We start from the raw sequence: 144,179 nt of genomic DNA, 5'->3' as shown, positions 1-144,179 counted from the left end.
ACACAATGCACCAAATCACTACAATAATCAAAAGCTTACACAGATATGAATGTTCTCGTGAAAAGTACTTGTGGTTTGGAGTGAGAGCAGCTAAATCATTCCACATTCTGCCAGTTAGTAGTGATAATAGTATATTGTGCTGCTGTTCACAATGATTTATCTGCTTTTCTACATGATTGAACCGCTACAAATGAAACGTGACTGGAATTGTTAAAAACAACACATTTACGTTTCCTAGGTCTAATTTAACTAGGATATGGGGTTCTATTTTTTAAATAAAATAAAGCAACAAAAAAAAAAGCTGAAGTGTTCTAAATTAAACTAATTGTAGGCTAGTATTTTTTTTTTTTTGCATTTGTCTCTCTCACCCCAGCAGACTCTTGTAACCTCGCTCTATGCACTTGCAGTGGTGGGAAAAGTACCCAATTGTCATATTTGAGTAAAAGTAAAGATAACTTAATAGAAAATGACTCAAAGTAAAAGTGTGTCACCCAGTAAAACACTACTTGAGTAAAAGTCTAAAGGTATTGGATTTGACATATACTTAAGTATCAAAAGTAAATGTAATTGCAAAAATATACATAAGTATCAAAAGTAAAAGTATAAATCATTTGAAATTCCTTACATTAAGCAAATCAGATGGCAACATTTTCTTGTTGTATTTACATATAGCCAGGGGCACACTCCAACACTCAGACATAATTTACAAGCGAAGCATTTGTGTTTAGTGAGTCTGCCAGATCAGAGGCAGTATGGATGACCAGGGATGTTCTCTTGATAAGTGTGTGAATTTGACAATTTTCCTGCCCTGCTAAGCATTCAAAATGTAACTAGTACTTCTGGGTGTCAGGAAAAATGTATGGAGTAAAAAGTACGTTATTTTCTTTAGGAATGTAGGGAAGTAAAAGTACAAGATGTCCAAAATATAAATAGTAAAGTAAAGTACAGATACCCCCCAAAAATACTTAAGTAGTACTTTAACTTATTTTGACTTAAGTATTTACACAACTGTGGATTGTGTATGTGTGCCATTCAGAAGGTGAATGGACAAGACAAAGATTTAAGTGCCTTTGAACGGGGTATGGTAGTAGGTGCCAGGCGCACCGGTGTGTGTCAAGTACTTTACAACACTGTGCACTTGGGAATAAAATCATCACAAATAGTTTCAACTTCCACAATGAATGTTCTGAATAAATATAAGCCCACGCACGGAAAGTTAAGAAGTTCCAAAGCGCAAGCTCAGTGGAAACATTCTATAGCGCGCGCCGCTGACCCCCCACTGGAGATGCCGGGCGCTGATTGGACAAACCCGCGGGTTGTCCAGTGATTTATGTAACAAACGGCTATAAAAACGTCCGGTAACTAACACCAGTCAGGGAACGACCAAGATATCAACAGCACAACTGTTCTCCACCGATAAAAATCAAGCCGACCTGTCGCAACTCGAAGAACATCACAATCTGACAAGATGCTCGCAAAGTTCGGCCTGTGCGCGGTCTTCCTCGTCCTGGGGACTGCCGCCGCCTTCGACACCGACCTGGAGGAAGCCTCTCCTCGCCGTGCACGCTTCTCCTCCAACAGCCCCTGTGAGTAGCCTACATCTGGTTAGCCTACTGTGAAAAAAATATGCAAACTGCAGTTCTTATCCCAAAAAGTCTGCAGGATGTATTAGGTCCATGCACAGGAGTTAGTTATGAAAGTTTCCTTTCTTCTAAAATAGTTGCATTACCATGGCTAGAGAAATAGGCAAATTCCTTAATGTATGTTAAGTCTATCCCATTACAGCCTCTGTCAAGAGGACTGACCATTGCTAAAGTTTGACCTCTCTCTCTCTCTCTCTCTCTCTCTCTCTCTCTCTCTCTCTCTCTCTCTCTCTCTCTCTCTCTCTCTCTCTCTCTCTCTCTCTCTCTCCCTCTCTCTCCCTCTCCCTCTCCCTCTAGCGGATGTGGCTAGGTGTTTGAACGGTGCTCTAGCAGTGGGATGTGGTACGTTTGCTTGCCTGGAGAATTCTACCTGTGACACGGATGGCATGCACGATATCTGTCAACTGTTCCTTCACACCGCAGCTACCTTTAACACACAGGTAAGCCTACACACACACAAACACACACTTTTTTGACGACCCACTGAAATCTCTAACCCAGTGTTTGTGTGTGTGTGTGCAGGGTAAGACGTTTGTAAAGGAGAGTCTGAGGTGTATTGCCAACGGCGTCACGTCTAAAGTCTTCCAGACCATCAGGCGCTGTGGAGTCTTCCAGAGGATGATCTCTGAGGTCAGTCACTCTAGCTTTATTAGAGATGCACAACATGTCAGCCTTCATATCGGTGCCAAAATAACCTCTACATTTTTGTAATTTAGCAGATGCTCTTATCCAGAGCAACTTACAAGAGCAATTAGGGTTAAGTGCCTTGCTCAAGTGCGCATTGACAGATTTTTCACCTAGTCTGCTCTGGGATTCAAACCAGCAACCTTTCAGTTATTGGCCCAACACGCTTAACCACTTGGACACTTGCTGTCCTCTACTGTGTGGCAACATGAAGTGCTAGTTTCTGAGGGTTAAAAAGATTGTGTGTGTGTTTAGGTCCAGGAGGACTGTTACAGTAGACTGGATATCTGTGGTGTGGCTCGCTCCAACCCTGAGGCCATCGGAGAGGTGGTGCAGGTACCTGCACACTTCCCCAACAGGTGAGCCAGTCAGTGTGTGTGTGTGTGCGGGTGCGTGGATGTACATGTGTGTGTTTGTGTGTGGGTCTAAAGTTTAAAAAAATGTTTTAGTCATTTAGCAGATGCTCTTATCCAGAGCGACTTACAGTAGTGAGTGCATACATTTTTATATTTGTTCGTACTGTGTGTGTCTATGTCATAACACAGTGTGTGTGTGTGTTCCAGGTACTACAGCACTCTGCTCCAGTCCCTGCTAGCCTGTGATGAGGATACAGTGGCTGTGGTCAGGGCAGGGCTTGTTGCTAGGCTGGGGCCGGACATGGAAACTCTCTTCCAGCTGCTGCAGAACAAACACTGCCCCCAGGGTTCTAACCAGGGTTCTAACTCTGCCCCCGCCGGCTGGCGCTGGCCAATGGGGTCGCCTCCTTCCTTCAAGATCCAGCCCAGCATGAGAGGAAGAGACCCCACCCACCTGTTCGCTAGGAAACGCTCTGTGGAGGCTTTGGAGAGAGAGATGGAGTAGAGGAGGCACACACATACACACCACTTATACCTTAAGCACACATTCACGTATACACACACACATACACACACACACCACAGCTACCTTAAACACAAAACACACACACTCATGATAGCTTTGCTCACACACACATAAATGTGTATGCACAGACACACACACATTTTCACACGCATGCACACACACACAGCTTTACCCTCAAATGATTAAGGCTAAATTATTCATGGTTGTTTGGGGCTGTTGTAATGTAGTATTTGATTTTGGGAAGCGTTTATCTGTGAATGTTGTTGAAAGTATTTCTATGTGGGTTGATACTTGATGAGGGGGAGATGAAACCTGTTACCTAGAGCATGAATGTGGAGGATTATATCTGCTCAGAATAGACTCAACTAAACATGAGAGCTGTTGAAAAGTCTGAACATTTGTTAACAATTTAAACATTTCAAATGCCATCTAAGAAAACGAACTATCACTGTAGTTCCATCTGGTTTCAACGTGGCACTACAGCCATAACATCCCCGTTTTGACAAGTGATTAACAAGACAAGCCTATTTAAAAAGACCTATGAGTATATTATTATAATAATATTATTGATATTTATTTTCTTACAGAATGTTTATTATGGTGTTGTATCTAGTTGTAACTTGGTTTGAGTTGTCGGCAGTGGGTGGGGTTTGACATCCTGATGTGACGTCACTGGCTGATGTGTTGCTCTACGAGGATGTCACCACCTCCTCAGAGGGACAGTGTGACGTCACCATGCTGGTCGTGGGGCTCACCGCGTCCCCCTCTGTCTTCAGCTGTGTAAAGTGTGTAAAGACATTATAGAGTGATCCTATGCTGTGGTCCTCAGATTTGGTTATATCATGTATGTTTTGAGATTCTGTGTGAGAATGTGTGTGCTAGTCCGGTACTCTACACCGTGGGGCTTGGTGTCATTCTCTGCTATGAATAAATGTTGTGATCTTCATCATTTTGTCTGAGGTGATTTGTGTCGAGACTCACTAGTGATTAAACGATCACAGTTCGAAACATTGGCGATCTTTAATAATTTGCTTTGGTGTAGTGTGAGGTTAAAGTATTTTCTAAGTTTGCTCTGTCGTTCCCATTTAAATCCAATGGGTGGCAGTATAGTCCTGTGGTTGATCCCTGGTCAGGGGCGGTGCTACCTTGGTACAGCCCAGTCATTGGTACAGCCAGACTAGTTCTGGTATGTCTCTCCAGTCCCAGCCAAACTCCCCAGGCCTATGACTTTACCAGACTTCTGTACATACAGCCAGCAGTCTAAATCACAGGCCTGTAAAACCTCCTGTCTTCTCAACACTTTCTCACAGTCAGTTTCTATGCTTTAAAATACTCACAGGCCTCCTGTAGCTCAGTTGGTAGAGCATGGTGCTTGCAACGCCAGGGTTGTGGGTTTGATTCCCACGGGAGGCCAGTATGGAAAAGAAAAATGTATGCACTAACTGTAAGTTTCTCTGGATAAGACCGTCTGCTAAATGACTAAAATCTAAATAATCTGTTCAAGGATTTAGGGCCGGTTTCCCAAGCAAGTCTGTGTCCAGGAAACCATTATACAGCAGTGGTTCAAAACTTCCAGTTTTTGTTGAGATAATACTACTGAAAAACGGCAGGGATGTAGCTCAGTTGGTAGAGCATAGCATTTGCAACTAAAGGGTTGTGGGTTTGATTCCCACGGGGGGCCAGTATGAAAAATAAAACAAATAATGTATGCACTCACTAACTGTAAGTCATTCTGTATAAGAGCGTCTGCTAAATGACTTAAATGTAAAATGTAAATATCACTAATGATAATGGATCCTTTATCAGTCAGTCTGATCAGTTATGATGACATTATAATAATATGGCTAATGAGTGTGTGTGATCAGGTTGTTGGCCCAAACAGTGTGAAAGGGAAGGGGGAGGTGTACCAGAGGGAATAATCTATACTGCTAATGGCTCCCCAAGGGTTCAGTAATGACATAGAAAACATGATTTTTCTCTCTCTTCTTTCTCTCTTGCTCTCTTTCCTCCCTCTCTCTCTTCTTTCCTCCCTCTCTCTCTTCTTTGCTCCCTCTCTCTCTTCTTTCCTCCCTCTCTCTCTTCTTTCTCTCCCTCTCTTCTTTCTCTCTCGCTCTCTTTTCTCTCTTACTATTCTCTCCTCTCAACATGTCAGGAATACATGTGGTAATACTTACCTGTCTCAACTGCCTCAGAAAAAAACGGCTATAGTAAAAAGTTATGTTTCTAAAATGGTGCTTCGGATCACAGCAGATCCATTCCTTTTGGATCGTTATTGTGGCGGTTGTAGCTATTGGGTGGGTCACAGCAGGGAATTCTGGAAGGCTTTAGATGGGTCACAGTGTAAAATGGTCTGGTAACCAGTGGTATGAGGTAGGATACATGCCGCTGACTTGAGTACAACTGTAACTCTCTTTTTCTGTGTCTGTCTGTCTCTCTCACACATGCACGATACACACACACAAATACAAACAGGCCCCTAACACTAATAGATGTTGATACAGTTGATAGCCACACTTTTAATAGATATTCAGCAGTTTTACAAGTGGCTGATGTCCCTGTGCTTGTCCAGACTAATCCCCTGCTAGCTCCTACAGGTGTTGATAACAGCATCACACTGGACGCCAGTGACTCTGATGCCCCTCTGAACCATCTGTCCCTGGTGGAAACTGCAGCCCCATTATGTCTCCTCACACCCAGTAATGGCCTCGCACGCCCCGTTAACCCCAATAGAGCCCAAATACAGCCAGGATAGCGGTCAATGGAGAGGGGTGTTTGCTATGGAGGGGGGGGGGGGGGAGGGGGGATCATTTACTGCCCTCTCAGTGTGTGCGTGTTATGGTGGTCATCAGCAGGGCAATAGGGCAGATGGCTGTGCTAACAGCCCTCATTTCCAGGAATACAAGACGCCTTGAGAAAACACACCATTCAACACGTTTAGACAAGCCTAGATTTACACAGTCACTCAGGGAGAGTTCAGGGAAGCTCAACCCATTCAGGGAAAGTGCGTATATAAAAATAGAGACAGAGAATGGGATGGAGTTGAGAAGTTCTATGATCTGAAACGGTAATAATAATGAGAAGATCTGTATGAAGTGGTTTTGTTAGAACACAGAGTTATGAGCTGCGGATTAGAATACAGGACACAGAACCATCTAAAATCTCACTAGAGAGAGAGAATGCAGCCAGAAGTTTAACAAGTTTCCTCTCCAAGGGACAGACATGCTCTCCAGACTCTGGACCTAAGCCATGTGTGTGTGTCTGTGTGCCTGGCAGGAAGCTGCTCTCTGCTGCTGTGATTGATAGAGCAACCGTACTGGCCAATCCTCTCTTCCCACCATTAATCATACAGACACACAGACACATCTGGTGGAGTGAATGCTTCCTCTGCAGTCAGCAGCTGAACCTATCCTCCCTCTCTCCCTCGCTTTGTTTCTCTCTCCCATCACACAGTCTTTCACCTGTCCTTCATTCAGCCCCTGAAGTCCTGGTGGGCTGGCTGGCTGATCATTTCAGCATGTGCTCTCTTCTCTCTCCTTCTCTTCTTTCTCATTTAAAAACACTCCATTTAAGTTTTGTAATGTCGTTTTCTTTATTAGAATACCTTTAATAAAGGCATTCTATGTAAAGGCAGGTAGACTTCCATTGGAGATAAGTGCATTTGCCACTGTTTTAAAACCATGGCATTATCATTTACATTATCATTATCCTCAACATAACACTGTAGTGTCCATAGAGTCCAGACAAGAGTGATACTGAAGGCAAGCCCTGACTGACTAACACTGCTGGTAGGATGTTAGCTTATTAAAACACATAGCATTATATCCACTTCTTTCCTCCGATTCTAACACAAAGTATCATTTCCACACCTCTCTTAGATGTCATTTCAATGACATGGATAAAAACAATCTACCATGTATAAAATTAAAATACTTGAAATATGTATTCATATTACACAATTCATAATATACTGTATTTACAAATTACTACATTATCTTTCCTTGGTATCAATTTCCTTTTTATATATCCTGTATGGTTTGATCAGCGAAGCAGCAGCTTGTTTCATAATATGGCGATGAAGATTAATAATGTGTAGCAGCTTTCTCTTCTTCCTCCTCTTGCTCCTGGTTGAGTCTCCCTACATTAAAGGGATAGTTCACCCAAATAAAAAAATGACACATTGGTTTCCTTACCCTGTCTATGGACAAGGTATGACAGCAATCCATGCTTTGGTTTAGTTTCCCTGGCACTATTTTAGCATTTGTGGCACAAATCCCATTCAAGTCATTGGACCGATATTTTCATTTTTCGCGCATCATGTCCAAATTATCCTAAAGTAACTCAAATTGCTTGTGAAGCTCAACAATGTCACTTAGATGTTTTGTACATGATGGGCGACAAATGCTAATATCGGTCCCATGACTTTAAAGCGATCTCTGCCACCAATACAAAAATGTTAGCATGTGGAAACAGTGCCAGCGAAAATAAACCAAAGCATGGATTGCTGTCATACCTTGTCCATAGACTGCTTACAGTGTAAGAAAACAAATGTCATTTTGTAATTTGGGGGACCTATCCCTTTAATAGTTCAGTATAGTCCTGGGGAGGAGGAGAGAAGAGTCCATCTTTGTGCAAACTCTATTTCATGTCTTATGACTCTGTTATAACCCTATGTGTGTCTGTCTTTTCCATTGGCTTTATCTGTGTGAATGAGCATCTCTCCAGAAATGAAAAGCAGGTCAAATGAAACCACTAGGCTCTGGGGCAGACTGGAGAATGAGGGGTTAAAGCACTCAGGTAGTGTCCTTCCCTCTGGTAGGTCTCCCAGTCACCAAGGAGGGGCTGGAGGTAGGAGCCAGGGGATGGGGGGTAGGAGGGGCTGGTGGTAGGAAGGGCTGAGGGTAGGGGCAGTGGTAGCTGAGATGACAGCAGAGATCATGGTAGGGACATTAAAAGGGAGGTGGATAGGTTAAGGTGTATGGGGCGGGGCAATGTTTTTAGATCAGCGTTGGCTGTGACCGCGGGTGGTGCTGTGCTGGGTGGGGATGGTGTACGTCAGGGTAGATGTTCTGGAGGGGGTTCGGGAGGGGCTGTGGTGATCATAGGCTAGGGTGGAGGTCCGAGACGGGGTTCGGGAAGGTGTGTGGTGTGCGTAGGCCAGGGTGGAGGTCCAGGACGGGCTCAGGGGAGAGTACTCTGCTCCGTGAGTCGTCTCCCTGGAGAAGACAGAGTCAGAGGAGCTGCTGGTGTCTGGACCCAATGGAGAATACTGGACCTCAGGGATGGACAGATTCAAATACTCCTAGAGAGAGTTGAGAGAGATGGAGGGAGGACACGTTTAGGGGAACAATTCAAATGATACGAAAATGACACTGTGTGTGTGTGTGTGCGCGTGTGTGTGTGTTTGTTTACCTGGTTGGTCATGAGTGATAGTGTGCGGTCCAGATCCTCTACCAGCTGTTGGAAGGTTGGTCTGCGAGATGGAACAGCGTGCCAGCAGTCTCTCATCATGATATACCTGACAACACACACCACAGTGTTAGAACAGAGCGTGTGTTTGTTACTATCCTTGCGAGGACATTCTTACAGTATACTTGTGTGTGTGTGTGTGTGTGTGTGTACTCACAGCTCCTCTGTGCAGGCAGCTGGTCTGTCCATCCGATGTCCCTCCTTCAGCAGTTTGAACAGCTCCTCTACAGGAACCCCTGGGTAGGGAGACCCTCCTAGAGTAAAGATCTCCCACAGCAACACCCCAAACGACCACCTACAACAGAATTCAATACAATGAACTTCATCACTTTCTCAGGGACAGTTATTGCTGGGCTTGAAAGTAAACCTACAGACACATAACAACAGGATGGATAGCACAACACCATGGCACAACACCACATAATGTATATTAGGAGTTAGGAGTGTGACTTACACGTCACTCTGGTGTGTGTAGATGCGGTCGAACAGAGCCTCTGGAGCCATCCACTTCACTGGCAGACGACCCTGAGAGGAAAACAAGGGGTTAAATCATGTGTCAAACTCATTCCACGGAGGGCTGAGTGTCTGGGTTAAACCATCTATATATCTGTCTTTCTGTCTGAATTTCAGTCGTCTACTCGCTCCACTGTGATCATGTTACTCACATTGGTGGTCTTCTTGTAGTAGTCTATGTGGTGGATGTCTCTGGCCAAACCAAAGTCTGCTATCTTCATCACATTGTCCTCTGTCACCAACACGTTCCTGGCTGCTAGGTCTCTGTGGATACACTACAAAAAAAAACATGATTGATTCATTTATTGGTTGACTGATTTCCACTAATGTCCACTAAAGGGAGAGGTAGAGTAAGAGAAAATAATAGATGCAGATGAAGAGAATGAAACAGAGAAGAGAAGAGAGAGACAGACAGAAAGACAGACACTGGTCTCTTCTCTGACCTTCTGTGAGGCGAGATAGGCCATGCCCCTGGCCACTTGGTAGGCAGCAGACACCAGCTCCCTGACCTCCAGGCTGTCCAGGGGGGCCTGGGTTGGCCCAGACCAGTACTCCAGATCCACAGGCCTCCGACAACGCAGGTACTCCCTCAGGTTGCCCTGAGACGCATACTCTACCACCACGTAGAGAGGGCCTAGAGAGAGAGAGAAGGGTTATAATAAAAAATGTGGTGTTCCCCAAGGTTCAGCACTTGGACCCCTGCTGTTATCTTTACCCCTTGGTTCTGTGGCCATTGTACTCCTTTGTGCTAATAAAATGCTATTTCACTCACACGCACACACGGACACATGCATGCGCACACACACACTCACACACACACACACACACACACACACACACACACACACACACACACACACACACATATACACACAGCACCAGTATTACCATCCTGTGTGCAGGCTCCCAGCAGGTTGATGATGTTCTTGTGTTTCCCGATCATCTTCATCATCTCCATCTCAGAGATCAGATCACTCAGGTCCTTCTCTGTGGCGTCCGCTACACAGGAAACAGGATGTGACATCAAATCAATATCAACCAATACAAACACTGTTTTTCAGTTTATTTCAATTTTCTCCTTAAATGTGAGTAATATATTTCAGGAAGTAGTTTCATGTACCTTTGAGCATCTTGACGGCAACCTTGGTGAGACGAGAGGGTTTTTCTCTGTCCAGACCTGCAGCCTCTGCTTGCACAACCTGACCAAAACAACCTTCACCCAGCGGCTTCCCCAGAGACAGCCTAGAACACAGACACGCAAGGCTATGAATGTCCTGTGCATGGAGGTTATGAATCTCCTTGGTTAAGTTATGAGCACCTTATGCAGATTATGTATGCCATATGTAGGGTTATGCATGCCTTATGTTATGTATGCCGATATTATCGGTTGTGTATTCTCTATGCAGGGATATAAGCCCTCTAGTACCTGTCTCGTGACAGCTCCCAGAGCGGGTCTGCGGGCAGCTCATACACTGACACGCCGGTCAGGATGGGTGTGGCTCCACTGGAGAGGCGGTACGGCCTAACCAGACACACCCCCGACTGCAGAGAGGAGGAGGAGTCTACTGACACCTTGAGAAAGAGAGGGGGAGGCAGTGACAGAGGATATACTGTAATAAGAGTTAGCCCACTGAACTAAAGCCTAGGGATTTGCTCAGGAAAAAAAGTATTCATGTCTCAGGCAAAGGTTACGCATCACACGATCATGGTTCACTAGTATGTGTGTGTTACCTGTCTGTGTAGGGGAATGCTCTTGGCCAGTTTGTGAACGGCCAGCTGGCTGCTGAAGTCGCTCTTCTTCGGGGAGCAGCGTAGTCGGCAGGCGGTCGCTATGGCGACCATGAGCATAATGATGAAGAAACCGACGCAGTAGATTAAGATCTCCAGGTAGGCCTGAGATGGGACGGGGGAGGGGGGCAGGTCTGGAGGAGAGGGAACTTTTATTGTATTTACTTTTTAAACATTTGATCCGTTTTCTTCTTCCATTTTAAGTGCAAATGTATAAAGCACATTGGGCTGCAAAGGTTTGTACACAAGGTGAATAAAGTTTAGAATAGTTTATTTTTGTGTGTGTACCTTTGATCACACTGAGCCAGGCAGAGTGGTGAGACAGTCCTATAGAGTTTCCTGCCAGACAGGTGTACTCTCCTTCATCCTCCACAGACACGTTCCTCAGAGTAAACACCTCCATCTCTATGTCCGTGGTGTTAAACCCTGCAGTCTGAGAGAGAGAGAGAAAGAGAGAGATGTTTGTGAGATAGCCCTTGTGAATACAGTGTGTGTTAACCTTCAGAATGTGTATGTAGATGTGTGTGTGTGTACCTTCAGTATGCGTACGTAAGGCAGTCCATCTGGTCCCACTCTGCTGCCATTAATAGTGATGCGTTTGAGCCACTGGATGTGGGGCTGAGGGTCGCTGAAAACTCGACAGACAAACTCCACGTCGCTACCAACCACCGCCGTACGATTAGCTGGCAGGCCTGCCTGGAGGATGGGCCTGTGAGGGGAACGTTCTAGAATACACAGAAAACATAAATGCAACGTGAGTGATACAAAAACACTCATATACTGCATATACACACCCACACCACTATGTACAGTGGGGAAAAAAAGTATTTAGTCAGCCACCAATTGTGCAAGTTCTCCCTCTTAAAAAGATGAGAGAGGCCTGTAATTTTCATCATAGGTACACGTCAACTATGATAGACAAATTGAGAAAAAAAATCCAGAAAATCACGTTGTAGGATTTTTTATGAATTTATTTGCAAATTATGGTGGAAAATAAGTATTTGGTCACCTACAAACAAGCAAGATTTCTGGCTCTCACAGACCTGTAACTTCTTCTTTAAGAGGCTCCTCTGTCCTCCACTCGTTACCTGTATTAATGGCACCTGTTTGAACTTGTTATCAGTATAAAAGACACCTGTCCACAACCTCAAACAGTCACACTCCAAACTCCACTATGGCCAAGACCAAAGAGCTGTCAAAGGACACCAGAAACAAAATTGTAGACCTGCACCAGGCTGGGAAGACTGAATCTGCAATAGGTAAGCAGCTTGGTTTGAAGAAATCAACTGTGGGAGCAATTATTAGGAAATGAAAGACATACAAGACCACTGATAATCTCCCTCGATCTGGGGCTCCACGCAAGATCTCACCCCGTGGGGTCAAAATGATCACAAGAACGGTGAGCAAAAATCCCAGAACCACACGGGGGGACCTAGTGAATGACCTGCAGAGAGCTGGGACCAAAGTAACAAAGCCTACCATCAGTAACACACTACGCCGCCAGGGACTCAAATCCTGCAGTGCCAGACGTGTCCCCCTGCTTAAGCCAGTACATGTCCAGGCCCGTCTGAAGTTTGCTAGAGTGCATTTGGATGATCCAGAAGAGGATTGGGAGAATGTCATATGGTCAGATGAAACCAAAATAGAACTTTTTGGTAAAAACTCAACTCGTCATGTTTGGAGGACAAAGAATGCTGAGTTGCATCCAAAGAACACCATACCTTCTGTGAAGCATGGGGGTGGAAACATCATGCTTTGGGGCTGTTTTTCTCCAAAGGGACCAGGACGACTGATCCGTGTAAAGGAAAGAATGTATGGGGCCATGTATCGTGAGATTTTGAGTGAAAACCTCCTTCCATCAGCAAGGGCATTGAAGATGAAACGTGGCTGGGTCTTTCAGCATGACAATGATCCCAAACACGCCGCCCGGGCAACGAAGGAGTGGCTTCGTAAGAATCATTTCAAGGTCTTGGAGTGGCCTAGCCAGTCTCCAGATCTCAACCCCATAGAAAATCTTTGGAGATCTGCATGGAGGAATGGGCCAAAATACCAGCAACAGTGTGTGAAAACCTTGTGAAGACTTACAGAAAACGTTTGACCTGTGTCATTGCCAACAAAGGGTATATAACAAAGTATTGAGAAACTTTTGTTATTGACCAAATACTTATTTTCCACCATAATTTGCAAATAAATTCATTAAAAATCCTACAATGTGATTTTCTGGATTTTCTTTCTAATTTTGTCTGTCATAGTTGACGTGTACCTATGATGAAAATTACAGGCCTCTCTCATCTTTTTAAGAGGGAGAACTTGCACAATTGGTGGCTGACTAAATACTTTTTCCCCCCACTGTACATACATCAAGAGTAAACATATATTTATATATGCACACATACTGACCCACTACGTCCAGCTGGTAGGTGTGTGTGAGGCTGCCGTGCTTGTTCTCCACAAGACAGGTGTAGTTGCCTTTATCAGACGGAACAACTGACTCCATTATTATAGTCCACATGTGGTCCCGGAGCTGCAAGAGGGAGAGAGCGAGAGACGAAGAGAGTGAGAGAAAGAGGCAAAGGAGTGAAAACGTGAGAATAGCCATGAAAAATACACATTTTGTGTGGTGTTTGTAATTTAAAGTAGAAATAAGTACAATTTGGTGTTCTCCAAGGCTCAGTGCTTGGACCCCTGCTGTTACCTTTTTACATGGTACCCCTTGGTACTGTAATATTTGCTTTTAAGGTATACTACTTACCTGCTGACTTACAGGCTCAATGCAGCCATTTCTATCTCAATATCAAATAAAAAATGTTGGGTAACAATTACGTACCTTAGTGTGATTGTTTTTTGTTTTTTTTAAATCAAAAATAAACAAAAATTGCTTCTTAGCAAGAGTAATTTCTGAAGCAATAATTTTGCTAGGACTGTCTGGGATTGGTCTGAGTGGGTAGGGAAACAATGAAAACTAGCTGTTATTGGCAGGGAGGTTTGGAACTCTCTGTCTTATTGATCTATTAACTAATTTATCGCATGGTGATGTCACCAGGCAGGCCAAAACTCCATCCCACCAAAACAGGCTGAAATTTCAGGCGTTCTTTTCACACAGCTCTTCCACTAAAAGGACATTCATATAACTTTCACAATTTCACAGTATTATTCCAACCTCAGTGTGGAAATGTATACACTGAGTGTACAAAACATTACGAACACCTTCCTTAAAATCCTTCTTTAACCTGTCTCCTCCCCTTCATCTACACTGATTGAAGTGGATTTAACAAGTGACATCAATAAGGGATCATAGCTTTCACCTGGATTCACCTAGTCAGTCTATGTCATGGAAAGAGCAGGTGTCCGTAATGTTTTGTACACGTTTTTGACTGCACTGGGCCATTAATAATAATAATAAATAATATGCCATTTAGCAGACGCTTTTATCCAAAGCGACTTACAGTCGTGCGTGCATACATTTTTGTGTATGGGTGGTCCCGGGGATCGAACCCACTACCTTGGCGTTACAAGCGCCGTGCTCTACCAGCTGAGCTACAGAGGACCACATGATACACATCTAACAGATGATACACATCTAAACAGGCAACACAGTATGTAGCAGAGGGCTGTACAAAAACACATACCTTGAAGCCTCCAATGCGCTGGTCTTTCCTGAACTCTTTCCCATTCCTGTACCACCGCAAAGTTGGTGTGGGATTACCAGTCGCCTGGCAACGGAATTTAACAGTCTTACTGGCAGGAACGGCATGGAGCCTCTTCTCCATCTTGTCTGGAGTCGCCCACTGAGGAGCCATCACTAGAGAGTGAGGGAGAGATACTTATATTTAAAAAAAATGTATTCAATATCAATCTTTCTTAAGTTGGTTTGGCTAGTGACTACTTTTTCATACCAATTAAGCTAGAGGAAGTGAAGGGGAGAGAAAGGAGAGTGGTGGGGGAAAGAGGACAGGAGAAGGAGCTTACATTGGAGCTTCTGATTGTTGGATAGTTTATTTTCCTCTGAAGAAGACTCATCATCCTCTTCATCCTCAGACGATGCCAGCATGTCAGCTATGGAGAGAGAAGAAAATGTAAACCAGAGTTAGAAACCAGTGTGTGTGTGTGTGTGTTTAAACAGGAAGGGCTGAGGCGGGGTTACTCTGTGGGGGTCTGGGATGCTCCCGCTGAGTGAAAAGGGAAACGGCTTAAAGATTAACCTTTCACCTTTTTACCCCTTTAAGGTGACACACACACACACACACACACACACACACACACACACACACACACACACACACACACACACACACACACACACACACACACACACACACACACACACACACACACACACACACACACACACACACACACACACACACACACACACACACACACACACACACAGTTCCCCTGTAGCTCCCTAACCCCCAGCTCAGAGATAAACAAACACACTAATCATCAGCACCTTCATCCTGACAAATGGTTGTGAACAAAGGGTGAGGAGGGATGTGAGGGTGAGGAGGGGTGAGTTGGGGGAGGAGGGGTGAGTTGGGGAAGAGGAGGGAAAAGCAGCAGGTTTCAGAGCTTTAATGGGTCCTGTTTGAATATGTTGAATGAGAAAAAGCCTACTTCCTTCTACCATTAGACACAGTCGGATCAGGTTCCATTCCACAGCATTCACAGATCCGGCCACGTCAGATCAGTGATTACTATAAGCAGGGACATTTTCTACCACACATCCCTTTTCCCCTCTCAGCAGGAATACTGATTACTATGCAATATATTACTAATATATTACTAACTCAGGACATTTCTGCCACAGATTCCGTACCTCCCACCTCTCAGCAGGAATACTGATTACTATGCAATATATTACTAATATATTACTAACTCAGGACATTTCTGCCACAGATTCCGTACCTCCCACCTCTCAGCAGGAATACTGATTACTATGCAATATATTACTAATATATTACTAACTCAGGACATTTCTGCCACAGATTCCGTACCTTCCCACCTCTCAGCAGGAATACTGATTACTATGCAATATATTACTAATATATTACTAACTCAGGACATTTCTGCCACAGATTCCGTACCTCCCCACCTCTCAGCAGGACCTAGACCAGAAAAACAGTCATCATATCTCCTATAATCTACAGAGATTAGGTCCATAATCAGCATCACCACAGACTATCCCCGAATCCCAGCCCCCAAACTCACTACATTATGTCTGTAATCTACAGGGAGAGGTCTACAGAGACTGCATTATGGGAGGTCTTGAATGCAGCATGTCTGTCATCTACAGGGAGAGGTCTACAAAAACTGCATTTTGGGAGGTCCTGAATACTGCCTGCTCATAGCAGGGGGAAAATTACTAATGAGAGGTTGTCAGAAATAGACAGAGAGAGAGAGAGAGAGAGAGAGAGAGAGAGAGAGAGAGAGAGAGAGAGAGAGAGAGAGAGAGAGAGAGAGAGAGAGAGAGAGAGAGAGAGAGAGAGAGAAGATAAAGACAAAGAAAAGTGAAAAAAGAACTGAAAAAAAGAAAGGAATCCACTAAAAGAAAGAAAAGCAGGGGGAGTTAGTTGAAATCCCAAAACCTAAACATTTATTTGAATGAAGCAGCGAGAAGGAGATGGGAAATTGGAAGCAGGCTTTGTTTATGGAAAAGAGTTTGCTGCACAAAAGTTACATTTTTGACTAAGAGAGAAAAACAAGAATGTATGTGTTCCAAAACAACAGTATCACATCCACACACACACACACTCTCAGCTGGATACCAGATGGTTGGAAGCAAAACACACACAAACGTGCGAGCACACACACACAAACAGATACACACAGATGCATGAGCATACAAACACACGCACGCACACAACACAGGGTGTTAGGGCTGGTCAGGATGGTTGTGGTTACAGGATTCGCCAACACAAATAAAAGCAGCTCCTTTCAGACGGCATTCATCCTTTCCTACCAAAAACAGAATTTCTGTTCCACATCCAACCAGTTGTGTGTGTGTGTGTGTGGACAGGATATGTAAACCATAGCACCATGAAAAATTACTGTAAACATCCTCAGCTTTAAACTAAATGGACAAACCTTGAAGATTGAGTTACTTTCAAGCTCAATATAGAATCCCCCCCCCCCCCACCCCAAACACACATGCAGACACCCATAAATTGAAGTGTATGTTCTGTTCTCTAGCTCAGAATAGAGACCCACTACTAACGGAACAGTTCCAGATAGCAGAACACAGTCAGTGGGATTGAACCACCATGGTAGCAGCCTGAACCCAGAAACCTCAGTCTAAACCCAGAACCCTCAGCCTGAACCCAGAACATTCAACCTGAACCCAGAACTTCCAGCCTGAACCCTCAGCCTGAACCTAGAACCCCCAGCCTGAACCTAGAACACTCAGCCTCAGCCTGAACCTAGAACCCCCAGCCTGAACCTAGAACCTCCAGCCTGAACCTAGAATCCCCAGCCTGAACCTAGAACCCCCAGCCTGAACCTAGAACCCCCAGCCTGAACCTAGAACCCTCAGCCTGAACCTAGAACCCTCAGCCTGAACCTAGAACCCCCAGCCTGAACCTAGAACCCCCAGCCTGAACCTAGAACCCTCAGCCTGAACCTAGAACCCCCTGCCTGACATGAAAGAGATTAAACAACAAAGAGGAAAAGAAGGCTCACAAGTGAGCATACACAAGCACACACACACAGACATAAGGCTAATGAGACACAGCCCTGCCTGTTAACTACAACCGAGAGAGCGCAAGCAAGCAAGAGAGAGAATGTAATATCTTTATGCGGCCCATGTCTCTTACCTGTGTCACTGATACTGTCAGTGTCAGCGAGGGCAGCAGCTGGTCTGGACTGGGTCAGGGGGGAGTGAATCAGTAGAACCAGCAGTGACCAGAGGAGAAGCAGAAACCAGCGGGACAACAACATACTGGCACTGGTATAGGTTAACTGGTACAGTACTGGAATGGCAGGGGCTACTGGTACAGGGCTGGATGTAGAGGGTGCTTAAATGTATCAACCCACAACAATCAACTCTTCAGGTGGGGAACTGTAAGAGGAAAAAAGAGAGGGAGAGAGGGACATTAATGGGTATGTTAAAGACAAGGCATTTTATGAAAATAAATGGCGAGAAAAGGCTGTGACACCGCTACACCATCTAGAGCCCGACCGATAGATCAGTTCACCAATATTATTGGCCGATAACCGATATTCAATAAATAGGATGAAAAAAGGGAATCTCATGCTTATCTGAACACTTGCGGACATTCTCAGGATGTCATTATTGTCACGATGAATGAAATCAACATTTAAAGCACAGTTATTGGACAATTGCTCTTTTGGATGGAAATGTATGAGAACTCAGTGTGGAAAAATGATATCGGTATCGGTACGTTTTGTCCCCCCAAAAATCTGAATCGGACCCGAAAAAACATATCGGTCAGGCTCTAAACCGGTCAGCCCATGCTGTCAGGAGGACATGGGTAGAGGCTGTGACACATGCTCTGGTGTCTCTTTTCACAGATCTCAGATGAGAACTCCGCTTCCTACACTCCTCACACTTTAGCATCTGTCCTTGAGGGAAGGTGAGAGAGGCACACCTGTCACACACACTTTCGACACTTGTCCCGTCAGCTCACCTGTCACACATTATTGCCCATCAAACGTTTCAAAACTCTGTTGTATCACAGTTTTGCTATGCCTCCCCCTAAAGGCATCAGCATGCTTTGGTTTGGCAGGCACCTAGCCGAACTCGGCTAGGCGAACCGAATGAGTGTGCTCGCATTCTCCCTTAAAAGACCTTCGCTTGAAAAATGAGAAAAAAGCTGTAATAGTATTGTTTGTCCATCTTGAGCAGCCGTAGCATGTATACACTTCCTCAAAATAGTCAGAATTCATCTAAGGTAACTCAAGAAATCTGTCATTAATTTTCACTTGCTTGCAGAGGAGATCTTAGTTGCGCATTTTTACATCTAACTAAGATGTTTGATGCAGTATTTCTCAAGTGATTTTTTTTGTTGCATGAAAACGATTCGTCTCTGGTTGAATGACAAACACGTCATTGAAGAATCCCTACTGTTGACCAATCACCGACAAAGGGGCGTAGACTTCGGCTACAGACTTAGGCTTGTCTCGAGAAATTATTTCGTGTGCACGAACAGCCGAAAAAAAAACTTACCGAAGACCAAAACGAACAAAAGCATCATCAGAATATATGCACAAACTGTTCCGAACTGTTTTGGATGGGAAGCATGCAGAGATTGCGGACGCCTTAACCCGCACCCCCAGACCAAACACCATTTACCCCCAGTCTGCCTGTCAGTGCCACAGTGTTAAAGTCTCATTGAGAAGATGGATCTGGTGTTTAGGTGTTATGAGACCACTCCAGACCACAAACACACACTGACGTAGAGAGACTAAAAACAAGGAGAGCTGTAAATATATTCTATAATACATCATCTCCCTTCTCATTATATACAGTTGTAGAGTCATAAACATGTTGAACAGCCTGATGGTACATTGACATGACTGAAACTTGGACACTACTGTAGCTGGCAGCTAGGGAAGGTGTGTGTGGACATTACTGAGGGTCCCATTCCTTAATGAGCTCTGTCCTTCAGAACTGGCAGCCAGTGTGTGTGTGATGACCCAGAGAGGGAGGTGTGTAACAGTAAAGAGTAGAGCGGCAGGTTTATGAAGATATCATTAATGCCCTTGATTTACACCACACACACACACACAGAATTTACCCTCAAGGACACCGCCCGTAACTCAACCCCACACTAACGTTAAAGAGTCTCTTAAATTGATGAGTCTGTTTGCAGATTTATGAGTTTTATGGTGGAGAGTCTCCATCGTACTGCTGGCTAGCTGACAGCAGAGCCCAGCACAGAGACAGCTAGGCAGACACAGTCATCTTATTACATAGGCGAGAGAGAGAATGAGGGAGGGAGTAAGAGAGACATTCTGAGTATGCAGGCTTTTGCTCCAGCTCTACAAAACTCCCCCCAATTCTACTCATCAGCTGCTCATCAGGCCCCAATTGGCTGAATCATATGTTAGAGCAGGGTATGAGCAAAAACCTGTCTACGTCAGCCATAGCTCTTCAGAAGGAGAGTTGGACACCCCTGCCATTGAAGCTCACTGCTAGCTAACAGCTAACACACCCAGCTCTGTAAACCTCACTGTGGTAGTTATCACATCACCACATAATCACCACAGACACAATTAGAACAAAAAAAACGCTTTCTCCCTGCTCTAGCCTTGCTGTGTGGCTTCTTTAAATTCTAAAGGAACTTCAGTGAGAGGAAACAGCAGATAACAGTAACTTCGACATACATTTCAGCAATTTAACAGACAGTCTTATACAAAGGGAGTTGCTTTGAACTAGAGTAGGGTAGGAAACCAACACAAATGATGATCATTGCAAGTAAAACCTTCAAAAATAGCTTCAAGTCCATTGCTAGTTATTTTCTGTGCTGTTATTTTGCAGATACTGCTGGTTTTAAACTAGAGGCCACTGGGTCAGCTTGTTGGTACTGTGTATAGTTTAGAGGAGGGGGATTGATGACTTAGAATGACTCAGGGGGATTGATATGATTCAAAACTGATGGTCTGAGAGACAGTAACTACACACACACAGGGTGACATATAGTCGCTAGGTCGGGAATAGAGCATCACACCAGCTCTCTATTGAGGAGAGGGCCTCTACCTACCAGAAACATCTCCCTACTCCATCTCTCTCCCTCATGCCTTCCTCCCCATTCACCCCCTTTCTTTCCCAAATGTTTCCCCCCACGCTGTCATAGTAACACACCATTTTCCCATAAACTGGAAATCAGCTGATGGTGTGTGCCTTCGTGTCAAGGGGAGCCATGGCTGAGCATATGCTACCATGAAGCATCCATGAAGCAAGTGATTGTGCAACTATACAACGCAGCTGAAGTACTGCTACATACAGTGGCTGAATGTCTGGAGACAAGAGGACAGGTTGAGAGTAGAACAGAAAGCACACAGGTCTGCTCTAAGACTTTGCTCCCCCTAACTCACTCACACACACACAGTCCCTGTCAGTGACCCAGGAGTCTTCTACAGGCCTGGATAACAGCTCAGTGCCTTACCATACACCTCTATCTACCTCCCACTCATCTCTTTATCCCTCTCTGTCTCTATCTGTTCTATTTTCTCACTCTCCACTCATCTGTTTCTCCTCCCAGAATGTGGAATCTGATACAGAACAGCAGCCATCACACATTCCCTCCATTCACAAATGGCAGAGTGAGTCAGGAGTTCTCACACACATTCAGTATCTCTCACTGTTGCCCTGGTGAGTAAGATTTAGATTTCCAATGTATTAATTACACAAATCCACTTGAAACTGAACTCTCACAGCACTTCATTATATTACTATCATCATTGTGTGTTCCTGTGTGTGCAGACATAAACATCCTAAATCGTTGTCTGAACATAATGAGCCATTTCCGGACAGAGATTAAGCCTAGTCCTAGACTAAAAACCATACTCAAAGGAGAATCGCGATTAAACGTGTTTTTTAGTTGAGCACTAGGTTTAATCTCGGTCCAGGAAACCGGCCCAATAACTCCTTCAATGTCATGCATGGCCCACGGATCATGTGGCAATAGTACTAATTATATTCACATTCTATAAAAGAACCGGTGACAGTTTGTTCCGTGCTTGACACACCCGTCAATCCGTAGCGCGGTGATGAGTCAACAAACAGCAGATAAGGCACGTGCTGTTGAATGAACAGCCGGGTCTCAGAGGTGGATTGTCACACACACAAGCGTCATTTACCGTAAACCGATACATGTACACCCACGGCGGTCGGTGTGCCCAGTCTGCCCACATTTGCAGTGACATGTGCCTCAACAGACTGACTGCTTTACCGTGTGTTCCTCAGTCAGAGAGACATGGGTAAAGTCTTACTAGCTGGACTCTACACTAAGGTTTGTTAATTATGTGGTCACCTTTGTGTATATCTTATAAATTATTAATGAAGCCTTCATAAGCCCTTTATAAGGCATTATAAAGGGTGGCATTGATGACATGGTTACAAATAATTTGTGAAGCATAGTTATAGTTTACGAAGGCTTCATTCATTTTTATAACGTATCTAAATAAGGAGAAAATATTATTTTTCTTTACTTTGTTACTGCAGCTATTTCAATATGGGCTACCACTGGCAGGGGCTCCTAAATTGCATAATCTTCTTATAGCCTATGTAGGATAATTCCAATATGATCATGCATGACCAGATCGGTCTATACCTACTTTATTTAAAAGTAGCATTGTTTTCTCAGATGTTTACAGATCACATTGGCCAAACAAGCTGCAACATTGTATCCGTGACTGTGTGGATATCTAGGCTATTGGTCGCATTGAATTTAGTCTCACCTGAGTTTCTGATCCTTGTGCAGCTAACCTCGAGAAGGTAGGTTAGGAGTCTAAAATAATGTAATTAAATGTCCGATTCCGTCGATGTCTTTTAAACCTTAAAGTCACAACTCCTGTAAACAATGCGGTGTTTTTCCAGAGTTCAAATTCAGTGGCGCGGTGAAGCCTCGAGGAATGGCCATTGATTTCGGAGTAGCAATGGAGCGGTCTCTCTCTAGCTTCCGAGAGAAGGGGTATAAAACACTTTCAGCACGAATACCTCAACATGTAGCCGATTTGGTAAAGTTTTCGACCCGTTTCAGTAAAGTGATCTCTAGCAGCAGCAAATCTCGAGGCATTTTACTTTACTCAATGCGTTCCTGTTCTTGGAGAAAATATGGGGGAAACTCCGATCATCTTCTGTATTGTCTTGCAACTGTCGGGAAAAAACGCATAGATCTATTTGCGAGACTAATTGTCTGGCAACATTATAGGTCATTGAATGTATTTCCGAGCATCGAATTCCAACTCCCTTGCCTCCCCCAACCACTTCTCACCGTGTGCTGAGATAATCTGAAGGAGACCTCCCCCTTCTCCCCTTTCGTCACCCTTCCCACTCCCCTCTCCTCTCTCTTCCTACTCCCCTCTCCTCTCCCTTCCCACTCCCCTCTCCCTTCCCACTCCCCTCCCCTCTCCCTCCCCTCTCCCTTCCCACTCCCCTCTCCCTCTCACTTGCAGGAACTCAAAATGATTTAGCCTACACTTTAGACTTGTAGGTCTGTCCCAAATAAAACAAGTTGGCTACTGACTTGACTGATCTAAACACTGCATCATTTGGAAATAGACAGCCTGTTTATTTGTGTTTTGGCAACATTCTCATAAGACATTAAATAATAGGCTACACAGCATTTGTGTCCACTGTCCTTTGAACTAAAATTCTAACAGAGGGAAATGGCTTTCATATCTTGGATGGAGAGCCCTGCTGTGTGTGTGTGTGTGTGTGTGTGTGTGTGACTGGCTGGGCAGTGATGTAACTGGGCCTGGTCTGAGTGAACATTTGATTAAAATCAGAGGAAGGTGATGCAGAGAGAGAAACACACACACAAACACTTTTATGTTCTGTCTGCGTCCATTGTCTGATGTTGTGTGAAATCTGTCTACTTGTCCAGGAAACCTTGGTATGGGATACTGTAGGCTGGCTAGACTACCGTAGGAATGGCTGTTTTATAAGAAGCAGTAATGCTATTGGCTGTGATGGATGAACTGTGAAGGGTGTTACAAGCTGTACTTCCTGGTATTTTATAATAATGGCCAAAGGTCAACTACTTTCCCAGCATGCATTAGAGATCCAAAAGTGGAAAATAACCCAATAACATTTATTTATCGGGTAACTCATATATCTGACTGTCTATCAGTCTGTCCGATGGTGTGCAAACTCCACTGACGACAGGTTAGCTAAATGCTGCATTACAGCCTCAAAAGGAATTTGGGCTGTATAAAAATGCTTCATAAAAGGCAACAAAAAAGTCCATAAATAAGTGCAGTCGGTGCAGTAAAAACGTGATTTTCCTGTGATTTATATATATTTCCACACTGAGGTTGGAATAGTACTGTGAAATTGTGAAAATTATGATAATGCCCTTTTAGTGTAAGAGCTATTTGAAAAAACCACCTGTTTTGGTGGGATGGAGTTTTGGCCTGCCTGGTAAATTAACTACAGCTGCAATATGTAACTTTTTGGGCAACATAGAAATGTGATTTATTGATCTGTCATGCTCATTGAAAGAAAGTCTTAGAAGTGGTATATCTATTCTATGTGCACTATTTCTATGCTTCCCATTCTTAAGTTTAGTTTTTGCTTTTTCATTTAAGTTTTGTACACCATCTTCAAACAGCTGAAAATACAATATTTTTGGTTATTGAAAATATATCTCACAGTGGTTTAGATAGTACAATGATTCTCTACACTCTACTTGCTTGTTTTGTCACATAAACTGAAATTAGGCAAACTATTAGAATTTCAGCAACCAGAAAATGGCGAAACGATTTCTGCATATTGCACCTTTAATAGACCAATAAGAAAGACAGTTCTTAACCTCTCTGCCAATAACAGCTAGCTTTGTGTTTTTTCCCTCCCAACTTAGAACACTCCCAGATAGTCCTAGCAAAATTCTTGCTTGAGAAGACCATTTTAATGGAAAACCATCTCAGTAAGGTTCTTATTTGTTACAAAGAAATTATTTGATATTGAGATTAAAATTATAATAAAAAACAGCCTGGTCCACCCTATGGGAGTCTTAAACTGGCTTTTCTTAAAAACACCTCATAAACCAAGAGCTTCTCTTCTCCTCTGGTGGCTGTGTGCACACAAGCAAGTGCGTACGGGTGTGTGTGTTTCTGTGTAGGGTGGGGTAGGGGATAGGCAGGGTAAGCTGGGAGCATGGTGCCCAGACCACATCACATGTGCAGAAGGTGTGTGTGTGTGTGTGTGAGGGGGGGCACATCTGGAGATGGTTGCTGCTGACGCCAGATTGGCGAGTAGAGCAGAGGAGAGGAGAAGGGTAGATGAGGAGAGTAGAGGAGGAGAGGAGGGGAGAGATGAGGAGGGGGGAGAGGACGAGAGGAGGGGGAGATGAGGAGGGGGAGAGGACGAGAGGAGGGGGAGAGGACGAGAGGAGGGGGAGAGGAGGAGGGGGAGAGGAGGAGGGGGAGATGAGGAGAGGGGAGATGAGGAGAGATGAGATGAGATGAGGAGGGGGAGATGAGGAGAGATGAGGAGAGGAGAGGAAAGGAGGGGGAGATGAGGACAGGGGAGATGAGGTGAGATGAGATGAGGAGGGGGAAATGAGGAGAGGAGAGGAGAGGAGAGGAGAGGAGAGGAGAGGAGAGGAGAGGAGAGGAGAGGAGAGGAGAGGAGAGGAGAGGAGAGGAGAGGAGAGGAGAGGAGAGGAGAGGAGAGGAGAGGAGAGGAGAGGAGAGGAGAGGAGAGGAGAGATGAGGAGTGGGACAGGAGAATGGAAAAAAGCAAACAATTGTTTCTAGTTCCGACCCAGCCAGCCCTGTGTCTAGCCCCAGACAATCAGCTTTACACACCATTAAAGGGGCAGTCAGCAGTTGCTACATCATTTTTTTTACTTTTAATTAATGATATGTACCAGAGGAAGCTGGTGGGAGAAGCTATTGAAGGACGGGCTCATTGTAATGAGCCCATCCTCCTATAACTCCTACCACCAGCCTCCACTGATATGTAACCATTGATTCTTGAAGAATATAACTTCAAATGCCTCGTGTTCTTAGTTCAACTGTCGTACCCCATCAGAATCCCAAATATAAGCTTGTTTTACTAAGTTTTTTACAAACGCTATATAGCCTCAAAACATGGTTAAAATTATACTTTTGATATCATTGATGGTCAGTCCTTGCATCCATAGCTCTGTTTATGAATTTGAGAGTTCTTACTTTTTACTGAAACAGGGGTGGGGATACGCTTTGTTATTGTTTCAACTGCTGATTGCAGTTTTAAGGAAACTCTAACATGGTGTGTGTTTACCCTCTAGAGAATACAGTTCTGATTGCCTCAGAATTGCGGAGCCCCAAACACACATCTACTATCATTATAAGGTGCCCATAGAGCTGCCCCAGACACAAGCATACGCATGCACATACACATGCATGCACGCACGCACACCAGATGTTACCAGTTGTAGCAGGCTCAGTCCAGTCCAGTCCAGCTGACCACAGGAGAGGAAATAAGAAGATATGTTCTAGACACACACATAGCAGACAGTTAGAGAGGATACCAGCTGTAGCCACAGAACAAGGGAACAGAGAGAGGACAACTAAATACAGAAACACAAAGACATCCCATCTGAGTTAAAGGCCAAAACCACACAAACAGACTCAGCCCTATCACCCAGACATAGCCCTCTCCCCCAGCCCCAGACTCAGCCCTATCACCCAGACAGAGCCCTCTCCCCAGCCCCAGACAGCCCTATCACCCAGACATAGCCCTCTCCCCAGCCCAAGCCCCAGACTCAGCCCTATCATCCAGACATAGCCCTCTCCCCAGCCTTGTCAGGGCACAACAGCCCTCTCACACCACAGTAGACTGTGAGACCCATGACTCCAGCCTCTGTGATCTCAGCCTTTACCATGCCACTGACCTCAGATGTCACTGTAACCCAGACACACACACAGACACCCCTCATACACATATTACGCACAAGCATATGCACAAGCACACAAGGACAACACGTCATGACCACTACTGCTAATTAAACACTTTAACCAGGCCAGCCTAGCTGTGTGTGTGTGTGTGAGTTCTGTCTTCTGGTTCAGCCCTGTATGGTCAGGCTGACCTTGGCAGAGCAGTGAAATGTGAGTGTGTGTGTGTGTGTGTGTGTGTGTGTGTCTGTGTGTTGAATGTGGCTTTATATGAAGCTGTTTTATAAGGCGTTACCCAAGACGACGTCGGACCACAGAGGGTGACACGAGGAACCAAAATAGCTGCCAAGAGAGGTTGAGAGAGTGAGATAGAGGAAGATGGAGAGAGAAGGGCGGGGGTAGTCAAAGAGAGGAGGGTGAAGAAGGAATGGAAGGAGGATGGGGGAGACTCCCAAACCCTCTAAACCACAGTTCTAATATAAGGAAAATAACATCCTAGAACAGGATTTAAATTATTAAACATTTCTGGAAACCTATAGGAACATCCTGGAACAAGCCTTGTTAAAAACAGTAGAAACACGTGATCACAACTGTGTATAGAGGGGAGAGAAAGACTCCATTAATCCTGGATACGCTCCCCAGGCAGGGATGAGCATGAGTGATGACCATGCCTGCCTCTCTGCCTCTCTGCCTCGCCACCTCTTCACTCTTACTAACATACACACAGTATCAGCTAGCATTAACTAAAACATACACCCAGCTCAACTAAACACAGGACCCTCCAGCTGTCGAACCCTATCATCACGATACACACCCACTATCACCTCATATTCTCTTAATCAACAATCTACTTTCCTCCCTACCTCGCTCGCTCTCTCTCTCTCTCCAGTGACAGTATGCCACATTGAATTTGTCACATGCTTTGTAGACAACAGGTGTAGACTAACAGTGAAATGTTTACCATTTCCAACAATGCAGAGTTAAAGTATACATAAAGGGTAGTCCAGTGTGTGTACATAGAGTCAGTGCAAGAGAGTTAGAGCTAAAATGGGTCAATGCAGGTAGTCTGGGAAGCCATTTGATGAGCTATTTAGCAGTCTTGTTTAGAAGTCTTATCGCGTGGGGGTAGAAGCTGTTCAGGGTCCTGCTGGTTCCAGACGTGGTGCATTGGTACCGCTTGCCATGCGGTAGCAGAGAGATCAGTCTGTTGCTTGTATGCATGTGTGTGTGTGAGTGTGCAATAATGTGTAAGCTATGTGTAAGCTATATCTGAGCTTAGCAGAGAGAGGAGAGTGTATTGTTAAAGGAAGCGGGTTCTGGGCTGACTGAAGTGACATTCTCTGTTCTCCAAATAAAACTGCCTGGCCGTGTAAACTCCACATTCCAGAGCTTGTGGTCTCTCTCAGAGGGAAGGACTGAGGCAAGACTACATCCATACCTCTTGAACCTGTTAAATCAGGATGCTTTAGAAATAAAATAAATCACAAAAAAATGGTTCCCAAAGATCCATCAAGACCTTGCACATGCTTGCCAGCACCATAAGTGTGTGTGTTTTCCTCCCATGAGCTCATGCTGCAGGAGAGTGTTCAAGCAGACAAGGCCATGAGGAAGGAGGGGAGGAGGCCTGAGGGGTTTAGGAATGGAACGCGTCCCACCCTTTAACCCCAAAACTGAGGACTCCAGCCCACACCACAACAGGCACACCCTCTCTCTGTCTCGCTCACACACACACGCCACGCCAGTACCCACAATACATACCAACCAGGGGTTACCCAGCTATCCCTCTGTGAATGGCGTCGCTGACCCTCAGTACTGCTTGGTTGGGAGGGAAGGGGCACATACATGCACACACGCATACATACACACGAGCCCGTACACAAACACGCACAAGTATAAGGCCACACACAGAGCAGGAAAACCTGTGATTGTCATCTGAATGAAAGCTTCTCTACCACACTCAAGGCTACACTGTAAATACAATGCATTACCATGCATTTTTACACACACAATCTAGCCAAGTATCAAGACTCTGTTATTATTGTGGAGTTCACTGGGTCTGACAATTTGAATCTCACCAAAATAACAGTTTCACAGCCCACATTCATGATCCACAGAGAGATGGAGAGAGAGAGAGAGAGAGAGAGAGAGAGGAAGAGAGATACTTTGTGTCTCTGCCCCTCCAAAAATAGCTAGTTGTTTTGGTATGTCAGGCTTTGTGTAAAAGGGTGGGAGCCATTTTCAATTCTACTAAAAGATAGGAAGAAAACAAATAAGAAGAATTGAAGTTGAGTTACATCATGAGAGTTCTTGCTGAGGCAAGCACTTTGATGAGCAGTCATTTTACCTATGATGTGTTTGTTTGTGTTCACTGATTAGCATATCCGTGCCATCGCCCCCTCTGATTTGATCACAGGCCACCTCTGTGGTCCCGCCCCCACAGCCTCATGCCACCAAACCGGGTCCACCACCCACAACCCCATTTAACCATCATATCTGACAAACACACAGACAGAAACAAACACACACGCACTTCCCCATCATTCATGGGTCGTTAGTGAAAGCCACATCCATCCAATCAGCTCTGTGGTTTGTCTATAGAAACAAATCAAATCAATCAAATTGTATTTGGCACATGTGCCAAATAGACTTTACCATGTGTAGACTTTACCATGAAATGCATATTTACGAGCCCTTTCCCAACAATGCTGAGTTAAAAAGTAAGAGAAATTGGCAAAATATAAAAAAAGGAAATATTGACACAGTAAAATAACGAGCCTATAAGGAGTACCAGTACCGAGTCAATGTGCAGGGTTACAAGGTAGTTTAGGTAATTGAGGTAATATGTACATGTAGGTAGGGGTAAAAGTGACTAGGCAATCAGGATACATAATAAACAGAGGAGCAGAAGCATATGTGAAGAGTGTGAAATAGTGCAAAAGTGTGTCTTTGTGTGTGTGTTTGAGCGAATGTAGTGTGTGTGTATGTGTGTGTTGGAGTGCCAGTGTAGTATATGTGAGTGTGTGGGTAGAGTCCAGTGAGCAGGTGCGAGAAAGTCAGTGCAAATAAAAAGGGGGTCAATGCAAATAGTCAGGGAAGCCATTTTATTAATTGTTCAGCAGTCTTATGGCTTGGGGGTAGAAGCTGTTCAGGAGCCTTTTGGTCCCAGACTTGGCACTCCGATACCGCTTGACATACAGTAGCAGAGAGAACACTCTTTGACTTGGGTGACTCAGCCCCTATGATGTACTGGGTCGTACGCACAACCCTCTGTAGCGCCTTACCAAGGGTGCCAAGCAGTTGCCATACCAGGCGGTGATGCAGCCAGTCAAGATGCTCTCAATGGTGCAGCTGTATAACTTTTTGAGGATCTGAGGGCCCATGCCAAATCTTTTCAGCCTCCTGTCGTGCCCTCTTCATAACTGTGTTGGTGTGTTTGGACCATGATAGGTCCTTAGTGATGTGGACACCGAGGCCACACAGTCGTGGGTGAACAGGGGGTACAGGAAGGGACTAATGAGATTGACAGGTGACTGTTTATCGCCATCATTTTTCAAGCCACTTATCCACAAACCCTGAGAATTTTAGAGAGCGTATTTCTGTTCATTTTCATTCTTTCCTCATCAGTAACCATCTGATTTAGACCTGGGAAACCAAGTGTGAGGACCAAGCTCATAAATGACCTTGATTGATCGATTACATATCTTTACAAAAAAGTTAGGAAAACTGCTAAAGGAAAACCCAGCGGAAAAATCTCACAAAGGCAACAATTCCTCAAGGAATCCTGTAGGACTTGTCTGTAAGGGCAGGTGTTTGACATCTGCTTTGAGAGAGAGACCAGTCCTGGCCACAGATACTGAGAGACTACTGTCCTCTTCTGCATACAGAGGGAATTACAGCAAGCGCCACAGTAAGATGAAGCTTGTGGTTTTCAAGTTTCAAATTTCAAGTTTTAATGTCACATGCACAGTGAAATGCCTTTCTTGCACGGTCTAACCCCAACAATGCAAAAATCAATAACAATGTAATATTAAAAATAACAAGGTAGAAAAAAACACACAATATATAAAAATAAGAAGAACATGATAAAGTAAGGAAGCATAATATATACAGGGTAAATTCCAGTACCATATTTACAATGTGCAGGGATACTGGATCAATAGAAGTAGATACATTGCCTTGCAAAAGTATTCATCCCCCTTGGCTTTTTTCCTATTTTGTTGCATTACAACCTGTAATTTAAATTGATTTATATTTGGATTTCATGTAATGGACTTACACAAAATAGTCCAAATTGGTGAAGTGGAATGAAAATTATTACTTTTTCAAGAAATTCTAAAAAATAAATAACGGAAAAGTGGTGTGTGCATATGTATTCACCCCCTTTGCTATGAAGCCCCTAAATAAGATCTGGTGCAACCAATTACCTTCAAAGTCACATAATTAGTTAAATAAAGTCCACCTGTGTGCAATCTAAGAGTCACATGATCTCAGTATACATACACCTGTTCTGAAAGGCCCCAGAGTCTGCAACACCACTAAGCAAGGGGCACCACCAAGCAAGCAGCACCATGAAGATCAAGGAGCTCTCCAAACAGGTCAGAGACAAAGTTGTGGAGAAGTACAGATCAGGGTTGGGTTATAAAAAAATATCAGAAACTTTGAACATCCCACAGAGCACCATTAAATCCATTATTAAAAAATGGAAAGAATATGGCACCACAACAATCCTGCCAAGAGAGGGCTGCCCACCAAAACTCACGGACCAGGCAAGGAGGGCATTTATCAGAGAGGCAACAAAGAGACCAAAGATAACCCTGAAGGAGCTGCAAAGTGCCACAGCGGAGATTGGAGTATCTGTCCATAGGACCACTTTAAGCCGTACACTCCACAGAGCTGGGCTTTACGGAAGAGTGGCCAGAAAAAAGCCATTGCTTAATGAAGAAAATAAGCCAACACGGTTGGTGTTCGCCAAAAGACATGTGGGAGACTCCCCAAACATATGGAAGAAGGGACTCTGGTCAGATGAGACTAAAATGGAGCTTTTGGGCCATCAAGGAAAACGCTATGTCTGGCGCAAACCCAGCACCTCTCATCACCCCGAGAACACCATCACCACAGTGTTTTTTATCAGCAGGGACTGGGAAACTGGTCAGAATTGAAGGAATGATGGATGGCGCTAAATACAGGGAAATTCTTGAGGGAAACCTTTTTCAGTCTTCCAGAGATTTGAGACTGGGATGGAGGTTCACCGTCCAGCAGGACAATGACCCTAAGCATACTGCTAAAGCAACACTTGAGTGGTTAAAAAACATTGAAATTTATTGGAATGGCCTAGTCAAAGCCCAGACCTCAATCCAATTGAGAATCTGTGGTATGACTTAAAGATTGCTGTACACCAGCGGAATAAATAAATGTATGTGTATATTATGTGTGTGTGAGCAAATTATGGAGTGAGTGTGCAGGGCCCTGTGAGTGTGCATAGAGACAGTGCAAAAATAAGAATAAGATATAAAAGGTCAACAACCCATTTTGTTAGCTATTTAGCAGTCTTATGGCATGGGGATAGAAGCTGTTTAGGAGCCTGTTGGGTGTCAGACTTTGATGCACCGGTACCACTTGCTGTGCAGAAGCAGAGAGAACAGACTATGACTCGGGTGGTTGGAGTCTTTAACGACTTTCTGGGCCTTCCTTTCACACTGCCTGATATAGAGGTCCTGGATGGCAGGAAGCTCGGCCCCAGTGATGTACTGGGCTGTACGCACCACCCTCTGTAGGGCCATGCGAATGAGGGCGGTGCTATTGCCATACCAAGCAGTGATGCAGCCAGTCAAGATGCTCTAAATGGTACAGCTGTATAACTTTTTTGGGGTTTGTCCCTAAAGGCAGGTTTCAAACCAAAACCTTCACAATGAAGTACATTCCAGTTACCCTACACACCCTTGTACGTGTGCATCACTTTATGTGTGTCTAGTCTGCCGGAGCCATCCTTCCAAATGTTGTCTCTTTAACTCAAGTTTCCAAAGGTAAAGCGTGCCAAATATGCGTGTGGATCACTTAGAGAGGAGCTGTTGACATAAAAACACAACTAGATACTAAAAACAGGCTAAAACCTTTATTGTAAAAATACATGATAAAACAGTAATTATACAGTGATAGCATGATGAGATACAAAAATACCAACCATTTTCACAATGTGTAGTGTAGCACCATGTGATGGAAATCCAACACCAGGCATGGAGAAGATGGCCCATGTAGGATTATGTACACGTGGACCCATTAAAGTGAGACTCAGGCATATAACTTTTGACATGAACCTCAGATATTGTAGATAAACTCATGTGCACGCTGCTGCAACGTGATAGCTGCGAGACCAAAACAGCGGAGAAGTTTAGCCTCACGCCTCATACCGTTTGTTGTTGCGGAAGTCTGTCCGAATCTGTGGGGTACTTTGTACAATGCTGAATCTACCTTCAAAATACATGTATCATTTTACAAACATGTAGAACCTTTTACGCCATATTAACAAACGTGTGTACTAGAACCTAGATCTAAAACATTCCTGGGTCTCGTTTCACATTCGCTCCTCATGTCAGAGGAACAACCACTGCCCTCAGACAAGGCCAGGACACCAACACACTGGCTAGGGCCCGTGGGGTAGCTACGTGACTACTAAGGGTTTATATAGTATTGGACAACTAGTCTCTTCTGAGAACTCAAAATCAGTGGTGAGCTACACAGGGGGTTGGGCGGAATGACTTAGGGACCAAGAGTGTGTGTGTGTGGGGTTCAGTGGAGTAGTGCAGTAGGGATATCTGAGACATGTGCAGTAGGGTTACCGTACGCTCTGATATGTGCAGTAGGGTTATCGTACACTCCGAGACATGTGCAGTAGGGTTATCGTACACTCCGAGACATGTGCAGTAGGGTTATCGTACACTGAGACATGTGCAGTAGGGTTATCATACACTCCGAGACATGTGCAGTAGGGTTATCGTACACTCCGAGACATGTGCAGTAGGGTTATCGTACACTCCGAGACATGTGCAGTAGGGTTATCGTACACTGAGACATGTGTAGTAGGGTTATCGTACACTCCGAGACATGTGCAGTAGGGTTATCGTACACTCCGAGACATGTGCAGTAGGGTTATCGTACACTCCGAGACATGTGCAGTAGGGTTATCGTACACTCTGAGACATGTGCAGTAGGGTTATCGTACACTCTGAGACATGTGCAGTGGGGTCAGCATCTCTTCAAAGATGGCTCCCTTCACGTTGGAGCCCCGAAGGTTAGCTTCCTGTAGATCACATCCAGACAGGTCACAGTTCTGAGAGAGAGGGGGAGAGAGAGAGCGGGAGGGAGCAATGTTTGAGAGCTGTTGTGAGTGTGTGTGTGTGTGTGTGTGTTTACCTCCAGGTCTGTGCCAGCCAGTGTAGCTCCTCTCAGGTTGCAGTTTTTCAGCTTGGCGTTCTTCAGTGTGGCGACTCGCAGGTTGATACCTGTCATCTGACTACCCTCCATGTCCACCCCCTTTAGGTTGGCACCTAACACACACAATATATAAATCAATAGAAATCCAAGTATGACCGAACAGGTATTGAACCTTGCTCGTCCTTACAATCCAAGTGTGTGTGTTCGAGTCAAGGCCCAAAGAATTGTGTGTGTGTGTGTTACCCTCCATGTTGGCTTTGACTCCAGCAGGGTCCTCAAAGTTACACCCTCTCAGAGACGCTCCCTCCGCATTAGAACACAGCATCTTAACACCCTGTAGGTTAGCCCCCTAAAACACACACATACCTCCACATTAGAACACAGCATCTTAACACCCTGTAGGTTAGCTCCCTAAAACACACACATACCTCTGCATTAGAACACAGCATCTTAACACCCTGTAGGTTAGCTCCCTAAAACACACACATACCTCCACATTAGAACACAGCATCTTAACACCCTGTAGGTTAGCTCCCTAAAACACACACATACCTCCACATTAGAACACAGCATCTTAACACCCTGTGGGTTAGCCCCCTAAAACACACACGCACATAGTAACACTATGCATTTACACTCACGTCGAGGCAAGCTGAGGACAGGTCTGCCCGCTCCAGGTTGGCACCACTGAGGTTGGCGTGAGTGAGGTTGGCAGCTCTCAGGTTGGCCATCTTAAAGTTGATGTAGCGCAGGTCCAGACGAGACAGGTCTGCACCACTGAAGTTCAGACCCTGTGTGTGTGATAGAGAGCAATCAAAGAGGACAGTGTAAGACAAGATAGATCATAGCCACTGAAAACAGATACGTTTTGGTGTGTGTGTGTGTGTCTGCTACCTGACAGCGCAGCTCTGACTTGGTGGGTGTGGCCAACAGGAAACGCACAAACTCCTTCCTGGTTAGAGAGGAGTGGTCATCAGCGGGCTGGGAACTCTGGGTAGGAGAAAATATGGTTTAGTTAGGATAGACAGGCCTCATGCACACTTACGGTATTCACACACACACAAACCTTGATCAGGGTCTCCAATTGCTCAGCCAGCTGCTCAATGCCGAAGAACCGAGCCTCCTCCAGGACTCCTGAGACAGAGAAAGAGATGAAGTAGCTATTTGTGTGTGTGTGTGTGTAAGTCCGGTGTGTACGTTGTGTGTATGTGGCATACCCAGTGGGTTGATGCCGTCATTGATGATGAGTTGTCCGTGTCTCAGGTAGTTGAGGATGGGTTCAAAGTAGCCTGGACTCCTGTCTATTAGGTAGGCACCCTGAGAGTCCTGCTTATTACCCCACACATCTACACACACACACACACACACCAGGAATTTGGGACATGAATAATGGGTGGAGGAGACAGGCAGTGAGTGGTGTGTGTGTGTGTGTAGATATTTACAACAATTATAATTTCTAAAGTGGAAGTTGAGAGAGTTATATTTGAGTGTTTCAGTGAAACGTAAGTGAGGGAGGCCCCGATCTCTCGCTCTCCCAGATGTTTAGTTCATTTCATTTCGATCTCCTTTGCATTATTGTAGCCTTTTTCTGTAGCCTGTCAACTATGTACAGTGGAGAGAACAAGTATTTGATACACTGCCGATTTTGCAGGTTTTCCTACTTACAAAAGCATGTAGAGGTCTGTAATTTTTATCATAGGTACACTTCAACTGTGAGAGACAAAATCCAGAAAATCACATTGTATGATTTTTAAGTAATTAATTTGCATTTCATTGCATGACATAAGTATTTGATACATCAAATACCATCTACATGCTTTGTAAGTAGGGAAACCTGCAAAATCGGCAGTGTATCAAATACTTGTTCTCCCCACTGTATCTGTCTATCCCTGTTCTCTCCTCTCTGCACAGGCCATCCCTGCGCGCACAACCCACGTGGAGTTCCAAGTCTCTGGCAGCCTCTGGAACTGCCGTTCTGCGGCCAACAAGGCAGAGTTCATCTCAGCCTATGCTACCCTCCAGTCCCTCGACTTCTTGGCGCTGACGGAAACATGGATTACCACAGAAAACACTGCTACTCCTACTGCTCTTTCCTCGTCTAACCATGTGTTCTCGCATACCCGAGAGCATCTGGTCAGCGCGGCAGTGGCACATGAATCCTCATCTCTCCCAAGTGGACATTCTCTCTTTTCCCCCTGACCCATCTGTCTATCTCCTCATTTGAATTCCATGCTGTCACAGTCACTAGCCCATTCAAGCTTAACATCCTTGTCATTTATCGCCCTCCAGGTTCCCTTGGAGAGTTCATCAATGAGCTTGACGCCTTGATAAGTTCCTTTCCTGAGGATGGCTCACCCCTCACAGTTCTGGGTGACTAACCTCCCTACGTCTGCCTTTGACTAATTTCTCTCTGCCTCCTTCTTTCCACTCCTTTCCTCTTTTGACCTCACCCTCTCACCGTCCACCCCTACTCACAAGGCAGGCAATACGCTTGACCTCATCTTTACTAGATGCTGTTCTTCTACTAATCTTACTGCAACTCCCCTACAAGTCTCCGACCACTACTTTGTATCCTTTTCTCTCTCGCTCTCCTCCAACACTACTCACTCTGCCCCTACTCAGATGGTAATGTGCCGTCGCAACCGTCGCTCTCTCTCTCCCGCTACTCTCTCCTCTTCCATCCTATCATCTCTTCTCTCTGCTAAATCCTTCTCCCTCCTCTCCTCCCTTTCTGCATCTTTTGACTCTCTATGTCCCCTATCCTCCCGGCCGGCTCGGTCCTCCCCTCCTGCTCCGTGGCTTGACGACTCATTGTGAGCTCACAGTAGAGGGCTCCGGGCAGCCGAGCGGAAATGGAGGAAAACTAGACTCCCTGCGGACCTGTCATCTTTTCACTCCCTCCTCTCTACATTCTCTTCCTCTGTTTACGCTGCTAAAGCCACTTTCTACCACTCTAAATTTCAAACCTCTGCCTCTAACCCTAGGAAGCTCTTTGCCACCTTCTCCTCCCTGCTGAATCCTCCTCCTCCTCCCTCTCTGTGGATGACTTCGTCAACCATTTTGAAAAGAAGGTTGACGACATCCGATCCTCATTTATTAAGTCAAATGACACCGCTGGTCCTGCTCACACTGCCCTACCCTATGCTTTGACTTCTTTCTCCCCTCTCTCTCCAGATGAAATCTTGCGACTTGCGACGGCCGGCCGCCCAACAACCTGCCTGCTTGACCCTATCCACTCCTCTCTTCTCCAGACCATTTCCAGAGACCTTCTCCCTTACCTCACCTCGCTCATCAACTCATCCTTGACCGCTGGCCATGTCCCTTCCGTCTTAAAGAGAGCGAGAGTTGCACCCCTCCTCAAAAAACCTTCACTCGATCCCTCCGATGTCAACAACTACAGACCAGTATCCCTTCTTTCTTTTCTCTCCAAAACTCTTGAGCGTGCCGTCTCTAGCCAACTCTCCTGCTATCTCTCTCATAATGATCTTCTTGATCCAAACCAGTCAGGTTTCAAGACTGGTCATTCAACTGAGACTGCTCTTCTCTGTGTCACGGAGGCTCTCCGCACTGCTAAAGCTAACTATCTCTCCTCTGCTCTTATCCTTCTACACCTATCTGCTGCCTTTGATACTGTGAACCATCAGATCCTCCTCTCCGCCCTCTCCGAGTTGGGCATCTCCGGCGCTGCTCACTCTTGGATTGCGTCCTACCTGACAGGTCGCTCCTACCAGGTGGCGTGGCAAGAATCTGTCTCCGCACCACGTGCTCTCACCACTGGTGTCCCCCAGGGCTCAGTTCTAGGCCCTCTCCTATTCTCTCTATACACCAAGTCACTTGGCTCTGTCATATCCTCACATGGTCTCTCCTATCATTGCTACGCAGACGACACACAATTAATTTTCTCCTTTCCCCCTTCTGATAACCAGGTGGCGAATCGCATTTCTGCATGTCTGGTAGACATATCAGTGTGGATGTCGGATCACCACCTCAAGCTGAACCTCGGCAAGACGGAGCTGCTCTTCCTCCCGGGGAAGGACTGCCCGCTCCATGATCTCGCCATCACGGTTGACAACTCCATTGTGTCCTCCTCCCAGAGTGCAAAGAACCTTGGCGTGACCCTGGACAACACCCTGTCGTTCTCCGCTAACATCAAAGCGGTGACCCGATCCTGCAGGTTCATGCTCTACAACATTCGCAGAGTACGACCCTACCTTACACAGAAAGCGGCACAGGTCCTAATCCAGGAACTTGTCATCTCCCGTCTGGATTACTGCTGTTGGCTGGGCTCCCTGCCTGTGCCATTAAACCCCTACAACTTATCCAGAACGCTGCAGCCCGTCTGGTGTTCAACCTTCCCAAGTTCTCTCATGTCACCCCGCTCCTCCGCACACTCCACTGGCTTCCAGTTGAGGCTCGCATCTACTACAAGACCATGGTGCTTGCCTACAGAGCTGTGAGGGGAACGGCACCTCCTTACCTTCAGGCTCTGATCAGACCCTACACCCAAACGAGGGCACTACGTTCATCCACCTCTGGCCTGCTAGCTCCCCTACCTCTACGGAAGCACAGTTCCCGCTGAGCCCAGTCAAAGCTATTTGCTGCTCTGGCACCCCAATGGTGGAACAAGCTCCCCCACGACGCCAGGACAGCAGAGTCACTGACCACCTTCCGGAGACACTTGAAACCCTACCTCTTTAAGGAATACCTGGAATAGTATGAAAGTAATCCCCCCTCCCCCTCCCCACCATAAAAAAACTAAAAATAAGTGGTTGCCCCACTGGCTATCATAAGTTGAATACACCAATTTGTAAGTCGCTCTGGATAAGAGCGTCTGCTAAATGATGTAAATGTAAAATGGTGCATTGTGGGAGTGACGTCATCACCTTTGTCTCTGAACATGTGGGCCAGCATGCTCTCTGGCTGTTTACTGACCAGCGTGCTCCTGAGGAGAGAACACACACCACACATGTTATGTGTTATGTGCATCACTAGAATGGAGTTAAGAGAGACTGTGAGGTTGTCATGGTTACCGTGTGGTGGTGAAGCAGCAACCCCCAACATTGAGCGTCAGCCAATCAGTGTGAGTCTGGAACCAGTCTGGACCGCCAGGGTCATCCTGGGGGTCTGCACACATTGTCTTACTCACATCTGAGGGAAGTCATACAGATAGCAAGTACATCCCACCTACATCCCACCCAGACAGAAGCACAGAATATCCCACACTGTACCTCCCAATAGAGCTGTCAGACCTGTTGAGAGGTTGTAGTCAACTTACCATCAAATGAGTCTCCCTCAGACACATACAGCACATCATCATCCCTGCAGAACACACACACGCTGATAATGTTAGCAGTGAACATAACTTTGTCCTGCCTAGCTAGCAGAGTAGTTATGCTATGTCGCCAATTTTGAACTCACCTTATGAGCGTTATGTCGTCTATAAGACCGCCTGTCCCGTTATAAACGCTGGAGGCTCGGATTCCCAGTTTACTGCTAGCGACGGATAGCAGGTCTGTCAGTGATCCATACAGCGCCACAACCTGCGACAAAATACACACGACGCACACAGATACAGATGATGACAACCATGCGACAAAATACACCATATCTGGCGATGTACACTGACAAATGAGGAAACTGCTGGCAACCTAGCGTACCTACTGTAGTCAGATGAGATGTAGCTAGCTAGCTACAGCAGTAGCTATGCAGAGATGTTATCTGTGCTGCCGTTGATATAGAACGAGATCGGATAGGACAGGTTTCTCGGCAACTTGCTTACCTTGCCATTGGAAGAAGTTCCGTTGACAAACAGAGTGACTCGCTTCATGATCGTTTTGGTTATTTAGCTGCTCGGCTTAAGTCAGCTAGCTAAATACACCCGTTTCCTGATTTTTCGATTGGACCCAAAACATCTGCAACAAAATAAAATAAAAAGCTTGAAAAAGCATTGCAACGATGTCGTCCAATCAATGATCAAAGAGTGAATATTGTCCAATAGCGATGAAGGAGGAGGTAACTCACATGCAGTTACCGAGATGCCATTGGTCATAGTTATTTTTTCTAAACAATGATTGCTTCCTTTCCTCAAAAATATGTTTCCACCTCAGAGTAGGAGAGGTGGAAAAAATATCTGTATCGATCAACAATGACAAACCTCCTGGCATTGACAACTTAGATGGAAAGCTACTGTTGATGGTAGCTGACTCTATAGCCACTCCTATCTGTCATATATTAAATATGTGCCAAGACGAAAGTCTTTGTCCTCAGGCCTGGAAGGAAGCCAAAGTCATGATGTTACCAAATAGTGGTAAAGCGCCTTTACTGGTTCTAACAGCAGACCTACCAGCTTGCTGCCAACTCTTAGTAAATGTGTTATACCAAATTTTTCTCTGTAAACAAATTAATGTCGAGATTGCGTAATTCAAATCTGGTATTGGAATAAGAATCAAGAGATCTTCAATCCAAGCTTAATTTATTATATGCAAAATGTATTGTATGATAAGTATGAAGGTTCGTATACGGGCTCACTGACAAACCACGCAGGGCCGACAGAGAACTAAGAATCTGTTTTCAGATTCTTTCTCAAATACTCTGACAGAAAGCAGTCCCTTCTTCTGTTGGCCAACCAGAGCAAAGGACTGAGTGTGGTTCAGCCAATCCGTTGGCGCAGGGGTGGGCCCAACTCCTCAGCACTCCATTTGTTACTAGACATGGTTGCTATGATAACCTGCAGAGCCAGCACCCAGAAAGACATCCTCCCACTGTACTCCATGTTCAAGGACAGTTTCACAGAATACAAAGAGGCAGTGAGGTCTAGTACTTTGAGACACAAGTTCTTATCTCCCCTTACTCCCTAAAACAGCTCCTCACATTAATCACAGCTTGCCAAGTGAAACAATCTACATCAATGCATTCCTTCCAAGGTAGTCATCTCATACAGATCCAATTATGAGAAAAATAAAACCCAACAATTCCCTCTTTTGACGCCCTCTAGGGTGTCACTCATTAAAATACAATACAAACAAAAATAAACACTTTTATTAATAGACAATTTGATAATAAAAGTCCTTCAGTCCTTCCATCGACACCCAACTTGCAAACTGTTACCAGTCATCAAAGAAGTTCAAACCATCACATAAGGAAAGACAAACATTCACATGGCTAACTTGATTAATAAAGCATAAAACACAGGATTAATAGAACACAAAACACAAGATTATTAAAACTCTAGGGTGTGATTAAAGATTTTTAAAGGGAAATTTTGAATTCCCTCTTTTGACACCATTTATGGTGTCACTCTAAACAGAGTATAATCACCCTTAAGAATAACAGGATATGGAAATTAAATCACAACATTTAATGGTAATAAAAAATAAAAAATTATAATTTTAACCCTCTATTCCTCCCCTACACCTAACATGTACTGAGTTGGCTACCAGCCACCCAGGAATCCTTTACCTTCACATCAGGAAGAATAAACAATCACAGTGGTTAGTAAAAACATAAGGTAATAAATGAGCAAGAACTGAAAATAAATGCGTGTATGTATTTTACTAGGCAAACCATGGATCATCCAGCTTGGTCTCAGAGTCAGTAACAGAGTCACCCGCATCATCCTGGGCCGGTAACAACAGCATCATACCTGACGCCTGCACCACTCCTACCACTGACCTCCTGAGACAGGGGACGATGCAAGCAGCACAACACATTAACAGCAAAAACACAATTATTAGGGTCAGAAATCCAGTAACCACCATAGAAGAGTACTCACCAAACCAGTCACTCAGCCAGGAAATAAGGCAACATCCACAAAGAACAAGTATACCCATAGAAGCTATAACTTCACCCAGAATAGTCACAACAATAGTTTTCCATTTACCAAATATGTTATCAAACCAATCGTTTATGGAGCTATCAATACCAGAGTTCTCAACCAGTTCGTTCGCCAGCGTGGTGATGGTCACTCAAGCGCTTTGGTCACGGGCCCGTCCGGTGCTATATTGTTGGAGATGAAAGTACAACACATATATCCAAACAGAACACAAACCCCGCCCCTCTCAGCCAAAAGCATATCTAACGCTATTCTATTCTGCTTTGTCATTAAGATAGTTGCCGCTGTCTGCTCAGCTAATCCCTTTATTGCATCACGAGTGTGGTTTATAAATATTTTGCTGGTTATATTAAATATAATTTATCCAATCTATATTTTTATTAATTGTTGACCATCAGAAAATACTTGATTCAAACTCAGCTGCGATCTGATTCCTAGCTTTGAATTGTTCTGTAACCTCTCGAGGTACTCCTATCCCATCACAGGATCCTTTCATCAAAGGATCCCGGGAGGAGGTCCTACTTTCTATTTGACAACTCACCAGTCTCTGACACGTTTGATTGTTTACATATGTAGTTGAGTTCACAATCAGTTATCACCACACAACCATCAGATGTCAGCACAGGCCTGGTTTTGGGTCCTACAATCCTCTGTCTGCAACAAATAGGAGAGATTAGTCATGTTCTCTTTCAGTTGTGATATTCTCTGTGTAGGAGCAGAGCTAAGATGCCCTACTCTGTATCCTATCTTACTAGTCCTAGAAAAACAATTAGAATCCCCTGAGACTTCAAACGTAGGCAACCCAGGTCGGGACGACCCTGTTATCGGGCTTGCATGGAGGATAAACCTGACAGAGAGTCAAAGCCTGTCAAGGGGAACGGAGTAGTTGTCAACCCTGGTTTGGCTGTCCCACAGGCAAAACAGTCCTCTTTAGACATAGTTATTTATTTATTTTTTTTTATTTTTTTTGCCGTATACTGAATCCATTCCAACCACAGGTTAAGATTTCTATACCCCGTTTCCACCTGTACTACTTCCTCCAGGTCTATAGTTTTGCACTATCTTTACCACAGCCCCGTTCTCACTACCTCCCTCAGAGAGGTTTACTCTAGAATTTCCCCTTTCCCTACGTCTAGCTGTCTCCTATGCCTTTTCAACTTGTGTTAGGTTAACTACTACTTCTGGCTGAAACAGGAGGGTCCGTGTGTGTTAGGAATATGGCCCCCACAATCAGACAGCTACCTACCGTCGGGAGACCTGTGAATCCCCACCCTTGCCCTGAGAACATGTCAGATGCCAGAGGCCAACCCATTGCTTCACCTTCTATCGAACTCACACAGGGATGATCAGACAGGGTAAGGGAATCTTCGTTAAGGAGCCAACCCCCGGACCCTTGTGGTTATCGGATCTTTCTCCTAACTCTGTGTTTGTTCGTCAGGTGTAGCTGGGTTTGCCTTTTTATAGTGTGTGACATGCACCCAGATTGATCTAATAGGACTTGATAGGGCCCTTCCCAACAGGCCTGCTTCCAGTTTTTCTTCTTTTAGGGACTGGATCCACACTCAGTCTCCTGGTGTGATAGAGTGGGTCACCTTCTCCTTTAGTTCACCTGTGGGGCACAAAACCTCTGACATACAGGTGTGGTTAATAAACTATCATACATGTTTTTTTTAAAAAGTATTTTGTCCTCTCCTTCGTATATATTTAATATTTAATATTTAATATTTAATCCAACCATCCCCCTCTTTGACACATGATTTGGCCATGTGTCAATATTACCACCTATCTAAACAATCACTTTAGTTAATATTGGTAATTCATTATCCAATTGCCATTCCTCCACTCTCTCTTCTGTTATTTTATGGTTCAAATCAAATATATTATTACCAAATTATAATCTTCTTCACAATTTTCACAGTACTATAAATTACCCTCAACTTAGTAAAATAAACTATCTTAAAGTCCTCCTCTCATGCCTTTAGAATTTACTAGTGTGGATGATTAAAATAACACCAGAATGTTAAAACAGAGTTCAGAGGCCATTGAAATCATTTAACGAACTGTTTAATCCCATAGTATACTAAACATTACCATTATTCTAAATATTTCATAAATGTTAGTTATCCCAAGTGTTCATTAAATCCTCATGACATTCATTCTCATAAGAAATCATATATACCCCAAACTCAGCCAAAAGCTAAAAAACTCCATAAAATTCACTGTGTGCTCCTCTAAGACCTATCACCCTTGACCTGCTGAAACCCCCCAAAATTGAAACAACAAGGCTTTATAAACATCATACTAGGTGTGTTGTTTTTTATTTGAAAACCCAATTTGAAAAACAACCACAAATAGCCAGGCCTTAATTTGGTAGTTCACTTTTATGACCTAAATACGGCCTAACTTCACTACTGCTCCCCTAGCCCTTGGCAACATTCCAACGAGATGAGCTAATCTCTTTCTCCTAGTGATATTCTAAAGATGGTAGTACACACAAAACATGATAGATATTCCCAGTCTTAACCCATCAATAATTGTTTGTATCATTCTAATTCCTCCTAACTAATCCATTAAACCACTCAAAATTCCTCGAGTATACTATGATTATTTAATTGATTACCCTAACTCTGCTACATGTGATCTCATCTCAAATGATCCATTTATCAATTATTTATTCAACTCCCTAGGAAAACCTGTCTTCCCTTCTATTGCTCCTGTCCTCCCTGTATATGTCATATTTGAGTTTTTAGCCAATACAATCACAGTTACATCAAATGTTCCCTAATTTAATGGTATTTTCTTCCTAATATAACTTCCCTAAATGAGATTAAATCCCCTGCCTTCCTCTACTATCCTTATATCATTACTGGATCAATGATAATAACTGTAATAACTATCAATAATAATTGTAATAACTATTTCACATTAAATTGTGTCTTTTTTCTGATAATGTCATAATTGTAGCCTATTCCATCACTTTTAGTTTAAAATATAAGTTTATGTAACAAATCCATAACCCACCACAGGCTGGCGCCATTCCCCCATCACAACAGCCAATGTCACTTGCATCCACTTAACCAAAATACATTATCGTTCTAAAATGTACCAAAAAAAATATTTCCCAGCTAAACCATTTCAGTTCGCTATTCAATTTATTTAACTGTTCTCTCTGATTATGCCCTAATTAATAAAACAAATACTTGCTATCGTTGATTAGCATACATTTAATTATGTTCCTACCATCTGAACTGTACTGTCTCTCACCCTCCCCTTTCTCCTTCGGAGAGAGCGCATGGTAACCTTATAACATATTTACATAGCTTAAATAGAAGTATTCTAGAAAAGTATATCTAATTCAACCTTTCAGGTATATAGCCCCACTGCGTAAGCTTTATCTACTGTCCCTACCTGTGTTCGAACCAGGGACATCGCCAGTCACTTCACACCTATTTAACCCCTAAACACGCTCGCTACAAATAGTCCATTCAACATTACCAAACCAAATACTCATCGTACCCATTCAATCAACACATCAGCCGTGGAATTTACACTCATAAATGCAGATTATTACTCCAAGCCTTGAAATGATAAATAGATTTCCACTAATAGTACCATTAATGATCTCATCTTACCCTCTGACACAAAATGAAGTTCCCTCACTGTACTATGTTAGCTCTACCATGATAATTAGTTCAATTTAACCCTCTATTTGTTTTGTACTCTATTATACATTACGTCTAAAACAACATTACTTATGGTCAGTTTAATCCGCCATCATATTATCCAACAACGCCACAATCTTAAACTCATATGGGGCGGCTGGCAGTTTAGTAACCAATAGCGCCGCGCCAACAACCGAGAGGTCACCGGTTACAATCCCCGAGCCGACCAGGCGAAAAATCTGCCGATGTGCCCTCGAGCAAGGCACTCAACCCCAATTGTTCCCATAAATCGCTCTAGACTAGAGCGTCAGCCAAATTACCACAAATGCAAATGTAACATTTTCTACTTTCTCACCCACGACGCTCGGGTGAGCAAGTTCAGAACATCTCTCGTCAGAAACCCACATGCACCTCTCAAATAATCACCCCGTGGTGTTCCCAGCCAACTCCCAGTCTTTCCTCGCTTCAAAAGCCACAGTTTCGCTCTCTCCAGCCCCTCCCCTCGCAACTCTCTCTTCAGCTTTTGAGGAGAGCAGGCCTTTTGAAGAGCTGTTTTTCGTTTTAGTGTTCCAAATATTCTGCCGTTATTTAAACTACTTTAGTCTAGTTATTTAAATCAAATTATTCCCACCTAATTAGTTAAAGTTGGTGCATGTTTATATTTAAATGATAAACCGAATTATTTCAGTCTAATTGTTTAACCAGTATTTTGCAGGGTCAAACATTAAACGTTAAATCAAATAATAAACCAAAAAGCTTCAACCCAAACACCTAGAACCAGTATTATGCTATGTCAAACATCAAACACTGAATCAAATAATAAACCAAATTGTTTCAACACAACTATTCAAAACCAGTTCAGTCACACAATTAATCACTTTAGCTTTATGTTCCCAATTGTTATTGATGGGTTATATGGTTTAAACAATCACGAACCCAACAGTTATCCCCAAATTACACAGTTTGGACAGCCACAGACGTTTTAACTTCCAATTAGTTTTCTAACAAAGTATACAGGTTTGTCATTCACACTCTCATGCATACGACAACACTCGCACTGTCTAACTTTTAAAGTACCAACAATAGGTACGTTGCCACGCCCTTACCCCTTTCGTTTAACCTACTCTATTTCTTATGTTCCCATTTACACCCTATTGGTGCAAAGACAATAAGTTTATACTCTCTCCTAATTTGCAGTATCTCACTTATGTTCCCATTTGCACCCTATTGGTGCAAAGACAATAAGTTAATACTCTCTACTAATTTGCAGTATCTCACTTATGTTCCCATTTGCACCCTATTGGTGCAAAGACAATAAGTTAATACTCTCTACTAATTTGCAGTATCTCACTTATGTTCCCATTTGCACCCTATTGGTGCAAAGACAATAAGTTAATACTCTCTACTAATTTGCAGTATCTACCCATGTTCCCAGTTGTCCCGGACAACGACAAATGGCGATTTATACTGTCTTCTAAGTTTTTAGGAGTGCTGTCCTATGATCCCAACTATATTCAAACTATGTTCCCAATTATATCCATCCCAGACCGATACAATGACAATAGATTTTTATAGAATATAGTGACAAATAGCGTACACACTCGAGTGCTGTCCTATGATCCTAACTATATCCAGACTATGTTCCCAATTATATCCAGCCCAGACTGATACAATGACAATAGATTCATTAGTCTATGTTCCCAATTATATTCAGCCTAGACTGATACAATGACAATAGCTTTTTATGGAATATAGTGACAAATAGCGTACACACTTTTATCCAATAATTCCCTATATCCCCAGCCCACCCCTGGTGGTACCTAGTCTGGGGATTTCAGTATTTTCCCAGAACCGCTCTTCTGTGGAACAATACTCAATATACCATGGCTTTTAACCCTCACATTTATCAAACATTTGCATAGTATATTATGAAATCGAAATAGTATACTGTAATCGTTATTTATAGTACAATAGGGTTCACTTACATCAAACAGGTGCTTCACAAAATTAATTTGGATAAAGCCAATGTGCAAAACTTCAGTTATATTACAATAGGTGTTTTGCTTACCTTTTTAAAAGCCCGGGCAATTTGTGAAACACAGTTCGATGACAGTGATGTCCAATAGGCTGGGTGAATTCCAGCGAAGTTCCGCCACCAGATCACAGTCGGAGGTCACCAATTGTCGAGATTGCGTAATTCAAATCTGGTATTGGAATAAGAATCAAGAGATCTTCAATCCAAGCTTAATTTATTATATGCAAAATGTATTGTATGATAAGTATGAAGGTTCGTATACGGGCTCACTGACAAACCACGCAGGGCCGACAGAGAACTAAGAATCTGTTTTCAGATTCTTTCTCAAATACTCTGACAGAAAGCAGTCCCTTCTTCTGTTGGCCAACCAGAGCAAAGGACTGAGTGTGGTTCAGCCAATCCGTTGGCGCAGGGGTGGGCCCAACTCCTCGGCACTCCATTTGTTACTAGACATGGTTGCTATGATAACCTGCAGAGCCAGCACCCAGAAAGACATCCTCCCACTGTACTCCATGTTCAAGGACAGTTTCACAGAATACAAAGAGGCAGTGAGGTCTAGTACTTTGAGACACAAGTTCTTATCTCCCCTTACTCCCTAAAACAGCTCCTCACATTAATCACAGCTTGCCAAGTGAAACAATCTACATCAATGCATTCCTTCCAAGGTAGTCATCTCATACAGATCCAATTATGAGAAAAATAAAACCCAACATTAACAACAGACTTTCAGCATGTTTATAGAGAAGGGCACTCAACATGTACTGCACTGACACAAATGAAAAGAAATGGATAATAAGATTGTGGGAGCTGTACTGTTAGATTTCAGTGCAGCCTTTGATATTATTGACCATAACCTGTTGTTGAGAACTTATGTGTTATGGCTTTTCAACCTCTGCCATATCTTGGATCCAGAGCTATCTATCTAATAGAACTCAGAGGGTTTTCTTTAATGGAAGTTTCTCTAATGTCAAACATGTAAAGTGTGGTTTACCGCAGGGCAGCTCTCTAGGCCCCATGGACGGCTTGTTCAATAGGGCGATATGGGCGACGCACTGCCAAACGGGAAAAGGAAGGGATTTTTTTTCTAATCAATTATATCACGGCAACAGCAGTTATCAGTGTTCACGTCTGATCTGCCAGCCACTAAATGTCAAATCAGGCTAAAGTCGTGCTTCAAATGGCCCCGCCCGTTTTTTGGGCGATTTCAGTCAGGTTGAAAATCGCCCAGAAGTCTCTCATAGCCTGTCATGTAAAATCTATTTTTTTCACATTTCAAAGCTTTCAATACATTCTCTATGGGTGTCTGTGTGCATGCACTTACGCGCTTTCGTCATACGTGACGTAACGTTGAACGTAACTAAGACAATGGCGGCTACCAGCGTCTATGTTGCGACCTGCAGTGTGGCGTTATTTTATGTTTTTAATTTGTAGACTTAGTTTACAAACATTCTGCAAACATTCTGCTTTGGACTGATCTTCGGTTTTGGACTGATCTTGTTGATCGTGTACATACCCGCTACGAACGGACTAAATAATGAAAACGCTGCTGGCAGCAAAATCCCAATACAGCTGGGAGACTTGACTGGATGACAGAGTCCCGGACAGAGAGGTGGAGCCGGCCACCTTCACCCTGGTCAGAGCGGACCGCGATCCTGGTAAGAGAGCGACTCTGTACCCCGACATTGAACTGCTTTCTGTGTCATTGAACCTTACTATTGTTGATAAAACAAGTTTACTGGAGAACGGAGAAAAAGTAGAGACTTTTGGACAAGGTGGATAATTGTATAATATAAGGCAGTTTATTCAGAGGTAAAGATATCTGGAATCGCGTGCACGGACCCGTTCGTCAAACTCGTAGGGAGTTTATCAGAAGAGCCCCTAAACATTGTGTGCTGACATTTTATACAATAAAATGAAGTAGGTTGAATCTAGTAGTTCTGATCTTCTGATTGGTCCTGATGAGTTGGGCGATGTCACCTCCAGGCTAGTGTCACTGTTGCATTGGCTCTGAGTCGGGTTCTCTGTCTTCAGATGTTCAGCCTAAGAGAAGAGGATTTGTGTGTGTGTGTGTGTGTTTGTTATCAGTGTGTTTGTGTGTGTGTGTGTGTGTGTTTGTGTGTGTGTTTGTTATCAGTGATGATGTGTGTGTGTGTGTGTGTGTGTGTTTATCAGTGATGATGTGTGTGTGTGTGTGTGTGTGTGTGTGTGTGTGTGTGTGTGGGTGTGTGTGTGTGTGTCCTCAGGGCAAGAACTCGTGAGTTGGAAGAACTGAGAGACCTATGGCGTGGGTGTTATCCTTAGCCACCTGCTGACAAGGCTGACAAGATAGGACTCTTGTTCATTGTATTGAATACAAAGGCCCAACACAAAATGGGTCATGCACAAGATTTTAGTCAGACCAAGCTATAACATTATATATTTACTACGACAGTACATTCAACCAAAAGCTAATATAACAAAGGCATCAGAGATTATTTATAATCTGTCACAGAAACTGGAATCCATCTCCCCAGATCAGTCAATAAATGCTTCTGGTATTGACTTATATGCTGCCCCTGTCTTCATGTTGTTGCTGGACATATCTTTTTTTAAATGTGTGTAGGTCACCTAAATCATCAGAAAAATTGCCCCTCCTGAGAATTTTTTCAGGAGCCGCCACTGCTAGGCCCTCTACTCTTTTCTATTTTTACCAATGACCTGCCACTGGCATTAAACAAAGCATGTGTGTCCATATATGTTGATGATTCAACTATATATGCATCAGCAACCACAGCTAATGAAGTTACTGAAACACTTAACAAAGAGTTGCTGTCTGTTTTGGAATGGTGGCCAGTAATAAACTGGTCCTGAACATCTCTAAAACTAAGAGCATTGTATTTGGTACAAATCATTCCCTAAGTTCTAGACCTCAGCTGAATCTGGTAATGAATGGTGTGGCTGTTGAACAAGTTGAGACTAAATTACTTGGTGTTACCTTAGATTGTAAACTGTCATGGTCAAAACATATAGATTCAATGGTTGTAAAGATGGGGAGAGGTCTGTCCGTAATAAAGAGATACTCTGCTGTTTTGACGCCACACTCCATAAAGCAAGTCCTGCAGGCTCTAGTTTTACCTTATCATTATTGTCCAGTCGTATGGTCAAGTGCTGCAAAGAAAGACCTAGTTAAGCTGCAGCTGGCCCAGAACAGAGCCGCAGGTCTTGCTCTTCATTGTAATCAGAGGGCTAATATTAATACAATGCATGCCAGTCTCTCTTGGCTAAGAGTTGAGGAAAGACTGACTGCGTCATTTCTTGTTTTTATAAGAAACTGTTTGCATAGTCAACTTACACACACACTTACCCCACTAGACATGCCCCCACAGGTCCAGAACAAATTCAAGGAAACGTACAGTATTATACAGAGCCATGAGTTCATGGAACTCCCTTCCATCTTATATAGCACAAATGAACAGCAAACCTGGTTTAAAAAATAAAAATAAAGCAACACCTCAGGGCACGTCTCTCCCCCATGTGACCTACTTGTTGTGTGTATGTACGGACATGTACGTGTAACTGACAGATGCACACACACACTACATGTTCATGTTTTTAAATGTATGCAAATTGAAAAGTATTTTGTCAATTGTCTTTTTTGTTATGTGTTGGACCCCAGTAAGACTAGCTGTCGCCATTGGCGTCAGCTAATGGGGATCCTAATCAATCACATCAAACAGAGAGACTGCAGTATTTAACAATCATATCACTTTATTAGCCAATTCATTCATACAGGCAAATAAAATAGCATGGGCTCTACAGCGTACACACACGCTCACACATACAGTCATGGTTTGGTGGATATCTTACAATGCAAATAGCAGAGCTGGGTTGCATTCAGGAGACACAAATGGGAGAAAGAATGTCAAACACAAAACTAAGAATTGCATTCCTATTGGACAAGTTCTCTGTTTGGAAACGTAATGCACCTCCTAAACACACCCCTTGTCTGAGTAAAATAAAACTACATTGCGATTGGGAATAGAGGATTCTGGGAGGCTGTCAATCGTTTCTGCTGTCGTTGTGTGCCTAACTCTAACTATCTCCCCTCTACTTCTCCCTCCCTCCCCCTCTATGGTTAAGGAGAGTGTTGCATTCACTAGTTTCCGCTGTCCTCCGTGTCGTCCTCTCCTCCCTCGCCCTGTCCCTCCCTCTCTCCGTCCCTCCCTCTCTCGGGGTAGTTGAGGATGTGGCGGTTGGCCTGAATAAGGTACTGCTGCTGTTTGAAATACACCTTCAACACTCCCTTCATCACCACAAATGCTATACCACCCTACAACACAGAGAGAGAAAGAGACAAGCATAAAACACATGCCACCCCAGCCTTGAGACATACTGTACAAATACACAAACACTATTCCCTCACCAGAACGGTGCGTTGCAGAGATGAGGGTACCCTACTGAAGATCAGTCGTCCCACCAGGCTGGCTACAGAGGGGAAGATGAGAGCTCCACACAGAGTACGAGACACTGACAGGTGGTCCCCTCCATTACCTGCATCAGCTGGCACACGGGGCAATGGACGACCTATACCTGGGAGGGAGGGGGTGAGATTTTTAAAACTTTTTTTTTTATAATATGCATTTCTTTGCAGAATGTACTATATGCTGTAACATTTACTAAACCTAAACATCTTCTCTCTAGAGTTAACCATACACCAGACAGACAGCCATACACCAGACAGACAGCCATACACCAGACAGACAGCCATACACCAGACAGACAGCCATACACCAGACAGACAGCCATACACCAGACAGACAGCCATACACCAGACAGACAGCCATACACCAGACAGACAGCCATACACCAGTGTGTGTGTACCTGGCAATAGCAGCTGTAGTTTAGAGGAGTGTCTCTGCCACAGCCTCAGTATGTAGTCCTCCCAGCGGATCATCTTGCCCAGGACAAGCATCACAGGGATGGTAGGTAGACCCATCAGGAGGAACAGAGGATCTGCTCTCTCCATCACATCCAAGCCCTTCTTATGGCCCACCACCTGGAGAAAGAGGGAGAGGGAGGGATGGAAAGAATTGTGTTTTGAGTTGCATTGTTGTATGCAATGGATTCACTGAACTAGTTACTGAACTAGTGAGTAGTTAGTGTTAGTTATGGGTCAAAGGTTAGGGGTAAGGGTACAAGGGTAAGGGTATAATGGGTATGACAGGGTTAAGGTTCAGGGGTCAGGAGTCAAGGGGCATGTACCTGCATGACAGTTACAGCTCCATAGGTGACAGCTGACCAATAGACTGTCCCCACCACCACCCCGGCAGCAGTGAATGGACTGGCCCGTGACAGAGCACTGTCCACCTGCTGGAGGAAGTACACCAATGGCCCTGGAGGGGGGAGGGGAGGGGGAGGGGGACGGGGAAGACGACAAACATATACAGACAGTCATTAACTAACTGACACACCTGGACATGAAAGCTACAGAATAGAGCTTTCATTGTGGTGTGTAGAGTGTATTTGTGTGCTAGTTGGTGAGTGTGTTTGTTCTATATCCCACCTTGGGTAAGATGATGCAGTGTGTGTGTGTGTTAGTTACCCATTTTGGGAAAGACAATGTGGTACTCTGTGCCACACTGAGGGCAGCTGACGGCTCCTCCACTGTTTCCTTTCTGCTTCTCATCGAGCCAGCGCTGCAGACAGGCCTGGTGGATCCACTTGGTACAGCCCTTACACCTGCAGGGGCTCACCCACTCTGCCACACGGTCCTCTCTCTCTGTTGCAAAACACACCCAGCAGTGCCTGGACACACACAGAGGGAGACACAGGTGAATACAAACATGCACACACGGTTACACAGACACACACACGGTTACACACAGACTTACTTCTCAGGGGGCTCCTCCACACAGGCCATGTTGAGTCTGTTCAGTTCCTCTAGGTCCCCGTCTCACCATGGGCCAGCCAGGCAAGACCTACACACACACACACACTTTCAGTTTCTCTACATCTGGCTAAAATACAGACAGCATTTATTTACTAACTGCCTGTATCAGCTTGCTTCTTCTGCATTCACAAACTCACTTTCAGCCAAACTTGTAATTTAGCAGGCTACTGGCTACAAAGGCCTTAGCTAACTGACATGCCCCAGTGAACAACTGCAAACTAATCTTAGCTACAGTTAATGCTGTGATGCATATTTTCTATGTTTTAGTTGGATCAGAAAATTATATGTCCATACAATTTGTCATTCATACATTTTAATCGCTTTGTGATACTTGCTAACGGGCAAGTGTTTAGAGTAGCCATACTAGCTACCTCCAGTAAGCCATACTAGCTAGCTATCTATAGCGTGGAGGAATTCATAACTTTTAGTTGTTGTTGAATAATGACAGTGGTTTCTTACCTCGACAATGCCTCTATATAAAAAACCCGAAGTACCTTACAGTTGAACGACAATAAAATAGTTTTGATTGATAGAAAATCTTCGCACTGCCAGTCCTACTGACGGACAAAAATACATAACAGTCCTTCCGGTTACAGACACTTTATCTTAAAGGCAAATAATATTTTTTCTCCAACGTGAACATTTTTGGATGTTGTGGAATTTACAGACAGATAAAAACTACATAATTTATGTTCACTAATAATTACCCATGATTTAACAAACATAACAATGTAATGGACATTATGTTTCCACCCTCTCTGATGCTCATCTATTCATATTGTAAAGGGGGCAACGTTGATTTAGCTGAAGGTACATTTATTCATAAAGATTGTGATGATGATAATAATGATGATTATGGAAAAGCAAGCCGGCAAAAACAGTGCACAAGCTCACAACCCTGAATCTGGGTTTGACAGCTAGCACGTGGGCTCCAGCTGGCAGCATTGCCATTGGCTGTTGCCACTGTCTGTCTACTCTAGAGACAACCGCATACTGACTGGGTTAGGTTGTGATCAAAGCAAGCAGTGGCGACGAGTGGTTTGAGACCACGGTGACGGGGCGTTATTTACATGATTAAAATATCAAATAGGCAAGATTGTATCAAAGGATTAATAGAAACATATCTTCAACAATCAGTTCGTCATGGAGTCCTATGACATTATAGCTAACCAGCCGGTTGTGATCGATAATGTAAGTATGATGTCACTCTACCACACCCTTGCCTAGCTAACTTGCTAACGACTAGCCAGGGAGGTTAGCTAGCTAGTGTTGTGTTGGAAGCTTTGATCGAAGATTTTTATAACTAATCCAAGATAGACCACAGCCTGTCGTTTCCAATGGAAACAAAATAGTCATAGTTGGGCGAGATCCGATTGGCCAGTTATAGCATGCATCTACATATTTCCGTTAGGGAACATCTACTCTGAAGTGCGCATGTGCAATAACTCATTTCGCCTTTGCACCCCTTCTAAACAACGCGATTAAAAAAATGTTTTGGGGGCAAAGGGTCAAGTGTAAAACAGATTATATTTTTGGGAAAAGAAAACTGTATTGAGATCAAATGTTTCATCTAGGAGAACATTTGCAGAATGATGGCCAAAATCCATTTCCTTCAATCTACTCCCACTGCCGGACATTGGGCTTCCATATTTGGTAGTGAGTGGAAACGCCAAGTGGATGCTTCACGTTTATACATCCGGTGAAATATCTGTCTCATTGTTCTATCTGTGCTTTGATAGCTGACATTACTGAATACAGTGTACTAGCTTGCTATTCATTAATATATTCCAGTTGCATTTAGCCAGCTCTTTCCACGTACACCTCGTGTAGTAGAATGTTTCTTTGTCAAATATTTATGTTGCTGTGTGTGCTGCAGAACCAGCTAGTTAGCTAGCCAGCTAACGTTGTTCTTTTTCATCCAAACACTGGTTTGCCTGTGTCGTCTCCATCATACGTTCTGTTCTGGAAAAATAACTAGCTAGCTAGATTCATATGATACATTTACAGTTAACGTCAGCCACTAACTAGGTAACTAGCTGCAACACCGGCTAGACACACAGTTGGGTCGCCGGGAGACAAACCCCACCTTGCGAACGGCTAGCCATCTATTTGAAATGCGTTGGCCGAGAAAGAAATTAGCTAGCAGCGTTAGCAAGTGTTAGCTATCGCCACCTGTCACTGATTATGCACCTTAGCGCATACCACTCAAGAAATAAACAACTCAATTCCAAAATGAGCTGCTTTACTAGATTATTTAACCTGAATGAGTGTACCCGACCTTGCAGGTGATAACTGTTGTGTTGTTGTCAACATAATACTACCTGTGTCATATGTTGCCCTGTCATTAGCCCAGAGGCCTTTCATGCTAATGTTTTACTGGAGTAGTACTCAAACCATTATAACTATTCATTATAAGGAAAGACTAGGCATGTTAAAGCCCAGTGATGCTGCCATGACCCAGCAGACAGGGGCTGGAATGTGTGTGATGTCTCAGAAGGAGAGGGATGATGCCTTCTGCTGCCTCAGGCTGCGTCTTATGATCCAACACACACAAGAGGAGTGTTAATTGTGGTGGGTGGGACAGACAACTTAAGTAGTCATAGCTTTCTCTCCTGTCCTCTCTCTCCTAATCTTCCCTCTGCCTCCATCTGTCTCTCCCCAGGGTTCAGGTGTTGTCAAAGCTGGCTTTGCTGGAGACCAGATCCCCAAATACTGCTTCCCCAACTAGTAAAACCTTTATTTTTACCTATCCTACATCAATAACACACAGCTGTGATTCAGATAGATAGTATCCGAGGGGTTGTGTTTCTAACTTTGTGTTCTGTTGTGTGTGATCCAGTGTGGGCCGGCCCAAGCACGTGCGCGTGATGGCAGGAGCCCTGGAGGGGGACCTCTTCATTGGACCCAAAGCAGAGGTAGGCTTCATACCATAGTCTTACACACACACACACACACACACACACACACACTATGAAGGGGCCTGTTTCAACAAGCCTTTAACCCTTCTCTTATCTCCCTCCCTCCCAGGAGCACAGAGGGTTGCTGTCAGTCAGGTATCCTATGGAGCATGGTATAGTGAAGGACTGGAACGATATGGAGAGGATCTGGCAGTACGTCTACTCTAAGGAACAGTTGCAGACCTTCTCAGAGGAGGTGGGCTCTCCTCTCACCTCCTTATTCTCTTCCTCCTCTTTTCATGTCTCTAATCTCCTCACTATGTGAACAGTTAACCATTGTATTAAATGTAAATGTTAGGCTTGTTGATTTATTGAATTGTATAAAAATGATGGATGTTGTAAGAATGTGTGAAAAGTATTTAACAGACAAGGGAGCTAGTATGACTAAGAAAGCGGTTTTCAGCCTTCTGGCTAGCATGCTAACTGGATCTCTCTTCCCCTCCAGCACCCTGTCCTGTTGACTGAAGCCCCTCTGAACCCCAGTAAGAACAGGGAGAAGGCGGCTGAGGTGTTCTTTGAGACCTTCAATGTCCCCGCCCTCTTTATCTCCATGCAGGCAGTCCTCAGTCTGTGAGTGTGTGTGTTTGTGTACATACTTGTGTGTGTGTGTGTGTGTGTGTGTTAGTGTGTGCAGGCACGCTTTTGTGTGTTAGTTATACTCACGCCCCTTTCTCTGGCCCAGCTATGCGACAGGGCGTACCACGGGTGTGGTGTTGGATGCGGGTGACGGGGTGACCCACGCGGTGCCCATCTACGAGGGCTTTGCCATTCCCCACTCCATCATGAGGGTGGACATCGCTGGAAGGGACGTGTCCCGTTACCTCCGGCTGCTGCTACGCAAGGAGGGCTACGACTTCCATACCTCCGCAGAGTTTGAGGTGGTCCGCACCATCAAAGAGGTACGGGACGGACAGTGTGTGCATGTGTGACCTAACTAGAAGAAAATGCAGGGCTCAATAGGAATTGCTGTCAATTAGGCCTTGGTGATATGGCCTAAAAATCATATCTCCATTTTTTTCAAACTTATGGGCGATTCACGATATATATCTATTTTATTTTTTTATTTTTATGTTTTCTCTAAATAAGCATTGTTGTACAATTTAAAGGTCAAATACACTGCATTTCAAACAGTCAGCAATAATCTAATGAATTCAGGGCTTGTGAAGTTATACCTAGGCTAAATATAAGCCTTCCACAACCATAAGAACCACTAATAATTACATTATTTTATCAAAATAGTTCAACCTGTTTTTTATTGTTAAAAAATTTAACTAGAACCATCCATAATGCACATTCACTAATAATGACTAACGTCTTTTAGCAGGCATTAGGCTATAGAAAGTTAACACAGGTCTCATCAACAATCAGTCAAGCCCATGTGCTAGTGATTAGCCAACTTGGATGTATTTGCTAGCTAACAAGGCAGAACAGTTGACTTGTTATGAACACACCCTTCTGTCAGTCTCCAACTGTTTGAACAGCATGCTAACCTGTCCACTTTGTTCAGATGTTGAAATCAAGTGGCCTACCTTATTTCTCAGAATGAGAACGAGTTGCCAATTCCTTATATAATTGTGTTTTATGCTAATTGCACATTTATAAAACACAGACTTGCTAGTATAACAGTCATTGGCTAAAATGCTGCTAGTGGTACGTGGTACGCCAGTGCTGCGCACGACAAACTGAGCATGCATTTTCCAGAATCAATTTTCATTGATACTCCCGTTTTAGTAGTGTCTGCTCTGCGCACAATTTGAGTAGTTGAGACATAAGAAGGGTATCGTTAGAAAAGTTAACTTCTCCTCTATTACAGTAAAATAATGTCTCAATGTGTTTTGGTGTCCATATGACCGATTCTGTTGGACCAAACCACAAATGCAAATAGCGAGTTGAAACAGCTTGTCAGAGAGTAAGATGTGATCTCTCAACTTTGTTGGCGTGAGAGGCCGGGGGAGGAGCTTGGTGTGTGTAAACCATAGAGCAAGAGGCAAAGTGAGAGGTTTCACTCTCGCTAAAATCTGTCCAAAATAAGCCCAATGTGTTTCTATGGGCTTATTTTTTTACCTAAGCTTGTCACCTGCCTTCCTGCCTTTGGGACAACAACTCCCATTGTTAGGGCGGAGACATGCATCTCGCACATAAGGAGCGACGGAGACGAGACCAAAAATACAACACGAGAACAAGCGGACATAAACGCTCATAAAGACGAAATGTGATACAGGCATTTGGAATATCGTGTAAAAATATACATTCGAATTAATCAAATTAATTTGATATATTGGCCAGCCCTACTGTCAATAGGAGCTGTCAATAGGGATGTGTTGGTAATGTGGGTGTGTGTTTCTGTCCTCAGAGAGCCTGCTACCTGTCCCTGAACCCCCAGAAGGATGAGACTCTGGAGACCGAGAAGGCCCAGTACACACTCCCCGACGGCAGCACACTGGATGTGAGTCACACACCACACACACACACAGACACACACACACATACAAACACACACCTTTTGTTTTCATTTGAAGGACCACAAACATCAACAACATCACTCTGACACCCAGTTGACCCTAACTCTGACCTCTGCCCCCTGTCCAGATTGGTCCAGCCAGGTTCCGCGCGCCAGAGCTGCTGTTCAGGCCAGACCTGATTGGAGACGAGAGCGAGGGGATCCACGAGGTGCTGGCCTTCGCCATCCAGAAGTCTGACATGGACCTCCGACGCACACTCTTCTCCAACATCGTACTGTCTGGAGGATCCACACTGCTCAAAGGTTACACACACGTCACACACACACACTGACCAAAAACAACTAATAGCAGTGTGTTGTGAAAGTAGGTGTTTTCTCATGTGGTTTAAGGCCCCTTAGCTAAGTGTTGTGGAAACCTACAAAATGTTAGCTAACACAGTCTTTTCTGCTGCAGGCTTCGGGGACAGGTTACTAAGCGAAGTGAAGAAGCTCGCTCCCAAAGATGTGAAGATCAAGGTATAGTAATTAATGACCCAGCTTATCACCTCTTCTTGGCCAGAGCTCAGCATTGTCGTGACGTGACTTTCATTAATATGATGACTGTTATTTATCGAATCAACTAACTATGTTTAATTGTTACTCAATGAAATGAATCATGTAACAATTAACTCATTAGGATTTGGGGCACCACGTAATAAGTTGTTTATAGAGTTACCATCTCCCGAATTAAACTCTAAATGTCTTTACCTATCAAAATGTATAAAACAGTCAACGTATTAATCATTACCTCTTATCAGTCTCATTCTGAACGGTAGCAGAATTCTTGGATCCGCTAGAACCCCAGCTTTACTTATGATTCAGCACTACACAAATTGGCTTAATTATTTATTTACTAGCTAACTAAATAATAACACAGAATACATACACTTAATACATGAGAAAAGGTCCCTAGCGGACTAACAGCATGACTGCTTGGTTATCAGAAGAGGGAGAGGTAAGGAAGAGGGAGGGAGGGGGAGAGACAAAGAGAGAGTCAAATTATCGTTGATGCATTGAAATAGAACAGATACTCAGATGCCTTCTAATGATTGACTGAGATGGGATTTTCTTCTTCCCACCTCGTGGGAAATGTATGCCCTCACTAACTGTAACTCGCTCTGGATAAGAGCGTCTGCTAAATGACTAAAATGTAAATGTAAAAATGTGTCTTTAGTCAAAGTTCTATATCCCTTTACACGCACAGCTGCAGACTGGCAATTTTCTGGTCTATTGAGTTTATCTTCTTCAGCTCGTGTTGAGATTCAATGTTCTAACCATTTCAAACGTGTGGACTACCGTCTCCACGCTTTCTGGTCTGATGTGAATTTGTCTTTCAAGCCTTTATGCCCTCTTGGTAAAAGGGGCGTTCCTACTTGCTGACACGATCTCTGAGCTCACTTGGGGCGTGGCTACTTACTGTGCATAGTTTAAATAAAAAACAAAGACCTCATTAGGAAACTAAAATCACATTCCAATCTTAACAAAAATACTTTCATCATTGTTCTTCATTTCTTACACACAACGTATTGGATGAAGACTTGACAGATAGAATGTGTATACTTTCCAAATTACAGTATGTTCTTGATACCATCCTTAATGACATCACAAAATAATAAACAATATGACATTATTATTCTTTAGATACCCACTGACCATTCCCCACATTCTGTTGGAAATATTGATCCAGTGTTCACTTTTTGGAAGTAAAAGTTTTGGCGGCAAAAGTATTCTGGAGACAAAGCACATTCCTTTACCAATACTGAAGAGCAAGGGAGACATTCCCCTCCTGCCTAATTTACGACTGAGTGTTAAGGTGTCAAAACTGGCCCAGCCCCCCCCCCCCCCCCCCTCCCCTCTTCTGTGGGTAGGAGGGGTCTGGTTGTTGTCAGCTATTTGCCAAGATGATCTGAGGCCTTTGATCCTCAACCAGGAGAGTCATGACAGCATGTTACTATATGAATCTGATGTTTTTAGCATGTGTGGGCAGGATGTCTCCTCAACAAGCCCCGGCTGACTTCCTGTTTCTCTCTGTGTTTCCTGTCCAGATCTCCGCCCCTCAGGAGAGGCTCTACTCCACGTGGATCGGGTAAGAGATTACCACACACAGACTCACTCACAGTCACACATCTCTCTATTCCCTAATCCCCCTCTCCTCTCCTCCCTCTGTTGTGTTCTGTGTAGTGGCTCCATCCTGGCGTCGTTGGACACCTTTAAGAAAATGTGGGTCAGTAAGAAGGAGTATGAGGAGGACAGAGCACGGGCCATCCACAGGAAGACCTTCTAACACTGCTGCCCTTAAACTGACCTCAACATGACCTATCTGCCCTGTGCTACCCCAACCTGTCACTACACTACCCTCCAATGCTCCTGTATCTGCTCTGTTGCCCCACATTACTAATTTGCCCCAAACATCTCCAACTATCCCCACAGCCCCATGTCTACCCCTCTCCTTATGGCTTCCCCCATCCTTTGGCCAGGGGAGTTTCCATATACACCCTCTCTCAATTCGGCATGCCTTCTGTTACCACCCACCTATGGGTGTAGGGAGAGAGCAGGGTGGCCCTTCAGGCAAGCCTGTGACCTCCTCCCTCCACAAACACACGCACACACACACACACACTCACGCATCTCCACCCTCCTCACACACACCCAGGGCTGTGTGGGCATCTGTCAATACTGTGGACCAGCCTGTTTTTTCTGTTCTAAATGGGAAATGCTATACTCTACTCAAACCTGAAGTATTTACATTACTCTCCTATCTTCCCTTCCCTGTACGATACCTTGCATCATATCATCCAATGACAATGAAGGTTCATGTTTTTCGATACTGTAAGAATTCCATTCCAAACCGAAGAGATTGACTTTCTTTTTTTGCGTTCTTTAAAAAAGATATCTTGGTTGTCATGGTTACAAATCACCATGTTTAATGGCAATGGTTGAATTCACCATTGTTTTAATTTATTTTTTGTTTCTATTTGTTAAATGAGATTGTATTGAGGGTCAGGGTTATGACAGTCTGCTATAGGAATATGTCATGCTACTCTCTGTAGACTGGGGTAAAGAATACCACTGTGTTTTACATTGGCTCATCAAATATCCAAGGAATTCCTTGGAAAACATTCAAGGAACTTCTCTCTTCACCAACCCTCCCACAGGTGTTCAACGACTAATGGACATGTTTAGACGACAGCGATGTTTAACGCTTCCTTATAATTTGGCAAAGTGTAAAGTATCTCCATTCTGTTAGCTGTATTTTTTTATCTTTGTCTGAAAATGACGTTAGTGGAAATGGTTTGATAACAAAGGACTGGTGAGATGTACCCTCCTCACGGTACCAAATCCAACGGGAGGGATTTCAACTTTAAATAACCATTAGATGACTATTGCTATTTCTATATGACCGTTTAAGATATGACAGTTCAACTTTGGGACCTGTTGAATGGGACCCTTAAATGCCTTGTAAAGTTTAAACATGACAAAGTGCTGTCCTTAAAACACGTTTGTGTTCTGTACTGCACAGAGAGACTGATCTGAGAGCTGTGTTCCTGGACAGGATAATCTCTGAGGAGGTCCAAGTCTCCCCTAACCATTGATACAGTCAGATTTATTAATCACCTTTCTGGTTAACCTTCAGATTGATGAAGGTTTATCTGATCCTAGATCTGTGGTTAGGGGTAGCTACAACCTGGAGTGAACTCTGATCTCAGTGTCAGGGATTAGAGGTCAAGGGTCAGGGAATAGATGAAGATTGGGTGAAAGGCCACAGAGATCATCCAACAAACGTTGTTGTTTTTATATCCAAAGGCTCCATATTTGGCTCCATTTAAACGATGGTGGAGATCAACTGTTAAATGTGCCCTGTGAGTTATTTTAAAGCACCATAAGTGTATGGGTTAGAAACATTGAGAGAGAGCAATGTTTAGTTGCTATAGACTGTAGTAGGACCATTATCACAATAAGCATGTAGAAGCACAAGATGGTGGATTATTATCAGTTACTTTTCTACCCTCTCTTCCCCCTCATGTACCAGTAGAAATCTGGGTGTTATTATGGCTAAGCTGATTTCCCTGCGTCTCAGTGGCAGTAAAGGGGTTGTTTCCATACCGGCGTCCGCCTTACTCATGTGCCCCGGCACGGAAAGTCCACTTTAGATTCTGGGTGTTTTTTAAAAGGTTCTAAACTTCATCAGCCTTGTGTACAGTGGACCGCTTTTCAAAACGTAAAAAATAAAAGTACGATACTGTTTATTCAAGTGTCGCTTTTACTTTTCATTTTGTAAATTCAGTATAATAAATAAGTTAATGACTGCTGTTGGAGGTGTCTGGTGTTTGTGTAATTCATTAATTAATCATCTTTATGATAATCATAACCAACAGGATGCTATGAACTATTTCAGACATTGTGACCCAGTTCAGTTACACTCTGGTAACTTTGGTCACATATTAAACAAATTATAAATTATAACGGCTTTAAAAGGCATTCATTCATAAGCACTGCACATGCTTTACAATGAAAGTCATTCCACATTTATAAGCAAGTCATATCAGATAAACTGACAATGCTCTGGATCATTTATCAGTTACTCAATAAGAACATCACTACCAACTGCTGGCTGGATATTAGGGTTGAAGTTGATAGCACCATATTGTGTATGTTGGCAGAAATCCACTTTCCAAAAAGCAGAGAGAATAATATAGGGGGGAGGAGTTTACTCCCAAGTACCTGTGTATAGCCTACCTGTGCAAAGGTGAAAGTAAAACGTTTGTTTATTCTGTAGATTTCCTGTGCAGTGTGTTCTCGAAACATGTAGATACAGTATGTGTGTATTATAGATTTATGGGGAGGGTTGTTGGGGACACACTGTGATTCTATTCACCCATGCTGATGGCCTGAAAGAGCAGAGCGTTGAGGAGTTTCTCCAAGCAGGGAGTCAGGACCTCCAGCAGCTTGTAGAGAAATGTGGGAGCAGGTACCACGTCCTCAACATTAAGGACAGGGCCCATGGAACTCAGGTCCCAGAGCTGCTGGAGCAGGTAGAGGAGATGGTGGCAGGAAACAGAGAGATTCTACAGCAGTCAGACCTACCAGGAGGCAGAGGACCAGGTCAGAGAGATTGAGGAAAATATCCATAAGGAGAGACAGGAGAGGAAACAGGGAGGAGAGAGAGAGGCTTGAGAAACAGTGACAGGACTCTCTGAAGAAGATAGAGAGAGTGATCCAGGAACATGAGGTAGATATTAGAACAGTGAAAGAACCACTGAACTGGAGAGACAGGTGAAAGAAGAAAGGGATGAGAAGAAGAAGAGAGCTGGGGAGGGAGCTGAAGAGAGAGTCTGATAGGAGGGAGGAGATGGAGAGAAAGCTGGAGAGATTTAGAGAGAAGAGAGAGAATGAGAGAAGGGAGAGGGAGGAGAGACAGGAGATAGAGGAGATGAGGGAGAACTATGAAGGAGAGGTCAGAGTTGAAGCAGAGAGAAACCTGATGAAGATGGTCCTACCTGAGTTACAGAGGAACATCATGATCTCACAGACAAAGATGGAGAGGGAGTTCAGCAGACAGACGGAGAAAAATAGACAGATGAAGGATAGAAATGAAGAAGGATAGAGAGATGGTGGAAAAGGATAGAGTGATAGAGAGACTGGTAGAAAGACTGACAGATTTGAACTGAGCAGCTCACATATACAGGGAGAAGGAGAAGAAGAAACAGGAAGAAGACAGGGAGAAGTGATGGAGACCTGAAGAATGATAGTGCAGATGTGATGACTCCATGGAAGGGTTAGAGAGGAGACAAGTTAGAGAGAATCACACTGTATTTATCCCACAATGTGAGTTCAAAAGTGGTCATCTTACTATTTGAGCAGTGTAATTTTTTCTATTTGTATAAGTGGTTACTTTACATGTTGAAACTTGAAACATAAGTATCTCTACAGTGAAGGATTTATTAGTTATTTATTTATTTACGTTGTCATGCATAGTTTGCTAGTTCAAAGAAACCCTTTAATAATGAGTGATTTGAATGACACCTCCCTTGTGAATTTACTCCCACGTTAACGATCAGACTCCCAATGACAACCACCTGAGATGGCTATTATTGCAATAAAGAAAATTAACTTAGTCAGTGGGAATTTCTTGTCTTGAATGATTCAATCTCAGAAGACCAGAGGAAGTGATAGAGCATCAGTCTGAATGGAGATGTCCATATGACTGACAGGTGGGGAGCTGGTCCTGAGTGGCGCAGTGGTCTAAGGCACTGCATCGCAGTGCTAACTGTGCCACTAGAGATCCTGGTTCGAATCCTGGTTCGAATCCAGGCTCTGTCGCAGCCGGCCGCGACCGGGAGACTCATGGGCGGCGCACAATTGGCCCAGCGTCGTCCAGGGTAGGGGAGGGAATGGCCGGCAGGGATGTAGCTCAGTTGATAGAGCATGGCGTTTGCAACGCCAGGGTTGTGGGTTCGATTCCCACGGGGGGCCAGTATATATAAAAAAATAAAAAAAATAAAAAAAAAAGGTATTCACTAACTGTAAGTCGCTCTGGATAAGAGCGTCTGCTAAATGACGTAAATGTAAATGAGTTAAATGAGCCCCCTTTATTCTATGTACCCAACGCACTAGAAGACCAGTTCTTAAAGCCTTTAGTCGTATCCTTATTCTAGTCCTCCTCTGTTCCTCTGGTGATGTAGAGGCTAACCCAGGCCCTGCAGCCCCCAGTATCACTCCTACTCCCCAGGAACTATCATTTGTTGACTTCTGTAACCGTAAAAGTCTTGGTTTTCTGCACATAAATATCAGAAGCCTCCTTCCTAAGTTTGAGTTATTCACTGCGTTAGCACACTCCGCCAACCCTGATGTTCTAGCAGTGTCTGAATCCTGGCTTAGGAAGGCCACCAAAAATTCTGAAATTTCCATCCCCAACTATAACATTTTCCGTCTAGATAGAACTGCCAAAGGGGGTGGAGTTGCAATCTACTGTAGAGATAGCCTGCAGAGCTCCATCATACTATCCAGGTCTGTGCCCAAACAGTTTGAGCTTTTAGTTCTAAAAATCCACCTTTCCAGAAATAAATCTCTCACTGTTGCCGCTTGCTACAGACCCCCCTCAGCCCCCAGCTGTGCCCTGGACACCATATGTGAATTGATTGCCCCCCATCTATCCTCAGAGTTCGTACTGCTTGGTGACCTAAATTGGGATATGCTTAATACCCCAGCCATCCTACAATCCAAGCTAGATGCCCTCAACCTCACGCAAATTATCAACGAACCTACCAGGTACAACCCTAAATCCGTAAACATGGGTACCCTCATAGATATCATCCTGACTAACTTACCCTCTAAATACACCTCCGCTGTCTTCAACCAGGATCTCAGCGATCACTGCCTTATTGCCTGCGTCCGTAACGGGTCCGCGGTCAAACGACCACCCCTCATCACTGTCAAACGCTCCCAAAAACACTTCAGCGAGCAGGCCTTCCTAATTGACCTGGCCCAGGTATCCTGGATGGATATAGATCTCATTCCGTCAGCAGAGGATGCCTGGTTGTTCTTTAAAAGTAATTTCCTCTCAATCTTAAATAGACATGCCCCATTCAAAAAATACAGAACTAAGAACAGATATAGCCCCTGGTTCTCCTCAGACTTGACTGCCCTTGACCAGCACAAAAACATCCTGTGGCGTACTGCATTAGCATCAAATAGCCCCCGTGATATGCAACTTTTCAGGGAAGTTAGGAACCAATATACACAAGCAGTTAGGAAAGCAAAGGCTAACATTTTCAAACAGAAATTTGCATCCTGTAGCACTAACTCCAAAAAGTTTTGGGACACTGTAAAGTCCATGGAAAATAAGAGCACTTCCTCCCAGCTGCCCACTGCACTGAGGCTAGGAAACACTATCACCACCGATAAATCTACAATAATCGAGAATTTCAACAAGCATTTTGCTACGGCTGGCCATGCTTTCCACCTGGCTACCACTACCCCGGCCACCAGCTCTGCACCCTCCGCTGCAACTTGCCCATGCCCCCCCCGCTTCTCCTTCACACAAATCCAGACAGCTGATGTTCTAAAAGAGCTGCAAAATCTGGACCCCTACAAATCATCTGGACTAGACAATCTGGACCCTTTCTTTCTAAAACTAGCCGCCGAAATTGTCGCAACCCCTATTACTAGCCTGTTCAACCTCTCTTTCGTAACGTCTGAGATCCCCAGAGATTGGAAAGCTGCCGCGGTCATCCCCCTCTTCAAAGGGGGTGACACTCTAGATCCAAACTGTTACAGACCCATATCCATCCTGCCCTGCCTTTCAAAAGTTTTTGAAAGCCAAGTCAACAAACAGATCACCAACCATTTCGAATCCCACCGTACCTTCTCCGCTATGCAATCCGGTTTCCGAGCTGGTCATGGGTGCACTTCAGCCACGCTCAAGGTCCTAAATGATATTATAACCGCGATCGATAATAGACAGTACTGTGCAGCCGTTTTCATTGACCTGGCCAAGGCTTTCGACTCTGTCAACCACCGCATTCTTATTGGCAGACTAAATAGCCTTGGTTTCTCAAATGACTGCCTCGCCTGGTTCACCAACTACTTCTCAGATAGAGTTCAGTGTGTCAAATCGGAGGGCCTGTTGTCTGGACCTATGGCAGTCTCTATGGGGGTGCCACAGGGTTCAATTCTTGGGCCAACTCTTTTCTCTGTGTATATCAATGACGTCGCTCTTGCTGCTGGTGACTCTCAGATCCACCTCTACGCAGACGACACCATTTTGTATACATCTGGCCCTTCATTGGACACTGTGTTAACAAACCTCCAAACGAGCTTCAATTCCATACAACACTCCTTCAGTAGCCTCCAACTGCTCTTAAACACTAGTAAAACAAAATGCATGCTCTTCAACCGAACGCTGCTTGCACCCGCCCACCCGACTAGAATCACTACTCTAGACGGGTCTGACCTAGAGTACGTGGACAACTACAAATATCTAGGTGTCTGGTTAGACTGTAAACTCTCCTTCCAGACTCACATTAAGAATCTCCAATCCAAAGTTAAATCTAGAATCGGTTTCCTATTTCGCAACAAAGCCTCCTTCACTCATGCTGCCAAACATGCCCTCGTAAAACTGACTATCCTACCGATCCTTGACTTCGGCGATGTCATTTACAAAATAGCCTCCAACACTCTACTCAGCAAATTGGATGTTGTCTATCACAGTGCCATCCGTTTTGTCTCCAAAGCCCCATATAATACCCACCACTGTGACCTGTACGCTCTTGTTGGCTGGTCCTCACTACATATTCGTCGCCAAACCCACTGGCTCCAGGCCATCTATAAATCACTGCTAGGCAAATCCCCGCCTTATCTTAGCTCATTGGTCACCATAGCAACACCCACCCGTAGTCTGCGCTCCAGCGGGTATATCTCACTGGTCATCCCCAAAGCCAACACCTCCTTTGGCCGCAATTCCTTCCAGTTCTCTGCTGCCAATGACTGGAACAAATTGCAAAAATCTCTGAAGCTGGAGACACTTATCTCCCTCACTAACTTTAAGCATCAGTTGTCAGAGCACCTTACCGATCACTGCACCTGTACACAGCCCATCTGAAATTAGCCCGCCCAACTACCTCATCCCTATATTGTTATTTATTTTGCTCATCTGTACCCCAGTATCTCTATTTGCACATCATCTCTTGCACATCATTCCAGTGTTAATACTAAATTGTAATTATTTTGCACTATAGCCTATTTATTGCCTTACCTCCATAACTTGCTAAATTTGCACACTGTATATTAATTATATTACTGTTTTTTTTTTTTGATTTTTGTTTTGTTTTACCCCATATGTAACTCTGTGTTGTTGTTTTTATCGCACTGCTTTGCTTTATCTTGGCCAGGTCGCAGTTGTAAATGAGAACTTGTTCTCAACTGGTTTACCTGGTTAAATAAAGGTGAAATAAAAAAATAAAAAATAAATAAATAAAAAAATGAGTTAAAGAGACATGCATTAATCTTCTCTGACCACTAGATGTCTCTGTTACACCACCAGAGGAGCAGGAGGACCCACGAGGAGTATAAGAGCAGGAGTAAACTACAGGTAATTGCCAAAATAACGGAAACACCAACATAAAGCATCTTAATAGTGCGTTGGGCCACCACAAGCCAGAACAGCTTCAATGCACCTTGGCATTGATTCTACAAGAGCATGGAACTTGGAGGTATGCGACACCATTCTTCCACAAGAAATTCCATAATTTTATGTTTTGTTGATGGAAAACGCTGTCTCAGGCACTGCTCCAGAATCTCCCATAAGTGTTCAATTGGTTTGAGATCCGGTGACTGAGACAGCCAATGCATATGGCTTACATCATTTTCATGCTCATCAAACCATTCAGTGACCACTCATGCCCTGTGGGCATTGTCATCCTATGGGGGTATAGCCATGGTAGCCAAAATAATGGCCAAAATAATGACCTTCCCAGCATTTTTATACATGACCCTAAGCATGATGGGATGTTAATTGTTTAATTAACTCAGGAACCACGCCTGTATGGAATAACCTGCTTTCAATATACGTTGTGTCTTTCATTTACTTGTGTTTCCATTATTTTGGCAGTTACCTGTACACTTATTATGGCTGTCTGTCTCGATTCTTCTATGAGGACGAGCGATAGCAAACCTGCTTTCTTTATCGTCTATATGGTATGTTTGCTCTCAGCTCATTGGGCCCAAAGGGACAGATATTAATACAAGTCCTCTGTAGCTCAATTGGTAGAGCATGGTGCTTGTAACGCCAGGGTAGTGGGTTCGATCCCCGGGACCACCCATACGTAAAAATCTATGCGCACATGACTGTAAGTCGCTTTGGATAAAAGCATCTGCTAAATGGTATATTATTATTATATCAGTCGAGGGCCACCGTAGTGTAGGCACAGTTAGTGTGTTTGTGTATCTGTATTGTGTTAACACAGTTGCTACGCAGTTATGTTTGCTGTGGCATTGTGTGCGTGACTGTGTGAATGTCTCCTGCCCAGTTCCCCAGTCACCAACACACAGAGCACAGAGAGACAGATGAGGTTATAAAAGAGATGTGATACCAGTGGTTGGCATATACACTTGGACCTGGCAGTGTGTGTGCGTGCCTGCATCCGCTTGTGCACATGGTTGGGTGTGTGTGTGCATCACAGGAGGCTGAGGGGATGACGGCTCATAATAATGGCGTGAATGGAATGATATCAACCCATGTGTTTGATACCATTCCATTAATTCCGTTCCAGCCATTACTACGACCCCATCATCCCCAATGAAGGTTCTACCAGCCAACTGTGGTGTGTATGATAGTGAGAGTGTATGTGTGTGTCTCCCCCATAGTGTTGTTATGGTGTTTATGGAGAGATAGAGAGAGATAGAGAGAGAGAGAGAGAGAGAATAAATAGAGAGTATAAATAAAGTCTGGCACGTCTGATGTTTTCTGTCTTTATTTTGAAGGAAAATAAAATAATGAATAATGGATGAGTTAGCAAGAGATAAATAAGGAGAGAGCAGAGTGTGGGGCCAGGGGAAAGAGGGAGTAAAGAGGAGGAGAGGATAAGGGGAGGGGGAGAGGGAGTAAAGAGGAGGGGAGGATAAGGGGAGGGGGAGAGGGAGTAAAGAGGAGGGGAGGATAAGGGGAGGGGGAGAGGGAGTAAAGAGGAGGGGAGGATAAGGGGAGGGGGAGAGGGAGTAAAGAGGAGGAGAGGATAAGGGGAGGGGGAGAGGGAGTAAAGAGGAGGGGAGGATAAGGGGAGGGGGAGAGGGAGTAAAGAGGAGGAGAGGATAAGGGGAGGGGGAGAGGGAGTAAAGAGGAGGAGAGGATAAGGGGAGGGGGAGAGGGAGTAAAGAGGAGGGGAGGATAAGGGGAGGGGGAGAGGGAGTAAAGAGGAGGGGAGGATAAGGGGAGGGGGAGAGGGAGTAAAGAGGAGGAGAGGATAAGGGGAGGGGGAGAGGGAGTAAAGAGGAGGGGAGGATAAGGGGAGGGGGAGAGGGAGTAAAGAGGAGGAGAGGATAAGGGGAGGGGGAGAGGGAGTAAAGAGGAGGGGAGGATAAGGGGAGGGGGAGAGGGAGTAAAGAGGAGGGGAGGATAAGGGGAGGGGGAGAGGGAGTAAAGAGGAGGGGAGGATAAGGGGAGGGGGAGAGGGAGTAAAGAGGAGGGGAGGATAAGAAAATGAAGTCAAGGAAACTCCATTGCATCAGTTATTGCTAGGTCTCTCTCTCTCTCTCTCTCTCTCTCTCTCTCCCACCACACGTGAGGAGGAAAGGACCACCGAAATGTATAAAAAATATCAGGGACAGAACACACAAAGAGGACAGAGTAACACCCTAACACATGCACACGCACACATTTACTCTCTCTCACACATACACACATGTACAGACACACATTACGCAGACACACACACACACATACACACAGACAGATTTACTCCACAGGCACTGTAATCTGCTCCCTGGAGTCTCTCAGATCTGCAGGAATTACAGAGGAGAGGGAAGGAAAACTAGCAGGTGGCAACAATCTCTCAGACATGATGATCCTGTTTCTCTAAGCCCTGACTCCTCTCTCCATCACTCCATCCCTCTCTGACCTTCTGTGACGTTACAGCAAAAAAAAGCAACAGAGACGGAGAGGAGATGGGAGGAGAGGAGAGGAGAGGAGAGGAGAGGAGAGGAGAGGAGAGGAGAGGAGAGGAGAGGAGAGGAGAGGAGAGGAGAGGAGAGGAGAGGAGAGGAGAGGAGAGGAGAGGAGAGGAGAGGAGAGGAGAGGAGAGGAGAGGAGGGGAGAGAGGAGAGGGGAGGAGTGGATAGGGGAGGAGTGGATAGGGGAGGAGTTGAGAGAAGAGGATATGAGAGAGGAGAGCTCAAGTTTCTCTTGACACATGTTTATCTATTAGTCCTAGAAAGAACACACAACCACAGAGATACAGGTTGGACTCTTGTATTCAAACACATTTACAGAACATTTCTGCCACAGAAATATCAATATGGAAAGTATAGTAGGAATCAATGAAGATATCGAGAAGGAAAGTTGAGTTCACAGGCTACATCTGCTCGAGGCTTGCTACACAGATCAGAGAACAGAAGAAGAGACATAAAAAAGAGAAAGATAAAAGGTTTAAAAAATAGAATGTCTGGACTCGTTAGAGAAGTTCTAGAGGGCGATGTTTACAGGTTGTACTATCCAGTGATTGGCCATCGGCTCAGAGACATGAATCACCTCACAACGTCGCTAACGAGCTCCGGTAACGGTTACCCTGGAATCCAGAGACCATTCTGAACAATCATATTCCGGAGCACACAGAAATAGTTATCAAAGAAAACATTTACATAATGAGAGAAATTATCATTCAGTTCAACAATCAGTTCAATCATAAATTAACATTTTTGTTTAAAGTGCATTTCAACATTTTAAAAAACTGCCCTTAAAGCTGCGGTACAGACACACTCAAAAGCACACACGCAAGGACACACAGACCCCCTTGTTGCTGTGCGTGTGTGGGTGTGTGTGCGTGTGTGTGTGTGCGACAAATTGGCCAGCAACATGCATCAGCCCACTAAACACTCCTCTACAACACCACAGAGTGAGGTATCATGGGACACCAAGGCAACAGAAAGGAACGTCACATCATAGACAGAAATACATGTAACATAACATCACAGTCACACCGCTAGAGTTTGCACCTCTTCTTTTCACAAATAATTGGAAACAAAAACAGACATAAACCCTGATTCTGTCATCACCTAGCTGAGATGGCTGAGCTTTCTGCTGTAAAATGGCTGCGTGTGTGACTGTGTGTCAGTGTGTGACTGTATGTCAGTATGTGTCAGTGTGTGACTGTGTGACTGTGTGTCAGTGTGTGACTGTGTGTCAGTGTGTGTCAGTGTGACTGTGTGTCAGTGTGTGTCAGTGTGTGACTGTGTGTCAGTGTGTGACTGTGTGTCAGTATGTGTCAGTGTGTGACTGTGTGACTGTGTGTCAGTGTGTGACTGTGTGTCAGTGTGTTTCAGTGTGACTGTGTGTCAGTGTGTGACAGCGTGTGACTGTGTGTCAGTGTGTGTCAGTGTGACTGTGTGTCAGTGTGTGTCAGTGTGTGACTGTGTGTCAGTGTGTGACTGTGTGTCAGTATGTGTCAGTGTGTGACTGTGTGACTGTGTGTCAGTGTGTGACTGTGTGTCAGTGTGTTTCAGTGTGACTGTGTCAGTGTGTGTCAGCGTGTGACTGTGTGTCAGTGTGTGTCAGTGTGACTGTGTCAGTGTGTGTCAGTGTGTGACTGTGTGACTGTGTGTCAGTGTGTGACTGTGTGTCAGTGTGTGACTGTGTGACTGTGTGACTGTGTGTGACTGTGTGACTGTGTGTCAGTGTGTGACTGTGTGTGACTGTGTGACTGTGTGTCAGTGTGTGACTGTGTGACTGTGTGTGACTGTGTGACTGTGTGTGACTGTGTGTCAGTGTGTGACTGTGTGTGACTGTGTGTCAGTGTGTGACTGTGTGTGACTGTGTGTCAGTGTGTGTCAGTGTGTGACTGTGTGTCAGTGTGTGACTGTGTGTGACTGTGTGTCAGTGTGTGACTGTGTGTGACTGTGTGTGACTGTGTGTGACTGTGTGTGTGTTTAGCCCTTGGAGTTTAGGGTTTAAACAGTATCTTCCTGGCAAGGAAATCATCCAGAGATGTCGGGTCAAATTTGTCATGTCGAGTTGTTGTGATGTTTTGGGGCACTAAACACCCTCCCATGGGAGTTGAACAGCTGGTGAGAGCAGTCATATCTTCTGTATGTATTTGTGTGTGTGTGTGTGTGTGTGTGTGTGTGTGTGTGTGTGTGTTCGCCTGTGTGTAGTGTTTATTTTCCATGGCATGTTTTGTACTCTGACTCTGTGAAGTTTGCTGGAAGTGCATACACTATAATGATATATATTCTGAACAATGAATTTCAATTCCAGATTTCTAATTTCGACAGCACTTCAGTTTAAGCATGCGCCGTTTCTCAGTACCATATTTCTCAACGCAGTATTTCTAGGTAGTATTTAGGTAAGTATTTTTACAGCAGTAAATGATCCATAGCCTAGGCTATAGGCTACGAAGTGCATGCTCGGAGAAGCACAGAGCAAAGTTATATTTCTAAGATAGCTGCTGGGATGGTGTAAATACAACTAGGCTGCATTACAAACTGCAATGGATATTCCAACAATGCTCTGCTCTTGCTGATCAAACCCTTTTTTGTGTACTGCCTAACTAATGGCTGTGCTGTGTAGGACTATGATGGCAGTTCAGGAGAGTGAAAGGCTTCTTCCGACTAGCCTATAGCATGTGTTCTGTTCAGTTTGAGAATGAGAGCGCGAAGATGAGAAGGAGGACAGGTCAACTTTGATAGCTTGCTACTACTATAATTAATTTAATTAAAAACAATATGTTTCTTGCCAATGATGTAGATTCTCACAATAAGCCAGATTTGAGTAATTTACATTGTGGTGCTGAAACAGCAGCAGCGGCACAATCGATCGGAAATGGACAGCTCATGGCGCTGAAAGTCGGCAAATTCGAGTAGGCATAATTCATTTAAACCGTCTTCCTTTTAATTGGAATTTACTCAGTGGTGGAAAAAGTACTCAATTGTCATACTTGAGTAAAAGTAAAGATACCTTAACAGAAAATGACTCAAGTAAAAGTGGAAGTTACCCAGCAAAATACTACTTGAGTAAAAGTCTAAAAGTATCTGGTTTTAAATGTACCTAAGTACAGTGGTAGAAAAAGTACTCAATTGTCATACTTGTCAAACCAGATGGCACAATATTCTTATAATTTTAAATTACGGACAGACAGGGGCACACTCCAACACTCAGACATAATTTACAAACACAGTTTTTGTGTTTCGTGAGTCCACCAGATCAGAGGCATTAGGGATGACAAAGAGTTATATTGATAGGTGCCATAATTCTGTCCTGCCTGAGCATTCTAAATGTAACGAGTACGTTTAGGTGTCAGGGAAAATGTATGGAGTAAAAAGTACATTATTTTCTTTAGAAATGTAGTGGAGTAAAAGTAAAAGTTGTCAAAAAGTACAGATACCCCCCAAAAACTACTTGAATAGTACTTAAAATTATTTTTTACATTAGTACTTTACACCACTGAATTTACTAACAACAAGAGGGCTTTGTGTTGGAGCCTATGTATTCCTATTTAAGAAATAAGAGGTAGGCCTACCTGTTTGACAGACGAAATTAGGCTATAGGCTGCTATATCCATAGATTTGTCAGTCAATTCCTCCACCCACCATGCACTCTTTAAATAGCCAACCTTCATGTCAGTGAAGAGCTGTTAAATTAGAACCAAGACTCGAATTGAGGGGGTATGAGAGGGTATGCCATAGGCCTACCCCTTGTTAGTTTAAGATTTTGAAGAAAATAAAACGGATCCGATTATATAAAGTAATCTATAACAACGCTTAGGTTCGCGATGCTTTATGCTAGAAACAAGCTGTAAAATACCCGGGAAAGACGTGATTCCGATGCATATGGGAATATCATTGTTTCAATTCTTTGACATTCAGAGGCTGAGCTACAACCTTATATAGCTGAGGAGACAAAAAATAGACCGCTTGGGAAGTAATCTAATTCTGTCACTATCAATTGATTAATCTATTCACTTTCTGTACAATAGAAGATGTTTAAACCCAGGCAGCTTTTAGGTTAACACTTGTGTTGTGACCTTCTCTCGTTGGGTTTCCACTGGGGTGGAAAGGTAGGCCTAGCTTTTGAAAGTACCATGCTCAGATTCCTAATGAAGTCTCAAATTTAATTATTTGCATACAGGGACAGTTTCGTTGCAAACAAGACTAACATGATTTGGCATTGGAGGAATATGAGAAGATGAACACATAGGCCTATCGCTCTGTCCATTCTTAGCCTATAATTTCGGTAATGTGTGTGGCATTAAAAAAAGATTCTGCTAATATGTAAAATTATGTAGAATTGCATGAAATGTTTATAAAAGGATATTTTTTATTGGAACTGCAAATACAATGACAGATTCATGCAATGATTTTACTATAAAGGAGATCTTTCCACCTCTACTCTTGTCCACGGATGTCTGCAAACCACAACCTTCTGGCCCGCAGCCCTATATGCTATCAAAACGCAGTAAAGTAAAGTACTTAAGTAAAAATACTTTAAAGTACTACTTAGGTAGTTTTTTGGGGTATCTGTACTGTACTTTACTATTTATATTTTGGACTACTTTTACTTTTACTTCACTACATTTCTAAAGAAAACATTTTGCCTGACACCCAAAAGTACTCGTTACATTTTGAATGCTTAGCAGGACAGAAAAAGGGTCCAATTCAGGGATTTATCAAGAGAGCACATGGTCATCCCTGCTGCCTCTGATCTGGCAGACTCACTAAACATAAATGCATGTTTTGTAAATGATTGGGTACTTTTTCCACCACTGTCAAAACATATTTGTTGCAATGTAATGCTTACAAGACGAAAACTGAAAACTGAAAACTGCATATCTAAGGCTCTGGTCTGTCCATGAAGTGAGGGTAAAAGGTAGACATGTTCTCTGTTATCCACATTGTTTAATTATTATTTTGGGTATAGGGGAAGGTCATTTTTTTTCAAGCGTTCAAGGAGGGTTTAGGTCAAATATATTTTGCTGAAGGGAGGGCCATCCATTTTCAGTTCAGAGGTCAGATTTTCTCCATGTAACCCTTATTATAAATAATGTTCACTCCCTTACATTTCCAATGCTCAGGCAGGACAGAAATATGGTCCATCTCACACACCTACCAATATAACCCATTGTCATCCCTACTGACTCTGATGTGTCGGACTCCCTAAACACAAATACTGCATTTATAAATGTCTGTATTGGAGTGTGCCCCTGTCTGTACGAAAAAAACCCTGTGATGTCTGGTTTGCTTAATAAAAGGAATTTGATGTATAGCATTTACTTTTACTTTTTACTTTTACTCAAGTATGACAAATGCATACTTTTTCCACCACTGCTTTACAGTAGTATCGTTTTTTCATCATTCTAACTCTCTGTGAAGACTTAGACTCTCTTCATACATTCAGATTCCTATATGTTATCCTCAAAGCCCAATCACCATGACATTAAAGAGTATTGGAGCTATATGAGTATGTGATCTAGGAGTATTGAGCATCAATAGCATGACCAGATAGACTGTAACATAGTCAACATGATGTGTCCCTCTGTGTAGCACTCCTACTTCAGTGGTGAGTTAATATCTGCACTAAGCTACTGTTGTAGTTCAGCACTCAGGGCCCAGGGTTGTTTCTGGACATACCCAAGCTAACACATCAGCATGTAGCAGCATACATTTTGACACATGATTGGCTCTAGTTAAGCAGGAAACTGCCAGGGGCTAAGAGCCAATCAGGCCTCACTGCCTGGGGGCAGGAGCCAATGAGAAGGGGCTGAGGTGATTATATCCTGAACACACAGCTAAGAGGGTCTGCACACACACATACACACACACACACACACCAAAACACAACACACACCACTGCTAATTAGCTAATGCTAATTTCATACATGAGGGATAGGGTTGGACCATTAAAATCAGCCAAATTTAAAACAAAAACACTCCATATCTGAAATTACAGATGCACAAAATCAAGTGGGATGTCAGAGTCTTTACAGTTTCAACACAAGCAGAACACAGAAGAAGAAGAAGAAGAAGAAGAAGAAGAAGAAGAAGAAGAAGAAGAAGAAGAAGAAGAAGAAGAAGAAGAAGAAGAAGAAGAAGAAGAAGAAGAAGAAGAAGAAGAAGAAGAAGAAGAAGAAGAAGAAGAAGAAGAAGAAGAAGAAGAAGAAGAAGAAGAATCTGCCTCAGGAACCACAATGAATATTTACTTCTGGATAATTTTGTACTTTTTAAATATAAAAATCGGATATGAGATATATATAATTTGGTTTACATCATTTCCACCGTTTGTACAATCATAAAGTTGATGTGGATTCATGACGAAGATATACAGTAGGCCAGCCAGACAGCCAACCAGTCAGACAGACTGCCAGCCAGCCAGTCAGCCACCCAAACATATATACATTAGATCAGCCAACCAGATAGCCAACCAGCCAGACAGCCTACCAGTCAGCCATCCAGACAGATACAGTAAATATTAGACAACCCAGCCAGCCAACATGCCAGCCAGCCAGTCGGCCACCCAGACAGATATACAATAGACCAGCCAGTCCCTCAGCCAGCCAGACAGCCAGTAAATCAGACAGCCAGTCCAGTCAGCCTGCTCTGTGTGTCTGTGATCTGTCTGCAATGCGTCAGCAGCACCAGGGACTCCCTCTCTCTTCCAGCCTCTCAGCCAGACACAGCTGTCAGTCACCCTCTAGCCCCTGGCTCACTGCTGGACACCCAGAACCCCAGCACCAACCTTAACTGCACAGTGTCCTTATTCCTCTCTCTCGCTCTCTGTCTCGTTCTTGGTCTCTCGCTCTCTCTGTCTGTCTGTCTCTCTCTCTCTCTCTCTCTCTCTCTCTCTCTCTCTCTCTCTCTCTCTCTCTCTCTCTCTCTCTCTCTCTCTCTCTCTCTCTCTCTCTCTCTCTATCTCTCTGTCTGTCTCTCACTGTCTGTCTGTCTGTCTGTCTCTCACTGTCTGTCTGTCTGTCTGTCTGTCTGTCTGTCTGTCTGTCTCTCACTGTCTGTCTGTCTGTCTGTCTGTCTGTCTGTCTGTCTGTCTGTCTGTCTGTCTGTCTGTCTGTCTGTCTGTCTCTCACTGTCTGTCTGTCTCTCACTGTCTGTCTGTCTGTCTGTCTGTCTGTCTGTCTGTCTCTCACTGTCTGTCTGTCTGTCTCTCTCTCTCATTATCAATCTATCCCTCTCTCTCTCTCGTTATCAATCTATCCCTCTCTCTCTCTCGTTATCAATCTATCCCTCTCTCTCTCTCGTTATCAATCTATCCCTCTCTCTCTCTCATTATCAATCTATCCCTCTCTCTCTCTCCCTCTCTCTCGTTATCAATCTCTCTCTCTCTCTCTCTCTCTCTCTCTCTCTCTCTCCCTCTCTCGTTATCAATCTCTCTCTCTCTCTCTCTCTCTCTCTCTCTCTCTCTCTCTCTCTCTCTCTCTCTCTCTCTCTCAGACAGTTAGAGGTATCAGCGTATCTGAGACTGATCTCTCATTCGTGAATAGCATATAGATGTTTCTACTGTTGTCACAGAGAGACAGTGACTGAGAGGAAGGGCTGTCAGTGCCAACAGGGTTATTCTGATGTTAGAGAGACAGCTATTATATCAGCTTCAAGTTCCATGGCGTGCATTTCACTGACAACCTGAAATGGTCCCTTCACACAGACAGCGTGGTGAAACAGTGCCTCTTCAACCTCAGGAGGCTGAAGAAATTCTGCTTGGCCCTTAAGACCTTCACAAACTTCTACAGATACACCATTTAGAGCCACCCGGTAGTCTACCCTGCACTTTAGAGACTGCTGCCCTATGTACATAGTCACTGAACACTGGTCAATAATATTTACATACTGTCTTACCCACTTCATATGTATACTGTATTCCAGTCAAGGCTCATCCTATATAACTACTGCTGTACAGACCTTTTCTATTCATATACTGTTCATATACTGTCCATAAGGTCTATATACACCATTATATATATATAAATTACATATATAAGCAGTTGAAGTCGGAAGTTTACATACACTTAGGTTGGAGTCATTAAAACTCGTTTTTTAACCACTCCACACATTTTTTGTTAACAAACTATAGTTTTGGCAAGTCGGTTAGGACATCTACTTTGTGCATGACACAAGTAATTTTTCCAACAATTGTTTACAGACAGATTATTTCACTTATAATTCACTGTATCACAATTCCAGTGGGTCAGAAGTTTACATACACTAAGCTGACTGTGCCTTTAAACAGCTTGGAAAATTCCAGAAAATGATGTCATGGCTTCTGATAGGCTAATTGACATCATTTGAGTCAATTGGAGGTGTACCTGTGGATGTATTTCAAGGCCTACCTTCAAACTCAGTGCCTCTTTGCTTGACATCATGGGAAAATCAAAAGAAATCAGCCAAGACCTCAGAAAAGACCTCCACAAGTCTGGTTCATCCTTGGGAACAATTTCCAAACGCCTGAAGGTACCACGTTCATCTTTACAAACAATACTACGCAGGTATAAACACCATGGGACCACGCAGCCGTCATACCACTCAGGAAGGAGACGCGTTCTGTCTCCTAGAGATGAACGCACTTTGGTGTGAAAAGTGCAAATCAATCCCAGAACAACAGCAAAGGACCTTGTGAAGATGCTGGAGGAAACAGGTATAAAAGTACCTATATCCACAGTAAAACAAGTCCTATATCGACATAACCTGAAAGGCCGCTCAGCAAGGAAGAAGCCATTGCTCCAAAACCGCCATAAAAAAGCCAGACTACGGTTTGCAACTGCACATGGGGACAAAGATCGTACTTTTTGGAGAAATGTCCTCTGGTCTGATGAAACAAAAATAGAACTGATTGGCCATAATGACCATCGTTATGTTTGGAGGAAAAAGGGGGACACTTGCAAGCAGAAGAACACCATCCCAACCGTGAAGCACGGGGGTGGCAGCATCATGCTGTGGGGGTGCTTTGCTGCAGGAGGGACTGGTGCACATCACAAAATAGATGGCATCATGAGAAAGGAAAATGATGTGGATATATTGAAGCAACATCTCAAGACATCAGTCAGGAAGTTAAAGCTTGGTCGCAAATGTGGGTCTTCCAAATGGACAATGACCCCAAGCATACTTCCAAAGTTGTGACAAAATGGCTTAAGGACAACAAAGTCAAGGTATTGGAGTGGCCATCACAAAGCCCTGACCTCAATCCTATAGAACATTTGTGGGCAGAACTGAAAAAGCGTGTGCGAGCAAGGAGGCCTACAAACCTGACTCAGTTACACCAGCTCTGTAAGGAGGAATGGGCCAAAATTCACCCAACTTATTGTGGGAAGCTTGTGGAAGGCTACCCGAAACGTTTGACCCAAGTGAAACAATTTAAAGGCAATGCTACCAAATACTAATTGAGTGTATGCACACTTCTGACCCACTGGGAATGTGATGACAGAAATAAAAGCTTAAATAAATCATTATCTCTACTATTATTCTGACATTTCACATTCTTAAAATAAAGTGATGTTCCTAACTGACCTAAAACAGGGAATTTTTACTAGGATTAAATGTCAGAAATTGTGAAAAACTGAGTTTAAATGTATTTGGCTAAGGTGTATGTAAACTTCCGACTTCAACTGTATATATTTTTAATTTTATTTATTTAACCTTTATTTAACCAGGTAAGCCAGTTGAGAACAAGTTCTCATTTACAACTTTGACTTTTAGTCACAGACACATCTCAACATCAACTGTTAAGAGGGGACTGTGTGAATCAGGCCTTCATGGTCGAATTGCTGCAAAGACACCACTCACTACTAAAGGACACCAATAAGAAGAAAAGACCTGATTGGGCCAAGAAACACGAGCAATGGACATTAGACCGGTGGAAATGTGTCCTTTGGTCTGGAGTCCAAATTTGAGATTTTTGGTTCCAACTGCCGTGTCTTTGTGAGACGCAGTGTGGGTGAACGGATGATCTCCGCATGTGTAGTTCCCACCGTAAAGAATGGAGGAGGAGGTGTTATGATGTGGGGGTGCTTTGCTGGTGACACTCTCTGTGATTTATTTAGAATTCAAGGCACACTTAACCAGCATGGCTACCAGAGCATTCTGCAGCGATACGCCATCCCATCTGGTTTAGGTTTAATGGGACTATCATTTGTTTTTCCGCAAAACACCAGTCTCAACGTCAACAGTGAAGAAACGATTCCGGGATGCTGACCTAGGCAGAGTAGCAAAGAAAAAGCCATATCTCAGACTGGCCAATAAAAAGAAAAGATTAAGATGGGCAAAAGAACACAGACACTGGACTTTTTCTTTGCAACTCTGCCTAGGTCAGCATCCCGGAGTCACCTCTTCACTGTTGACGTTGAGACTGGTGTTTTGCAGGTACTATTTAATGAAGCTGCCAGTTGAGGACCTGTGAGGCGCCTGTTTCTCAAACTAGACACTCTAATGTATTTGTCCTCTTGCTCAGTTGTGCACCAGGGCCTCCTACTCCTCTTTCTATTCTGGTTTGAGCCAGTTTGTGCTGTTCTGTGAAGGGAGTAGTACACAGCGTTGTACGAGATCTTCAGTTTCTTGGCAATTTCTCGCATGGAATAGCCTTCATTTATCAGAACAAGAATAGACTGATGAGTTTCAGAGGAAAGTTATTTGTTTCTGGACATTTTGATTCTGTAATCGAACTCACAATTGCTGATGCTCCAGATACTCAACTTGTCTCAAGAAGGCCAGTTTTCAGCTGTGCTAACATAATTGCAAAAGGGTTTTCTAATGATCAATTAGCCTTTTAAAATGATAAACTTGGATTAGCAAACACAACGTGCCATTGGAACACAGGACTGATGGTTGCTAATAATGGGCCTCTTTACGCCTATGTAGATATTCCATTAAAAATCAGCCGTTTCCAGCTACAATAGCCATTTACAACATTAACAATGTCTACACTGTATTTCTGATCAATTTGATGTTATTTTAATGGACAAAAAAATTGATTATTTTCCGAAAACAAGGACATTTCTAAGTGACCCCAAACTTTTGAACGGTAGTATATATATATATTCCGGACTTTGACATTGCTCTGATATTTCTAAATTTCTCTCTTTATATATTTTTTGGGATTTGTATGTATTGTTTTGCATTGTTAGGTATTACTGCACTGTTGGAGCAAGAAACATAAGCATGTCACATTACCTGTGATAACATCTGCAAAATATGTGTATGCGGTCAATCAAATTTGATTTGATTTTGATTAGAGCTCAAGGCAGGCCTGAGTTCAGAATTGACTGTCTGACTGACTGACAGTCTGTCCATCTGCCTGACTGGCTTGACAACAGCTTAACACCCCAGGATGATGTCAAACTCTGGTGATGACAGTTTTTCTGGGGGACAAACTGAATTAGCTCAGAAATATATAATCACCATGGAAACAGAGCCCACGCGTCCCTGGGTCTGTCAGTCTCTCTGTCGCAGTCTCTCCAGCTGTTTGCTACCTAGTGTAGCTGCATGTGTGCAATCTGTCCATGAGCTGCTCTGTCGATTAGCTGTATGGATCTGTTTGTTTGCTTTTAGTGAAGTGCATTCTGTATACTCTGCAGGACCTGCAATGCTTTGTAGGAATTCAGAAATCGACCGATCCCCATGGAGACTGAGGCCAACCAGCTCTGTCTTTGACTGTCAGTCCAGGTGCTTAGTTCCAATTTTTCTCTCTCTCACCATTAGCATTAGCTGCTCTCTGTTATTTCTGTCCATTGGGGCATTCTGTCTGTTAGTTGCTTGCTTGATATGAACTTTACCCTTGTTGTTTACACCCTGTCTGACAGCTGTACATGCTACATTATGTCCATTAGCTCTTAACCATTAGCATTAGCCACTAACTCTGTCGGCTAGCCGTTAGCTGCAAATTATAACACTGGGCTCGGACCGTGGCGGCGGCGCGGTGCTCATCGACCCTGCCCGGTTCAGCATCGACATCTTGGTGTTCCCCTCGCTGCCGACGGTGGAGAGCGGGAAATTCTCGTAGCTCTCTGGTGCCCCCAAGCCACAGTGGCAGCGCTGCAGCTGGGTCTTCAACTCCTTCTGGAAGTTACTGTTCAGGAAACCGTACACCTGTGTGTGTGTGTAGACAAAGTTTTAATGCAGAGCACCAGCACTTTAATATGTTTGTAATGATATTTACAACATTTTAATCAATACAGTTGAGTTCAGTTCAGTTAAATCCATTTAAATTCAATTCAGTTAAGTTACATTTAATTTAATTTCATTCAATTCCACTCCACCCCACTCTACCCCACTCAAGCCTTTCAGGCTTTTCTTGAGGAATTCTCCAAGTCCCTCTCTGTAAACCTTCTGGGAAAGACAGGAAGGTAGCTAGCACTACCGCATCACTGAACTCCCACTCTCTCTACTGCTCTCAACCTTATGGACTGTTCAGATAGAGGGGAGACATGCTTTTCAAGAGCAAGAACAAGGACACATCATATTGTGGCCTGCTTTTAACCGGGGTACTACAATCCAAACTGGACCAAATGTGGAAAAAGAGAACCAACCACAGGCCAGGACCCTAGGATTGAGATACAAAGGAACAAGCGCCCCTTGCACAAACGAGTTGAGAAAACAGCAGAGAAAGAGAGGTGATACATGGACTCTTCACTCTAAAGCAGAAATGTATATCATTATTTTTATTCATTGTAATAATTGTTTTGAATGTAAACAACTGCAAACAACCTGTAAATAAATTGGTTACTCAGTAGACCATCTTAGTTACCAGGAAATCTGCACCTGGCATGTTGATTTTAAAACAGACATTTCAAACAAGAACAATTCCAACAAAAACCAAAACAATAACAATGGAACTATCAGCAATAGTCCCAGTCGGTATTCAGGTAATAATGAATTCCCCTCGACCACGCCCACAAACCAACATTCTTTCCTATTGACCCCCATTGTAAAAGAGGCAACTTCGTCGTCGATTTTTTGTTATACAGAAATAACAAAACATGCTGAAAAGCTGCTGTGTTGTTCAATGTGCATGTAGCCAGGTCAAAAATCCTGACCTATGGTTCTATATGCTTCCACATAGGGAAATAGAGCCTGTGAGAAGAGCCCTATGGATTCAGCCTATTCAGCGTGGCAGAGTGGGAAATGTTGGGACGCGGTGTCCAACTAGGCTACACGTAGCTATGTGTGTGGAAAACATTTAATCACAGGTAAGACATTTAACTTGTTTAGTACTGTCCGTTTGTAACTCCACTCACTACTTGTAGCTGTATAGTCTGTTTATTTGTGTTGCTGGTCTTGGCTAGCTTAATGTTCCGGTCGGTAGCTAGCTAGCACTCACTCACATGGCTGCTAGCACAGTCATGAAAAGGGGCATGAGGGAAGCTCTACAATATTATGTTTTTCTAAGTAGTGAGAACGCTAGGGAGCAGGCAATGTTGAAAAGTAATCTTTAGACATGTTGTACTTTTCTTAAATGTAGTTTTCGAATTGACTAAAACAAGCAGACAACAAGAAAATTGTGTTTGAAAAAGGTCAAGTTTTTGCTGTGAGCCAATTGGGTAACCTAGGTAACTACAGGTTGTTTTGCCCACAGGCGCGCAGGTTTGCGAAGTTATAAAAATATGTCATTTAGCAGACGCTTTTATCCAAAGCGACTTACAGTCATGTGCGCATAAATTTTTACGTATGGGTGGTCCCGGGGATCGAACTCACTACCCTGGCGTTACAAGCTCCATGCTCTACCAATTGAGCTACAGAGGACCACGCCAAGTTCTATTTAATACCGACTGGGTCTATAGCAAGAGCAGTAGCAACGGAACCTTCAGCAACAGTAGAAGTCTCACCATGCCCATTTGTCTATCCACCATCTGTGACATCAGAACATTCCAAAAGGTGCCACAAACTGAAGCAACAAAGGGTCAGCCCAGATACATTATTTGATCACTATGTGCATTTGCAAAATACATTAACTAACCTCCTGTGTTTTACCAGTTGCCCAATGACATGGCACTCTGCCCTATGTAGACACAAAAAATACATAACAAAAAGGGGCATTGGAAAAGGCAGATTCAGATTTTGGAGGACCAGGTGAAAGAAAGTGAGATCAGGTACCTCACAGTAAACATATACCTGAATGGGACAGTAATGGTTCAAGGGAGTGAATGAAGCTGCACTCCACACCTTTGTAGCCAGCTTTTTTACACTCAAATCTGTGGTGGAAACAGACTGAAAAAATGACCAGTACCTGATCAACATTACAACATCACAAGCAAGTTCCAATTAACCCAATGAACAAAGACAGTGAACAAAGACAGAGAGGACATGGTCAAAGGAATGCCCAAAACATCACCTAAACCCAATTTCATTGTGGTACAGATGAGAGGTAGCCTCTCCCAGCTAGAGTCAGAACTCGTAGAGTTAAAAGATCAAGTCCTGGACCAGCTCTCCACCAGTACTGATGTAGAGATGGAGCAGCTGCGTGACCAACTCTGCCAGGTGAAGAATGAACACAGACGGTTGATAGAAAACCTGACATTTGAGAGAAAGAAAGGAAATGACAGAAGAACGCTCTGAAATGAAGACAGTGACAATGAGAAAAGTAGAGGAGATCAAGGAGGAGATGAGAAGAGAGCTTTTAGAAGTAAAAAAGGAGCTGAAGACCCAGATGACACCATACAGGCACTGAAGGAGCAGCTACCCAGGGTCACTAACCCCAACCCACCTTCCACCGTGCTCCACCCACTCACCCCCACCAGTTCTCCAGGAGATCCCGCTCCACCCAACACCAACCTGTCTCCTCCGGAAGATCCCTCTCCAACCAACACCAACCCTCCTCCCTCAGATCCCTCTCCAACAAATAACAACCTCCTTACCACCTCTGCTAGCTCATCCAACACTCCCACCAACGCTCCAAGAACAACCTGGGATTGGAGTCATTCTCTGTGACTCCAACGGCAAACATTTACGGGTAGAGAACTACTACCTGACATGGAGGTGAGAAAAATATTGTGCCCCACAACCTAGAGTGCCCTCAATAATTTCAGAGGACACTTTAATAGGAGCGAAGACAATAATAATACACACTGGAACGAACGACCTAAAGAACATGAGAGGACGTGTGACCCCAGCTATGGCAGAAATAGCCATTATGGCCACAGAGAGATACCAATCTGCAAAAATTATAATTTCATCTCTTCTCCCGCGCTACGATATGCCATTCAATTTCATTTTAGAAAACAACGCAGAGCTCTGAGGCCTAACGTATTTTTGGCACACCACAAAGACATCCACCCTCACCTCATGCAAGACCATGTCCACCTAAACTGGTGGGGTGTAAAAGTCTTTGCAAGGGTGCTAAAGTACACGGCCAAAATGTGAAGAAAGACTAGGAGCATCCAGCCTATGAGAAGCCAGCAAATAAGAACACCACACCCAGATAGGCCAACACTCCGCCCAGAGTGACCATCACATAACCCAGAGCCCAGAAGTCCACCCAGAGAAGCCAGCACTCCGCCCAGAGAGTCCAGCACTCCACCCAGACTCCAGCACTCATCTTTGGAACGCCGTTTGGGTCTTTGCGTGTCAAAAAAGATAGACGTCAAATAACACTATTTGACATGTCAAATAAGCTTTTAATTTGACACGTCAAATACAATTCTATTATAGAATGTTGTGTGTGCTGAATTTACAAGTGCAAGCCAAGCGCCACCATTATGATCACTTTCAAAGCTGTACAATACTGCATTGGTAATAAGGCATTATTTGTTCCGACCAAATAGGAGCATTTGAAATTAGATCGGGATCAAAGGTGCAGGATCAAAAATGTTTGCAAATATCTTTGATACAGATGTTATTAGCAACTTCTGGGGTATCTAGCTAGCTTAAGCTTGGTACCTAGCAAGCACCAATGCAACAGCCTGAAAACAATGACCAGTAGAAACTGCAGTCATTTTCAATATTCTTAGCAATGATTTAGGAATCCATGTGTGTAAGTATTAGCTAGGTAGCCACTTGTTGTTCTCCTATTGAAATAACTAGCTAGCCAGCTACTTAACCCTGTTGCCCAAAACTAACGTTATAAGCAGACAGCTAGCTTCATCTGGCTAGTATGGCTTGACCGGACCGGGTTATATGTTGTGAAGCTAGCCACAATAAGGATTAGCCACAATAGTGGAATTTGCGTTTCACTTTCAAAATAAAAGTCCCTCTTTGAAAATGATGCAGAAGGTTACAATTAGTGGGATCATGCCATATATAGACTAGATAATGTTAAAGGTTGGAATATTGGAATGTGGAGCAATGAAACGGGGTATCAGTCTACTCGGTGACACCCACAGAACACAACTGTGAAGAGTTAGTGTCGTAGCTCTTATTGCCTGACTTTGACTGTGGGAAATCACCTCCCCAGTCAGCCTATTGTGCGTATTGACATTCATATTGCACTGTACAGCCTTACCTAAGGATTGTGGATCAATGAAATGGGGTATCAGTCTACTCAGTACCCAAGTGCTTTTTTCCCCAAAGTCCTCCTCAGAGTTATCAGGCTCCAAAACATCCATGTTGTTTTGTTTTGATCTGGTCAGGTGACGCAGATGCTATGCTACAGGACTGTTTTGCTACCACAGACTGGAATATGTTCCGGAATTCTTCTGATAGCATTGAGGAGTACACCACATCAATCACTGGCTTCATCAATAAGTGCATCGATGACGTCGTCCCCACAGTGACCGTACGTACATACCCCAACCAGAAGCCATGGATTACAGGCAACATCCGCACTGAGCTAAAGGGTAGAGCTGCCGCTTTCAAGGAGCGGGACTCTAACCCGGAAGCTTATAAGAAATCCCGCTATGCCCTCAGACGAACCATCTAACAGGCAAAGAGTCAATACAGGACTAAGATTGAATTGTACTACACCAGCTCTGACGCTGGTCGGATGTGGCAGGGCTTGAAAACTATTACAGACTACAAAGGGAAGCACAGCCGCGAACTGCCCAGTGACACAAGCCTACCAGACGAGCTAAATCACTTCTATGCTCGCTTCGAGGCAAGCAACACTGAAGCATGCATGAGAGCATCAGCTGTTCCGAATGACTATGTGATCACGCTCTCCGTAGCCGATGTGAGTAAGACTTTTAAGCAGGTCAACATTCACAAGGCCGCAGGGCCAGACGGATTACCAGGACGTGTAGTCCGAGCATGTGCTGACCAACTGGCAAGTGTCTTCACTGACATTTTCAACATGTCCCTGACTGAGTCTGTAATACCAACATGTTTCAAGCAGACCACCATAGTCCCTGTGCCCAAGGACACTAAGATAACCTGCCTAAATGACTACCGACCCGTAGCACTCACGTCTGTAGCCATGAAGTGCTTTGAAAGGCTGGTCATGGTTCACATCAACACCATTATCCCAGAAACCCTAGCCCCACTCCAATTTGCATACCGCCCCAACATATCCACAGATGATGCAATCTCTATTGCACTCCACACTGCCCTTTCCCACCTGGACAAGAGGAACACCTACGTGAGAATGCATTTCATTGACTACAGCTCAGCGTTCAACACCATAGTGCCCTCAAAGCTCATCACTAAGCTAAGGATCCTGGGACTAAACACCTCCCTCTGCAACTGGATCCTGGACTTCCTGACAGGCCGCCCCCAGGTGGTAAGGGTAAATAACAACACGTCTGCCACACGGATCCTCAATACGGGGGCCCCACAGGGGTGCGTGTGTGACAGGTTAAAGGACATATTCATAGCCTGTTATACACTAAAAAGTATTAGTAAGTTCATGGTATGTAAGGATCTTAAAATATCTAAGGTTAAAAAGATAATGCATCCAGTACTAGTTCATAGAGATTGATAAAATGCATAAATGTGTTAAAATCCGTCAAGTGTAAAAGGGTAAATTATTGTAAGAGGAAGGTGTAAACGTTATATTGACTACTTTATTTTGTGGTGCCTAATTTAAGGGTAAAAGTGTTAATTTGTGATCTACTAAATGCTCTTAATCTATGAGCCTGAGATCGATTGCTCTGGTCTCCGGCCAACTTTCTGGGGAAATCGCGGTCTTTTTCCTCATTATACTAAAGTTTCAGTGAGGAAACAACTGCGTCACTTTCGTGATTATTTCTCCCCTTTTTCAGGTACGTTATTGATAAAACGAGTTAATTTGAATGTAATAACTTGCTAACATGTCAAGAGAGTTTAAGGTATGTGTTAGTAACATCTTGAGTAAGTTTAGAGTTAAGTTGAAGAGAGTTATTAGGTGTGAGTGAAACCTGCTTGGTTGCTGCGAAATAGCTTCGTACTGAGGGTAGCTGCCATTTTATGCTAATTGTGAATGAACTTGTGCGTTGTTAATAATATATTTGGGGTTATTTGTACAATGTGTTTCGAATACTTTGTTGACATGGTTGATAAATGTAGTTATGGGTTACTGAGCTAAAGCTACTTTGTGTTTGACAGTTATATTGAAACATTTGTATATATTTTAGTGAATTACAGTTTATGCTGTTGTGACTTGAATAAGCTTTGTACCCTACAAAACTCTGGTTCCTGTAGATCTGTTGTTCTGTAAAATGTGGTATTTTTGTAAAAAGATTATACTAAAGTTTCAGTGAGGAAACAACTGCGTCACGTTCGTGATTATTTCTCCCCTTTTTCAGGGGCGTAACATTTTGGAGGCTCTGCTGAGATTGCTGCTCAGATGTCCGGCTTCCACATCCTGGTCGCTGAATTCTGAGCCAGCCAAATCCCTACATAACAACCCAGGCAGGCTGCAGTGAGGAAAGTGTTGCTGTTCGAGGGGAGCTGGAAGTTGGTGGTTAAGTACGTGTCAACTGAGGCCATTGAGAGACCATCAGAGACAGTAAGGACCATCTAATTCAGAGTCAACTCCTGCACAGTAAAGGTTCCTCCTGTCCTGTCAACATGACAACCGCCTTGGAAGAACTACAGGAAGAGGTAGTAGGAGAATTGCACACCCTGACTAAAGACAAGTTACTAGACGTATGTGATTTCCTTGACATATCAGGCGAACAGAGAAGAGTTATTCAAGACAAATCCCGCATATCACTGATGACTCACATTATGATGTTCCTTGAAAGAGAGGAAGTTGCAGAGTTAGAAGATGGCGGCATGTCGGAATTATTGCTACTTAAAGACAAAATGACAGAGATGATCAGTGGCATAGATAGCAAGACAGGGCAAACTGACCATGATATTGAAACAGCCAGAAAACATCACATAATCGAGGGACTGAGAACTGTAACCCCACAACAAGGGGTGGGAACTGAGCAGAGTACTGCAGACAAAGCCAGTGATTCTCTGCGCCAGCCCCAACCCCCTGCCCATCTTCAGAGGAGCATGCAGCTCTCACCCAGTGCACAGTCCGGCTCATACTGGCGCAAAGAGTTAAAAATTTCTGGGCAGATAGGTGAACCGGGCCAGAAAGATAAACTGACTTTTTCCAGCCTTGCCCATCAGATTGAGAATGGACTTAACAGAGGCTATCCTGAGGTAGAAATAGTAGACGCAGTAATCAGGGCTATTTCTCCAGGCTCACAGCTACGCAGCTACTTGGAAGGTAAACCCCAGCTAACTCTTCCCACACTTAGATGCATCCTGCGTTCCCACTTCCAAGAGAAGAGTGCAACAGAGCTTTACAAACAGCTAGCTTCAGAAGCACAGCATAGCAAGGAGATCCCTCAAAGCTTCCTGATGCGCGTCTTAGATTTGAGGCAGAAAGTACTATTTGCGTCCCAGGAGTCAGAATCAGGGCTTAAGTATGACCCTGCTCTAGTCCAGCGCATGTGTTTACACACAGTCCTTACAGGTCTCCAGAGTGACAGTATCAGGATAGACATGCAGCCTCTCCTGCTTGATAGCGAAACATCAGATGAGGTTTTGCTAGAGAAGCTTAACATTGCTTGTGCTAATGAGATAGAAAGACGAAACAAAAAGCGTTTTAATGCCCCACAGCCTGCTACAACTGTAAGTGTAGTCCAGTTAGAAGATACGCCATCTGCAAAGTGTCCTGTGAAGGAAGCAAAGGCTAAGATACCCGCAGAACTGTTAACAGAGTTAGCTGAACTTAAGACAGGTGTAGCTTCCCTAAAAGGTCTCAGTGCAGAGATTGCTCAGATTAAGGAGACATTACAGCAGCCTATGTTTCAGTCATCGCCTTATGCCCATGCCCCGCTTCCAGTTAGGAGGCCAGATAGGGACCCCCAGCCACCTGTTTCCCAGCAGCAGTATTACAGCAACTACAGTCAGCCCCAAGCACCTGACCCTGCGCAGTATCAATATGCACCTAACCTGTATACCAACCGCTCTGCTCAAGCTCCAAGGAGGTGTTTTGTCTGCCAGCAGGCCAGAACAGATGCACGCTGCACACACTGCTTCCGATGTGGGAGTGGAGAACATTTCCAAGCTGGATGTAAAATCCGGGGAGTCAGACCATCCAAAGAGGCCCCTTTAAACGGGGAAGGGTTACCGCTGAGGGACAAGTGTTAACCGTAGCTACCAAAAAGTCCCAGAAATGTGCAAATTGTGCCAGAGAAGATTCATTTGAGAACCTGAAACAATGTTCATCATGTAAAGAGACACTGTACTGTTCCAAAGGATGTCAAAACCAACATTGGACTAAACATAAGGAAAAATGCACTCACCTGAAAATTGACTCTACCTGTGAAAAGCTTTCCTGTACAGAAGAAAATGCCCACTCTTTACCATCCCTAGCTCAAGGTTGCCACCCCCATAAGGTCACCTCGCTAGTCGGTAGACAGTGCCTTGTTGAGTGTCACCTGAATCGCCACCACCTCCAAGCTCTATGGGACACAGGCTCTCAGGTATCGGTCATTGATGAACGATGGAAAGCGGAATCTCTCCCAAACGCAAGGCTGAGGGATGTTTCAGAAATTCTGGACTCACCTGATGATCTAAGATTGACGGCAGTAAATGGGACTGAAATGCCGTACCTGGGATGGATTGAAACAACTTTTCGGCTAGCCTCTGAAACTGACCAAACGAAGGAACTGATCATCCCAGTGCTGGTAATGAAAGGCTGTCACCTATCTCATCCCATCATAGGTTTCAATGTTATTGAGCACATCCTGACAATGACCGAAAAGACTAAACGGTACAGTACAGTAAAAAAAGCTTTCCCAAGCCTCAAAAGAAATAAGGTGAGAGCTTTTATACAGGCTGTTAGTGCAGAACAGACAGATGAATACGCAGTGAAAACCAAGAAAGAGAAGGTTGCTGTACCAAAACACAGTAGCATTCAGATTGAGTGCCGGGTAGCTTCCCAGCCTTTCAAAGATGACATGACAATGCTTTTCCAGCCAGACCTGAACCCGCAGTGGCCAGATGAACTTGAGTTATTTGACACACTAGTCAGAGTTAAGAAAGGTGTTTTTCCAGTTGTCATGCTTGATGTCTCTAACCCCACTGACCACGACATTGCCCTGCTAGGACGCACCATAATCGGTACAGTACAAACCATTATGACTGTGTTACCTGCCCAAGTCTTTGAAAAAGCTGTCACCCCAGCCACAGTGAATCACACCAGTGTTCAAACCCCATTTACTGCTACTGAACAGTGGGATCCACCAGTAGGTTTAAGTCACCTAACCAAAGAACAGAGAGAGGTTGTTAGGAAAATGCTTAGAGAAGAGTGTCACTCCTTCTCCAGATCAGGCAATGACATTGGCTGCATTGAACGATTGAAAATGACTATTTCTCTAAAGGACTCTGAACCAGTCAAGCGCACATACATGTCAGTGCCCAGGCCACTGTATCAGGAGATGAAGGGTTACCTTCATGACCTCATAGCCCAGGGTTGGGTTAGGAAGTCAAACTCTTCATATTCTTCACCTGTCGTGTGTGTTAGGAAGAAGGACGGGACCCTCCGGTTGTGTATAGATTACAGAGACCTGAACAGAAAGACACATCCTGACCGCCAGCCCATCCCTCGGGTCCAGGACATCATGGACAGTTTAGGTGGTAATTCCTGGTTCTCCCTTTTAGATCAGGGAAAAGCATATCACCAAGGGTTCATCTCTGAAGAAAACAGATCACTGACAGCATTTGTGACCCCATGGGGACTCTATGAGTGGATACGTATGCCATTCGGCCTCATGAACGCTCCTGCAGCTTTTCAGCGTTGTATGGAGGAATGTTTGGAAGGGCTCCGGGACAACATCTGCATTCCTTATCTGGACGACACGCTAGTTTTCAGTAAAACTTTCGACAGCCATGTGAATGATGTGCAAAAGGTTTTGCAGCGTCTCAGAGAATATGGCATCAAACTCAAGCCAAGTAAGTGTGATCTCTTTAAACCCCAGGTCCGTTATTTGGGCAGAATAGTGTCTGCAGACGGCAGCAAAGTTGACCCAGCCGATTTTGAAGCAGTAAGAGCATTGAAAGAGATCAGACCACAGACTGTGGGCCAGCTCAGAAAAATGCTTGGTTTACTCACTTACTACAGACAGTACATCAAAGACTTTTCTAGGAGGGCCAGCTGTCTGTATGACCTCCTGAAAGCAGATTCAGAGAAAATACCTGACCACCCACGGAAAGCAAAAACAAAGAAAGTAAGTCATGTGGTGCCCTCAAACAAGCCAATCCTGTGGACTGACCAGCATCAACAGGCACTTGAACAGCTGATTGAGTGTCTGCTTCACCCACCAGTCTTAGGTTTCACTGACTTCACTCAGCCATTTGTTGTACACACTGATGCGTCACACCAAGGCTTGGGAGCAGTTCTTTATCAAGAGCAAGATGGGAAGCTTAGGGTCATTGCTTATGGCTCTCGAACCTTAACAGCAGCTGAGAAGAACTATCACTACCACTCTGGCAAGCTAGAATTTCTAGCTCTAAAATGGGCAATCACTGATAAGTTCCATGATTATTTGTACTATGCTCCGACCTTCACTGTATACAGTGATAACAACCCGCTCAGCTACATTCTGTCTACTGCAAAACTGAACGCAACCACTTCCAGGTGGGTTGCAGAATTGGCTGATTTCCACTTTACAATAAAGTACAGGCCAGGCAGAGAGAACGGTGATGCAGATGCTTTGTCGAGGATGCCACTGGATGTAGAGTCACTGATGAGAGAATGTTCTGAGGAGCTTCCACCAGACACCATTGCCGCCACGATACAAGCAGTAGAGGTACAGAAAGAGTATTTTGTGCCTTGGTCAATTTCAGCTGCATCTATGTCAGTATCAGCTGAAGGTGAGACAACTACAGCAACAATCAGCTCGATCCCAAAAGAGGGGATAAGAGAGGCACAAGAGTCTGATCCGGTCATCCGTCCTGTGCTCGATTTCAAGCTGTCTGGTTCCAAACCGCCAGTTAAAGAGCAAAAGGAATTCAGTCCAAAGACAAAATGCCTATTCAGAGAATGGGACAAATTGACAATCGACAATGAGGGTATTCTTTACAGAATCACTACAGCCCGCAAGCAGTTAGTTCTACCAGAGCAGTACAAAGGTAAAGTGATGGAAGAGTTGCACAATAACATGGGACACCAAGGTACTGACCGCACTGTATCACTAGTACGTGACCGCTTCTTCTGGCCTTATATGCAATCTGACATCGAGCACTATGTGACTAAAACTTGTAGCTGTGTCAAGCAGAAAAAGCCAGGCCATGAAACAAGAGCTCCTCTGACAAACATTGTGACAACACAGCCATTTGAACTGGTATGTATAGATTTCCTCCAAATCGACAGATGCAAAGGGGGATATGAGTACATCCTCGTGATTGTTGACCATTTTACACATTTCACTCAAGCCTACGCCACCACATCAAAGTCAGGAAAAACTGCTGCAAATCTCATCTTCAATGACTTTGCCCTGAAGTTTGGGTTCCCCTCCCGCATCCACCATGACCAAGGGGGAGAATTCGAAAATCAGTTGTTCCATCAGTTAAAGAAACTCAGTGGCATGGCCGGGTCCAGAACAACACCCTACCACCCGATGGGGAACGGTCAAGTGGAACGAATGAACAGAACATTGTTGCAAATGCTAAAGACACTAACTGAGACACAAAAGTCAAACTGGAAGGAGTCTCTAAACAAACTGGTTTATGCCTATAACTGCACCCGTTGCGAAGTGACTGGCTATTCACCATTTTATCTTCTGTTTGGGAGATCACCCAGGCTTCCAGTTGATATGTTCTTTGGATTGTGCACAGAGGCAGGTTCCAGTAACCAGGGAGACTACGTGGAGAACTGGAAACGAGGAATGGAAGAAGCATATGCCATTGCAAAAGAAAATGCTCAGAAAGCTGCTGAAAGAAGTAAGAAGTACTATGACACTAAAGTTAGGAGTTCAGTGCTACAGCCTGGCGAGCGAGTTCTGATTAAAAACCTGACACCAAGAGGAGGACCAGGCAAACTCCGTAACTATTGGGAAGATCAAATTCACACAGTAGTGAGACAAATGGGTTCAGACCTGCCGATTTATGAGTTGAGACCAGAAAAGGGTAGGGGACGCTCCAGGGTCCTGCACAGAAACCTGCTCATGTCCTGTGACCACTTACCTTTTGAGAGACAACCAGAAATGACTAAAGATGACAAAAGTGAACCAGCGAGAGAGTCGGAAAACAGGCCCCCACCAGTGAAACAAACAGTTGCGGTGCCAGTTCCTGATATGCTACCAGCACAGCCGCTTGTTGAAAATCAGCTGGAGGAGAAAACAACAGTTAAAGAACTGCCTGCTGAGGAGATGAACTTGCCTGCTGAAAATGTGCCTGATGATCGTCCACTAAGTGCCTTTCCTTCATTAACTGCTGCTGCTGAACCTGAGGAACCAGCTTACCAGCTGCCACAAAGAGAGAGACACCCTCCAAGACGTATCACCTATGATCAGCTTGGTATCCCTTCCTGCTACAGTATACAGCCACAGCCACAGTTGTTCCCTGTCTACCCTGCACCAGGACTGGTTCCATGGCTGCCATCACTACAGCGATATTACCTATAGCCACCCTACATGTATGGACTTCAGCAAACTTGAGGCCACAGACAGAGTTGACATGTTTGACCATGGACTACTGACTGATTTCACAGACTTTCACGAGACAATTAGCAGACTATGCATATAGATCATTACAACTGATGGACTGTTGACAATAGTATGAGAAAAGACTGCTTATGGACTGTTTATACAGCTGGTCAACAGATATGGACTGTGAATATAACTTCTTGGTTCTATTTGAACTGTGAACTTTGACCTCTGCTCAAGGACTATCTTACAGAAGAGGATTTTCTACGTCCAGTGCTAATAGACTGTTTAAGAAGACAATGTTGGTAATGTTGGGACAACATTTATTTTGTCGGGGAGAGTGTGACAGGTTAAAGGACATATTCATAGCCTGTTATACACTAAAAAGTATTAGTAAGTTCATGGTATGTAAGGATCTTAAAATATCTAAGGTTAAAAAGATAATGCATCCAGTACTAGTTCATAGAGATTGATAAAATGCATAAATGTGTTAAAATCCGTCAAGTGTAAAAGGGTAAATTATTGTAAGAGGAAGGTGTAAACGTTATATTGACTACTTTATTTTGTGGTGCCTAATTTAAGGGTAAAAGTGTTAATTTGTGATCTACTAAATGCTCTTAATCTATGAGCCTGAGATCGATTGCTCTGGTCTCCGGCCAACTTTCTGGGGAAATCGCGGTCTTTTTCCTCATTATACTAAAGTTTCAGTGAGGAAACAACTGCGTCACTTTCGTGATTATTTCTCCCCTTTTTCAGGTACGTTATTGATAAAACAAGTTAATTTGAATGTAATAACTTGCTAACATGTCAAGAGAGTTTAAGGTATGTGTTAGTAACATCTTGAGTAAGTTTAGAGTTAAGTTGAAGAGAGTTATTAGGTGTGAGTGAAACCTGCTTGGTTGCTGCGAAATAGCTTCGTACTGAGGGTAGCTGCCATTTTATGCTAATTGTGAATGAACATGTGCGTTGTTAATAATATATTTGGGGTTATTTGTACAATGTGTTTCGAATACTTTGTTGACATGGTTGATAAATGTAGTTATGGGTTACTGAGCTAAAGCTACTTTGTGTTTGACAGTTATATTGAAACATTTGTATATGTTTTAGTGAATTACAGTTTATGCTGTTGTGACTTGAATAAGCTTTGTACCCTACAAAACTCTGGTTCCTGTAGATCTGTTGTTCTGTAAAATGTGGTATTTTTGTAAAAAGATTATACTAAAGTTTCAGTGAGGAAACAACTGCGTCACGTTCGTGATTATTTCTCCCCTTTTTCAGGGGCGTAACACGTGCTCAGTCCCCTCCTGTACTCCCTGTTCACTCATGACTGCATGGTCAGGCACGACTCCAACACCATCATTAAGTTTGCCGACGACACAACAGTGGTAGGCCTGATCACCGACAACGAGGAGACAGCCTATAGGGAGGAGGTCAGAGATCTGGCCGTGTGGTGCCAGGATAACAACCTCTCCCTCAACGTGATCAAGACAAAGGAGATGATTGTGGACTACAGGAAAAAAAAAGAGGACTGAGCACGCCCCCATTCTCATCGACAGGGCTGTAGTGGAACAGGTTGAGAGCTTCAAGTTCCTTGGTGTCCACATCACCAACGAACTATCATGGTCCAAACACACCAAGACAGTCGTGAAGAGGGCAACCTATTCCCCCTCAGGAGACTGAAAAGATTTGGCATGGGTCCTCAGATCCTCAAAACGTTATACAGCTGCACCATCGAGAGCATCCTGACTGGTTGCATCACTGCCTGGTATGGCAACTGCTCGGCCTCTGACCGCAAGGCACTACAGAGGGTAGTGCGTACGGCCCAGTACATCACTGGGGCTAAGCTTCCTGCCATCCAGGACCTCTATACCAGGCGGTGTCAGAGGAAGGCCCTAAAAATTGTCAAAGACTCAAGCCACCCTAGTCATAGACTGTTCTCTCTGCTAGGTCCAAAAGGCTTCTCAACAGCTTTACCCCCAAGCCATAAGACTCCTGAACAGCTAATCATGGCTACCCAGACTATTTGCGCTAACCCCCCACCCCACCCCCATCTCCCTCTTTTACGCTGCTGCTACTCTGTTTATTATTTATGCACAGTCACTTTAACTCTACCCACATGTACATATGACCTCAATTACCTCTACTAGCCGGTGCCCCTGCACATTGACTCTGTACCGGTACCCCCCTGTATATAGCCTCCCTACTGTTACTTTATTTTACTGCTGCTCTTTAGTTTTTTTCTTTTTTTTCTTTTTTCTTTAACACTTTTTTTATTTTACATTTTTCTTTAAACAACTGCATTGTTGGTTAAGGGCTTGTAAGTAAGCATTTCACTGTAATGTCTACACCTGTTGTATTCGGCGCATGTGGCAAATACAATTTGATTTAATTTGATTTGATTTGAATAGTGTTCAATACACATAGTAGGTTGACTGGTACAATAAATGTGGCTCAATTCACAGTGGTTTCAGAGTCCCGCAATAAGAGCTACGACTTTAATGTTCTCTGGGTGTCACTGAGTAGACTGATACCCCATGTCATTGATCCACAATCTATAGGTAAGGCTGTACAGTGAAATAAGTATGCCCCCAATGCAATTCTAAAGTCTAATACATCCAGTGTGATTCCAACAGATTTTTGTCAAATTTACAAATTATTGTATTTTGTTGAATTTATACCAGAACATTCCAACCTCATTTAGCACGATCTATTCCATTATGGCATGATTCCACGATTTGTATTCATTTGTATCACTTTCATTGAGACACTTATTTTGAAGGTAAACCGCAAATTCCACTATTGTGGATAATCCTTATTGTGGCTAGCTTCACATAGGTGGATCCGACCACCATTAATCAAAAAAGAACGGTCTTATAAATTAGGGGTATTTTAGATGATGACACCTAGCTAGAAATGTTTGCATCCATCAGCTAGCTAGCTTTTTTATGACCAGCACTGTCCAGAGCTTGGGGAAGTGTCTGCGCTCCTACGGCAGCGGCAGGTGCGCACCCCGCCCAGAGACTCCAGCACTCTGCCCAGAGAGCCCAGCACTCCGCCCAGAGAGACCATCACCTTACCCAGAGAGACCATCACCTCACCCAGAGAGCCCAGCACTCCCCCCAGAATGACCATCACCTCACCCAGAGAGACCATCCCCTCAACCAGAGAGCCCAGCTCTCCACCCAGAGGGCAACACTTCCCCCAGAGAGCCCAGCTCTCCACCCAGAGAGACCAGAACTTCGCCCAAAGAGGCCAGCAACCCCCCACTCCATTGGCCACCACTCAATACCCCACCCCACAACCCCTCATGCTGACAGAACAGCACCACCCCACCCCATTACCTCCCATGCCGACAGGACAGCACCCCCCTGCACCATTGAGGCCAACAGTCCAGCAAGACAGCTTTGCTGAAGTGGCACGAAGACTAGAGCACCCTGCTGCAGCAGAGCTAAACCAGATAAGGCATCTGCTGAACATAATCTGTTATTATCAGAAATATCATTATTAGAAATAAAACCTATTATCATTGAGTTCAGTTTTAGAAAAACTACCCAGGAAAGGGTTAAAATGAGCTCATTTAAATATATGTAGCCTCAGAAACAAAATTCATGAGATTAGTAATTTGCTAATCTCAGATAATATTAATATATTAGCAATTTCTGAGACTCACATAGACAGCACCTTTGATGATACAGCAGTAGGAATAGAAAGATACATCTATAGAAAAGACAGGAATGTCTACAGGGGAGGTGTTGATGTATATTCAGAGCCATATACTAATAACCTAAACTAAACCCAACTCCACTCACCACAGGGTTGACACAGGTGGAGGCCATGGCGGTGAGGTGGCAGGCGGAGAACACAGCATCATGCTGGCAGGCGGGCAGCGCCTGGTGGTCCCAGTCAAATATCGTGTTGAACACGTTAAGCGGCAGCCAGCAGAGGGCGAAGGCGGCAACGATGGCCGCCAGCATAGCATTGATCCTCTGGGCTCCTCGGGCCTTCCGGCTCCGCTCCACCACTTCCCTGGATGGGAAAAACACAGGAAAGGACTTTAGATGGCACTTGCAGTATACCACACATTTCCAGTTACTTTTGTTTTTGTTTACTTTTGTTTATTTGTTCTTTATGTATCTGTTGTTGTAATTTTGTTTGATCAATGGGGGGCCACCGGAACGGACTAAATGGATGGGATTTATACCACACTTTACCAGGTACTTATTAATTTCATTAACATTTCCATTTAACTTATTAATTTCATTAACATTTCCATTTACTCATTAACTTTTCATTGGCTATCCTCTTTGATGATCCTTGGACTATTACTCCACACATTCATTTGTTTTATTCACCTATTCATCACTGGTCACTCATTGACTACCATTCATTTGACTCCTGTCCTGATGTATTACCTGCATCTGAGTAGGCATACTATAATTGTCTTGTGTGTGTCTTTCTGTGCTTGCGAGCATGCATTAGTGCATGTGTGTGTGTGCTTGTGTGCCGCCGTGAGTGTGCATGTGTGTGTGTCACCTGCGTCGACGTAGGCGTAGGAATATGCGGAGGTAGCAGAGCAGCACCAGTAGCAGAGGGAGGCAGTACTGGAACAGCAACAGGGAGGTGGTGTAGGCCAGACGGTGTCTTTCAGTCGGCCATTTCTCCAAACAGATCACATGGTCTCTGAGGAGAGAGAGAGAGAGAGAGAGAGAGAGAGAGAGAGAGAGAGAGAGAGAGAGAGAGAGAGAGAGAGAGAGAGAGAGAGAGAGAGAGAGAGAGAGAGAGAGAGAGAGAGAGAGAGAGAGAGAGAGAGAGAGAGAGAGAGAGAGAGAGAGAGAGAGAGAGAGAGAGAGAGAGAGAGAGAGAGAGAGAGAGGCAGGAGAGAGAGAGAGCAGGAGAGAGAGAGAGCAGGAGAGGCAGGAGAGAGAGACGGAGAGCAGGAGAGCGAGAGAGCAGGAGAGCGAGAGACGGAGAGCAGGAGAGCGAGAGAGACGGAGAGCAGGAGAGCGAGAGAGACGGAGAGCAGGAGAGCGAGAGAGACGGAGAGCAGGAGAGCAGGAGAGAGAGAGAGAGAGAGAGAGAGAGAGAGAGAGAGAGAGACCAAACTTAAGGAAAGCTTTGACTATGTACAGAGCATAGCCTTGCTATTGAGAAAGCCCGCCGTAGGCAGACCTGGCTCTCAAGAGAAGACAGGCTATGTGCACACTGTCCACAAAATGAGGTGGAAACTGAGCTGCACTTTCTAACCTCCTGACAAATCTATGACCATATTAGAGACACATATTACCCTCAGATTACACAGACCCACAAATAATTCGAAACAAACCCAATTTTAATAAACTCCTGTATCTATTGGTTGAAATACCACAGTGTGTCATCACAGCAGCAAGATCTGTGACCTGTTGCCACAAGAAAAGGGCAACCAGTGAAGAACAAACACCATTGTAAATACAACCCATATTTATGTTTTTTATTTTCCCTTTTATACTTTAACTATTTGCACATCATATGACTTTTGAAATGTATTTGTTATTTTGGAACTTTTGTGAGTGTAATGTTTACTGTTAATTTTTTTATTGTTTATTTCACTTTTGTTTATTATCTATTTCACTTGCTTTGGCAATGTAAACATATGTTTCCCATGCCAATAAATCCCTTGAATTGAATTGCAGAGCAGGATTTGGCCGATACCCGCTAATTATCAAAATCCAGAAAATAGCCGTTAAATTCTATAACCACTTAAAAAGAAGCAATTCCCAAACCTTCCATAACAAAGCCATCACCTACAGAGAGATGAACTTGGAGAAGAGTCCCCTAAGTAAGCTGGTCCTGGGGCTCTGTTCACAAACACAAACAGAGCCCCAGGACAACAACAACAACAATTAGACCCAACCAAATCATGAGAAAACAAAAAGAGAATTACTTGACACATTGGAAAGATTTATTTAAAAAACAGAGCAAACTAGAATGCTATTTGGCCCTAAACAGAGAGTACACAGTGGCAGAATACCTAACCACTGTCACTGATCCAAACTTAACGAAAGCTTTGACTATGTACAGACTCAGTGAGCATAGCCTTGCTATTGAGAAAGGCCTCCGTAGGCTCTCAAGAGAAGACAGGCTTTGTGCACACTGCCCACAAAATGAGGTGGAAACTGAGCTGCACTTCCTGGCCTCCTGCCAAATGTATGACCATATTAGAGACACATATTTCCCTCAGATTACACAGATCCACAAAGAATTAGAAAACAAACCCAATTTTGATAAACTCCCTTATCTACTGGGTGAAATACCACAGTGTGTCATCACAGCAGCAAGATTTGTGACCTGTTGCCACAAGAAAAGGGCAACCAGTGAAGAACAAACAGCATTGTAAATACAACCCATATTTATGTTTATTTATATTCCCATTTGTACTTTAACTATTTGCACATTGTTACAACACTCTATACATACATAATATGACATTTGAAACTTCTTTATTCTTTTAGAACTTTTGTGAGTGTAATGTTTACTGTTAATATTTATTGTTTATTTCACTTTTGTTTACTATCTATTTCACTTGCTTTGGCAATGTTAACATACGTTTCCCATGCCAATGAAGCCCTTAAATTGAATAGAAATTGAATTGAGAGAGAGAGGGAGAGAGTGAGAGAATGAGAGAGAAAGAGAGCGAGAAAGACAAAGAGAGGAGGAGAAAAGGAGAGAGAGGTGAGGAGAGAGAGAGACAGAGAGAGAGAGAGAAGCAGAAAGAGAAAAACCTTAGAAAAACCTTGACAAAGTATAGGCTCAGTGAGCACAGCCTTGCCATTGAGAAGGGTAGACACAGGAAAACCTGGCTCCCTGTAGAGGAAAGGCTGTGCAACCACTGCACCACAGCAGAACCCGAGACAGAGCTGCATTTCCTGAAAATTAAAAAAAAAAAATCAAACAATTAGAGTGTCATTTCCCCAAATTTGAAAACCTTATTCAAGGTTTCAAAGACCTCTCTGATGAGAATAGGCTACCCGTCCTGTTGGGGGAGGATGCAGAGAGCTGTGGGTTGGCAGCGCACTACATTGCTGCCTGCCATAAAATGAGGGACAGTGTCTGACAGACCAACCAACCTGCACATGTCCTCTATGCTTATTGTTATTGTTATTCTTCAATGTACAGTGGGGAAAAAAAGTATTTAGTCAGCCACCAATTGTGCAAGTTCTCCCACTTAAAAAGATGAGAGAGGCCTGTAATTTTCATCATAGGTACACGTCAACTATGACAGACAAAATAAGCATTTTTTTTCCAGAAAATCACATTGTAGGATTTTTTATGAATTTATTTGCAAATTATGGTGGGAAATAAGTATTTGGTCAATAACAAAAGTTTTTCAATACTTTGTTATATACCCTTTGTTGGCAATGACACAGGTCAAACGTTTTCTGTAAGTCTTCACAAGGTTTTCACACACTGTTGCTGGTATTTTGGCCCATTCCTCCATGCAGATCTCCTCTAGAGCAGTGATGTTTTGGGGCTGTCACTGGGCAACACATACTTTCAACTCCCTCCAAAGATTTTCTATGGGGTTGAGATCTGGAGACTGGCTAGGCCACTCCAGGACCTTGAAATGCTTCTTGCGAAGCCACTCCTTCGTTGCCCGGGCGGTGTGTTTGGGATCATTGTCATGCTGAAAGACCCAGACACGTTTCATCTTCAATGCCCTTGCTGATGGAAGGAGGTTTTCACTCAAAATCTCACGATACATGGCCCCATTCATTCTTTCCTTTACACAGATCAGTCGTCCTGGTCCCTTTGCAGAAAAACAGCCCCAAAGCATGACGTTTCCACCCCCATGCTTCACAGTAGGTATGGTGTTCTTTGGATGCAACTCAGCATTCTTTGTCCTCCAAACACGACGAGTTGAGTTTTAACCAAAATTTACCAAAAGGTTCTATTTTGGTTTCAAATGACCATATGACATTCTCCCAATCCTCTTCTGGATCATCCAAATGCACTCTAGCAAACTTCAGACGGGCCTGGACATGTACTGGCTTAAGCAGGGGGACACGTCTGGCACTGCAGGATTTGAGTCCCTGGCGGCGTAGTGTGTTACTGATGGTAGGCTTTGTTACTTTGGTCCCAGCTCTCTGCAGGTCATTCACTAGGTCCCCCTGTGTGGTTCTGGGATTTTTGCTCACCGTTCTTGTGATCATTTTGACCCCACGGGGTGAGATCTTGCGTGGAGCCCCAGATCGAGGGAGATTATCAGTGGTCTTGTATGTCTTCCATTTCCTAATAATTGCTCCCACAGTTGATTTCTTCAAACCAAGCTGCTTACCTATTGCAGATTCAGTCTTCCCAGCCTGGTGCAGGTCTACAATTTTGTTTCTGGTGTCCTTTGACAGCTCTTTGGTCTTGGCCATAGTGGAGTTTGGAGTGTGACTGTTTGAGGTTGTGGACAGGTGTCTTTTATACTGATAACAAGTTCAAACAGGTGCCATTAATACAGGTAACGAGTGGAGGACAGAGGAGCCTTTTAAAGTGTCATGAGCCTCTCACTCCACCGGGTTACCACCTTAATTTTCTTCCACTCTGCTCACCACTCTCTCTACTCAGCCTAACTAGCTCCACCTGTCCCTGCTCTGCTCTGCTCTAATTACTCTGCCAGCTGCGCTGCATTACCCACTACCTCTCCCAGTATTTAAGGCCCTGTCTTTCAGCTCTCCGGTGTCAGATCGTCTGCAAAGCTCACACCCGGAACCTGTTTGCTCGCGCTTCTGGCTCACCCTGGTTTTGTGACCCCGGACCTGCCTGATTTTTGGATACTCTTCTGCCCCAGGAGATCCAGACCTGCTTCTGCCATAACGACTCCTGACTACTCTGCAATCCCGGTAACTCTGACCAGCCTTCTGCCTTGCTACTACGTATTTTGGATTTCCCTTGAACTGTACTGCTGCCTTGTTTCATTCCGCCCTGTTGTGTCTGTGTCTCCCCCCCCCAGGACTTCTGGACCACCCACCACCGGCTTCATAGGACGCATCGCTGCCACTGGGGGGGGCACAGACCCAGCACATTGGACGGGATCCCTGTTACCCCTGGAGCCTTCATTCACTCCCTACTTCCCTTTTCCCTTAAGTTTTAATAAACTTTCTGGTGTGACGCAATTGTGGTCCTCTGGTCGTCTGTCTGAACCGTGACAGTACGATCTGACCATTATGGACTCAGCGCACACTTTCCCCGACATGGAAACCGATGAGCATGAGCAGCAGTTCCAGCAGCAGCAACAACAACTCGCCATGATCATTCAACTCCTCACCAACCTTACCCCAGCCAGTCTGCCCACCAGCCCTGCCCCCGAGTTACCTGCCCCGGTCATTGCAGCTGCTGCTCCGGAACCCAAGATTGGAAACCCCGAGCGGTTCAACGGCGATTCAACCCAGGTCCGGCCATTCCTGACTAGCTGCCGACTTCAGTTCTCCTTGCAGCCAAGGACCTTCGCCACGGAGGGGGCTAAAGTTGGGTATGCCATCACTCACCTGACGGGCCGAGCTCGACTCTGGGGAACAGCAGAGTTCGAACGTCAAACCCCCGCATGTGCAACCTTCGACCTGTTTGCTGAGGAGATGCTGAAGGTGTTTGACCTGGATTCACCAACCGCAGAGGCGTCTCGTGAACTGTTCAGTATTCGACAAGGCAGACGTACAGTCGCAGACCATTCCATCGACTTCCGAACCCTGGCTAGACGAAGTTCTTGGAACACACCATCGTTGGTGGACGCGTTCTTCCATAGTTTGGCTGACTATATCAAGGACGAGTTGGTCTCCCATGAACTGCCTTCCACTCTTGATGAAGCCATCGCACTGACTGTCAGGATCGACAGAAGGATACAGACCCGTCGTCGTGAGAGGGGGCGCCAAGGTCCACCTACTACCGGCATTCGGAGAGATCCGACTGGGCTCCTGTCATCTACTGCCACTCACCCAGGTCAGCTTGATCAGTCTGAGCCTATGGAGATTGGGCGAGCCTCTCTCACTCCTGCAGAGCGCCAGCGCCGCTTCACCTCAAACCTCTGCCTCTATTGTGGAGGTGATGGACATCGTGTGGTAACCTGCCCTTTAAAGGGCCGGAGCTCACCGGGCATAGAGGGAGTCCGGTTGAGTTCAATGACCATCCAGTCCTCCGACCGCAAACCCCTGCTGCAAGTTCACCTCCGCCTCTCTGACTCAACTCACACCCTGGCTGCTCTGGTGGATTCTGGCGCCGAAGCCAACATAATGGACATCAAGCTGGCACGCCAACTGGGACTGGAGAACCTCCGTTTGACACCTCCTATTCCTGCCCGGGCACTGGACGGACACTTACTCGGATCGGTCACTCATGTCACGGCCCCGGTCTCGATGGGTCTGTCCGGAAACCATCAAGAAACTATCCAGTTTCACCTGCTCCCCTCTCCAGGCCAACCCCTCATCCTGGGTTACCCATGGCTCCGCCGGCACAACCCTCAGCTCGACTGGGTGACCGGGGTGATCAGGGAGTGGGGAGAGGACTGCCACCGAACCTGCCTGCTTGCTGCCGCACTACCCCCTCGGCCAGTACCTACTAACTCCGCTCCTGACCTCTCCAATGTCCCAGAATGCTACCATGGTCTCAGAGAGGTGTTTAACAAAGCAAGAGCCACATCTCTGCCCCCTCACCGACCGTACGACTGTGCCATCGACCTCCTCCCTGGAACAGCCCCTCCAAAGGGTCGTCTTTATTCGTTGTCTGCTCCTGAAAGAAAGTCCATGGAGGACTACATCAATGGCTCTCTGTCCGCAGGATTAATCCGTTCATCTTCATCTCCTGCTGGTGCTGGCTTCTTCTTTGTGGGGAAGAAGGACGGATCCCTTCGCCCCTGCATCGACTACAGGGGACTCAACGACATCACAGTGAAGAACCGTTACCCTCTGCCTCTGCTCACCTCTGCTTTTGAGTTGCTCCAGGGAGCCACTGTTTTTACCAAGTTGGATCTCAGAAACGCTTACCACCTAGTGCGGATCCGGGAGGGAGATGAATGGAAAACCGCATTCAATACACCAACAGGCCACTACGAGTATCTGGTTATGCCTTTTGGCCTCACCAATGCTCCTGCTGTGTTCCAGGCTCTAGTGAATGATGTACTGCGGGACATGTTAAACAAGTTTGTCTTCGTTTACCTGGATGACATCTTAATCTACTCCAGAAACCTGTCTGAACACACCCGCCATGTCCAGCAAGTCCTTCATCGTCTTCTGGAGAATTCCCTCTACGCCAAGGCAGAGAAATGTGAGTTTCACGTCAAGACAGTGGCCTTCCTGGGGTACATAGTGGCAGAGGGAAGTATCCAAATGGATCCTGCCAAAGTATCAGCAGTCACTTCATGGCCAGTTCCGGAGAACAGAAAGAAGCTGCAACAGTTTCTGGGATTTGCTAACTTCTATAGAAAGTTTATCCGGAACTACAGTACCGTTGCTGCCCCTCTCACTGCTCTAACCAGCACCAAGCAACCCTTCACCTGGACCCCAGCAGCCGACAAAGCCTTCAGTACCCTCAAGGTGAGGTTCACCTCCGCTCCCATCCTCCAGATGCCTGATGTGGACCGGCAATTCATTGTGGAGGTGGACGCCTCGGATGTGGGAGTTGGTGCTGTGATTTCTCAGTGGGCTGCGGAGGATAGGAAGCTCCATCCCTGTGCCTTTTTCTCACGTCGGTTGTCCCCCTCTGAGTGCAATTACGACATAGGGAACCGTGAGCTGCTGGCTGTGAAGCTTGCCTTGGAGGAGTGGCGTCACTGGCTGGAGGGGTCCACCATTCCATTTCTCGTTTGGACCGATCATAAGAACTTGGAGTACATCCGCACGGCCAAACGGTTGAACTCCAGGCAGTCCCGCTGGGCCCTGTTCTTCACCAGGTTTAATTTCACTCTGTCATACCGGCCTGGATCACGCAACACCAAGCCAGACGCCCTCTCCCGTCAATTCCAGAAGGATGACACCCCCTCCAAGGACCCTGTGTCGATTCTGCCAAGTCCCTGCATCGTTGCAGCTCTGACCTGGGCTGTTGAGGAACAGGTGCTGGAGGCTCTCCGTAACCAGCCAGGTCCCAGCACTTGCCCAGCTGACCGCCTTTTTGTCCCCGAAGACCTGAGGTCCCAGGTCGTTCAGTGGGGACATGACTCCCGCCTAGCTTGTCACCCTGGCTCCACCCGCACTTACAACCTGCTCGCCCAGAGGTTCTGGTGGCCCTCTCTGAGAAAGGATGTACGGGAATTCGTCCAAGCCTGCCTCATCTGCAACCAACACAAGTCGTCCTGCCAGCCCCCAGCCGGATTGCTGCAGCCCCTGCCTGTGCCCAGACGTCCCTGGTCTCACATCGCCCTTGACTTTGTCACGGGGCTGCCCCCTTCAAGTGGCATGACCGTCATTCTCACCATAGTGGACCGTTTCAGCAAGATGGCACACTTCATTCCCCTCCCCAAGCTCCCAACCGCCAAGGAGACCGCCCAGGTGGTCCTGGAACACGTCTTCCGGATCCACGGACTGCCAAGGGACGTAGTTTCTGACCGTGGTCCACAATTCTCCTCCGCTTTTTGGAAGGAGTTCTGTCACCTGCTGGGAGCCACAGTCAGTCTGACTTCCGGATTCCATCCCCAATCCAATGGGCAGTCAGAACGGGCTAATCAGGAGCTCGAGAAGGCACTGCGATGCATGACTTCACGCAACCCCCACTCCTGGTCGCAGCAATTGACATGGGTGGAGTACGCACACAATTCTCTGACCTGCTCTGCCATCGGTATGTCCCCTTTCCAATGTGTTTATGGATACCAGCCTCCTCTATTTGCCAGCCAGGAAGAGGAGGTTACTTGCCCATCTGCACTTGCTTTTGCCCGTCGATGTCGCCGCACCTGGTCACAAGCCCGAGCCACACTCCTCAGATCCGTTGCCAGCTACACTACCGGGGCCAACCGTCGGAGAATTCCTGCTCCCACCTACCATGTTGGTCAAAGGGTGTGGTTGTCATCGAAGAACCTGCCACTCAGGGTGGAGTCGCAGAAGCTGGCACCTCGGTTCATTGGCCCATTCCCTATCATAAGAGTGATTAGCCCAACTGCTGTCCGGCTCCAACTGCCTAATTCCCTGAGGGTGCACCCCACTTTCCATGTGTCTAAGATTAAGCCCATCCATGAGAGTCCGCTGGTCCCTGCTGCGCCTTGTCCTCCTCCTCCACGGCTCGTCGATGGTGGTCTGGTTTACACCGTCCGCCGCCTGCTTCGGTCCAGACGGAGGGGTAGGGGTCTCCAGTACCTCATTGACTGGGAGGGCTATGGACCTGAGGAAAGGACCTGGGTGCCAGCTAGTCGGATTGTGGATAGGACTCTCATCACCGCTTTCCACCAACGGCATCCTGATCAACCTGCAATCCGTAGGGGCCGCCCCAGAGGGGTCCCTAACCGTCCTGCCCGCTCGGCTTCCTGTCCTGTGCCTGATCCTGTCTCGGGACCTGTCCCATCTCCCGACCACGGCCCTCCGGCTTCCTCCGAGGATGAGGACGTTCACTCGGACCGTTCGGAGGAGTTCTAGCCCTCCTCCGGCTCCCCTCCTCCCGCCCGGCGTGGTGTTGCTCTTGGGACTTCTGGGGCCGTCCCTTGGGGGGGGGGTTCTGTCATGAGCCTCTCACTCCACCGGGTTACCACCTTAATTTTCTTCCACTCTGCTCACCACTCTCTCTACTCAGCCTAACTAGCTCCACCTGTCCCTGCTCTGCTCTGCTCTAATTACTCTGCCAGCTGCGCTGCATTACCCACTACCTCTCCCAGTATTTAAGGCCCTGTCTTTCAGCTCTCCGGTGTCAGATCGTCTGCAAAGCTCACACCCGGAACCTGTTTGCTCGCGCTTCTGGCTCACCCTGGTTTTGTGACCCCGGACCTGCCTGATTTTTGGATACTCTTCTGCCCCAGGAGATCCAGACCTGCTTCTGCCATAACGACTCCTGACTACTCTGCAATCCCGGTAACTCTGACCAGCCTTCTGCCTTGCTACTACGTATTTTGGATTTCCCTTGAACTGTACTGCTGCCTTGTTTCATTCCGCCCTGTTGTGTCTGTGTCTCCCCCCCCCAGGACTTCTGGACCACCCACCACCGGCTTCATAGGACGCATCGCTGCCACTGGGGGGGGCACAGACCCAGCACATTGGACGGGATCCCTGTTACCCCTGGAGCCTTCATTCACTCCCTACTTCCCTTTTCCCTTAAGTTTTAATAAACTTTCTGGTGTGACGCAATTGTGGTCCTCTGGTCGTCTGTCTGAACCGTGACAGTACGATCTGACCATTATGGACTCAGCGCACACTTTCCCCGACATGGAAACCGATGAGCATGAGCAGCAGTTCCAGCAGCAGCAACAACAACTCGCCATGATCATTCAACTCCTCACCAACCTTACCCCAGCCAGTCTGCCCACCAGCCCTGCCCCCGAGTTACCTGCCCCGGTCATTGCAGCTGCTGCTCCGGAACCCAAGATTGGAAACCCCGAGCGGTTCAACGGCGATTCAACCCAGGTCCGGCCATTCCTGACTAGCTGCCGACTTCAGTTCTCCTTGCAGCCAAGGACCTTCGCCACGGAGGGGGCTAAAGTTGGGTATGCCATCACTCACCTGACGGGCCGAGCTCGACTCTGGGGAACAGCAGAGTTCGAACGTCAAACCCCCGCATGTGCAACCTTCGACCTGTTTGCTGAGGAGATGCTGAAGGTGTTTGACCTGGATTCACCAACCGCAGAGGCGTCTCGTGAACTGTTCAGTATTCGACAAGGCAGACGTACAGTCGCAGACCATTCCATCGACTTCCGAACCCTGGCTAGACGAAGTTCTTGGAACACACCATCGTTGGTGGACGCGTTCTTCCATAGTTTGGCTGACTATATCAAGGACGAGTTGGTCTCCCATGAACTGCCTTCCACTCTTGATGAAGCCATCGCACTGACTGTCAGGATCGACAGAAGGATACAGACCCGTCGTCGTGAGAGGGGGCGCCAAGGTCCACCTACTACCGGCATTCGGAGAGATCCGACTGGGCTCCTGTCATCTACTGCCACTCACCCAGGTCAGCTTGATCAGTCTGAGCCTATGGAGATTGGGCGAGCCTCTCTCACTCCTGCAGAGCGCCAGCGCCGCTTCACCTCAAACCTCTGCCTCTATTGTGGAGGTGATGGACATCGTGTGGTAACCTGCCCTTTAAAGGGCCGGAGCTCACCGGGCATAGAGGGAGTCCGGTTGAGTTCAATGACCATCCAGTCCTCCGACCGCAAACCCCTGCTGCAAGTTCACCTCCGCCTCTCTGACTCAACTCACACCCTGGCTGCTCTGGTGGATTCTGGCGCCGAAGCCAACATAATGGACATCAAGCTGGCACGCCAACTGGGACTGGAGAACCTCCGTTTGACACCTCCTATTCCTGCCCGGGCACTGGACGGACACTTACTCGGATCGGTCACTCATGTCACGGCCCCGGTCTCGATGGGTCTGTCCGGAAACCATCAAGAAACTATCCAGTTTCACCTGCTCCCCTCTCCAGGCCAACCCCTCATCCTGGGTTACCCATGGCTCCGCCGGCACAACCCTCAGCTCGACTGGGTGACCGGGGTGATCAGGGAGTGGGGAGAGGACTGCCACCGAACCTGCCTGCTTGCTGCCGCACTACCCCCTCGGCCAGTACCTACTAACTCCGCTCCTGACCTCTCCAATGTCCCAGAATGCTACCATGGTCTCAGAGAGGTGTTTAACAAAGCAAGAGCCACATCTCTGCCCCCTCACCGACCGTACGACTGTGCCATCGACCTCCTCCCTGGAACAGCCCCTCCAAAGGGTCGTCTTTATTCGTTGTCTGCTCCTGAAAGAAAGTCCATGGAGGACTACATCAATGGCTCTCTGTCCGCAGGATTAATCCGTTCATCTTCATCTCCTGCTGGTGCTGGCTTCTTCTTTGTGGGGAAGAAGGACGGATCCCTTCGCCCCTGCATCGACTACAGGGGACTCAACGACATCACAGTGAAGAACCGTTACCCTCTGCCTCTGCTCACCTCTGCTTTTGAGTTGCTCCAGGGAGCCACTGTTTTTACCAAGTTGGATCTCAGAAACGCTTACCACCTAGTGCGGATCCGGGAGGGAGATGAATGGAAAACCGCATTCAATACACCAACAGGCCACTACGAGTATCTGGTTATGCCTTTTGGCCTCACCAATGCTCCTGCTGTGTTCCAGGCTCTAGTGAATGATGTACTGCGGGACATGTTAAACAAGTTTGTCTTCGTTTACCTGGATGACATCTTAATCTACTCCAGAAACCTGTCTGAACACACCCGCCATGTCCAGCAAGTCCTTCATCGTCTTCTGGAGAATTCCCTCTACGCCAAGGCAGAGAAATGTGAGTTTCACGTCAAGACAGTGGCCTTCCTGGGGTACATAGTGGCAGAGGGAAGTATCCAAATGGATCCTGCCAAAGTATCAGCAGTCACTTCATGGCCAGTTCCGGAGAACAGAAAGAAGCTGCAACAGTTTCTGGGATTTGCTAACTTCTATAGAAAGTTTATCCGGAACTACAGTACCGTTGCTGCCCCTCTCACTGCTCTAACCAGCACCAAGCAACCCTTCACCTGGACCCCAGCAGCCGACAAAGCCTTCAGTACCCTCAAGGTGAGGTTCACCTCCGCTCCCATCCTCCAGATGCCTGATGTGGACCGGCAATTCATTGTGGAGGTGGACGCCTCGGATGTGGGAGTTGGTGCTGTGATTTCTCAGTGGGCTGCGGAGGATAGGAAGCTCCATCCCTGTGCCTTTTTCTCACGTCGGTTGTCCCCCTCTGAGTGCAATTACGACATAGGGAACCGTGAGCTGCTGGCTGTGAAGCTTGCCTTGGAGGAGTGGCGTCACTGGCTGGAGGGGTCCACCATTCCATTTCTCGTTTGGACCGATCATAAGAACTTGGAGTACATCCGCACGGCCAAACGGTTGAACTCCAGGCAGTCCCGCTGGGCCCTGTTCTTCACCAGGTTTAATTTCACTCTGTCATACCGGCCTGGATCACGCAACACCAAGCCAGACGCCCTCTCCCGTCAATTCCAGAAGGATGACACCCCCTCCAAGGACCCTGTGTCGATTCTGCCAAGTCCCTGCATCGTTGCAGCTCTGACCTGGGCTGTTGAGGAACAGGTGCTGGAGGCTCTCCGTAACCAGCCAGGTCCCAGCACTTGCCCAGCTGACCGCCTTTTTGTCCCCGAAGACCTGAGGTCCCAGGTCGTTCAGTGGGGACATGACTCCCGCCTAGCTTGTCACCCTGGCTCCACCCGCACTTACAACCTGCTCGCCCAGAGGTTCTGGTGGCCCTCTCTGAGAAAGGATGTACGGGAATTCGTCCAAGCCTGCCTCATCTGCAACCAACACAAGTCGTCCTGCCAGCCCCCAGCCGGATTGCTGCAGCCCCTGCCTGTGCCCAGACGTCCCTGGTCTCACATCGCCCTTGACTTTGTCACGGGGCTGCCCCCTTCAAGTGGCATGACCGTCATTCTCACCATAGTGGACCGTTTCAGCAAGATGGCACACTTCATTCCCCTCCCCAAGCTCCCAACCGCCAAGGAGACCGCCCAGGTGGTCCTGGAACACGTCTTCCGGATCCACGGACTGCCAAGGGACGTAGTTTCTGACCGTGGTCCACAATTCTCCTCCGCTTTTTGGAAGGAGTTCTGTCACCTGCTGGGAGCCACAGTCAGTCTGACTTCCGGATTCCATCCCCAATCCAATGGGCAGTCAGAACGGGCTAATCAGGAGCTCGAGAAGGCACTGCGATGCATGACTTCACGCAACCCCCACTCCTGGTCGCAGCAATTGACATGGGTGGAGTACGCACACAATTCTCTGACCTGCTCTGCCATCGGTATGTCCCCTTTCCAATGTGTTTATGGATACCAGCCTCCTCTATTTGCCAGCCAGGAAGAGGAGGTTACTTGCCCATCTGCACTTGCTTTTGCCCGTCGATGTCGCCGCACCTGGTCACAAGCCCGAGCCACACTCCTCAGATCCGTTGCCAGCTACACTACCGGGGCCAACCGTCGGAGAATTCCTGCTCCCACCTACCATGTTGGTCAAAGGGTGTGGTTGTCATCGAAGAACCTGCCACTCAGGGTGGAGTCGCAGAAGCTGGCACCTCGGTTCATTGGCCCATTCCCTATCATAAGAGTGATTAGCCCAACTGCTGTCCGGCTCCAACTGCCTAATTCCCTGAGGGTGCACCCCACTTTCCATGTGTCTAAGATTAAGCCCATCCATGAGAGTCCGCTGGTCCCTGCTGCGCCTTGTCCTCCTCCTCCACGGCTCGTCGATGGTGGTCTGGTTTACACCGTCCGCCGCCTGCTTCGGTCCAGACGGAGGGGTAGGGGTCTCCAGTACCTCATTGACTGGGAGGGCTATGGACCTGAGGAAAGGACCTGGGTGCCAGCTAGTCGGATTGTGGATAGGACTCTCATCACCGCTTTCCACCAACGGCATCCTGATCAACCTGCAATCCGTAGGGGCCGCCCCAGAGGGGTCCCTAACCGTCCTGCCCGCTCGGCTTCCTGTCCTGTGCCTGATCCTGTCTCGGGACCTGTCCCATCTCCCGACCACGGCCCTCCGGCTTCCTCCGAGGATGAGGACGTTCACTCGGACCGTTCGGAGGAGTTCTAGCCCTCCTCCGGCTCCCCTCCTCCCGCCCGGCGTGGTGTTGCTCTTGGGACTTCTGGGGCCGTCCCTTGGGGGGGGGGTTCTGTCATGAGCCTCTCACTCCACCGGGTTACCACCTTAATTTTCTTCCACTCTGCTCACCACTCTCTCTACTCAGCCTAACTAGCTCCACCTGTCCCTGCTCTGCTCTGCTCTAATTACTCTGCCAGCTGCGCTGCATTACCCACTACCTCTCCCAGTATTTAAGGCCCTGTCTTTCAGCTCTCCGGTGTCAGATCGTCTGCAAAGCTCACACCCGGAACCTGTTTGCTCGCGCTTCTGGCTCACCCTGGTTTTGTGACCCCGGACCTGCCTGATTTTTGGATACTCTTCTGCCCCAGGAGATCCAGACCTGCTTCTGCCATAACGACTCCTGACTACTCTGCAATCCCGGTAACTCTGACCAGCCTTCTGCCTTGCTACTACGTATTTTGGATTTCCCTTGAACTGTACTGCTGCCTTGTTTCATTCCGCCCTGTTGTGTCTGTGTCTCCCCCCCCCAGGACTTCTGGACCACCCACCACCGGCTTCATAGGACGCATCGCTGCCACTGGGGGGGGCACAGACCCAGCACATTGGACGGGATCCCTGTTACCCCTGGAGCCTTCATTCACTCCCTACTTCCCTTTTCCCTTAAGTTTTAATAAACTTTCTGGTGTGACGCAATTGTGGTCCTCTGGTCGTCTGTCTGAACCGTGACATAAAGAATAAGTTACAGGTCTGTGAGAGACAGAAATCTTGCTTGTTTGTAGGTGACCAAATACTTATTTTCCACCATAATTTGCAAATAAATTCATTAAAAATCCTACAATGTGATTTTCTGGATTCTTTTTTTCTCAATTTGTCTGTCATAGTTGACGTGTACCTATGATGAAAATTACAGGCCTCTCTCATCTTTTTAAGTGGGAGAACTTGCACAATTGGTGGCTGACTAAATACTTTTTTCCCCCACTGTATGGTTATTTTGACCATTGATTATTGTTGTTACTGTTGTCCCATTGACAATATTGATTATTATTATTTTAATGATGTTAATATTCTAAATCTCCAAAGTAAGCTTTGGCAATATGTACATTGTTACGTCATGCCAATAAAGCAATTGAATTAAATTGAATTGAGAGCGATAAAGAGAGACAGAGGGATAGAGATAAGGAGAGCGAGAGAGACACAGATAGAGGGAGAGAGAGAGAGAGGGAGAGAGAGAGAGAGAGAAAGAGGAGAGAGTTTGTTTATGTACAGTATGTAGATGCATGTAGATATACAACAGCTGTAGTTAGACAGATGGTGTCTCTCAGAGCGCTACATCTGTCACAATCACAGACACAGGGTGTGTTCATAAATTGCCTCCAGTGTGTCAGAGTGCGCTCTGCGTCGTTCGTAAATTCAGAGCGTTGTCAGATTGTCTGTTCGCACACTGGACGCTCTGGCAGAGGAGTAGGGTTGATCCGATCGTTCTGACCTCAACCACAGTCAAGCACCCAAGCTAACTGGCGAAAGTCGGCTAGCTACTTGCAGACACAAATAAGAGAACACCTCACTCTGACCATTTTACTCGCCCTAGCAGAGCTGGTTAAGCTGTTTTCATGTTATCTAGAGCATTGGTGACTGTAACTGTGCTGCTGGCAACAATTTAAATACATTTTTTTGCGGACATTTACTGACACACACACACACACACACACTGACTCACCTGAAGGGGTTGGCGGGCAGGGTGAGGTTCTGGAAGGGGTTGTCGGTCAGAATGTTGTAGGACAGGAAGGGGAGTGATATGAAGCAGGCGACCAACCAGGTGAGTCCTACGGCCAGGTAGGAGTGGCCTGCTGCTGGGGACCAGCCGGTAGGGTGCAGGATCAACTGATGGCGCTCCAACGCAATCAACACCAGGGAGAATATAGACACCGTCACTGACACACACTGTACAAACGGAGTGACCTGATAGGGAAGAGAGGAGATATATAAGGGACAAGAGAGGGAGAGGGAGGAGGAAAAAAGGCAGATTATGGACACAAACAAACACGGCAAGGTTATCAAACAAACTCTGAACAAGGATTTTAATTTTTTAAGAAAAGTGTTTGTGTTCTCACCTTGCAGAGTGCCTCCCCCAGTACCCAGCGGTCCATCAGAGTGTAGATGACGGTGACGGGTAGACACACCACACACATCAAGATGTCGGAGCAGGACAGGTTGGCGATTAGAATGTTGGTGACATTATGCAGTTCCTTCTGCCGCCCAATGATGAACACCAGGCCCACGTTGCCTAGCAACCCCACTGCGATCACCGTGCTGTAGGCCACGATGAGGAAGGTGGCTCCACTCACCGAGGGCGGGCACTGGGCTGACTCTGACCAATCAGAGTTCTCCCAGACGCCAGAGGAGCTGCTGTTATTGGTCATGGTGGAAGAAGCGTTTTGGGGGCTGTTAGAGGGTGCTTACTGAACTCCCTCTGAGGGGGTAGAGCCTGGGAGTTGATGGGGGGCTAGAGGGAGCTAAAGGGGGTGTAGAGGGGTACAGGGTGACAGGCTAAACAGGCAATTATAGTCCTTCTATACCCTCCTCAGTTGGCTACAGCTGGTTGGTCGTCATGTTGCTAGAGTCGCTGTGATTGTCTCTCTGAGTCTGCTAATCACTGTTATTGGCTGAGCCCTCAGTCTGCTGGAGACAAAGTGATTGGTTTGGCTCAGGATGAGCTCAAAGTCTCTATCTGTAAAACAGGGAAGACAATAGAAGATAATCTCAGTCTATCTACTGTATAGGATAAGAGAATAGAAGAAGATAAGAGAATCTGTAAGAAAATATCTAAAGATCATGAATAGAGGGAAGATGTGGAGGAAAAGAGAATATAGCTTAGAAAATATACGTACAGGAGATGAGAGAAAATGTGAATAGAAAGAACGGGACGAGAGGATACGAGATTAGAAGAGAGGAGAGGACAAGAGGATCATGAAAAAGGAAATTAGAAAAAAGAAAAAGGAACAGAGTTTAGATGAAGACAGAGAAGCTATGAGAATAAAGGGGAGAAGTTGAGAACACAAAAAGAGAGAAGAGGGGGAGAACTAATAAGTAGAGAGAGAGGAAGTTAAGAAGAGGGAGAAGAAGATAAGAAGAGGGAGAAGAAGATAAGAAGAGGGAGAAGAAGATAAGAAGAGGGAGGAAAGGCTTTCATTGTCCACTAAATATTAAAATGTCCACTAAATATTCATACAATCTCTAGCCAGTGTTGAAGAGCTCAGGGATAGATATTAGAGAAGGAGAGAGGAGAGGAGAGGAGGATATAATTCTGTTGGTCTCTCTTCCCTCAGGAAAGCAGTTCTGTTTAACGCAGTATGAGTGACAATTACAGCTTTTCTTTCTCTCTCTCTCTGTTTGTCTCTCATTCTATCTTTATCTCTTTGTCTCCCTCTGTCTGTCTGTCTGGCTCTCTCTTCCTCACACCTCTATAACCAACGTATAATTTCTTCTTCCTCAGAACATCATTTCATGTCTTTTGTTTATTTATTATTTCCCAGCAGGTTGCACACACACACACACACACACACACATATACATACACACACACACACACTCACACACACACAAACTAAAACAAAACCCTTTACAGTAACAGAAAATAAGGAAAGTAGATTTCTGTCTCATTTGCATGAGAGGGGGAGTTCAGCTCAGATGAGGTGTGTAGTCAAGCAATCATACACACTCTCAAGCAATCAGCCATACTGCCAATTAGGACAGGAAACAAACACACACAAGAGAAGGAGAGGTGAGGGCGACTATAGAGAGACTGGGAACAAACACACACATCGAAACACAGACATAGACTCACATACACACTGCCCTCAAGTTAATAGTGTGATTATACAGCCCGTCTCACTGAACATTACTGGCTCCTCTGATGAGATTAAACATTAGAGACAAATGGCTTAATGTGACCCTCAAATAAGTATGTGTCTGTATGTGTGTGTGTGTGTGTCATTGTATTAGTCTAGACAGTTGTAGTAGAATATACAACAGTATAGCTATGGATAGACAACATAGAGTAGCTGTAGTAGAACAGGGATAGACTGTAATATTCTCTGATCTGGCAGCAGACAGGGATGTCTGAAAGCCCTGGCCTCTCTAAAAATACCAACGCGCTCCCAGACACAGACTGACTGTGAATAACACACGCATGCATGCTTGGACGCACACAAACACACACACAAGCATGTGCGAAGACACGCACACACATGCACACTTGGGCGGATACAAACACACACACACACAAGCATGTGCACTCACACACACCTGCACACACACACACAAGCACACACACACACAAAAAATAGTGAACGTTTCTCCCTCCTAATTTTTCTGCTTCATACTCTGCTCTCTTCCTCAGGCCAGTGGCGTCCTGGTTTGACTAAGCTGTTTATTAAATCCACTCTGAAAGACAATACATCATGTTTATGACACCAGCTCATTACCACAGACACGTATCACTATCACTAATCAGGAAAAACAACATTAATATCTCTCTTCTGTTTTGCAAGCTAGTCTCCACTGGGCCATTTTACTGTGCTATGAATGTTGCTCACAAATGACCAGTCGCTTTCATAAAGAGTTAACACTCCCCCGCCTCTGCCCTCGCTCCCTCGTGTCTTCCACTGTCTCCCCTGTCTTTTGCCAGCCATTCCAATTGTCCTGTCTCTCTTTACCTCCCTCCTAGCCCTCTCTCTTTCTCCCTCTCTCTTTCTTCCTAGCCCCTCTCTCTCTCCCCATTATATTTCTGTCTGATAGGAACTACTGTTTAGTCATAGAGACCCACAGTGGAGGTGTCATAATACCCATAAAACCTAGTGGTCAAACAGGGAAATGGTTCCAATAGTTTTTCCACCACTCATTTTTCCCAAAAGGGATTTTAGACACACTTAAAATAAGGGCTATGTTTCATGCAGGCTTACCCTGGCGTGACGTTTTGATTAATGGACAAGGTGACTTTTATCAATATATTCGGCTCTATTTACTCTCAGATTCGAAAATGCTAATCAGCATCAAAGTAGACATCATGCTAAACTACAAATCCCTGCAAGGTCCTGCATTTCATCTCTAACTGGCATCATCATGGCATGTGTAGGTCTTTATGATAGCCACATTAGCAGCTAATTAGCATTTATTTCCCTCTTTTTTTGGGGGGGGGGGGGGGAATACAGGCAAATATATTGATAAAAGTCACCTTGTCCTAGAGAGATTTACATGGTTATCAAAACGTCACGCTAGGGTACGCCTACAGGAAACACAGCCCTTATTATATATTTTAAGTTTCTAAAATCCCCTATGGGAAAAATGATTGGTGTAAAAACGAATTTGAACCATTTCCCTGTTTGACCACTAGGTTATATGGGTATTATGACTCATACTGTGGTACTCTATTAGAGCAGCAGGTAGGGGTTGATAAGCAGCGTGTGGCTGGTTTATTATAAAATGTAGAAAACAAAAGCTACAGGACTCTAGTAATCTCAATCAGATCTGTTTGAGTGTGTGTGTGTGGGGGTGTTGAGTCACTCAGTTTAAATAATTTATTCAACAGAAGACAATAATCAAGCAAATATCCTCCATCCATCATCTCTCACAACTCCCTTCTGGGATAAACAACTAACCCACATGCACACACACACACACACGCACTCACACACACACACTAGCATTTGTGTCTACACAGGCGTTCTAGTGTATAGGACATGGAGTGTTATCCCTCCTCCCCTCTACTCTCCTCTATGAATATTGTTGTGTGCATGTTTTGTTAATCATCTGTATAATTAAAATATTTTAGATTCACAGACTTCACCCTCCATACACCTCTGATGAATATAACAGGAAACCTGTTCGATCACCATGCACTGCAAAATCATTCTGGCTATGGATACAGCGAACATCAACACATTAACATCAACACGCCAGAGTATATACCCATTGGACTTGGGGCTCTGCTGGGAGGTTACATCATATTTAGATTTTTTTATTCTGCTTTGCCACTAAAATCATAATAAACACTGACAACTAAAATAGTGTGTTATTGTTATGCATATTATTATTAATAATAATAATAATAATAATGGGGGAGGGGGGGGAGTTCAAAAATTTACCCCAAAAGGTTATTCAAAAGGTTCTTTGAGGATCCATTAAAAGGGGTTATTTAAAGAACTTATAGGGGTTCCCCCACAGTTTCAATTTGAAGAACTCCTAAAGGATCCTCCAGGAACCTTTTCTTTTTAGAGTGTACTAACCCCTATTCTTTCCCTTCTCCCCTCTCATCTCGTCCTCTTCTCCTTCCTCTCTCCTCCCCTCCCCTCCCCTTGCCTCTCATCCCCTCTCCTTCCTCCCCTCTTCTCCCTCCTCTCCTCTCCCCCTCTCCTCCCTCTCCTCCCCAATCCTCCCTCACCTTCCCTCTTCTCCTCCCTCCCCTCTCCTCCCTCCTCCCCTCTTCTCTCTCCTCTCCCCCCTCTCCTGTCCACTCCACGCCTCCCCTCTCCTCCCTCCTCCCTGCTCTCCTACATCCCTGGTTATAACAGGAGTGTCTCACAGCAGGCTACCTACTGTACAGTTAGAGATTCCTAGAAGAGCCTTCCATCCCTTACAGCCTTAGCTCCCAGGACATGTAGCTTCATTCACAGTGTATTCCTCTAAATGACAACATGGTACAAGCCTCAAGACATATCTATTGTGTATTACACACGCACACACACAACAAACATGCGCACACACACAACAAACATGCGCACTCACTACCAGTGCTGCCTAACCTTACTGAACCCCCCCAAAAAGGATCACAATGGAAATAAGCTTTAAGCTTTATTGTGTAATCCTTGTTGATGTTTCTGAAATTGTATGTGTCGGTGTCCCCGGCTGGAGAAGAGAAATCTTAAAGTTACCGCTCCCAGAATCTATTCATTGGCTCAGTTTGATAATGAACTGAGAGCACCACTGTGCTATAACACAGTGCTACATAAAAAAACAGTATGACATTAGTTATGATCTGACACCAACAGAGGCTTTGGCATCCCTCATGAAAAGTACTACTGAATTGTCTCAGATCGTGTGCCCCAGTTCGTTGTACAGTATTGGAAAGCCTTCTGCTCCCTGTTGGAGGCGTCTGTGATTCTCTCCTCGGGGTTCCACCCACAGCCGAATGGGCAAACTGAGCGGGCCAACCAGGAGCTGGAGAAGTTCCTCCGCTGTTTCGTCTCCACTCAGGCCATCAACTGGAGCAAGTTCCTCGTCTGGGCGGAATATGCTCATAACACACTGCCGAACTTGTCCACTGGACTGTCGCCGTTTGAGTGTCAGTTCGGCTTCGACCACCCCCACCCCCCGTTTCCTGAACAAGAGGCCGAAGCGGGGGTGCCATCAGCCGAGGCGTTCATTCGACAATGTCGCCTCACCTGGATCAGAGTGCAATCCTCCTTGCTCCGCTCCTCCGCCCGACACCAACACCAGGCAAACTAGCACCGAAGGCCTCTTTGGCTCCCCTGACCGGCTCAATGGGTGTGGCTGTCCACCCGTGATCTTCCCTTAAAGGTGGACTCGCGGAAGCTACATAGGACCATTCAAGATCCTGAGTCACATCAACCCGGTCACCTATCGTCTCCAGCTTCCCAGGTCTATGAGGGTCTGTCCATCCTTCCATGCCTCCTGTCTCAAGTCCCTTCTCTCCCCCCACCCCTCGACTTGATGATGGCCGTCCGACCTACACTGTCCAGCGTCTGTTGGAGGCTCGTCGGGTCCAAGGCACCCTGCAGTACCTGCTGGACTTGGAGGGCTACGGCACTGAGGAGCAGTCGTGGGTGCCTGCTTGGGACATCCTGGATCCGGGACTTGTGTGGGACTTCAACCAACTACATGTTGGTCACCCTGGCTCCGCGGCTGGAGACACTTCTAGAAGGGGGGGGTACTGTCATAGTTTCACCTGTCACCAGAGGGCGGCAGAGATCGTCCTAGAGACATTAATGACACTCAGGTGTGTCCTATTACTCATTATGATTTCCCTGTTAAAAGAGGTGTGTTTTCTGTTGTCCTTTGCAGAAGCTTGAATTGTTTTCCGTGTGCGTTTGTCTCCTGAGTGAGTTTTTGAGACTTAGTGTTTGTTGTTTTTCCCGTGTTACTGTGATCTTTCGGTTACCGTTTCTCAGTAAAGTATTATGTTTATCCTTAACCACTGATTCCTTGTCTGGTCTCTTCTCTGCTCCTGGGTTCAACCTCACCATGTCACATTCACGGTGGGAACCACACATGCAGAGATCATCCGTTCACCTTCTATGCGTCTCACAAAGACACGGCAGTTGGAACCAAAAATCTCAAATTTGGACTCATCAGACCAAAGGACAGATTTCCATCGGTCTAATGTCCATTGCTCGTGTTTCTTGGCCCAAGCAAGTCTCTTCTTCTTATTGGTGTCCTTTGGTAGTGGGTTATTTGCCGCAATTCGACCATGAAGGCATGATTCATGTAGTCTCCTCTGAACAGTTGATGTTGCGATGTGTCTGTTACTTGAACTCTGTGAGGCATTTATTTGGGCTGCAATTTCTGATGTTGGTAACTCTAATGAACATATCCTCTGCAGCAGAGGTAACTCTGGGTCTTCCTTTCCTGTGGCGGTCCTCATAAGAGCCAGTTTCATCATAGCGCTTGATGGTTTTTGCGAATGTCGTTTCTCTTTGCTTATTTGAGCTGTTCTTGCCATAATATGGACTTGGTCTTTTACCAAATAGGGCTATCTTCTGGCTCAAACGCATTAAGAAGGAAATAAATTCCACAATTTAACTTTTAACAAGGCACACCTGTTAATTGAAATGCATTCCAGGTGACTACCTCATGAAGCTGGTTGAGAGAATGCCAAGAGTGCAAAGCTGTTATCAAGGCAAAGGGTTGCTACTTTGAAGAATCTCAAATATAAAATATATTTTGATTTGTTTAACACTTTTTTGGTTACTACATGATTCCATATGTGTTATTTCATAGTTTTTATGTTTTCACTATTATTCTACAATGTAGAAAATATTAAAAATTAAGAAAAACCCGGGAATTAGTAGGTGTGTCCAAAACTTTGACTGGTACTGTATGTTACCTTATATATTCATATATGTGTGACTCATAGTATTCAAATGCTTATTACATATATGTCCCGTGTATGTCACAATACATGTTAACAATGTGTGTTAACATACACTACATGACCAAAGGTATGTGGACACCTGCTCATCAAACATCTCATTCCAAAATCATGGGCATTAATATGGAGTTGTCCCACCCTTTGGTGCTATAACAGCCTCCACTCTTCTGGGAAGGCTTTCCACTAGATGTTGGAACATTGCTGCGGGGACTTGCTTCCATTTCGCTACAAGAGCATTAGTGAGGTCGGGCACTGATGTTGGGCGATTAGGCCTGGCTCGCAGTTGGCGTTCCAATTTATCCCAAAGGTGTTCGATGGGGTTGAGGTCAGGGCTCTGTGCAGCCAGTCAAGTTCCTCCACACCGATCTCGACAAACCATTTCTGTATGGACCTCGCTTTGTGCACGGGGGCATTGTAATGCTGAAACAGGAAAGGGCCTTCGCCAAACTGTTGCCACAAAGTTGGAAGCACAGAATTGTCTAGAATATCATTGTACGCTGTAGCGTTAAGATTTCCCTTCACTGGAACTAAGGGGCCTAGCCCGAACCATGAAAAACAGCCCCAGACCAATATTCCTCCTCCAACAAACTTTACAGTTGGCACTATGTATTGGGTCAGGTAGCGTTCTCCTGGCATCCGTCAAACCCAGACTAGTCTGTCGGACTGCCAGATGGTGAAGCGTGACATCACTTCAGAGAACGCGTTTCCACTGCTCCAGAGTCCAATGGCAGCGAACTTTACACCATTCCAGCCGACGCTTGGGATTGCGCATGGTGATCTTAGGCTTGTGTGTGGCTGCTCGGCCATGGAAACCCATTTCATGAAGCTCCCGACGAACAGTTATTGTGCTAACATTGCTTCCAGACGCAGTTTGGAAATCGGTAGTGAGTATTGCAACCAAGGACAGATTATTTTTACGCGCTATGGCTTCAGCACTCGGCGGTCCCTTTCTGTGAGCTTGTGTGGCCTACCACTTTGTGGCTGAGCCGTTGTTGCTCCTAAATGTTTCCACTTCACAATAACAGCACTTAAAGTTAACCGGGGCAGCTCTAGCAGGGCAGAAATTTGACGAACTGACTTGTTGGAAAGGTGGCATCCTATGATGGTGCCACGTTGAAAGTCACTGAGCTCTTCTACTGTCATTCTACTGCCAATGTTTGTCTATGGAAATTGCATGGCTGTGTGCTCGATTTTATACACCTGTCAGCAAAGGGTGTGGCTGAAATAGCCAAATCCACTAATTTGAAGGGGTGTCCACATACTTTTGTATATATAGTGTATATGTAACAGGAGCATTATTTCAGTGATACTTATAGTCATGGTAATAAAACATTAGAACAAACAACACAAAACACTAAAAACATAATTTAATCCTATTCATTTGATTTGTTATTCTCATCGCTTCTTAATTCAGCTATTTTACTGTTGTAAGACGTTCCCACTTGTTCCTTTGTTTCACCCCGGAAGCGACTCATGACAGCATCTGTAGGGGGAAAGCAACAAATAGAAGATAAAGAGCGCATAGAACAGTTAGGGGTTGGGTTTGGGGTAAAAAAATAAATACAAAATCATAAAAGGCTAAAACCTTTATGTGTAAAGCTCATCAGATTCTAATGAATAAGAAATCATTGACAATGAATGCCCTATTTGCAATGATTCAATTAAGAGAGAGTTCACTTTTTTTCAGTCAGATGGTTACCTACCCTGAAAGTAGTCCATGGGCCAGGAAAAACTGTAAACCATGGTTTAGAGTTGTTTAATAGCCACTATTAACTTGAGGGGATTTGGCCATAAACATTGAACTTTGTTCTAATTGCCCCAATAACCCATATTGTTTTTTTGTTAGCCATCTGACTATAAGGTGTAAAAAAGTGAAATATCCCTTTAACATCATCAATTTGTTGAATTGAAATTGACCCCAACCCTGTTATGGGGTATTAATTTTTAAAGGGGTACTGAGAGATTTCGAGATTTAGGTCGATTTTCTACTTACCCAGAGTCAGATGAACTCATGAATACCATTTTTATGTCTCTGCATGCAATTTGGAGATTATTAAAGTTAGCATATTGTTAGTTTAGCAAGCATATTGTTAGTTTAGCACAAATGCTGGAAGTCTGCCGGTACAGTAGCCAGCTGGTTGCAACATTGCATCTGTCTCAATGGCGCTGCCCGTGCGCGTACCGACACCATGAGACATATACAGTGGGGCAAAAAAGTATTTAGTCAGCTACCAATTGTGCAAGTTCTCCCACTTAAAAAGATGAGAAAGGCCTGTAATTGTCATCATAGGTACACGTCAACTATGACAGACAAATTGAGAAAACAAATCCAGAAAATCACATTGTAGGATTTTTTATGAATTTATTTGCAAATTATGGTGGAAAATAAGTATTTGGTCACCTACAAACAAGCAAGATTTCTGGCTCTCACAGACCTGTAACTTCTTCTTTAAGAGGCTCCTCTGTCCTCCACTCGTTACCTGTATTAATGGCACCTGTTTGAACTTGTTATCAGTATAAAAGACACCTGTCCACAACCTCAAACAGTCACACTCCAAACTCCACTATGGCCAAGACCAAAGAGCTGTCAAAGGACACCAGAAACAAAATTGTAGACCTGCACCAGGCTGGGAAGACTGAATCTGCAATAGGTAAGCAGCTTGGTTTGAAGAAATCAACTGTGGGAGCAATTATTAGGAAATGGTAGACATACAAGACATTTACATTTACATTTTAGTCATTTAGCAGACGCTCTTATCCAGAGCGACTTACAGTTAGTGAATACATATATATATATTTTTTTCATACTGGTCCCCCGTGGGAATTGAACCCACAACCCTGGCGTTGCAAACACCATGCTCTATCAACTGAGCTACATCCCTGCCGGCCATTCCCTCCCCTACCCTGGACAACGCTAGGCCAATTGTGCGCTGCCCATGAGTCTCCCAGTCGCGGCCGGCTGCGACAGAGCCTGGATTCGAACCAGGATCTCTAGTGGCACAGCTAGCACTGCGATGCAGTGCCTTAGACCACTGATAATCTTCCTCGATCTGGGGCTCCACGCAAGATCTCACCCCGTGGGGTCAAAATGATCACAAGAACGGTGAGCAAAAATCCCAGAACCACACGGGGGGACCTAGTGAATGACCTGCAGAGAGCTGGGGCCAAAGTAACAAAGCCTACCATCAGTAACACACTACGCCGCCAGGGACTCAAATCCTGCAGTGCCAGACGTGTCCCCCTGCTTAAGCCAGTACATGTCCAGGCCCGTCTGAAGTTTGCTAGAGTGCATTTGGAGAATGTCATATGGTCAGATGAAACCAAAATAGAACTTTTTGGTAAAAACTCAACTCGTCGTGTTTGGAGGACAAAGAATGCTGAGTTGCATCCAAAGAACACCATACCTACTGTGAAGCATGGGGGTGGAAACATCATGCTTTGGGGCTGTTTTTCTGCAAAGGGACCAGGACAACTGATCCGTGTAAAGGAAAGAATGAATGGGGCCATGTATCGTGAGATTTTGAGTGAAAACCTCCTTCCATCAGCAAGGGCATTGAAGATGAAACGTGGCTGGGTCTTTCAGCATGACAATGATCCCAAACACACCGCCTGGGCAACGAAGGAGTGGCTTCGTAAGAAGCATTTCAAGGTCCTGGAGTGGCCTAGCCAGTCTCCAGATCTCAACCCCATAGAAAATCTTTGGAGGGAGTTGAAAGTCCGTGTTGCCCAACATCTCTGCTCTAGAGGAGATCTGCATGGAGGAATGGGCCAAAATACCAGCAACAGTGTGTGAAAACCTTGTGAAGACTTACAGAAAACGTTTGACCTGTGTCATTGTCAACAAAGGGTATATAACAAAGTATTGAGAAACTTTTGTTATTGACCAAATACTTATTTTCCACCATAATTTGCAAATAAATTCATTACAAATCCTACAATGTGATTTTCTGGATTTTTTTTCTTCTCATTTTGTCTGTCATAGTTGACGTGTACCTATGATGAAAATTACAGGCCTCTCTCATCTTTTTAAGTGGGAGAACTTGCACAATTGGTGGCTGACTAAATACTTTTTTTCCCCACAGTGGAGAGAACAAGTATTTCATACACTGCCGATTTTGCAGGTTTTTCTACTTACAAAGCATGTAGAGGTCTGTAATTTCTATCATAGGTACATTTCAACTGTGAGAGACGGAATCTAAAACAAAAATCCAGAAAATCACATTGTATGATTTTTAAGTAATTCATTTGCATTTTATTGCATGACATAAGTATTTGATCACCTACCAACCAGTAAGAATTCCGGCTCTCACAGACCTGTTAGTTTTTCTTTAAGAAGCCCTCCTGTTCTCCACTCATTACCTGTATTAACTGCACCTTTTTGAACTCGTTACCTGTATAAAAGACACCTGTCCACACACTCAATCAAACAGACTCCAACCTCTCCACAATGGCCAAGACCAGAGAGCTGTGTAAGGACATCAGGGATAAAATTGTAGACCTGCACAAGGCTGGGATGGGCTACAGGAAAATAGGCAAGCAGCTTGGTGAGAAGGCAACAACTGTTGGCGCAATTATTAGAAAATGGAAGAAGTTCAAGATGACGGTCAATCACCCTCAGTCTGGGGCTCCATGCAAGATCTCACCTCGTGGGGCATCAATGATCATGAGGAAGGTGAGGGATAATAATAATAATATGCCATTTAGCAGACGCTTTTATCCAAAGCGACTTACAGTCATGCGTGCATAATTATTATTTTTTTGTGTGTATGGGTGGTCCCGGGGATCGAACCCACTACCTTGGCGTTACAAGCGCCGTGCTCTACCAGCTGAGCTACAGAGGACCACAGGGATCAGCCCAGAACTACACGGCAGGACCTGGTCAATGACCTGAAGAGAGCTGGGACCACAGTCTCAAAGAAAACCATTAGTAACACACTACACCGTCATTGATTAAAATCCTGCAGCGCATGCAAGGTCCCCCTGCTCAAGCCAGCGCATGTCCAGGCCCATCTGAAGTTTGCCAATGACCATCTGGAGGATCCAGAGGAGGAATGGGAGAAGGTCATGTGGTCTGATGAGACAAAAATATAGCTTTTTGGTCTAAACTCCACTCGCCGTGTTTGGAGGAAGAAGAAGAATGAGTACAACCCCAAGAACACCATCCTAACCGTGAAGCATGGAGGTGGAAACATCATTCTTTGGGGATGCTTTTCTGCAAAGGGGACAGGACGACTGCACCGTATTGAGGGGAGGATGGATGGGGCCATGTATCGCGAGATCTTGGCCAACAACCTCCTTCCCTCAGTAAGAGCATTGAAGATGGGTCGTGGCTAGGTCTTCCAGCATGACAATGACCCGAAACACACAGCCAGGGCAACTAAGGAGTGGCTCCATAAGAAGCATCTCAAGGTCCTGGAGTGGCCTAGCCAGTCTCCAGACCTGAACCCAATAGAAAATCTTTGGAGGGAGCTGAAAGTCCTTATTGCCCAGCGACAGCCCCGAAACCTGAAGGATCTGGAGAAGGTCTGTATGGAGGAGTGGGCCAAAATCCCTGCTGCAGTGTGTGCAAACCTGGTCAAGACCTACAGGAAACGTATGATCTCTGTAATTGCAAACAAAGGTTTCTGTACCAAATATTAAGTTCTGCTTTTCTGATGTATCAAATACTTATGTCATGCAATAAAAAGCAAATTAATTACTTAAAAATCATACAATGTGATTTTCTGGATTTTTGTTTTAGATGCCGTCTCTCACAGTTGAAGTGTACCTATGATAAAAACGACAGACCTCTACATGCTTTGTAAGTAGGAAAACCTGCAAAATCGGGAGTGTATCAAATACTTGTTCTCCCCACTGTATATACAGTTGAAGTCGGAAGTTTACATACACTTAGGTTGGAGTCATTAAAACTCGTTTTTCAACCACTCCACAAATTTCTTGTTAACAAACTATAGTTTTGGCAAGTCGGTTAGGACATCTACTTTGTTCATGACACAAGTAATTTTTCCAACAATTGTTTACAGACAGACTATTTCACTTATAATTCACTGTATCACAATTCCAGTGATTCAGAAGTTTACATACACTAAGTTGACTGTGCCTTTAAACAGCTTGGGAAATTCCAGAAAATGATGTCATGGCTTTAGAAGCTTCTGATAGGCTAATTGACATCATTTGAGTCAATTGGAGGTGTACCTGTGGATGTATATCAAGGCCTACCTTCAAACTCAGTGCCTCTTTGCTTGACATCATAGGAAAATCAAAAGAAATCAGCCAAGACCTCAGAAAAAAAATTGTAGACCTCCACAAGTCTGGTTCATCCTTGGGAGCAATTTCCAAATGCCTGAAGGTACCACATTCATCTGTACAAACAATAGTACGCAAGTATAAACACCATGGGACCACGCAGCTGTCATACCACTCAGGAAGGACACGCGTTCTGTCTCCTAGAGATTAACGTACTTTGGTGCGAAAAGTGCAGATCAATCCCAGAACAACAGCAAAGGACCTTGTGAAGATCTCCCGAGATCTCCCGAGTGGCGCAGTGATCTAAGGCACTGCATCGCAGTGCTAGCTGTGCCACTAGAGATTCTGGTTCGAATCCAGGCTCTGTCGTAGCCGGCCGCGACCGGGAGACCCATGGGGCGGCGCACAATTGGCCTAGCGTCGTCCAGGGTAGAGGAGGGAATGGCCGGCAGGGATGTAGCTCAGTTGGTAGAGCATGGCGTTTGCAACGCCAGGGTTGTGGGTTCGATTCCCACGGGGGGCCAGTATGAAAAAAATAAATATAATGTATGCACTCACTAACTGTAAGTCGCACTGGATAAGAGCGTCTGCTAAATGACTAAAATGTAAATGAAGATGCTGGAGGAAACAGGCACAAAAGTATCTATATCCACAGTAAAGGCCGCTCAGCAAGGAAGAAGCCATTGCTCCAAAACCTCCATAGAAAAGCCAGACTACGGTTTGCAACTGCACATGGGGAAAAATATCGTACTTTTTGGAGAAATGTCCTCTGGTCTGATGAAACAAAAATAGAACTGTTTGGCCATAATGACCATCGTTATGTTTGGAGGAAAAAGGGGGTGCTTGCAAGCCGAAGAACACCATCCCAACCGTGAAGCACAGGGTGGCAGCATCATGCTGTGGGGGTGCTTTGCTGCAGGAGGGACTTCACAAAATAGATGGCATCATGAGGAAGGAAAATTATGTGGATCTATTGAAGCAACATCTCAAGACATCAGTCAGGAAGTTAAAGCTTGGTCGCAAATGGGTCTTCCAAATGGACAATGACCCCAAGCATACTTCCAAAGTTGTGGCAAAATGGCTTAAGGACAACAAAGTCAAGGTACAAGCACCCTGTCGTTCTCCGCTAACATCAAGGCGGTGACCCGATCCTGCAGGTTCATGCTCTACAACATTCGGAGAGTACGACCCTGCCTTACACAGGAAGCGGCACAGGTCCTAATCCAGGCACTTGTCATCTCCCGTCTGGATTACTGCAACTCGCTGTTGGCTGGGCTCCCTGCCTGTGCCATTAAACCCCTACAACTCATCCAGAATGCCGCAGCACGTCTGGTGTTCAACCTTCCCAAGTTCTCTCACGTCACCCCGCTCCTCCGCACACTCCACTGGCTTCCAGTTGAAGCTCGCATCTGTTACAAGTCCATGGTGCTTGCCTATGGAGCTGTGAGGGGAACGGCACCTCTGTACCTTCAGGCTCTGATCAGTCCCTACACCCAAACGAGGGCATTGCGTTCATCCACCTCTGGCCTGCTGGCTCCCCTTCCTCTGCGGAAGCATAGTTCCCGCTCAGCCCAGTCAAAACTGTTCGCTGCTCTGGCACCCCAATGGTGGAACAAGCTCCCTCACGACGCCAGGACAGCGGAGTCACTCACCACCTTCCGGAGACATTTGAAACCCCACCTCTTTAAGGAATACCTGGGATAGGATAAAGTAATCCTTCTACCCCCCCTTAAAAAATAATAATAATAAATAAATGGTAAAGTGGTTATCCCACTGGCTATAGGGTGAATGCACCAATTTGTAAGTCGCTCTGGATAAGAGCGTCTGCTAAATGACGTAAATGTAAATGTATTGGAGTGGCCATCACAAAGCCCTGACCTCAATCCTATAGAACATTTGTGGGCAGAACTGAAAAAGTGTGTGCAAGCAAGGAGGCCTACAAACCTGACTCAGTTACACCAGCTCTGTCAGGAGGAATGGGCCAAAATTCACCCAACTTATTGTGGGAAGCTTGTGGAAGGCTACCCGAAACGTTTAACCCAAGTTTAACAATTTAAAGGCAATGCTACCAAATACTAATTGAGTGTATGTAAACTTCTGACCGACTGGGAATGTGATTAAATAAATAAAAGCTGAAATAAATCATTCTCTCTACTATTATTCTAACATTTCACATTCTTAAAATAAAGTGGTGATCCTAACTGACCTAAGACAGGGAATATTTACTAGGATTAAATGTCAGGAATTGTGAAAAACTGAGTTTAAATGTATTTGGCTAAGGTGTATGTAAACTTCCGACTTCAACTGTGTATATATATATTGTACCACAGCCATGGATGTTGATTAAGGCAGCCCCACGCACCTCTCTGATTCAGAAATGTGGAAGACACATTTCAGTTGAATACATTTAGTTGTACAACTGTCTAGGTATCCCCCTTTCCCCTTCCATTGTCCCATAGTAAAACAGACATTCTCATCCGAAACAGTGTGGGTTTGGGTGAGAAGCAACTAGCCTCTTTTCACAGGCGATGTATCTCCAGCTACCTGTTATCCTTATATGTGCATTCTGAGATGGAGACTCCCAAAACATTTCCCAATGTGATTGAATCTTCTTCAAACTTGGAGACGACATGCTATTGAGCCTGGGAAAGCTCCTCCCGAGCCCACAAGGCCGAGCTCCTCCTAGCCATGATCTAAGGGCTTATGCCCCTTATAGTAATTCTAATTCTACGGTCTATATAACTCTGTACATACCTCTCAGGTAGCTTTTCAGCAACATGTCAACATCAAAAGCACCCAAAAGCGCTCTTGCCATCACAGTGGAATTGTTGGCCTGGTTGCATGGCCGCCCTCCAGACGTTCTTAGGGACCGTAACGTTCGAGCCTGGAAAACATGAATAATTCAGTCAGATGCTGTAAAAGACTAGGTAGTACTGTAAATACAGTAACATAATACATCCTCTGTAATTTAAATAGTCATGCTAGCTAATACTGTACATTGACTTGTATTACAAAATAAACCTTCTCAGTATTTTCTTAAACTCTGATGATATAAAAGTTAACAATCATGTACTTTCAATAAACCTAAATAAACCATAAATCAATGCATTCATCTCAACACTGAGCAAGCTAACGGAAGACGCTAAGCTAATAGCAACCATATAGACTTGACAGGCTAGCGTTAGCGCAGTTAGCTTAGCGTTAGCATATCGTTTTTCTAAAAAATACAACTCTGTAATATATAACACTTGGATGGGGACATGCCAGGGCCTAGAAAATATAAACAGAGTAGAAAATAAACCACAATATTACCACAGAGGAGATATAAATCAATAAGTTCAAACCAGAATATTAGCTGGCGCCATTCCTTCTTATGTTATCCTATAGGCTAGCCAAGCTTTGCCGCAAAACAAAGTCATGTCTATGTCAAGATCGCTAACGGTTTTCACTCGATCAATTTACACATTTAAACTTTACAATTTCACCATAAACGGTAAGTATCACTCAGACAACCATTTAGACTCTAACATTTTCTATAGATAATGTGCTTGTGTACACCACATACAGTACCTGTTTAACAGAAGAAAGAAAAAGGAGACAGGAGGAAAAACGGTTTGAGTTGTCACCAAGTGTTGTTGAGGGGAGGGGAGATGTTCATACCGCGCCTCCTGCTGGTGGCAATATGCATAAATGATTTCCAATGGAAATCCTTGGATTACAACCATACTGCAATCATTGATTACAACAATAATATCTAAACCATGTTTGAAATATAATGTGATACCATAACCTTATGGGCAGCCACAACTATAGTGTATGAAAATAAACAGGTTTCTGTGCATTTTTAAAACTTGTACATAAACAAATTATAAACCTACAATAGTTGTCTACGCCATCTCAATCTAATCTAAAAAATGAGAAGGCAAGTATCATCTAACCAAAAGGTTGCTGGTTCAAATCCCCAAGCCGACTTAGTGAAATATCTGTCAATGTGCACTTGAGCAAGGCACTTAACCCTAATTGCTCCTGTAAGTCGCTCTGACTAAGATGTACTTGACTATTGCACATGTTATTTCCTCAAGTTTCTAACTGTAGTTATATTATCAAACAACAAAATTAAATTACATGTTTTTATTTTTTATTAATTACATATTAAATTACATATTTACACTTTTGTTAATCCCTTTGAGGCCTTGTCTTCATTCAGCTTTGACTTAACTATCTTCAGATCCTCTTCTTTGTTGCAGCCACATTTCTCCACCACGTAACCTTTTACAAAATAAAGACAAGCACAACCAAAGACAAGCACAAGAGACAATCAATTATAAGCCATTATTAATTATCTGCTAACAGAGGTCATATAAGACAACACAGAAAAATATTTGATAAACAATGTTAATCTTACCAACAATGGCCTCCAGTCTTCTTATGTTGAGGGCCTCTTTGGCAACAGGTCAAAAGAGGTAAGTAGAATGGGTAAGTATACCAATATGAAAATACTGTACATTTGTATACAAACACACATACTTATTAGCTACCATGACAAAAACTGAGGCGACATAGCAACATTTCAATGGGGCAAGCAAACAGCTAGGCTAAATACAAGATCGTTTTGGCTAGCAATCTTTTTGATCTAGTAAAAAGTTATGTAAACGGCTAAACAACGACATGAAAGTATTCATAAAACATAAAGGAAAGTTAAACTTACAGATGGTGCCAGCATAAGGGCTATGAAAGACAGGATGACAAAGGATGGAGGATGATTACATTCGGGATTGTCAAAAACAGTAGCTAACAACAACCAACTACTTCCTGTTTTGTCTTCTTCTGCAGTCACGAAAAGCCAGTGTAGTCTGGCTGTAGTGTTGTGACTACTAATTTACTACCAATATCAAGTAGTAAAAACTGTACCTGATTACTATTAAGAAAGCCTGTTTAATAAAAAAATAAAATAAAAATAAGAACTATAAATAATTAGGTGGGTGCTTATATTTGTCCTATTTCATGTACAAGTGTGTATTATAAACGTGTGAATTGTGTTTTGCAAATCCCAACTCTCCCTGCCATTATTAACAGCCACCCTGGAGAATTAGGGTTAAGTGCCTTGCTCTACAGATTTTTCACCTTTTCAGCTCTGGGATTTGAACAAGCAACCTTTCAGTTGCTGGTCCAACGCTATAATCGCTAGGCTACTTGCCGCGCCTTTGTAGTAAAGCTGTAATATTTTGACTACTTATTTACTACCAACATCAAGTTGTAAAAACCTCTACCTGAATACTACTGGAAAGACTACAAAACTATACTTGAGTAGTGCATAAACTACATATTCACAACACAATCCCTACGAGTCTCTACATAGTCACTTCTGCACGAATAGGTTTTGTGTAGTAATTCAGTAGTGCTTTTTCATGAGGGGTAGACCGAAATGCAGTCTCAAATGACACCCTATTCCTCATGCAAAACACTACTTTCCACTTGAGTCTTATTCCCCATACAGTACACCACTTTTCACTTTAGCCATATTCCCCATATAATGCGCTACCTTTTTCTATATGGGGCAAGAGAACATGTGTACTTCCTGGTCATTCTTGCTACTTCCTGTACTTCCGCTATGATGTAACCCTTCTAATACTTCTTTATGTAAATCAAGCGTAGTCTCTAGTGGCCCTCTCACTGGAAAACAAATGTACAGACAATGTAGTAGATATAAGATTGAGATGACAGAGCAAGATTAGGGGAGTCAACTCTGTGTGTGTGTGTGTGTGTGTGTGTGTGTGTGTGTGTGTGTGTGTGTGTGTGTGTGTGTGTGTGTAGCTAGGGTTAGGGTTAGCGTTAAGGTTAGGTTTTTGGGTTAAGGTTAGGGTAAGGGTTAGGGAAAATATGATTTTGAATGGGACTGAATTGTGTCTCCCCACAGGGTCAGTTATACAAGACTGTGTGTGTGTGTGTGTGTGTGTCACATTCATGGCATATTTGTCCTGATTGAGTTTGACTGTCTTTCACATCTGATCACTCATCACACCGTGACTCTGCATAAGAGACCATTATTTTACTTAAAACATACACATACAAACAAACACACATATATTTACATAATTGAGCACACTGAGGACAGGCTGCTCAAGATCAAACCAAATATTTGTCAACAACCTAACCCTCTCTCGGACACAGACACACACACACACAATCTCCGCAGCACTTTTCATCTAGCCCCTCTAATCATAGCCCCTGATTCCCTATTATACATGACAGACAATCATATATGTTCTATAGAATAGTACCCACTTGAACAGGCTCCTGGTGAGTTGACTCTCTAGTCAATCAGGAACTAAAGGCTGTGGTTTTCCAGGACCAGGACTGGAACTAAAGCCTGTAGCTCTCCAGGACCAGGCCTGAAATTAAAGCCTGCAGCTCTAACGAAAGCCTGTAGCTTTCTAGGACCAGGATGAGGGCTGGAACTAAAGCCTGTAGCTCTCTAGGACCAGGGCTGAAATTAAAGCCTGCAGCTCTAATGAAAGCCTGTACCTCTCTAGGACCAGGACCAGGGCTGGAACTAAAGCCTGTAGCTCTCTAGGACCAGGATGAGGGCTGGAACTAAAGCCTGTAGCTCTAACTAAAGCCTGTAGCTCTCTAGGACCAGGACCAGGGCTGGAACTAAAGCCTGTAGCTCTCTAGGACCAGGACCAGGGCTGGAACTAAAGCCTGTAGCTCTAACTCAGGGATGGGCAACTGGTGGCCCTGGTCCTGGAGAGCTACAGGCCTGCGGATCAGCCGGGGTCTCATCTTACTGTTGCGAGTTAGAATAGGAGAATACACAACCAGTAGGTTTTTTGGGGTGCCTCCCCCAACAAAAGGCTAGGGCTGGCTCTGACTGCATGTGTGTATGGATGTGGGTATGGAGACAAGTTGACATTTTTTGTGGCCCCCACCCCCATCAGAGTTGCCCATCCCTGCTTTAACTACACAGTAAATCAAGGAGAGTTGAAATCACAGAGTAAAAACATTTAGAGATAAATTGACTACTGGAGTTATCTTAACCCTCAACAGCGTGATGTACTCCCTGGAGATAGCGTTGATAACGAGATGATTAGGATTGAGTACTTTAACTCCGTTTACAGTGGCTTGCGAAAGTATTCACCCACCATAGCATTTCTCCTATTTTGTTGCCTTACAACCTGGAATTAAAATGGATTTTTTGGGGGTTTGTATCATTTGATTTACACAACATGCCTACCACTTTGAAGATGCAAAATATTTTTTCTTGTGAAACAAACAAGAAATAAGACAAAAAAACAGAAAACTTGAGCGTGCATAACTATCCATTCCAAGACATTTAAATGATTCCCTTAAACCACTCAAGTGTTGATTTAGCAGTATGCTTAGGGTCATTGGCCTGCTGGAAGGTGAACCTCTGTCCCAGTCTCAAATCTCTAGAAGACTGAAACAGGTTTCCCTTAAGAATTTCCCTGTATTTAGCGCCATCCATCATTCCTTCAATTCTGACCAGTTTCCCAGTCCCTGCCGATGAAAAACATCCCCACAGCATGATGCTGCCACCACCATGCTTGATCTGTACTTCTCCACAACTTTGTCCCTGACCTGTTTAGAGAGCCCCTTGATCTTCAGGGTGCCGCTTGCTTGGTGGTGCCCCTTGCTTAGTGGTGTTGCAGACTCTGGGGCCTTTCAGAACAGGTGTATATATACTGAGATCATGTGACAGATCATGTGACACTTAGACTGCACACAGGTGGACTTTATTTAACTCATTATGTGACTTCTGAAGGTAATTGGTTGCACCAAATCTTATTTAGGGGCTTCATAGCAAAGGGGGTGAATACATATGCACGCACCACTTTTCCATTATTACTTTTTTAAATTTTTTTGAAACAAGTTATTTTCTTCATTTCACTTCACCAATTTGGACTATTTTGTGTATGTCCATTACATGAAATCCAAATAAAAATCCATTTAAATTACAGTTTGTAGTGCAACAAAATAGGAAAAACGCCAAGGTGGATGAATACTTTTGCAAGGCAGGGTCAGGGACAAAGTTGTGGAGAAGTACAGATCAGGGTTGGGTTATAAAAAAATATCTGAAACTTTGAACATCCTACGGAGCACCATTAAATGGAAAGAATGGAAAGAATATGGCACCACAACAAACCTGCCAAGAGAGGGCCGCCCACCAAAACTCACGGACCAGGCAAGGAGGGCATTTATCAGAGAGGCAACAAAGAGACCAAAGATAACCCTGAAGGAGCTGCAAAGCTCCATAGCGGAGATTGGAGTATCTGTCCATAGGACCACTTTAAGCCGTACACTCCACAGAGCTGGGCTTTATGGAAGAGTGGCCAGAAAAAAGCCATTGCTTAAAGAAAAAAAATAAGCAAACACGTTTGGTGTTCGCCAAAAGGCATGTGGGAGACTCCCCAAACATATGGAAGAAGGTACTCTGGTCAGATGACACTAAAATTGAGCTTTTTGGCCATCAAGGAAAACGCTATGTCTGGCGCAAACCCAACACCTCTCATCACCCCGAGAACACCATCCCCACAGTGAAGCATGGTGGTGGCAGAGATTTGAGCCTGGGATGGAGGTTCACCTTCCAGCAGGACAATGACCCTAAGCATACTGCTAAAGCAACACTTGAGTGGTTTAAGGGTAGTGGTTAAGAGCGTTGTGCCAGTAACCGAAAGGTCGCTGGTTCTAATCCCAGAGCCGACTAGGTGAAAGATCTGTCGATGTGCCCTTGAGCAAGGCACTTAACCCTAATTGCTCATGTAAGTCGCTCTGGATAAGAGCGTCTGCTAAATGACTAAAAATAAATAAATAATAAATAAGGGGAAATGTTTAAATGTCTTGGAATGGCCTAGTCAAAGCCCAGACCTCAGTCCAATTGAGAATCTGTGGTGTGACTTAAAGATTGCTGTACATCAGCGGAACCCATCCAACTTGAAGGAGCTGGAGCAGTTTTGCCTTGAAGAATGTGCAAAAATCCCAGTGGCTAGATGTGCCAAGCTTATAGAGACATACCCCAAGAGACTTGCAGCTGTAATTGCTGCAAAAGGTGGCTCCACAAAGTATTGACTTTGGGGAGGGTGAATAGTTATGCACGCTCAAGTTCTGTTTTTTTGTCTTATTTCTTGTTCGTTTCACAATAAAAAATATTTTGCATCTTCAAAGTGGTAGGCATGTTGTGTAAATCAAATGATACAAACCCCAAAAAATCCATTTTAATTCCAGGTTGTAAGGCAACAAAATAGGAAAAATGCCAAGGGGGGTGAATACTTTCGCAAGCCACTGTAGGTAGTCTCTAACAACAGTACTCTCCTCCCTGCTCTGACATGCATTCTGAATGTAAGTTGTGGGTTATATCAAATAGCTGGACACCCTCCCTCTTAAATGGAAATATGATGTCACATTGCAAGCCACCATAATATGACACAATAATAAATATGTAAATTAGACTTTACACCCTTACACCTCAAATGGGACCATATAAACCCCAAAATAGCGTTGAGTTTGACTCCATAGGAGTTGAATTAACTATTGTGAGAGTAAACATTACTCTAAATAATTAAGTCTAGAATACTGAAAACTGCATAGAGTTAAAAAAGTTATTGTTAATTAATACTGACAGAGTGAAACGCAATGACGCAGAGCGACTTACAGGAGCAATTAGGGTTAAGTGCCTTGCTCAAGGGCACATCGACAGATTTTTCACCTAGTCGGCTCAGGGATTAGAACCAGCGACCTTTCGGTTACTGGCACAACGCTCTTACCCACTAATGGGCGGCAGGTAGATTAGTGGGTAAGAGCGTTGTGCCAGTAACCGAAAGGTCGCTGGTTCTAATCCCTGAGCCGACTAGGTGAAAAATCTGTCGATGTGCCCTTGAGCAAGGCACTTAACCCTAATTGCTCCTGTAAGTCGCTCTGGATAAGAGCGTCTGCTAAATGACTAAAAAAGGTAAATATCAACACTAAATTGAGCATATTCAACTGTGTTGCCAGAGTACGTTTTACCCTTTTTAGACTGGCACTAAATGTTATCTGTGGCAGAGTAAAATATTATTCAATTAGAGTCAAATGTACTCTGTCATTTTGACTCTGTAAAGCCTGTAGCTCTAACTAAAGCCTGTATCTCTAACTAAACATACCAGGACCTCTATACCAGGCAGTGTCAGAGGAAGGCCCTAGAAATTGTCAAAGAATCTAGCCATAGACTGTTCTCTCTGCTACTGCACGGCAATGTGTACCGATGCACCAAGTCTGGAACCAACAGGACCCTGAAGAGCTTCTACCCCTAAGCCATAAGACTGCTAAATAGTTAATTAAATAGTTAACCAAATAGCTACCCGGACTATCTGCATTGACCCGTTTTGTACTAACTTTTTTGCTGCTGCTACAATTTAATATCTGTCACTTTACTCCTAGTTATATGTACATATCTACCTCAATTACCTTGTAACCCTGCACATTGACTCGGTGCTGGCAGTGGCGACCCGTCATTCAGGGCAGGTGGGGCAGAGCCACATTTGTAGCATTTTTGGGCTTGCCTGTTTTGCATATTATTTTGGCATTAATATGTGTTACATATCAGTTTGCAAACAATGTAAAAAATATATATATACAGTGGGGAAAAAAAGTATTTAGTCAGCCACCAATTGTGCAAGTTCTCCCACTTAACCCTCCCGTTGTCCTAGGGTCAAAATGACCCACCACTGTGTTGAACCAACTTTATTTAATTTTTATATTTTTTGGATCATTTGTGAGAAGGAGGCAGTGATACTTTCTTTAAAGTCTCACTGCCTCCTTCTCACAAAAGATCCCCAAAATATAAAAATTAAATAAAGTTGGTTCAACACAGTGGTGGGTCATTTTGACCCTAGGACAACGGGAGGGTTAAAAATATGAGAGAGGCCTGTAATTTTCCTCATAGGTACACGTCAACTATGACAGACAAAATGAGAATTTTTTATCCAGAAAATCACATTGTAGGATTTTTTTATTAATTTATTTGCAAATTATGGTGGAAAATAAGTATTTAGTCAATAACAAAAGTTTCTCAATACTTTGTTATATACCCTTTGTTGGCAATGACACAGGTCAAACGTTTTCTGTAAGTCTTCACAAGGTTTTCACACACTGTTGCTGGTATTTTGGCCCATTCCTCCATGCAGATCTCCTCTAGAGCAGTGATGTTTTGGGGCTGTCGCTGGGCAACACGGATTTTCAACTCCCTCCAAAGATTTTCTATGGGGTTGAGATCTGGAGACTGGCTAGGTCACTCCAGGACCTTGAAATGCTTCTTACGAAGCCACTCCTTCGTTGCCCGGGCGGTGTGTTTGGGATCATTGTCATGCTGAAAGACCCAGCCACGTTTCATCTTCAATGCCCTTGCTGATGGAAGGAGGTTTTCACTCAAAATCTCACGATACATGGCCACATTCATTCTTTCCTTTACACGGATCAGTCGTCCTGGTCCCTTTGCAGAAAAACAGCCCCAAAGCATGATGTTTCCACCCCCATGCTTCACAGTAGGTATGGTGTTCTTTGGATGCAACTCAGCATTCTTTGTCCTCCAAACACGATGTGTTGAGTTTTTACCAAAAAGTTATATTTTGGTTTCATCTGACCATATGACATTCTCCCAATCCTCTTCTGGATCATCCAAATGCACTCTAGCAAACTTCAGACGGGCCTGGACATGTACTGGCTTAAGCAGGGGGACACGTCTGGCACTGCAGGATTTGAGTCTCTGGCGGCGTAGTGTGTTACTGATGGTAGGCTTTGTTGCTTTGGTCCCAGCTCTCTGCAGGTCATTCACTAGGTCCCCCCGTGTGGTTCTGGGATTTTTGCTCACCGTTCTTGTGATCATTTTGACCCCACCGGGTGAGATCTTGCGTGGAGACCCAGATCGAGGGAGATTATCAGTGGTCTTGTATGTCTTCCATTTCCTAATAATTGCTCCCACAGTTGATTTCTTCAAACCAAGCTGCTTACCTATTGCAGATTCAGTCTTCCCAGCCTGGTGCAGGTCTACAATTTTGTTTCTGGTGTCCTTTGACAGCTCTTTGGTCTTGGCCATAGTGGAGTTTGGAGTGTGACTGTTTGAGGTTGTGGACAGGTTTCTTTTATACTGATAACAAGTTCAAACAGGTGCCATTAATACAGGTAACGAGTGGAGGACAGAGGAGCCTCTTAAAGAAGAAGTTACAGGTCTGTGAGAGCCAGAAATCTTGCTTGTTTGTAGGTGACCAAATACTTATTTTCCACCATAATTTGCAAATAAATTCATAAAAAATCCTACAATGTGATTTTCTGGAATTGTCTTTCTCAATTTGTTTGTCATAGTTGACGTGTACCTATGATGAAAATTACAGGCCTCTCTTTTTAAGTGGGAGAACTTGCACAATTGGTGGCTGACTAAATACTTTTTTAGTCAGTATATATATCATTGAGTTAATAAAGCCGCATACAATCACAGTCTCTTTTTTGTTTTCTTGAGTAAGTGTAGTATCTGAACATTCCAGAACTTGGCTCTGCTTGCGGAAATATCTGGAAAGTATTACTATAGGGGCCCCCTAAGACAGAGGAGATTCGGATGTGTAAAGGCCAGGGATTGGTCTATCTAAAACCACCCATATTATGTTACATAGGATATAAATACCATGTTTTTGAACAAAGGACGGAGAGAATAACATATTAGAGATTGGGTCAGTTGTTCTCCAGATTTCTGCAGGAGTCTGTAAATTGATACTGTAATCTTTGATGTAATAAACCATTATAATCAAGGACAGTGTCAGCGGATTTCTTGTTATCACAGCATATCAGCATCGTTGTCTCGACACCACATAAGGCAACTCCAAAATGCAGGTGTTTCAGCCTAGCTCAGTGCTTTATGTGGTGGTGGGGCAAGCCAGCAGAAAATATGGAGCGTTGCGCCGTGATTGGCTCAGTGTTCTGTCACTCATGGGGACACTACGTCACCGCCAAGTCTAAGAGTAGAGCTAGAAAATGTAAGCACCTTGGGTGCTGCCATAGAGTTACATTAGAAGTGCACATCCAAGAAGGCTCAAGGTCATTGGCCACAGATAAAATGTTGTCAAATCACATTATATCTACAGTAGCTTTGATTGGACTGATCATAGATAGAACAGCGCCGGAGAAGATGGCTGCCGTTTTACAGCCCTCTAACCAATTGTACTATTATGTGTGTTTTTCCGCGTTATTTGTGGCGGTCTGTGTATAGGGGTGGCGGTCTGTGTATATTTGTAAATAACAGCTGGTGCACAAAATCAAATACTAAGGAAGTCTCAAGGTTTTGCTCGCCTGAGGTAGAGTATCTTATGATAAGCTGTAGACCACACTATTTACCAAGAGAGTTTTCATCTATATTTTTCATAGCTGTCTATTTACCACCACAAACCAATGCTGGCATTAAGATTGCACTGAATGAGTTGTATAAG

General features: G+C 44.7%; 6 protein-coding genes and 1 pseudogene across 9 annotated transcripts; 3 read left to right on the top strand and 4 right to left on the bottom strand.

Moving 5' to 3' along the window:
• Positions 1-1,468: 1,468 nt before the first annotated feature.
• LOC311127863 (stanniocalcin) lies at positions 1,469-3,188 on the top strand (the record flags this gene model as incomplete). Its single annotated transcript, XM_084159760.1, has 5 exons — positions 1,469-1,586; positions 1,941-2,083; positions 2,166-2,273; positions 2,583-2,686; positions 2,891-3,188. 5 exons carry the CDS (start codon positions 1,469-1,471, stop codon positions 3,186-3,188), a joined length of 771 nt encoding a protein of 256 aa, XP_084015886.1.
• A 3,525-nt stretch (positions 3,189-6,713) lies between these two features.
• On the bottom strand, positions 6,714-22,898 carry LOC311127862 (fibroblast growth factor receptor 1-A-like). Its single transcript, XM_084159759.1, has 17 exons — positions 22,398-22,898; positions 17,789-18,033; positions 14,946-15,032; positions 14,606-14,778; positions 13,377-13,500; positions 11,511-11,701; positions 11,265-11,409; positions 10,920-11,110; positions 10,615-10,760; positions 10,309-10,430; positions 10,077-10,187; positions 9,632-9,822; positions 9,341-9,463; positions 9,130-9,200; positions 8,833-8,970; positions 8,619-8,724; positions 6,714-8,508 (listed from the first exon to the last, which is right to left on the bottom strand). Exons 2-17 carry the CDS (start codon positions 17,910-17,912, stop codon positions 8,209-8,211), a joined length of 2,343 nt encoding a protein of 780 aa, XP_084015885.1. The 5' UTR covers positions 17,913-18,033; positions 22,398-22,898; the 3' UTR covers positions 6,714-8,208.
• A 9,739-nt stretch (positions 22,899-32,637) lies between these two features.
• Positions 32,638-39,890, bottom strand: kctd9b (potassium channel tetramerization domain containing 9b). Of its 3 annotated transcripts, none has more exons than XM_084160095.1 (12): positions 39,751-39,890; positions 39,390-39,511; positions 39,247-39,290; positions 39,002-39,095; positions 38,855-38,913; positions 35,189-35,317; positions 35,038-35,105; positions 34,866-34,961; positions 34,613-34,762; positions 34,215-34,320; positions 33,951-34,084; positions 32,638-33,867 (listed from the first exon to the last, which is right to left on the bottom strand). In XM_084160095.1, exons 1-12 carry the CDS (start codon positions 39,796-39,798, stop codon positions 33,751-33,753), a joined length of 1,167 nt encoding a protein of 388 aa, XP_084016221.1. In that variant the 5' UTR covers positions 39,799-39,890; the 3' UTR covers positions 32,638-33,750. The 3 variants fall into 3 exon arrangements, with proteins under 3 accessions (XP_084016221.1, XP_084016222.1, XP_084016220.1); XM_084160096.1 differs by having other exon boundaries at positions 32,638-33,837; XM_084160094.1 differs by having other exon boundaries at positions 33,730-34,084.
• An 11,336-nt stretch (positions 39,891-51,226) lies between these two features.
• marchf5l (membrane-associated ring finger (C3HC4) 5, like) lies at positions 51,227-54,065 on the bottom strand. The gene is made up of 7 exons (XM_084159621.1): positions 53,888-54,065; positions 53,370-53,456; positions 53,081-53,283; positions 52,741-52,871; positions 52,360-52,534; positions 51,902-52,068; positions 51,227-51,808 (listed from the first exon to the last, which is right to left on the bottom strand). Exons 2-7 carry the CDS (start codon positions 53,396-53,398, stop codon positions 51,635-51,637), a joined length of 879 nt encoding a protein of 292 aa, XP_084015747.1. The 5' UTR covers positions 53,399-53,456; positions 53,888-54,065; the 3' UTR covers positions 51,227-51,634.
• Positions 54,066-54,406: 341 nt separating this feature from the next.
• On the top strand, positions 54,407-63,196 carry LOC311128317 (beta-centractin). The gene is made up of 11 exons (XM_084160422.1): positions 54,407-54,619; positions 56,091-56,155; positions 56,268-56,343; positions 56,456-56,581; positions 56,831-56,955; positions 57,068-57,284; positions 58,739-58,831; positions 58,975-59,149; positions 59,301-59,362; positions 60,931-60,971; positions 61,067-63,196. Exons 1-11 carry the CDS (start codon positions 54,572-54,574, stop codon positions 61,167-61,169), a joined length of 1,131 nt encoding a protein of 376 aa, XP_084016548.1. The 5' UTR covers positions 54,407-54,571; the 3' UTR covers positions 61,170-63,196.
• Positions 62,159-64,490, top strand: LOC311127486 (annotated as a pseudogene). Its single transcript has 3 exons — positions 62,159-62,163; positions 62,406-62,460; positions 63,718-64,490. The product of its transcript is annotated as an uncharacterized misc_RNA (transcript).
• An 18,965-nt stretch (positions 64,491-83,455) lies between these two features.
• On the bottom strand, positions 83,456-117,718 carry LOC311127294 (neuropeptide Y receptor type 1-like; the record flags this gene model as incomplete). Its single annotated transcript, XM_084159104.1, has 5 exons — positions 83,456-83,671; positions 100,392-100,608; positions 101,116-101,262; positions 117,016-117,257; positions 117,410-117,718. 5 exons carry the CDS (start codon positions 117,716-117,718, stop codon positions 83,456-83,458), a joined length of 1,131 nt encoding a protein of 376 aa, XP_084015230.1.
• Positions 117,719-144,179: the final 26,461 nt, after the last annotated feature.

The sequence above is a fragment of the Coregonus lavaretus genome (genome assembly GCF_964263955.1).
Source record: "Coregonus lavaretus genome assembly, chromosome: 4".
NCBI classification, from domain to species: Eukaryota; Metazoa; Chordata; class Actinopteri; order Salmoniformes; family Salmonidae; genus Coregonus; species Coregonus lavaretus.
This window is presented reverse-complemented; position numbering and strand designations above follow the sequence as displayed.

Coding starts and splice junctions, on each gene's coding strand:
- LOC311127862 (XM_084159759.1), bottom strand. CDS start 17,912: ATGTTGTTGTCCCGCTGGTTTCTGCTTCTCCTCTGGTCACTGCTGGTT. Junction 11,111..11,264: donor CTGGCTCAGTGTGATCAAAG/GTACACACACAA, acceptor CCTCTCCTCCAG/ACCTGCCCCCCTCCCCCGTC. Junction 10,188..10,308: donor TGCCGTCAAGATGCTCAAAG/GTACATGAAACT, acceptor TTTCCTGTGTAG/CGGACGCCACAGAGAAGGAC.
- kctd9b (XM_084160094.1), bottom strand. CDS start 39,798: ATGAAGCGAGTCACTCTGTTTGTCAACGGAACTTCTTCCAATGGCAAG. Junction 38,914..39,001: donor TGCTGCTTCACCACCACACG/GTAACCATGACA, acceptor TTCTCTCCTCAG/GAGCACGCTGGTCAGTAAAC. Junction 34,962..35,037: donor AATTGGAGACCCTGATCAAG/GTTTGTGTGTGT, acceptor TCTCCTACCCAG/AGTTCCCAGCCCGCTGATGA.
- marchf5l (XM_084159621.1), bottom strand. CDS start 53,398: ATGGCCTGTGTGGAGGAGCCCCCTGAGAA. Junction 52,069..52,359: donor ACTACAGCTGCTATTGCCAG/GTACACACACAC, acceptor CCTCCCTCCCAG/GTATAGGTCGTCCATTGCCC. Junction 51,809..51,901: donor CTCTGCAACGCACCGTTCTG/GTGAGGGAATAG, acceptor TCTGTGTTGTAG/GGTGGTATAGCATTTGTGGT.
- LOC311128317 (XM_084160422.1), top strand. CDS start 54,572: ATGGAGTCCTATGACATTATAGCTAACCAGCCGGTTGTGATCGATAAT. Junction 56,344..56,455: donor TCATTGGACCCAAAGCAGAG/GTAGGCTTCATA, acceptor CCTCCCTCCCAG/GAGCACAGAGGGTTGCTGTC. Junction 57,285..58,738: donor TGGTCCGCACCATCAAAGAG/GTACGGGACGGA, acceptor TTCTGTCCTCAG/AGAGCCTGCTACCTGTCCCT.